General features: G+C 38.5%; 2 protein-coding genes across 10 annotated transcripts; both read right to left on the bottom strand.

The window, feature by feature from the left end:
• Positions 1 to 6,630: 6,630 nt before the first annotated feature.
• On the bottom strand, positions 6,631 to 8,850 carry LOC124275464. Its single transcript, XM_046711038.1, has one exon. The coding sequence runs from the start codon at positions 8,427 to 8,429 to the stop codon at positions 7,236 to 7,238; it is 1,194 nt and encodes a 397-aa protein (XP_046566994.1). The 5' UTR covers positions 8,430 to 8,850; the 3' UTR covers positions 6,631 to 7,235.
• Positions 8,851 to 17,220: 8,370 nt separating this feature from the next.
• LOC124275462 (spermatogenesis-associated protein 1-like) lies at positions 17,221 to 120,097 on the bottom strand. Of its 9 annotated transcripts, XM_046711033.1 has the most exons (19): positions 119,929 to 120,097; positions 87,639 to 87,745; positions 85,054 to 85,168; positions 56,012 to 56,065; positions 53,742 to 53,931; positions 37,333 to 37,371; positions 36,955 to 36,993; positions 36,617 to 36,655; positions 36,403 to 36,441; positions 36,054 to 36,092; positions 34,726 to 34,764; positions 33,521 to 33,559; positions 28,527 to 28,593; positions 26,832 to 27,099; positions 26,299 to 26,386; positions 25,414 to 25,539; positions 24,048 to 24,223; positions 23,252 to 23,350; positions 17,221 to 20,357 (listed from the first exon to the last, which is right to left on the bottom strand). In XM_046711033.1, the coding sequence occupies exons 1-19, from the start codon at positions 119,983 to 119,985 to the stop codon at positions 20,199 to 20,201; spliced, it is 1,779 nt and encodes a 592-aa protein (XP_046566989.1). In that variant the 5' UTR covers positions 119,986 to 120,097; the 3' UTR covers positions 17,221 to 20,198. The 9 variants fall into 9 exon arrangements, with proteins under 9 accessions (XP_046566989.1, XP_046566985.1, XP_046566987.1 ...); XM_046711029.1 differs by lacking the exons at positions 53,742 to 53,931; positions 56,012 to 56,065; positions 85,054 to 85,168; positions 87,639 to 87,745; positions 119,929 to 120,097 and adding exons at positions 37,702 to 37,740; positions 39,288 to 39,341 and having other exon boundaries at positions 28,527 to 29,242; XM_046711030.1 differs by lacking the exons at positions 53,742 to 53,931; positions 56,012 to 56,065; positions 85,054 to 85,168; positions 87,639 to 87,745; positions 119,929 to 120,097 and adding exons at positions 37,702 to 37,740; positions 39,288 to 39,341 and having other exon boundaries at positions 20,305 to 20,463; positions 28,527 to 29,242.
• Positions 120,098 to 128,160: the final 8,063 nt, after the last annotated feature.

Raw genomic sequence — 128,160 nt, 5'->3', positions numbered from 1 at the left:
TCCCGTTAGTCGCCTCTTACGACAAGCATGGGTTACTGAAGATAGGACTGTACTAGAGTCACAGAGGTTGTATGGCAGCAGCAGCAGTAGTAGAGGAGGGTAGTACAGATGAGGCTTAGATTTCCGGAAAACACTAATTCACATGAAACATACATAACACCTAATCAAATAAACCCACACAATGTAAACCACTCGTAAACTCTTGTCTCATTCAGAAGCGGTGAGGAGAACGTATCGAGTTGAATTTGTTAACGTTCGAGTTTTCCCTCATCTACTTAATTACACAAGCTCGTCTGAAATGCGCATCTGGCAAACTTCAAATAAACCGTGTCATTCTGCGACATCCTCGTTTCAACCCGACCTTGACTAATTAGGTAGGTCAATTAAAACGAACCTGTTCAAAAGACGTGTTTTATTTGTTGAATTTTCAAGGACTGGCGAGCTCCGTGACCAAATATTTACGGACATCAGTGCAGATTCAAGGTGCGCATTTCACACACCTTTTCCAGTGAAACGATTCTTCTCTTTTTAAAAGACTTATATATATCCGTGCCGAACCTTTGGTCATTGTACATTGTGTTTTGCACATTTTTGTGACCGAATTGCGGCTTTAGAAATATGCAGATATACTTTGTCAGAATTCTTGTATTACTATTTAACATGACATTACTCACTGTACGTATGTTTGTTTGTTGTTTAACGCCGCACTCAGCTATATGGCGGCGGTCTGTGAATAATCGAGTCTGGACCAGACAATCCAGTGATCAACAGCATGAGCATCGATCTACACAGTCAGTCAGTGAATCTGTCAGTCAGCCAGAGTGAGTGAGTGAGTCAGTCAGTCAGAGTCAGTCAGTCAGTCAGTCAGAGTCAGAGTCAGTCAGTTAGTCAGAGTCAGTCAGTCAGTCAGAGTCAGTCAGTCAATCAGAGTCAGTCAGTCAGTCAGTCAGTCAGAGTCAGTCAGTCAGAGTCAGTCAGTTAGTCAGAGTCAGTCAGTCACAGTCACAGTCACAGTCAGTCAGTCAGTCAGTGAATCTTTCAGTCAGTCAGTCAGCCAGTCAGAGTCAGTCAGTCAGAGAGAGTCAGTCAGTCAGTCAGAGTCAGTCAGTCAGTCAGTGGAGAAATAATTAAAGCTGCCAGTCGGACGGAGTGATTTTAATACTAGTATTCCATTACGTTTCACCTAGGCAAAGAACACCAGGTCTAGCAAATCTCAACCAAAAATGACGACGCATCTGTTATTACATCATTGAATTCCCATCTCTTAATATCAACATCAAGATAAATACTAAACATGCAACAGCTACATGGAACATCGTTTACATTTATTTGTGTATCCGACATGCGTAAATATGTTCCAATCCCCGATAACCCAATATCTTTCCAACACCTGCCCGAAATTGAAACCATCAATCTCAGGGACTCTCATGCCTGCACGTAAATTTTATACATTTCCGTCACACGTTTTGTAAATAAGGTGTCTCTAAGATAGCCATAATCACCTCTGTGATGACGTACTTCCTCCTTAAACTTGATAAAGGCGAATTTACGTAAAGAGACAGAAACTCATTATAGTGTTTTTACGACACGACGCTTATCGTTACGTGAAAACCTAAACGCTGCCGTCTTATCAGGAGTGCACCTACTTGTTGGCCCTGAGTCAAGATTATAACTTGCTTTTTGTGCAGACGGAAAGGTTACATGTTCAGCAGTGTAGGCACGTATTCATGAAGAGGATTGTGGGTTCAACCCGTTCTAAGAACTGTTTAGGACGAGGAAGTAGCATGACTGACGTTTCAGCAGAAGCACAACTTGGAGTAGTGTTGACCTCTGAAGTTTTCCATTTTTTTATATGGCTTATGAAGAGTGAGTGAGTGAGTTTAGTTTTACGCCGCACTCAACAATATTCCAGCTACATGGAGGCGGTCTGTAAATAATGGAGTCTGGATCAGACAATCCAGTGATCAACAGCATGAGTATCAATCTACGCAATTGGGATACGATGACATATGTCAACCAAGTCAGCGAGCCTGACCACCCGATCCCGTTAGTCGCCTCCTACGACAAGCATGGGTTACTGAAGATCAATTCTAACCCGGATATTCACGGGTTGGCTAATGAAGATGCATTGTATATGACTATGATGGTAATATAACTTGATTTCACAATTGGACACAGATCCATGTGTAAAATACAGATTTTAGATCTGAATCATACTGACCCAAAGTTATCCGAAAAATTCCAAAGCAAATCTAAAATATTTTTGCAAGTATAGTTTTCTTCGGTTTCTGAAAATGAAGTCATTCTCTTGGATCAACCTATCATATGTTAAAAGACACAAAATTCTCGAGCTATTTTCAGTATATATGAAGACCATAAGTCTGTTTGCAGTGAAAACGTACCGATGAATTTCGCTTTAAACAAAAAAGTAAAGCGAATAAAGTGAAATTAAGATTGCGAATCCTCAGAATTTTACCTTGCCAGTTGAAAGTTTAAATCTCAGAATAATATTCAACTTACGATAAAAGATGTTTATCAAACGATCATAGTTTCAAATCGCTATTATTGGTTTGTATTACAAGGGGGTATGCACATTAAATGAAACACCAAGAACATGTATATGTAGGTTTGGTCGAAGTTAACGCTCATCACGTACCACACGTGCATTTGTTTCACTATTCCAACTACTGCGCTTACCCCCTTAATCTTAATTTCATTTTATTTGATTTACGTTTTTGCTTAAAGTGAAATTCATCGGTACGTTTTCACTGCAAACAGACTAAGTGTTAGTCTTCATACCAAAATGTTATACAATGTTATATTATTATAGTTTCAATAAAATGGGTTTTACTGGTGTGACGTTACTACGTCTGAAACAAACCGTAGATGTATGCAATTTACATTAGGTATACCCCTGCGAAGATCTGGGTTAGAAATGGCCTTCAGCAACCTATGCTTATGGTAAGAGGCGACTAACGAGATTGGTTGGCCAGGCTCGCTGACTTTGTTGGCACATCCCATCGTTTCCCGATGCTCATGTTGTTGATCACTGGATTGTCTGGTCCAGTTTTTTTACAGGCCGCAGGTACATGTTGCTGGAATATTGCTGAGTGCGGCGTTAAACAACAAACAAAACACTGGGTGTAATGAGTTTTGTGAGTTAGGTGTAATGCCATTCTGAACATTATCATCACTGTGTAACAGTTTATTGTGGGATAAAACCCGAAGTGATCCGATCATTAAGAATAACTTTTGTAACGTATGCATCTTATTCATGTAGCTATTGTGCTGACGTTGTTGGCTTGCTGTGTCATCGTTCTCGTACACTGGACATCGGTGTAGCTGTGACTTTACTCCATGAAACCGTTACAAGATAGAACGAAAACCCATTCCGCTCCTCTCCGCTCCGCTCTGCTCCACTCCTCTCCACTCCACTCCGCTCCTCTCCACTCCACTCCACTCCATCCCTCACCGCTCCTCTCCTTTCCGCTCCACAAAACACCACGCCACACCACACCACAACACCACACCACACCACACCACACCACACCACACCACACCACACCACACCACACCACACCACACCACACCACACCACACAACACAACACAACACCACACAACACAACACCACACACCACAACACACCAGTCCTCCGGTCAGCTCCGGTCAACTCCTTTCCTGCTTTCTGCACTCCGCTCTATTCCTCTTGTTTCCTGCACCACTCCTCTCCGCTGCGCTCCACTCCACTCCGCTCCACACCTCTCCACGCCGCTCCACGCCTCTCCACTATGTACAGGGTGACTTTGTTCCTGTTCGAGTTTCCAGGAATTCTGGGCACCAAACGCTTGTTGACATCGACACTTGCGTGCTACGCACTGCGCAGGCGTGGATAGTTGATCATAATATCAATCACTGGATTGTATGGCCCAGCCTGGGCGTTATATACCAAGAATACTTCTGATTGCGGCGTTAAATAGCTAACAAACGTGTTTGATCCTACGGAATAAGTACTATGGATAAACATGGAATGTTCCGAGATTTTTGCCATTAATCACTAAGAGGTGATGAGAGTGCATCTAATTAAATACAGTGACGGCGTTCATATGTCCTGTGTGACCCGTAGGCACATTATATTGCCATGGGTAGAGACATAGTTTAAAATGCACAATTATATGACACACAACTGTTCAACTGTGCATCAAGACACAAAAGAGATATATAGCAACTGTACAAATGACACGTGACACAGATGCCATTTTAATTTACATTCTGTATGACTGGGTTTGAACACCAGTTGATGGTGCTGAATGTCCTTCTCTCTCTCTCTCTCTCTCTCTCTCTCTCTCTCTCTCTCTCTCTCTCTCTCTCTCTCTCTCTCTGCTCTCTCTCCTCTCTCTCTCTCTCTCTGTGTATTTGTGAGCATGTCTGCGTAATGTCTGTGTCTAATTTAATGCAGAACGTCTTGACGTTGAATGTGAGTATAATCTGTCTACACGTTCAGTCCTGAGACATAGCGTTCTTTGAGTATTCGGCGTCTGTTACACATACATAGCTGCGCTATTCCGTGCCCTTCTACACATGCACTATCGAGGTTGAGCAGAAATACCGGTGGGAGCACATGTGATGAGATACCTCTATGTTATTAACGTAAACGTGCAGATAGCTCGATTTATACGCCAACTCCCCCGCCTGACTACCAGACGGAAGTGTTTCCGCAGTTGCTTGATGAAAAACATAGTCCCCGACAGACAGATAGGAACTTGCTGCCACTGAGATTATTATCAGGGTTACAACTGATCTTCAGCAACCCATGCTTATCGTAAGAGGCGATTAACGGGATCTGGTGGTCAGGCTCGTGGCTGACACAATCGTATCCCAATTGCGTAGATCGATGTTCATGTTGATTATTGGATTGTCTGGTCCAGATTCAACTTTTTACACACCGCCGCTATATATCTGGAATATTGCCAAGTGTAAGTGTAAATATGTAAGCCGAATCCTAACTGCGCAGATCGATGCTCATGCGGTTGATCACTGGATTGTCTAATTAAGACTCCATTATGTACAGACCGCCGTCATATAGCTGGAATATTGCTGAGTGCGGCGTTTAACAACTAACAAAACCAGTTACAACAGCAGAAACCTCGTCCTAATGTTATGACACTCCTTTCACAGGTCTCAAAAGGCATGAGTCTCCCAATCATGAAAAGTGTATGCTTGTAGCACAGTAACCCGTCTTCATCTATATGAATACCGCTACGCCTTGGCAAACATTATGCACGCATTATCGAAATTAGCATATTGTGTTTGAACTTTTCTTGAACTTTTGAAATGGAACATAATTCATCAGCTGTGTTAATGGTAGACAAGGATCGGCGGTAACAGGTGATGTTCACTGTGACGTAGTCTGTTGTACAGACCCTGAAGCAAATATATCCAAGAAAGCCCACGCAAGTCTAGAAAATGTGGCAAGTCTAGATTTCCTCAACTTTTGAAAATGAAGAAAGGCTCAGGGCTCCTTTTCATTATATATATTCTTTTTTTTACTATGAACTTTTTTCAGTAAAATATGTTCATTTCAGAGACTAGTTGTTAGTCTAACTGTGACGGAGAGGGGCGATGTTTGTGTGATAGACAAGGATCGGCGGTAACAGGTGATGTTCACTGTGACGGAGAGGGGCGATGTTTGTATGATATTCGGTTTAACGACTGGCAAGTGATTGTGTAGGTTGTAACTGGTGCATGTATTGTAAGTTTTACACTGATGTATTACTCACTCTGCTGTAGGCCTATTTCATTATGGATCCGGGAGAGGCCAATAGGTCAGCCCTAATGTAGCGTAGATTCACGCTGGAGTATGGTAATTTTAACACAACACGCTGCCATGTCCTGTAAGAAAGCGAAATTCGTTGAGCACACTTCCTTCCCTTAGGCGCGTCTGGAAGCTATGTTTTTCTAGGGGCGGCGGGGTAGCCTAGTGGTTAAAGTGTTTGCTCGTGACGCCGAAGACTCAGGTTCGATTCCCGACACGGTTACAAAGTGTGAAGCCCATTTCTGGTGCTAAAAGCAGCGTAAAACAATACGTACTATGGTTTGTGGTTCGAATCCTAGTTTCGTTTTGATAATGGACCATTGTTTGTCCCCACATTCATGTGCTCGTGGTAGAAAGGGGTGTACACAACAAAGGTGTCTGTGAGGTTTTACAATGTTTAAGACACTGATTCACCTCTGGGTGAACAGATAAAAAAAGAGGCCTTCGAAAAAAGTCACCTGCCCAAAGAGACGCCCTATATACAATATTTTCTTTGGTGTGGGGCCCCTGAAGATCCGGGTTAGAATTGATCTTCAGTAACCCATGCTTGTTGTAAGAGGCGACTAGTGGGATCGGGTGGTCAGGCTCGCTCACTTGGTTGACACGTGCCATCGTTTCCCAGTTGAGTAGATCGGTGCTCATGCTTTCGATCATTGGCTTGTCTGGTCCAGACTCGATTATTTACAGACCGCCGCCATATAGCTGGAATATTGCTGAGTGCGGCGTAAAGCTAAATTCACTCACTCACTCACTCTTCGGTGCAAAAGGATCGACCCCCTCAGAGTTTGGAATTAGAAATAACAAAATCGAAATATATAAAATTCTACAATCTGGTTTTAAACTAGTTAAAATTCAGTACGTACAAACCACAATATGATAAAAGTACACAATATCCACAATTGTCTGAAACAATGCAGACGAGCATACATTAATAATTACGTTAATTTGTAACCTCCCAGAATGCCGCATGCTGGTAGGTATCATGACAATGTCTCACAAGCACGTTCACATTATCGAGAACGTCACAGCCCGCATGCTGCAAGCAACAGTTCATATTCCATTTACAAAATGGGATTCGATATCACAGAGTAGTTTCATATATAGTTCGACGTCCATTTCAATATACACATTCAAAACTGTCACATTAAGCGTCCAACCCTCATCGCCTGTTGACAAATATAACTGTCAACATCAAACGATTACGGTAATCTGAAATATGTTGTCAACTTCAAGATCCATCAACATTTGTTGATGACTGCTTCACTAACCTGTCCGAAGTGCTCTCGACCGATGTCCACTCTTCTTCTTAACCACAGTGTATCTTTACTGTGTGTGGCGGTGTGAAGGTAAATCGGTCGGAATTCAGCAAAGCAATAGCAGAGCATTGCTAATGATTTAAGTTACTTGTTATTGCCGTGGCATCACCAACACAACACAGCTGTACATCTGGAATCGCCGGTTTCAGTGCATTCACAACTATTGCATTTGTCGTAGAACTTCTCTCCTGGTTTATATTTTCCCTCACACAGTATTTCTTTAATCTCAGGCGGTTTCTTCGTCCTGAAGCTTCTACTCATGTCAAAAGATCGGCTTGGTGGTATTTGGAACTTTGGAATGACTGATATATCGGTTTCATCAATGGGCAGAATAATTTCTTCTTTATCATGTTCAAGGATCCCGCCACCTGTTAATCGAACCTTTACTTCCCCTGTTGTCGGTCTGGACTTGACTTTGACGTTTGTTTCGGCCATTGCTCTTGATAAATTGCAATCATAATCCTTACAGATTCGTCGTCCGTCTCGGGTGCAGTAGCAATACTTACAATCCTCGTTCCACTTCCGTCCAGGCACACATGCCATTCTCGCAGACAAATGGCTGTCTATAAGTGAAGTGGAATCTCTCCTGCAATTGGGTACCCGTACACAGAATCCAAAACCTCTCATATGACACTTGCACGTTTTGCAGTTATAGTTCCACACCCTCGCGGTGTCACAATCCGCTATCTTGAAGCGGAATCCATCAACTCTATGTGCTATGTGTCGAGGCTGGCCACACGTTTTTTCTCCTTGGTGCAGACAGAAGCAACGTTTGCTTCCCGAATACCATCTCGGGTTTTCAGAACAAGACATTTTCCGTGGCAGAGTGACGTACAAGCCCTTTGAAAAAATCGGCCTATTTGGAACGTACTTTCTGCCATGATGTTTTCTCATTCTTTGAAAGTCCATCTGAATGTTCTCAGAGACACATGAGGAAACACCGTCAATTCCGCACACACAACCACGTTTGTGTTGGCAACTAACTGGGTTGTATCTCATGGCGTGGACACACCGATGGTCAGCTGTGCATGCAATTCCAGTCTCCGAACACTGACATCTGTAGCAACCATCTCTCCACTTTTCCCCAAACGTTTCACACCGTTCCAATGAAGCGCTGGAACACACCTTGTCCGTGCAAACAGGTCCTGAGTCCGTGCAAACGCACCAGTTACATCCATCATACCATTTGTCCCACACGGACTGTTTTCCTGGACATGAAGAGGAGTCCGATCTTGCGTCGATGAATGAACACGCTGTCAGTGATATGATAAACGTCCAACAATGAGCAGACGACCTCATGCTGGCTATATCAGCGAGCGGGCGATTCAGACAACCAACAGCAACGACTGATAACACTGCGACTGTTCTCACGACCGAGCCGCGCTGTGTTTTAACTGAGAGAAATCCTGTTAGCAAGCTCAGAAAAGGTGGCCCATTATTCGTATTATGGGTCGGCTTCCAGCTCTACACATGAGCGACTCTCACGCAGGGCACAGGTAAGCTCGGCTGACCCACACAGTCTAGTTTAAGCGCGCCCCGAGACGAGTCACTTATAGACGGCAGAAACTTCCACTCGACTGGATTTCCCCTTGCGATGGATGGACCCAGTTTCGAAATAGCAGGGGAAGTGGCTTTCGGATGATTTTATCTACGATGACCCGGATCGTTTACTTTACACTGGTCATATCATTCGTCACGTCTGATGACTGGCGTGCTGTACGGTTGTCATTGACAGTGACTGATGCCTGGAAGGCGTTGCAGAGCGGTTGGAACGTCTACTCATTTCCATACCAAGAGTGTGTGTGTGTGTGAGTGTGTGTGTACATGTGTGTGTCAGTCATAGTTCACGGGGGAGAGGGGGGGGGGACTAGCAGCAGGGAGGTAGATGATTCAATTTAGGAAGTGAGCCAGCGAGCACGTGTGCATTAAATCTTTACGTCAAAGTCCCCGTACTCCTGTTCCAAGCGTAATAGTTTTGTGGTGATGGTGTTGTGTGAGTGCTCCTGTACACAGAGGAGCAGTCATGAATATGTATATCGGCGTTCTAGCTCCACTTCAGACAATGTCTCTCTCTCAAAATGAAACGCATATTGTTGTGGAAAACACGAAGACCACCAAGGGAACAGCAGACAGCACAATACATCACGTATACTGAATACGAACAGATGTGGCTAATTGCTGCAGACGTGTAGACTTAAAAACATGACTTACTTATCTTGGTCAGAAAAAGTATATTTGTTTACACAATCTGTCTCGCGGAGGAATGGAATTTTGCTATTTACAAAACCAGGTCAGAAAACAAAAGTATTAATAATTCTGAATGCGAATACATCGTATAGTACTCCAAGGTATATTCTGGACAAATTGTACTTGACCAAAATCACAATTAAACCGGTAAAGATCCGGGTTAGAGTTGATCTTCAGTAACCCATGCTTGCGTAAGAAGCGACGAACAGGATCTGGTGGACAGGCTGGCTGACTTGGTTGACACATGTCATCGTATCCCAATTGCGCAGATCGATGCTCATGCTGTTGATTACTGGATTGTTTGGTTATATTTTTTTAAGACTCAATTATTTACAGACAGACGCCATATAGCTGTAACATTGCTGAGCGTGGCGTTAAAGAACATACAAAAAAACAAATCACAATTAAAATGTTCTTATTACAAAGTATGTATATTAGCACTGGGCCTCGTTTTAACCAATTTGCTGCATTCTAGTATCTACAATCAAGTGACAAGATGACTTCACTTATCCAATAGTCAAATTCCTCTTTTAGTCAATCAGCATTCCAGGAGCTCCATTCTTTGGTCGTCACGCCGAAGACCCGGGTTCGAATCCCCACATGGGCACAATGTGTAAAGCCCATTTCTGGTGTCCCCCGCCGTGATGTTGCTGGAATATTGCTAAAAGCGGCGTAAAACCAAACTCAGTCAGTCCGTCTGTCCAGTCTTTGGTGTTTCCATGTCACAAATGTCAAGGTATGACCAAGCAAGCTATTTGCATGAAGATTTCAACGAGCTACATACGACGGTAATTCGTTCCAATATTAAAGTTTCGTTGAAGTTTTATGGTAGACATTTCCAAATTGGACGCATCCCTGACACAAACTATGTGTTCCTTGACCTTGTTTCCTCGTGTAGACGGCAGTTGGAGATGTAGGTGTGCAAATTAGTTGCGCATGTGCTTCAGAAGGATGAGCAGGATACGCTCACTTTTTCGCGAACACCTGGCCCCAATTTCTCGAAACAAACTTAAGTTTTTACTCAAATTTGAGTTTTACAATTTGTAACAGCTGAATTTTTAACTCAACTTCATTTTGAAAATAACAAAGCCCAAACAACTTAAGTAATCTATCCACCAAACTCAAATTGTCTACTATGTTTGAGTTTAATATCGATTTCAGTTCATTCTGGGAAATGCATTTTCCAGCGTTTCTCAAATTTGAGTAAAAACTCTCTCACTTAAGTCAAAACTCGTTTGTTTCAAGAAATCGGGGCCTGGTGTCATAACTGCTCATGATATTGTCGGAATCGTACACTCGACGTTTCTTCTCATGAATATGAAAGAGGTTTTGCTGCTTCTTTTTATGAAGATAGTGTTTATCGTACACCATACAAGCAACTTCCATCTTATGTTTGGTAAAGTAAAGCGTTCATATCACACAGAACTATAGCTAGTTACCAACTTCCCCTTCCATGATTGTTCTTATATTTTTTTAGTGTCATATGATGTTTCTAGAAATTCAAAAGTTAAAACTCAAGTTTTGAAAACAGACTTTTGATCGCGTTTTTTGTAACAAATTGTGTTATTCAATTATTTCTCTTGTGCTGTTAATCCAATGAACCAGCCTGGTATAAAGTTGCAATAAATACACAAACATCATGATTCATATGAAATAATCCTTGCATCAGACCATGGAGATGAAAGTGTTTGTAGAAAATCTATCTATATAAGCTAATCTAATAATACATGAAATTTCTTGTAAAATGGGGGGAAACAATACAGCTATACAGCTTTGTAAAAAAGTTAGTAAAAATATTCCAATCCCTGGGGTCGAATTAGCTCTCAAATTGCTTGTCCAAACTTCAGTCACCTACTGAGTGAATTATAAGAGCAAATATGTCAGATGTTAAAGACGGTTAGGTGCATGTACCAGTCGAGTTCGACTAAGAGTGCAGAGTGTGTTGGAAAATGTTGTTTGACAGCAGTTGAATCATCAGAGCGTACACGCATGGATTTCCTTGAAAAGTTTTACGGCATGTATCACTGGGATATATACAGAAATAGGTAGGACCCTGCATTTAATTATAGGATAGGCCTTGAAACAAACGTTTGTTGTACTTGGGTAGCAGTGATTAATAATCAACGGTGCAAACTTCATGGTCGTGTGCAAGTGACACAGTGACCGACTTGGCTATACTGGATTCCGTCGGTAAATGGACGATTTCCCATTGAAGGTACGTCAATCCGTTATGATTAATCGTGTGACTGACCCAGCATGTCAGTGACTATGTCTCACGCGTATGTGAATGTTTCTCCGTACAAGAGGATTACTGGTGGGATTGCCCTTGTACGCTGTGGTTAACACTGGTTTTGTTTCAAGCTTCAGATGTGTTCCTGGACTTACATTTCCCAGTAACAATGAAACGTGAGATCTGCCTGGATCACAGGACAAAGTTCCATTTCAATAGTTGAGACAATCTAGACTTGCCACATCATTCTAGATATTAATTCCTTTCATCTTTTAATTCATTCACTGGGGTGTGGAATACAGAGCTGAGGTAACCTAGACTCGTCAAATCATGTTTTACTTGAATTCGATTCCTGTTTTCAATTCATTCATTGTCTCTGGGAGGCTACAAGTCCAAACCATGCACAATTTCACATAAGTCTCGAAGGAAGACGAATTTGAATAATTGTAATTACGCCTCTCTCTCTGTTCTTGCTGCAGGGTGAGGTGAAGTGAAATTGGGTTTAACGTCGTGCTTGAGAATAGTTCGCTCATATGACGACGTGCATGCGTGTGTATGTGTATGTGCGGCTGCTTGTACTAGCCCAGACTGAAGCTGGTTTTATAGTGCTAGCCAACTGAGATACCATGCCGCAGTGAAGCATGAATATCCCACTCAGACACATTATACTGACTCCGAGCCGACCAGTCCTTGTTGTACCCATTAATGCTGAGCGCCAGGCAGGGACCAACAAGTACCATATTTTAACGTCTTTTGGTATGACGCGGCCGGGGATCGAACCCGCGACCTTCCGCTCTCCGGGCGGGCGCTCTAACCACTACACCACGGAGGCGGTCTCTTGCTGCAGGGTTATCATCAGGATTAGTAAATAACTGTTTAAGGTTTCCAGACCAGGGTGTCCCCCAGTACACCATGCTTGTCCCAAGAGACGATTAGTCACTCAATGTTTAAGCCTCTTTGGTTTCCAGGCCAGTGTGTGCCCCAGTACACCATATTTGTCCCCAAAAGACGATTATTACGCCTTTTTGGTTTCCGGACCAGGGACACCATGTTTGTCCCAAGAGACGATTAGTTACTTCACTGTTTAAGCCTCTTTGCTTTCCAGACAAGGCTGTCCCCCAGTACACCATGCTTGTCCCAAAAGACGACTAGTTACTTCATTGTTTAAGCCTCTTTGGTTTCCAAACCAGGCTGTCCTCCAGTACACCATGCTTGTCCCAAAAGACGATTAGTTACTTCATTGTTTAAGCTTCTTTGGCTTCCAGACCAGGCTTTTCCCCAGTACACCATGCTTGTCCCAAAACACATATTGAATTAGTCACTTCATTGTTTAAGCTTCTTTGGTTTCCACACCAGGCTGTCCCCCAGTACACCATGCTTGTCCCAAAAGACGATTAGTTACTTCATTGTTTAAGCCTATTTGGTTTCCAGACAAGGTTGTCCCCCAGTACACCAGTCCCCCAGTACACCAGTCCAAAAAGACGACTAGTTACTTCATTGTTTAAGCCTCTTTGATTTCCAGGCCAGGGTGTCCCCCAGTACACCATGTTTGTCCCAAGAGACGATTAGTTACTTCATTGTTTAAGCTTCTTTGGCTTCCAGACCAGGCTGTTCCCCAGTACACCATGCTTGTCCCAAAACACATATTGAATTAGTCACTTCATTGTTTAAGCTTCTTTGGTTTCCAGACCAGGCTGTCCCCCAGTACACCATGCTTGTCCCAAAAGACGATTAGTTACTTCATTGTTTAAGCCTCTTTGGTTTCCAGACCAGGCTGTTCCCCAGTAAACCATGCTTGTCCAAAAAGACGACTAGTTACTTCATTGTTTAAGCCTCTTTGATTTCCAGGCCAGGGTGTCCCCCAGTACGCCATGCTTGTCCAAAAAGACGATTAGTTACTTCATTGTTTAAGCCTCTTTATTTTCCAGACCAGGCTGTCCCCCAGTACACCATGCTTGTCCAAAAAGACGACTAGTTACTCCATTGTTTAAGCCTCTTTGGTTTCCAGGCCAGGCTGTCCCCCAGTACACCATGCTTGTCCCAAAAGACGAGTAGTTACTTCATTGTTTAAGCCTTTTTGGTTTCCAGGCCAGGGTGTCCCCGGCTCACCATGCTGTCCAAAGAAGACGATTATGATGGGGATTTAGGTGACAAGATAGCCGCTGCTATGATTTCCGTCTTCATTGTGTGCTGTCCAGAGTCGGTGGTTCGTGGACCACCGTAGTTAAAGGTGAAGCTGGCATACAAATGCATCACTGACCATCATTCATTCGCACTAGTTTGATAATGCGGCGGGGCGGTGGGGTAGCCTAGTGGTTAAAGCGTTGGCTCGTCACGCCGAGGATCCGGGTTCGATTCTCCACATGGGCACAATGTGTTAAGCCCATTTCTGGTGTCCCTCGCCGTGATATTGCTGGAATATTGCTAAAAGCAGCGTAAAACTAAACTCAGTCAGTCAGTGATAATGCGGCGGCTCCACCGGTGGTGCGGGACACGCGAATATTGACGGGCTCATTCAGTGGAATCTTGATTTCAGCAAAGATCTCTATCGATTATTGGAAGGGTTCTTACAAGATTGTATTATCATAATGCTCTTTTCAGATTTTTTAAATTTTAAATAAATTTACAACATACATGTGTGATATCCTTTCGTTTCAATTGAATCGTGCGCACAGGACAAATAAGGCATCAGATATCGAGATACTAAAAAGGAAAAACTATATTTATGCCCAACTTCAATAGAATTAATGCCGAGATGTAACGTTTTGTAATATAATTTAGGTATGCTGATCTTTTTCCTCGGTTTCCAGATTCAAGGTTTAGCAAGCTTCTAAAATATGGTAACAGTTATAGTCCTATTATTCCTTCTAATTAAACTTCAAAAATGCCCTTGATCAGACTCGTCGTAGTTTTTTCTTCACAATGAAGATCCCGGTAGCCGCATGTAACAATACAAAAGTAGGAACGGGTAACTTTCTTTCATCAAATACGGAAAACAAGTCCAACATTCCCGAAGAAACAGTTTTGCTTGACGAGTTCCGTGTTTGTTTTTTAAAAACGTTTTTGTAGGCCATTTGCATTCCTTGAAACGTTTCCAACAGAGAAACAGAGTTTTTACTGAGCGATGTTTGCAGCTTAACGATGATAGATTTACTTTCCGCTCGAACCTGAAGATGCACAATGACACGAAAAGCACTTAGAAATAGGTTGTGAACTATAAGTAGTAAACGTGCCCATTTCTTGTCTTCGGCAGTCACAACGGGACATGGACAGTATGTATATTCCCTCTTTAAAGTAATTGCTATGACACGTGTTCCTAAAAAAAACAGTAATAATGTTGGACATAAGGGTCCTTTTACGTGCTCATAAATACTTCCTGAGTTTCAACATAATGGATACCGCTTTCATTTACTCCTCAGAGAGCAGTCTAGCATTACGATATGTGCTTGTACGGCCACCTTCATTCAGCAAGAGGTGCACTCACTAAGAGAACATGAGCTACAGATGATTAAAATTGGCACATGAAACAGATGTTCTTAACTGAGCTTCTTAACAGTGCTTACGTTTGTTTGTGACTTGAACGTATAGGTGAGAAATCAAGAGTTGTTTGTGTATGTTTGCGTTGAAACAACGGAAATACTGACATTTGCCAGAAATGTCATGTCGATGTGACCAAAAATATCACTACTCGTTGCAGTGAGGATAGTTATTGCAACACTGACATTTCTATATATATTTGGGAGGGACTAGATGAAGGCGAGGAGGATGGGTATATATATTTGGGGGGGACTAGATGAAGGCGAGGAGGATGGGTAGGCCATCGTGTCTTCTGTCTGACATCATAGGTACATACAGTTTACCATGATGAAGGGTAGGGGCAGATGGAGGGTCAGAGATGTCGTGGTCCACAAACCTAGCTCCAAATAGTTCTCATGTCACCCCTAACAGGGAGTGGGTGGAGTTTACTTTTTTCATATCACGAACACCTTTGTCATCACTTATTTCAATTAGTTCATATAATTTTCACCGCTATTTTGCCATTTCAGCTACATTGTATCTGTTCCGGTGGATAATCGAGACTTATATTCTGAAGTTGGCATTTTGTTTAACGTTAGAATGAACGGAAGGCAGAATTCAGTCAAGAATTCTTGGATATCATCCGGGTACTCGCGGGAGAATAACTACAACAAAAACAACAACTACTCCACGGAAATTGCTCCGGATCAGTGCCCCTTTAAGGTCTGTAGTGTGGGGTTGCGATCTTATATAGATCCGGAACAGGAGTAGCTGAAACCAGGGACCACGTTCCACACCTTGAAGTGTGACGCCATGAAACCTGTCAAGTTACAAGAACACCCACATCCATTCTTGTCGAGAGGGTCCCTGTCTAGCGCTCGGTATTAATGGGTACAACAAGGACAGTATAATGTGTCTGAGTGGGGTATTCATGCCTAACTGCGGCATGGTATCTCAGTGAGCTAGCACTATAAAACCGGCTTAAATCTGGGCTAGTACAACTTACAAGCAGCCACACATACACACGCATGCACGTCGTCATATGAACGATATATTCTTAAGTACGACGTTAAACCCCATTTCATCTCACCTCTTGTCGTGAGTAGGTGGGGACATCATTTACGGTAAAGCTCACTAACATACGAATGAAAAGTCACTTTGTGCAGGATTTGGTACATTAAGCAAGGGATTGTTTTCTTACACTGTAAATCGAATTTGCGTCATGGAAACATGTGATCAATAGCATGAGCAACAATTGATGCTGTCAGAGTTTAAAAACACTTTCAGCGAGTTCCAAATTCCCTAACAAGAGCTGAGGTCAAATAGGGTCTGTTTATTGTTTAACACAGCACTCATCAATTGTCCAGCTAAATGAGGGCTTAAGTAAATAATCAAGAATGGACCAGACAATCCAGTGAATCAGCAGCATGAGCATCAATCTACAAAGTTGGGATATCATGACCTCTGTCAACCTGTCCAGCAGGCCCCGATTTCTCGAAACAAACTTAAGTCTGAGTTTTGACTAAAGTTCGAATTTTTACTCAAATTTGAGAAAACGCATTTCCCATGTTGAACTGAAATTGATATTAAACTCAAACATAGTAGACAATTTGAGTTTGGTGAATAAAATACTTAAGTTGTTTGGGCTTTTTTATTTTAAAAAAGCAGCTGAGTTAAAAATTCAGCTGTTTCAAATTGTCAAACTCAGTTTGAATTTTGAGTAAAAACTTAAGTTTGTTTCGAGATAGTGGGGCCAGATCTCGTTAGTCCCATCTTACGGTTAGACCAATTCTAACCGGAATCTTCACAGATTCCTAAAGTGAGCTGAGGTGACTAGGGGTAAACCCGTCATACATACCAGCCTCAGACACATTCTAAAACACAAGTAATTCCACCCTACCACATGGTTTACATTCAAGGCCCCAACAGTTAACTTTTACAATCTCCTGAATTCTTTTAATTACAAATTGAAACTGCTACTTGTTTCACTTGTAACTGCAACTATTTTTATACTTTAAAGGTTCATATTTTCAAAAAGGAATTTAACTGCAGAAAAATATATTGGATTGAAAACAACAAAACACAGACATATGAATGTAAAGAGTGATCATTGTTTAATAGAATCTGCTGCTAGGAAGATACAAAACGTTACAGTGATCTCGTAATAGTTGATAGGTGGTTGAGAATATTAACATAAACTACAATACACTGATATGACTGATGATGATACACTACAATAAAAGATGCATCAGAAATTCATATCACTAACAAATAATCCTTTTTCCAAATATCTTTATAACAATGTATTGAACACTGTCAACTAACTTAATACAAAAAGTCTGTGCTTCATTAATAAATCCATAAATTCACTTTTGTACAGATATTCCATGATAATAACACAAAAGTCGATAGTGATAATCAGTGATAATCAGTGGTAATAGCAAGTTGACTTTTAGACATGTTTACAGTGGAGTGTCAACAAAGGTAAATATTTAACATAAAACATGTGACTGGTACTTTTTAAAAGGTGTAGAAACTGACAAACTAGAAACCGTAAATATCACAATGATGCTTTTGATGAAGTCACAGAGGACGGAATAATATAATCAGCTATACGTAGCTGCTATAAACATTTCATGCTCTGCAAAATTCTGTACAACAATAAGATCTGTATAACAATATATTCATAATCGGTTTGTATATAAAGGCACATTTGACATTACTAGGAAGTGCCTTCTTCAACTAATCTGTAACATAAAGTCTGTGGAAGAACAAAATACTAAAATAGAAAAAGATATGTTTTTAAAAAAGAAAATTGGTGTACATCTTGATTAATCAGATATTAGTTATGAAAAGTCATTAACAATATACAATAACAATGAGGGGTTATGACTAATAATAAAGTGATATCATAATTAAATATGATTTCATGACTTCTGAGAGGAGTTGTGTGGACCAAACATACTCATTATTTGAAATATCACATCAGACAAACATTATTAATTCAAAATGCAGTGAAATTCCTAAAACTTGAGAAAAAAATTTTTTTCCAAGAAATACAAAGCTTACATGATTGAAAAATCAATATATTTCAGATCATTAATTCTGTAAGATGTAAAGCCTTAACATAACTGAATCCTTGGTAAGATCTTGGTAAGAGTTCAGCAATAAAAACAAACACAATTAGTTATGGGACTCCTTTGAGATCAGTAATACATCAGATCTAAGCTCCGATATCAATACTGAAATGCCTTTTGACAGACATAATTGGCATACTTCACTGTTTTTGACCTCTTTAAGAGAAAGCGTTTCAGATTTTATAGCACTATAAAAAGTATTATCGTTACACGCTGGTTCCTATAGAACGAAATCAAACATGAAGCTGCTTGTGGACATTCATTTGCTTCTTTGATAAAGCCCACAAATATGGGTTTGCTCTGGCAACACAAGGATTTTTAACAGGGTAAATGTGGATTCATGCAAATGACCATCACATCCAGGCACAGAAAAGGGCCACAACTCCACATAACGAATTATACTCAACAAATCCACTAACAGGTCAGGAAATGAGCAGAGTGTTACAAAAAGTTACACATGTGGTTATTAGAGCAATGTGGTTGACAATTGAGAAACTAACACCACAATCATAAAAACAATCAAACAATTATTAAGCACCTGTCTCCCTTAATGAATTACTGAAGCAACATTTCCTATAACATTATTGGAGTGTAAAAATCAAATAATTAGTAGACAAAATTGTGAAAAGGACAGGTAGAAATATACATGTGGAAACAGATGTACAATATGGTAAATAAAGACAATCTTAAACTTTACTTAAGCTTAACTTAGTTTGTGAACAAACACTGTAAATATATAAAACTGGCACTTCAGTACTTTTGTAAATAAAATACATGTATTTACAGCATAGTTAAGAGAGATTATAGGAAAACATAGGAACACTACAGGGACAAATCCAAAAATATAAGAGCAAGAAAATGTGCTTATTCTTTACAGCTTAAAGATATTACTGAAAATGTACCATGTCAATATCATAATGTTTAATACGACCAGGCAGGTAGATTTCAGTCACAGAAACGCATAAGTGAGACATACATTTGATTTTATATGCCATTATGAAACAATTATTCAATGATAATCAAATATGAAAGTAAAGCATATTTCTTATTTTGGTCGACTCAGCAGTTTAGTCCAATATGAAAATATATCACTATGGTAAATATTATCATGCTCTTTAAATCATGTTGGTAAGCAGTATTTTCAAACCCTTTCATATCACTATTTATTTTGATACAAATTCATGAAAATAATTCAAAATCTTATGACAGCTTGTAACAAGGTGGTAACCTGTTTGCATTTTAATGTCGCACATATGAAAAGTTTGGTTTCGCTGTTACAGAATGTTTCAACAGTATTTACAAAATATACATCCATGACAAACAATTCTATACAATTTGTACACATAAAGTACAACTTACAATCTGTACTTTTTTCGGTGTGTCTCACTAAGTGTATGAATGCATATGACATTAGATTGTATAGAAGCACTTGCTCTAGTATAAGGCACAGCAAAGTTGGAAATGATGTGCAGCTTAAACTAAACTTTCAGATAGTATTATAAATGACATTTCAATACTGCAATTGACATGATGAAATCAGCGTTGTAATACACCTCTTGATCTGTTTCTAAACAATAGACATACTAGGGACATTGACAATTTATCTATTCTTGCAATACTTTATATAAATACTTTTTGAAATACTGTATAATGCTTCTTCAAAACTACACACTTTACAACATATATTAACTACAATAAACTTCCATGAATGACAGTTTTGAAAATAATCTTATAATCTACAATTTATCATAAATGACCATTCTCAATCATATTTCCCCACCATCAGCATGAATTTTCATATCAAATATAAATCCACTTTATTCCTAGTTACATATTTTAAATATAATTCTCATTCTTGAATAGACAAAGAATACTGTGCTGTAGAGTCATATGAATAAATAACAGTAAATAAATTACTACACGATGGTACTATTATCCCTAAGACTGTGGTGCAATAACTGAGCGTGGGCTCGAGGGCACTTCTCCCGAAGGGTTCAAGGCTGCAAGGTGTTGGTTCCGGGTCAAGGTCAAGTTGATTTTCTTCTGTGTAAGTTCTGCTCGCAAGGCCCGTAACTCTGCTTCAGCTTGGTTGCGAAGCTGTAAATTAATATATTTGGCTGAAGGCATGGCCCCTATGTTTGATCTTACTTTGTAACGCCTCACTTCTCACTGCTCGTAACTCTGCATCGGCCTGGGTTCGAAGCTGCAAAACGGCAAATGGTCCGGTCAGGATGTCATCATGGAGATAGTTTAGTTTTCACAACAGAATTTTTTTTGAAAAATGAACCCCTTGATGCTCTTTTACAGAAGGGTTTTCATTAGTTCACGTTTGTAACACAAAGACAATTTTGAAAATACGTTCACATCAACATGTATATAATATTTCTAAAAGGAACACACAATCCATGGATATCCATGTAAGATCATACAGGTTAAACTGGGAAATTAGTGTGAACGAAAGGTGCATACATATTTTGTGGGTGATGAGTGAAATATATTAGTGAACCGTTCCAGTGCATAGAATCTCGAACACTCTCATAAAAGCAATTTTGACATCCAACTGATAATGGTTGGCATAATTTTGCAGCAAATTTAAAAGTTAACAACATACATTTAAGCAAACAAAAGTTATATTATTTTCAGTAAGTTGCTTGAATTTTATATGAACAGAACACATTTATCTGAAATTAATCATAGGTACTGCCAAAAGTAAAGAAGCCATGTTTCCGTAACACCAAAGAAAGAGTTAACAGCCATCACCAAACATGAAGAGCTGACCCATAACCTTTAGTACCTTTATCGTTTCAGAAGTCGTAAAATTACTGTTTCAGAAGCCTGAAAATTATTAAATATCTCCCCTTACGTAAACAGTTGTTGTTTTTTAAAAAAGGATATAAAGACAAAATTCATATTTGATATAAAATAACGATAAATAAATAAATAAATAAATAAATAAATAAATAAATAAATAAATAAATAAATAAATAAATAAATAAATAAATAAATAAATAATTCACGGTTGCATTATATATGAGGGGGTGGTTTGCAGCAGTTTGCCGTGACGTAATACAGGCGACAGAGGTAGAGCTACGAGACGAGTGGGAGTGAGGCAGACAGTCACATGATCTGGCGGTGGGCGGGTGGAGGCACAGACGCAGGTACATATGTCTGTACAAAGTCAAACATCGTGGCGTAAGGACACGCCTTCTTATGCTGCTGAAGTGGGAAGACATGCAGTTAGTACTTATATAACATACATGTAGTATATAGCGGAGATTATTATAACAGCTGATTATATACACATATAGTACATGCTTAATGGTTAGATATATGTTTATCTTAGAGATTGAGTATTCATATATAATAAACAAACATCAATTAAATTCATCACCTTTCTTTTCAAATAAAAATTAATTATTGTATAAAATATCAAATATAACAGCATAAGTTGTATAAGTTTTTAATCTCACTGCAATAAAACTTGCGATTATTTGGTCTTTGTATACTACGACTATGCTTAGTCAATAAACACAATAAGCAACAAAAACAAGAAAAGCTTTGGAAATAAGTATCATTATGGAAGCTACAATATTAGGGAGTATTATCTAGATCTTTTAATCAGTTAATACATAATGGATGTTGTTAGGGTGAATTACACTAGCGTAGTAATGATCAACACACTAATGTAAGACCCAGTTTATCATCTAGTATCTGAAATTAGTAAATGATTTTAGCGTTAAGGATTATTTTAAACAACTGGATATTAATACACATTATTTATTAATATCCTAACATAGGTCACATACTACTTCTAAGATTAACAGCACAGCTAATTCAGTTTTCAAACAGGGATAAATTAAGAATATGGAGTAAAAATTGATATGTAAACTGGTATATGTTAATATTAATTTCTCAGTAAGGAAACATATCATAAATCAATACAGAGCGTAAACTGGGACAAAATGAAGCTTTTCCTATTTATCACACAAGTTTCCTAACCACCAACTAGCAACAATGAGGCAGCATTATATTGTCCCACAAGCTCTAGCCTTCAAGTATATACCACATCAAAGGATCAGAATCTAACGCTTGCTTACATAAAACATATATGTTTCACATAAATACATGTCTAAAATACATTTTAGAAAAAAAAGTACATCATTTCAAAACTCCACATATTTGTATCAAAATATCAAACGTTTATATTTTTTATTTTTTTCAAAACAAGATTCTGATCCAATGAGTTTGGCATCCCTCACATACGATTAGCCACTATGCTCAAAGAAATAAACATCAGCAGTAGTACCTCCTATTTCTACCTAATATGGCGTTAACGTAGGCGTTGCTCTTGCAGGAAATCTTGGCATGCTAATTAATATGTTTACCTAGGCAAAGAAAGAAAAGAAAGGATTATGTAAATAAAGACATAACTAAACATTAACTAATTATTATGTCGTTTCTATACATTAATCTCACTACACTTCTTCGTTACTTTAGTTTCATAAGAATTGACTTTAATTAATTACAAACTGTCAAAAAGTGTTAGAATCTACAGGGAAGGTGACTGGATCTAAAGATCAGGATTAGTACTACGAAATGTGCAAAGGTACTGAGACTTTAGGATGGAACAATAACTGTTGTTCAGATTTTTTCCCAATATAACTTAAACACACAATATTTATCCACATACTAAATATGACAAAAACAATATATTTACTGACAAAATCATAATCTTTTTGATTTGAACCAAACTATATCTAGTAAAATTCCTTACAAATATCCTCTATAACATTATGAAAGTGGTAAAATCTCACTGCCACTAAAATCAGAAGAACGATTAATCACAACAATTGTTATTAACAACAGACAGGACAAGTAACATTGACAATTAAAGCTTAAGCTTCTAATTCAAGTGAAATGTACTGATATTTGTGTGTGCATTGATTAGTAATTGTGCACTTCTATGTTAATTTCTACATTAATTTCCTTACCTTCATCTCGGCAGTCAGTTTCATTTTGGCATTTTCCACTCGACGTCGAAGGTCTTCAATTTCATGTTGCAGTTTAGTGCACAGGATTATGTAGTTATTCTGAAGTGCATGAAACAAACACTTGAGTGACAGGTTATTGACAACATGCATGACAAGAATTAATACCGTCGGACATGCTGTGCTTGTGTTGGTTTCTGGGAACAAATTGAAGTGAGTCAAGTTAGAGTCAGTGAGCTATGGATAGGAAAATCAATTTGTAAAAAATATTGTTTGATATCTATATGTTTTCTCTTGAAAACGCCCACTTTCCTGAATAATTTTGGCTTTACAGGTCCAAATAATACGTAACTGGTTTCTCTCCCATTAATTCATTACCTTTTTATTGCTATAGATATCATTATATATCATTGTTATCTTCATTATATTGTTATCTTCATATAATAATCCTAGCTTGTATAAACATATCATCATGTGTATGTTTGTATATAGTGAGTGAGTTTAGTTTTATACCGCCTTTTAGCAATATTCCAATATCACGGCGGGGAACACCAGAAATGGGCTTAACACATTGTACCCATGTGGGGAATCGAACCTGGGTCTTCGGCGTGACAAGTGAACACTTTAACCACTGGGCTACCCCACCACCCCATGTGTATATATATACTCTATGCACCTACTAAATTTCACTTGACCAAGAGGCAGGAGAAGTTTGTTATTACAAACAATAAATGAAGTTGTTATCTATGAAAAAATGTCACATATTCATGCCGCTATCTGACAACAGGGAATAACTGACCTTGAGAGATGGTTTTGGTTCGCCCAATCGGATGTTCTTCTCCTTGGGCCCCTCCAGTGCGGACATGAGTTTCCGATGGATGCTATCCAGCTCATGCTTCAGACGATTTGTCTGTTCCTCTAAAGGGGCAGTCTTCTTCTTCTCTTCAAAGTATCTTTTCTTCCATATATCCCGAGCTGTTTAAAAACAGACTTGACAATGACTAATAGTAAGAGGTGACTATAAATAGCTATACGTACCATTTGAAAGACTAGATAATAAACAGCATATTGTTTTTATTGTTTTCTGTAATGAAGGTTTTACAACAAAAGCCTATTTAAATCATACTAGAAACTTTATGGTCGACACGCAGAGAAATTTACTGAAGTTTCATGATGTTTGTCAACGTGACACACAGTGCTATCCCATACTAGGATATTAGCATGAATTTTTAATACTTTATACTCATTGAAATATTTATAAGTTTTCATGAAACCTAAGTGAATGGCAGATGCTACTTACAGAGATGTTTACCCTTTTTATGAACATCTGGTGTTATATGGGATTATCTATTTATCTATTTTTATCAGTTATTATACTGTTCAGGCTAACAGAAACAAGCCCTGAAGAGTTGTCTCCCCTTAAAAACGTCATTTCTTTGACGCAGAGCAATATATGAGGTTTCTGTGAATGGCAGCCATTAACGCTCGACTCTCTAATCAGTGAGGTAGATAATATCCTAAATAGGTAGTGTGATGTGTGTAAATCAGACATAAAGTAGCAGACTCTGGGAAACTGTGAAGAGTTGAGAGTACATTGGTATATTGGTGGTTTGGGGGTTAAGGCTAGATTGCCATGCGAAGATGGAAGTAGAACTAATGTTTTAGAGCCCATGCTCGTATTAAGAGGCTATTAACAGTATCGGGTGACTAGGTTGAAACATCATCATATCCCAGTTGAGTAGATCAATGCTCATGATGTTAATCACAGGATTGTTTGGTCCTGACTCGATTATTTACAGACTACCATCACATAACTGGATTATTGCTGTGTGTGGTGTTTAACAACAAACCAAATAAATAAATGTCTTTCTTTGTTGAAAAAAAATCTTAAATTTATTTATAGACGTTAACTTTAATGGATGGAAAACAATCCAATACATCAGGAGTTTTATCAGATATGCTGGCCAGCCACTTGACTGGCTTGTAGTAGATATGTTTCACTGTTTTATCAGATATGCTGGCCAGCCACTTTGACTGGGTTGTAGTAGATATGTTTCACTGTCTTAACAAAAAGAGAGAAATGAAAATTTTAAATGCTAACTGGCACATTTTCAACAGTGATAATTGTCAGGCCCTACTGTGATACAAAGATGGCTGCTGCCTACCGTGGTTCCTCCGGTTCTGCGTCTTATTCTGCAGCATCTTGGCTTTCTTGACTAGCTCTTCCCTCTCCTTCTCGGTGTGCTTCCTGCCTTCCCGGGCATTCTCTAGCTCGTGCATCAGACGGTCCCCTGGAACATTGAACATTATCTTAGTAAAACATCATTACAAAAACTCATACGGAGATCAGAGTTCATACTGCACTGAGCAATATTACCACATCACGGCAAGTGATTGCCAGTATCACCTTCACAGATTGTTCCTTGCAGAGGTGAGGTGAGGTGAAATTGGGTTTGACGTCGTGCTTGAGAATATTTCGCTCATATGACGACATGCATGCATGTGTATGTGCGGCTGCTTGTACTACCCCAGACTGAAGCTGGTTTTATAGTGCTAGCCCACTGAGATACCATGCCGCAGTGAAGCATGAATACCCCACTCAGACACATTATACTGACTCCGAGCTGACCAGTCCTTGTTGTACCCATTAATGCCAAGCGCCAGGCAGGGACCAACAAGTACCATATTTTAACGTCTTTTGGTATGATGCCATCGGGGATCGAACCCGCGACCTTCCGCTCTCCGGGCGGACGCTCTAACCACTACACCACGGAGGCTGTCGTTCCTTGCAGAGGGGTCAGTGGGATAGCCGAGTGGTTAAAGCTTTCAGTATCATCATGGAAAAGACCCGGGGTTCAATTCCCCACATGGGTGCAATGTATGAAGCCAGTTACTGGTGTACATGTCCTCTGGCATGATATTGGTGGAATAGTGATAAAAGTGGAGTAAAACCATGCTCACTCACTCACCCCTTTGCAGAGAATTGAATTAGCAGAGAGGACAAATTCTTCAACAAAATATGAAACTATCAAACTAGACTGTGGACTTACTTTCTTGCCTTGTCCTCTGTCTGGCTGACTCAGTGTCCCTCGGGGAGTCCATTCTCAGTTCTGGGGGGGAAGGGTACCTAGCTAGTTCCTACAATGTTGAAAATAGGTTTCAAGGAGTTTGAAAAATACAAAACAGAAAACAGTTGCATTAGTTCCAGTGCTATGTGATTGTTGACCAGTTTCTGAAATTTTACACACAGAAAAGGTTTAGTGAAGAATAAAGTTGTTACAGAGAGAGACATGTGTTTAACAAAAAACAAACTCAAATCTTTAAAGGGCATTAAGAAAAGCAAGATTTATGGATGTCAACTTCTTTAGAGGGAATAAAACGATGTTTCGGAGTGTATGCTTACTCCAATCAGCTGATGAAGAAGTAAGCATACACTCCGAAACGTTGTGTTATTCACTACAAGGAAGTTCACTTCCATAAATCTTGCTTTTCTTAAAAAATAAACTTCCATATATTTCCTAAAATGAAAAATTTATAGAAAGGAAATATGATTGACTTCAATAAGTTAATATTTTTTTCGCACCTCTTCAGATTCGGATCTCTTCATCTTCTTCCTGTCATCATCGTCATCATCTTCCTCCCCAGCCTCTTGTCTCTTCTTCCTTGCTTCTAGCTCATCTTCTCGTCTTCTCCTTTCTTCCTCAATCCAGCGTCGTCGGTACTCACGATCACGTTCCCATCGGTCCCGGTCAATCTGGTCCCGGTCTTCCATGTCTTCAAACCGGAAGGCATCATCATCATAAGCATCAAACTTGTCATTGGCAAGCCTGTTCCCAAGATCACGGCGCTTCCTGGAATATCATTAAACAAAGATGATCAGCCTTAAAAAAACAGCCAGTTATATCAATAGTGAGAACATATCTGTATAATAAATGCACTAAATTACACATAAAATGCACAAGATACTTGTATACCATAACATGTGCATACTGTTCCCTGAAACAGCATAAATATCACTGAAAGGTGTTGAAGCCTTGTTTTAGAATTCATAAAATCAAGGGATACTATCCCTTGTTGAAGATTGCTTCAGCCTTAATAGCTAAATACTGATTCACTTTTGATAACTTATGATAAATAGTTTTGTTTAATATTTCTGATATTCCACCTTCTATAATGATGGCATTTACACATGTGAGTTGCATTTTGACATAAATTCCAGTTGCATCATGGGATTCATGACATGTCAGTTATAATTTAAAGGAAAGGTGGTAGGAAAGCATGAGTGAATGAGTGTAGTTTTATGCCGCTTCTATACACCAGAAATGGGCTTCACACATTGTACCCATATGGGGAATCGAACCCAGGTCTTCAGCGTGATGAACGAACACCTTAACCACGAGATAACCCCACCCCCCTAGGAAAGCCTGAAGTGATGCTGGTCTCAAATGTTCAACACTTTGGTAAAAGCAATAAGCATGGGTATGACACTGACAAACCAAGAAACATATCATGTATCACAAATTCGGTATACCCAAGGGATGTAACTCTGAGCAGTGAATTGCAGTGCCTTAGATGACAGGGCCATATGACTGAGTCTGAACCAGAGAAACAAGCTCTTGCACTATCAATGATGTTTAATCAGATGTAAGAAACATATAAGCATCAATCATCACTTCTTTCTTATAAAACTCCCATCGATTCCCAACCTCGAAGGTAATTTGAGTTACCTCCCTTCCCTGTAATTTCTCATGGGCAAAGGCCTCTTGATTGTATGATTTACATTTAAACCCTTCTGAGGGAATGACAGTGTGAAATAAGAAACAAGAATAATTACACTTCAGTTTGAGAAGGCACACATGAATACAATGACACACTATTGCACTCAGGTTCTAACTGAGATAAGCAGTAGGAACTTGTCTTCCCTCCATACAAGCTTTAGTCCAATACAATAGCAATGTGAACTTGGGTCTCATACACTGAATGTATTTGTCTGTTGAATAATACAACACAGAGTGTTCCAGCTAGATTGTATGCAAATAACTGATTTGGGTTCAGAAGAAGCAAATGATTCATACTACAAGACACACCTGTTGCCACCAGGTGACACTGAAATACAATCAAGTATCCCATCACCCTGATAATCCCATCCTTTATGTAGCCTCTTACAACAAGCTAAGCCTCTACAAAACCAAAATCCAGACCTGATCTGTGTATAAGTACGGTGGTATGCATAGTGATTAATACAGGAATTGCCTCATGGGACATCCTTGAGCCTCACCTTGCTAGTTCGTCCTCATAGTTGTCCCGTCCTCTGTTGTACTGGTCCTCTGGACTAACACCTGAGTCTGCAATGCCCGAGTCGGTATTGGTATTGGTGGTGTAAGTTGCTGAGCGGGGATCTGAGGAGCGGTCTTTATTCTCGCCCTGCTTACCAGGGCCACGTTCTGCTGAACGAGGAGGGGTGTCATTTATTGGTGGAAGAACTGGGTAACTATGTACTGAACTCTCAGGGTCAGGAGACAACCTGCGATATGTCTCCCCGCCACCATCCTTCTTGTAACCATGGTTACGCCGATGATCGGGGGGATTCACGGTCAAACCTATCTCTTGTTGTGTCATTGCCTGTGTCTGGATCATTGTAGTTGTCATCGCGATTGTCATAGCGGTTATCATAATTGTAGCGATTATCACGCTTATCATGAGGATCGTCACGGTCATTGTTCCTTTTGCTGGGATCATCATACCTATCAGTGTTTTTCCTATCATAACTGTCCTCCCGTTTCCTATCATCATATTTACCATAATTCCGATCAGGAGATCGAGAATTGGACCTATACTGCTGATCTCTCTCTGTGCGTTCAGGAGAGGGGTCACGACTACCAGTGGGGCTGGAGGGGTCAAGTCTGGGGATTGGGGTATATCGCCTAGAAGGGGACACCCTATCACCGCCGCGTTTCGAGCGACTATATTTTTCTGTCTGGAGATCGGCCGCATCTGTGTAAGACAGGATGAAAAAAGATAGGCTTGTTTCCTGGACTGTGAAGATCAAGGCTACAAGCACTACATGGTGTAACACCCGCATGGTAGGAAAGGGGAGACTACTGTCACACAAGTCTGCCAGGGGAGACAACTATCAAACTTGATATGGTTTATCCTCAAATGGTAAGTACAATACAGGGATTTAACATTTATCAAAAAGATAAATATTTTTTTAAACTCTAATTTCGTGATATATAAAATTATAGTTGTATATTTCAATGTAAAAAGTGTCTGCTTTCTCTGGTGTACTTATTTCAAGATATAACTTTCAATTTTCACCATTGTCATCTTCAAAATAGTAAAAAAACACAAAATTTTGTTTGCTATTTCAGATTTCAAAGAAATAAGGAAAAATTGTAACAATGTTTTTGATAATTTCGGACTTTTTTTCAGTTTTGATAAAGAAATACAGAATAATTATATTTTGTTTACAAATTTGTCTCAATAATACAGAGTTGTGTGAAACAGTATTGCCTCACGAGTGATACACCTGTGATAACATAGAGTTTAGTGTACACACAATACACATACAATCTGCATAACATGCAGTACTCTTGCAGGGGACATGCAGTGCACATACAGGAGCCTTGCAGCAAATATACAATACGGTGCAACAGAATGCACGTTGTGACATCACTGAGAGGCACCTGCAGTGTGATTGCAATACACCTGCTGCACAAGGCAGTACAGACTGAATGAGTATTGTGGAAAATAGTACAGCAATCTACTCTTACATCGATCATCGTGTTATACACAGCAGCGAGAACTGGCCATTGGTAAATCTCAGTTTGATACTTTCGATGATCATATTTATCTGGTCGAAATGACCAGATATTTAAATTTGTGACTAATACCTCAAAATGTCTATACTATAATATTTTCCTGTTACTTCAATCACATATAGCTTTTCCCACTCTACTTCATGTCCTACACATGTAATGCTCTGGGCAAGACTCCATTTGTGATAAACAAAATCTTCTGCATTATCCTGGTACTGCCAAATCTCAATTTTCAATTTTGAAATAGTTAAGCTGTGCTCAAATCATTTAGGCACCAAATACTTAACACTAGAAACAATCCAAAACGAAACACTTCAACAATTTGTTGAAGTTCCACCTTTCTCAAGGGGAGTGTTGTGTCATGTGATAGGAACAACATGGGTTCCACATAGATTCCACTCACCATAGCATGGATGACCAAAACATTAATATCCTTCGATTTCCTTTCGGTACAAATATTATTAAAACCTTTTTAAACGCATTTTAATAGAGTCCATTTGCAGGAATTTTGCTTTAAAAAATTCAGTTTTGGTGAAATTTGTCACAGATGAAACCAGAATGCCACCAATATGTTTTCTGAAACACTATGAATCTACTGTCCCATTACCCTACCAGACCGTACTATAAATTCCAAGGAATCTGTATCTAAGTATATGGCTTATCTCATTGAACACTTGACCTGTTTCGCAGTTTGTGTATAAACCTCGATGACAAGGTGATGTAAGGTTCTACTGATTATGCAAGCTGACCTCCAAAAGCAGGAGACGCAAAGGAAGGTGGTAGGGGATGTTGTTAGTGTAAGCGAAACTAACTATTGGCATCAACAGGGGCAACTATATGTTATTAGTATGCATACTGCATGCACAACACAACAAGTAACTGAAAATGAATTCTGTAAATAAGATATATTATATATATTGCATGTCAATTGCAAAACATACAATCCACATGCTTGTTACATTACAAAATGCATTGAAACCATTTCAGTTAATTGCTAGCATTTCAACTATTGCAGCATGTATTATTAACAATGAATATATATCGATCAACCCTTGTTTGCATTCTGTCATGTATTTGGTTCAAGCTGCTTAGTACATGGGATTCCTAAATATCTACTTGTGAAGTGCTGGACTATACCTCCTACATTCTGGAGATTAAAAGAATTTCCACAAACCTAACATATTTAATCCATATTATCTGTTTTTCAGCTTCAATAAATCATGGATTAATTTTAATCCAATTTTTTCAATGTTGTGAGGTAGTAGGCATTTCAATTTTGTTTCTCCAAACCAGCTGTTCAAGGCATCTGAATAACCATTGACGGATGGGATGTTTCGTGGACCTAAGTATGCACGAATGTTGTATATTTCATGTGTCAAGTGTAATGCCACCAGTGGCTATTATGAGTCTTGACCAATTAGATCCTTCTTTCATATTACAGTTAAATACCTTCATAACGAACTCCAGGGGACCACTGAAATTAGTTTGTTATATCCATAGTTCGCTAATCATGTTTTTATATGATAATATAAGGTTTATTCGGGACTTTTAAAACAGTTTGCTATAGCCATCAGTTCGTTATATCCGTGTTCGTTATAAAAGTATTCTACTGTACTTGTATTTGCTTCAAATACAATGGCAGCATCAAGACAATCAGACTAATAGTAATGATCTTTATCATATTCAGGAAGTGCATCAAATTATTTGAGCACCAGTGATAAAAACATGAAAAGATTTTGGAAAACATCTGTCGAAGCTATGCTGAGAATATTCATATTCTGCAAATCAGCGATAGACTGAAATCTCAATGTCCGTTTTGTTATGCGATTTTGATAGGATTACGCATAGACACTGGGCTAGACTATCCAGTGATTGATATTACTGACACTGTCCACTGACAAGCCATCAATCAGGTCACCTGCCAATCACCCAATCCATCAAGGTTCCTCTTGCCACTTGTCTATGTTGTTGAGGATTAAATCCAGACTGGAGTAGAAACACTGACAACTTACTATTACTAACGCCTCACAATTTGTTACATAATGGTCTTCATATGATTGTATAACATCACATCACAGAACTGTAAGCGATCACTGATACACATATGGAAAACATTCAAGTTTGGTTTGTGGAAATGCTTTCAATCCCTGTGGGCAAGTTACATGAACTATTAGCTTCAGTGATATATGACTGCTAAAGGTGAAAGACTATGTATGTCATCTATGTGACAGTGAGACAGCCATAACATACTGGGTACACATCATATTATGAAAAATAATAACTCATTATACACTTACATTGAATCTCTCATGAATGCTAAACAATGCTAGTTATTTTACTAGTGTTATGTTTAATTATTCCAGTAGTCAAGCAGATTAACTAGCTTTATCATGGTTAAAGGTTGGAGAATCCATACTGCAAGCACTGTATACCATTGGCACTATATAGGCATAGCTTCTCATTAAAGCATGTAAGTTGCATATTTTATATGTGAGATTTATTTGCTAATGAAAACCTTGCACACCTTAACATGTGACCAACCAGTTCTTGCATTCTTTCATTCACCCAAATGCTCACCAAAATGCTTTTATTAGCAAAACAAAATCTGTTGCCATTCAACAAGAGCACAACTGTAATCAGCCGAAAGCACTAATAAAATGTCCCACTTATAGAACCCAAATGATGATGTTGCTAAAAATTCCTTATGCACTAACTGAACACATGGCTAAAACGACCCTTTAATTAATTCTACATTTGGTATTCAGATATTCTAGAAATAGCGACTCGGAAGTGACGAGAAATAAGATTCTGTTGTATACTTTAAGTCAAGAAAGGAGAGGAAGACAGAGATTGGGCCTTATATTTTATGAGCAAGGCATCTACAAGATATATTTAAGACTTTGTGCTATGATTCGATGAGAAGACAGAATGTACTATTCTTATCGAGGCAACAAAGTCTCTACGAAGTGTATTGCAAATACTAACCCACAGTTCAGGAAGAGTTGTCTCCCTTAGACTGAGTGGCCTATATTTTCTCAGGACATTAAGAAAACAGCCATATTCAATTATGTGTCAAAAAACCTAACGGAAAATACAGTTCGCATAATGGTCTGACCGTCTGTCATTTGCTCAATCCGCAACACACACCAAATATCTCAAAATGTAAACAAATGCAGAGTTGCATAAAACCCTAGCAAATATCAACTGAAGTTATTATTATGCATCTTAAATACTAAATGAATGGTCATCGAACATATTTCTATCATTTGGTGAAACCACAAAATATGTTCATTTGAAAAAAGGAAAAGTTTTCACTAAACATCCTTTCATCTATCATTTAAATAATTAATACATGTACACAAAGTAACTTGTTGATATTTTGTAACGTATTTGTTATTACAAACAAAGATATTTTAGTAGAGTTTATATACATGAGCAGATATGCGGATCTTACCCCCACGTTGACGAGCATGTGAAGACCGATCCTTCCCATCTTCAAATTGAAAAAAACAAAAACAAAACAAAATCTTAAAACTCTATTTGTATTTAGGGAAAAGAAATGACCCTAAAATGCCAGTTCTATGAAATTGAAATATTCAGATTCATTTTTTTTTTTCCCCCTAATTAATTACAAAACTATTCAGCATTAAAGATGGCGTATTACACAAAGAATATTTCCCCACAGAATTACATAACATGTCTTTTAAACAGTCATCAAGGAAGATACATATGTTGGCATAAACAAATATAAAGCATACTGGCAGATGTGAAAATTCGTCACAGAGAATGTTTTCCTTCATTTATCAAATAAAAGAGGAAATGACAACCTTTGTGATAATGAGGGAAAATAGTACATATGTAAGGTTACGTCATGATCAAAGATGAAGCATATATTGATGTATATTATTATCAGATATAGACCATATGTTGTCAAAGAGAATGCATTGCCTTACCTAACAAAATACCAGACCATGTATATAGAAGTACATAAATATAGATGTAAATCAGAGAAACGAGTTACCCTTTGCAGTGCCCAAAGAAAGAACATCTGCTGACCATGCTATCATCAAAGTGAAACATTTTTTGCTTCCATGAGTATTTTGTCCTCCCTACATTATCAAAGAAAGAGCATGTATGTAGCCCTATGATGTTGAGGTAGTTAAAAATCTCACAGGTGTCTGACAACATAAGTCAAGAATGAACATAAGGGGCTCGGTGTATATTGAATGGGTCAGCTAGTTTCATGCCACTTTTCGAGGTAATATAACCGGGACACATGAAAGGGACACCAGAGAAGAGACTATTTCAGTGACAAATAACAGCTTCAATCACAACACTACCAGCCACCTGGGGGATGGGTGTGTGTACATTAACGTAAAACTGGATGCATGTTTCGATGTACAATTGATAAGGTCAAAGGTCCCACACATTAATTCAAGCAAAAGTCAAAGAAAGCCAACCCACTCAAAAGAGTATATTATTTATGACATATCATCCAATGACCATACATTTCATATATGAAGCAAAGGAATTGATGACAGCATGAAGACAGGTTAGATATTACAGGAAGTAGACACACCAATAACCCCTTCATAACATCCACTTTACATAGTGAAGGTTAGGCTATATATCAGGCCTGGAGTCAGAGGATTATCTTACCCCCACGTGGATGTGTGCGTGATGATCGATCTGTCCCATCTTTAAATGAAAAATACAAATTACAGGTTATGATGGAATCTGATGACTGTGTCCACGAAAATCTTTTTTAATTGTTGAGTCCATCTGTGTCAGCTCTAATACACCACACATGAGTCAAATGTGTCTGACAACAAACACAGATTTAAGAACTATTCATTTACAGTGGACAGAGAAGATTAAGAAAAGTCTGAACTTATGTGAAGCATAAAGGAGCTAATATTTGTAGTAAAATATGAACATTGAAAGATTCTTATAAACTAGCTTTAGACCCGACTGTCATCTACTAGCATACTCTGGAGTAGAGGTACAGAATAATGCACTGGAATACAACTCAACTTTTGATAAGGATATTGTATAGGTAACAACAATACCAGAAATTATGATATATGAAAAAGTCTTTTTTGTCAGCACGAAGTCATATGTTGAAAATCTCATCAGGTATATGATAAAAACACTTTTACCCATTCTGGTACTATGACTCGTTTAAAAGAAATTTGAGTAAAGAAAACATCTACAGTAAATACAATCTCTCCATTTCTCTTTGCATCTTCTATGGGGGAACTAATACACTCCATTATATTACTGTATGATAGTGTACAATATTTTGAATGACAAAAAGTCTTTAAACTCAAATCTCTAACACAAGACAAGGAACAGAGGACAAAGAAAGTGGAACATCAACTACTAGTATAAGGACTCCACATATGTGCCTCAGTCCTGTACTGAGTCAGCAAACTTTCAGTGCTCCTAGCAATATTCCCACAGCATTATGGCTGGGAAAACTCTATATGGGCTTTACAAACATGGAGAATCAAGCCCAGACCTTTGTAGTGATGAGCAAATGCCTTCCCACTGAGTTACCCTAACTGGACATGAAAATTTGTAAATTTGGCACATATCTATCTGTACATTCAGTTCACAGCCTTGACGAAAAATTTCCAGTCTCCCTCTGGTATAGAACAATATCCCTACCAAAGTTTGAGTAGTATATCCTTAAAGCATAGTTCAATGTTTGGGTTACTTTGCCCTGTACACTCCCAGTGGAATGTTTTCTTCTGAGATCACGTTACCAATAACTGCAGACAGAAATGCACAGCAGGAACAGATGAGCTCATTTCATGAGCAAGACAGTCTTTACCACAAAGATGCTACTAGTATTCACAGAATTAGAGCATGTTCAACCTGTTATACTTGATCTATTGAGCATACAGGATATTTGTTAGTACTGAAAAGGAAAACGTTAATAGTTGAAGCCAGGTAACTGTAGCAGCATTGATGTAATACGTTACCACCACGTTTATCTGAGTTTGATGTTCGATCAGTTCCATCTTGAACACCAGAGAAAGTATGGTTTATAATCTGTTAAACTATCTGTTCAATCTATATCCTTATTTATCATAACGATCTTTATATTTCAGTTGTTAACCTTTGTCACAAAGTCGAATAGTTCAAAATGTATTAGCATTTTGTGTTAATTCTGATCTTTATTTAATGATAAGTACCTCATATTGTCCTCAAATGAGGAAAACACATAGTTTTTATACTTCAATGTTGCTATGCATTATATATTCTGTGTGTCAATCAGCAAGAAGAAATATTTATTTGAAATAAAAATGATTATCTATTAACTTATCTTACCCCCACGCTGATGTCTATCAGGTGACCGATCTTTCCCATCTTTCAAAGTAAACAAAATTGTAATTGTCAGGTGTTATATGAAAAAGTTATTGTCTTCATATGAATAAAACACATAGTTCTCATAGTCCAATGTTGCTATACATTATTCTATGTGTCAATCAGCAAGTAGAAATATTATTTGAAATTTAAACGATTATCTATTAACTTATCTTACCCCCACGCTGATGTCTATCAGGTGACCGATCTCTCCCATCTTTCAAAGTAAACAAAATTGTAATTGTCAGATGTTATATGAAAAAGTTGAGATAAAAACAAAGCTACAAGTTTATAATAGTTTTGTTACATACATTTTCAAAAGGGTATTCCATACTGTATCTTCTAAATAACTATATTTATATTTGTTAAAATATGCTTACAATAAAAATATGGTTAATTCTTGAGGCTATTCTGACAGAAACAATTTAAGTATGAAAGAATACAACTACCTTTGTGCTGATTTGTTAAACTAATACATTATCTTGATTTGTTGGCCAAGCTATAGTCTGTTCTTACCTCCATGTTGATATTTATTTGATGGTCGGTAAGTTTCATCTTAAAATGAAGAAAACGAATATTCTTGCAATTTGTCTCAACTGGATATATAGATCTCTCTCACAAGGTGACTGCTATAATGTTTCTTGTTTCCATGAAGAAAGTGTAAATCTCTGCTTCAGCAGTCAAAAATATTTTTTAGAAGTTGACCTATTCCTCGACACAGAAGATTAATGAATATGGCTGTAGAAATGGTTGTATAATTTTATGAAGTACACACGTTTTATAACTATTTTAAATGCAGAGTGAAAATATGTCATCTTAAGGAATAATGATCTAATGGTAATTTTGTATTCATACATAACATTCATATTTATGATTCATATATAACATTCTTACCCCCACGCCTGTGAGAATGTGGTGACCCATTTCTGTCATCTTGAAATGAACGAGATAACATTTGCAATAAATACTGTAAAATGGTTAAGGAGAATGTATTTCTCATAATGTTAAGTATCACTTATCTATTACTGACAGCACTTGAAACTTTAGCTGCATACTGACTAACAAATTTTTCTACTTTTCAGCTAGCAAAAGATGAAAGGCATAGGAATCTTTCAATCTCACAATTTAATTTGCATGATAAAACAATTGATTTCATAAAATGAAACTTTTGTTCATAGCATAAACACCTTTCTGCAAACAAAATTTAATTAGTTTTACAAGCAAACTAACCAAACAAAATTAAATCAAATTAAGTTAGCTCACCCCAACGCTGATGTTTTTTAGATGACCGATCTTTTTTATCTTCAAAGTGAGAAAACATTAATGTCCTCAATAAATATAAATGAACTGAGTTTTAGGTTCTTGACAAATAAATGCCTTTATAAAGTGAATATTTTCTCAGCAAACTCCAGAGAGCCTCAGTCAAAATTAACATTTGTGGATAGTCCATAAAACCTTAGTAGAAATAATGATTATTTGGATCAGGAGTGAGTAAGTTTAGTTTTACGCCACACTCAACAATATTCCAGCTATATGATGGCGGTCTGTAAATAATCGAGTCTGGACCAGACAATCTAGTGATCAACAGCATGAGCATCAATCTACGCAACTGAGATACGATAACATGTGTCAACCAAGTCAGCGAGTCTGACCACCCGATCCCGTTAGTCTTACGACATGTATGGGTTACTGAAGATCAATTCTAACCCGGATCTTCACAGATTATTTGGATGAGGATACTGACTTTATAAACATCCAAATGAATATAAGCAATGATAATGCAAGAGAGTGATATAAGTTGATACACAACTGCTTAGGTGTACTTCACACTCAAATCAGAAAGTAGAATCTGAAGTGACAGAGATGTCCATACAAACTCATAAGCTTGAAACAAAGGGCTAAAAGTAAAACCTTAGCTCATTGGCAGCCACAATGAATCACATACTCCTTGACAAATGTAGATGATCAAATTGAACATATGTATTAATATATGTGTTTTTTAACATCCGTTTTTCTTTGTTTCTTTCAGTTTATCAGAAAAATGCCCTATTATTTCCAGGTAATGCTGACATATTTTAAGTTTGATAAATTAGGTGTGTTAAAAAGGAATAAATCATTTTATTACACAACACACAATCAATCATTCTAATGTGGTATTTGTTATTACTTGAACTACAGATATTCACTGATGTATAAACGAATATTGACCCTCTGACAAATTGAACTACAGATGTGACAGTTGTTTGCTGTTTATTGCTGTTTATAAATCTTATGTTTGTAAATAATTTCAATTCAATGAAATGTGAGTTTAATTTTAATCTATGGGTCCTGTGAATTTTCAATGGTCAGACAGACACTGAAACTTACAGTATTTTTGAAAGGATGTATTTTTTAAAGCATAACAAAACAGTGAAAACTGTGGTCAGAGGGATGCTATCAAACCAGTCAAAGAAACAAGTTCAGATTATTTCTTGGAAGGATTGCGGTAAGTTGTTCACATTCACTTACTGAAGGTTACATTTCACTGACATTTGTCAACAGATTTCACAGGAAAATACATCAGTAAACCAAGTATTTGAAACCAATGGCATACAAACTTCAACTGTTCTTACCCCGGTGGACGTGTTCATTAAGTGAGTCATCAGTTTCACCTTGGAATCAATAACATCACCGTATAATATTTGCCAAATCAAATCCCAGTTTTCAAGCATTCCTTGAGGGTATTTCTGATGATGTACATGACCTCAAATGTAAAGTTACTGTACAATACTTCAGATATATTCTGGGGAATGATTGGTTAGTAGATTTTAATTTGATTATTAGTACCTAGATTGATAAAATCATCTTACCCCTTCCTTTTCGAGCATTTGAAGATTCATCAGGGTCATCTTGAAAGTGACAAGAAATTCAAAACTTAAAGTTTTCTGTTTCACAAATTTACATAAGATACTTTCCACATTTAAAATTTTAATTTGAATAAAAAATGTTGGTTAAAATTCAATGTCCGAAAAAAACAACACTTTTCTATGAAAATAATTCACCTAAACATCACCCAGCAAATCACAGTATTAGTAACCACTTTGTGAAAACTGCAGTTAAGTTGAAACACATCTTACCACGATGATTCTTTCTTGATGATTCATTCATTTCGTCTTCAAATATAAATATGAAAATACATGTATAACACAGGTTTTATACTCAGTCAACCAAAACCAAATATTTCTACAACATTGATCCATTTATACCTCAGTTTGAAGAAGTGTGATCATCTACTAGAGAAGCTTGAGGGTCTCTTAGCATTTTGCATCATAAATGTCCATCAAAGTTTGCTTGCTATCAGTGCATGATATGATGGAAGTAAATGTACTGACAGACATTAGACATGAACATTCAAGGCCTTTTCAAGGCATTTTAAGCATTCTGTCATTCAAGACTATTTTAACAGGGTTATTAGTCTTTCAATATTATTAATCAATATATTACATCCAGCATACTATATATTGTAAGTTGTTAGACCTATTGCAGCTGTAAGACCTAAAAAGCAATATGACCATCACAAATATCCTATCAGGATATATTTTCCCAAGCAACAAAATAATTTCATTAAGTTTGTCATGAATTCTTCATGGCCACTGGCTCACAGATGCATCACACACAAAAATTCATCGTAGGTACTTTTGTGTGTTTTAAGATTTATATTGACAAGAATAGGTCATTTTGGTGCAAATTCAAGTCATCAAACCATTTTGGATTTATTCAAGGTTGGCAAAAAATACCAAGGTCTTTCAAGAGTGATTTTAAAGTTCAAGGCCTTGTCAAACCAGCAAAACCCCTGCAACATCACTAAGTCAGTGAATTATATAGTCCATTAATGTTTGTTGAGCATACAGGCTTATTTCTATGTAATAATAGAAACAGCATATATATTTAAATGTTTATTATTTACCAAATAGCTTATTGAGTGACAATAATGCTGACTAAGCTTATCACTTTCACCTTCCTGTTTGCGTTTATTTGGTGAATGATCAGTTCCATCTTCAGTTCAAGAATCTTATTTTTGTACATCTAACTAGCACTAGAACTACAATCTATGAATTTTAATTGAGAGACCAGACTTTTGTTTGTCCTTGATTCATGAATTCTTCAAAATTACAATGTAAAATGTAGTACATGTGTAATTCATTTCTCAGAATTTACCAGTCCAGGTAATCAGTATTTGAAAGAAAATTAGGACATCTTACTGCATATTTTTTGTGTGTTAAACTGTGAATACTATACATTTTGTTTTTAAAATTATTAAACTTCTGGTCCTTGTCTTGATGAAGAAAATCAAGGAAAAATAAAAGTCTTATGAAGGAAAAATAAGCTATCTAATTTCTGTTAAGAACAAACATAAAAGTGGTCAAAATATAACTACAACTCACTTCCATTAACATATAATCATAATCATCACTAACATTTGAATTGATCATAAACAAAAATGCATGATTAAAATGCACTGAATAAAATGAATTTGAAGTACATGTATGATAAAAATCAATTTATCTTACCCCCATGCTTTTTGGATGAACGATCAGTTCTGTCTTTAAATTGAACACAAACAATAAAAAATTCTTGCTGGTTCTCAATGAAGACAAAAGTTTTAATACACCAATAGATAATCTAAGTAAAAATATGGTCATTCACATGTGTATTCATAAAGCCTTGTTAAGTTTTTACAATATTTGTACGCTAAATTACAAGACCATGCAAGTAGTTTTGCCTTCATAATCCATGTGTTTTCAAAGTTTTACAGCATGACCACAACACATGATCAACACATTAACCTTTGGTAGAAGCAAGCTAAGAACCAATCTGTGCCAATAAAATATTCTAAAAAAGTTAAATATCGGTAATCAGATGTCAACTTCAAGAAGAATTAATCACATACTTTAGGGTAGGGAATATATTTTCTACATTCTGACACAAAAATACAGAAAAGTTCTTGTTTTGTTTTTTAACAACTCCATATAACATCTGCAACCAGCTTACTAAAAAGGTTATTTTGTTAATCTACTTGACTTGATTAAGTTCAGTACAGTAACAAAATTCTTACCCCCATTTTGTTTGGGTGATTCATCTGATACATCTTTAAATTGACAAGAAAAAGTATTCACATATGAACAATTTTTGGACACTTTAGAAACTGTTAGATTTATTTTTATTAAATTTCAATGCTGAAACATCTAAGCAAAAAAAGTCTGAAGTTTTAGACATCAGAAGATATGTTGCATTTACTTCTGCCATTCCCAAAATGGCTCTTATACCTTTTCTTGGTAGGTACAAAACTGAGATCAATTAAATTGTTAGGTTTCTATCTAGGTAATTTAATCATGAACAAATGACTGCTCTTGTATATGAACCACTAGAATTGAAATTAACATGTCTCCCATACCATAGGTTCCTTCTTTAACAAGAGCACTTGATAAGACTGAAAATAAGACAATAGTTTCTGTATAGCATCACATACCTTTAAGTCACACTACAACACCACCATTAAACCATCAATAAAAACACTTACACTTACAGCTGAAAATACCCTTTTTCAAATTGTATCTATTCAATAAATGTCCACCTTTACAGCATAGACTCCAGTTAGAAGCATGATCAGTACCATAGGATATTACACTCTGAATAAGTAATGTTTGTTTGTTTGTTGTACGTTTGTTGTTTAAGGCCGCACTCAGCAATATTCCAGCTACATGGCAGTGGCCTGTAATAATCAAGTCTGGACCAGACAATCCAGTGATCAACAGCATGATCTAGGCAGCTGGGATATGATGACATGTGTCAACCAAGTCAGCGAGTCTGACCACCCCATCCCATTAGTCACCTCATACGACAAGCATGCATTGCTGAAGACCAATTCTAACCCGGGAACTTCACGGGTCTCCGAATCAGAGTACATTCTGAAACTATTTTCAGCTTCCTAGGGAGTATACATTTGTTTGTTGCGATCAGTATCATCTGTGTTCACCTGTTGATATTGTATTTACCACAAACTATTGTTTTAGTAATGTAAGGTCACACATCACAGACTGTAAGCCATGTTAGATCATTAAAGAAGCTGTATGTATACTCTGTGAAGTCACACTAGAACCAATCTTACCCCCAGGTTGATATTTTTGTAGCGATCGATCATTCTCATCTTCAAAATAAAAGCAAAATATTATAATTTTCATCGAATTTATGTTCCTACTTTTAACATATGGGAAAAGAAAATGTGTACATGTGTTTGTTAGATGCATATTTCTATCTGATAAAAAAATCTTTCACCTGAGGACAATTCTAAAATCCCTCAACACCTATAGTCTGATATGTTCAGAAATAATAGACCCAAGCAAATGGTACAAATAACATCCAGTTTCTAGTATGAAGCTATTTCAATGTATTTCCAAGTGCACGTATAAAGAATTTCAGTACTTCTCACTTTCTGAAAAATGTGTTAAAACTAGAGAAAAACATGTCTGCCATATCACATTTTTCTTCTTTGGCATTTGAGCTTGACACGTAAACAGAAATTACTAGTAACACAACACTGTCTGAAAAATGTAATCAAACTTGGGAGCATCCTCCATAGAGCATCATTTGATTACATGAAAAAGATAGGTGCTTTGGTATAACTTTGCTTACCGACACTTGTGACATTTCTACAGCATTTGATTTTGAATATGATATATCTTGAAAAAATGCTGATTTCATACAGTTCAACATCTCTCATTGATCTGCAAACTTTGAAACTGACCTGAAATAATTTACATGTATGGAATAGAAAGCTTACCCCCACGGTGAAATTTTTGTTGTGATTCATGTGATGTCTCCTCTAGTTGAAAAAAACACAATACCCCAGCCAGTCAAATGAACAAGGAATAGAATTAATCAGTAAAAATATGTCCGTTTGTATAGATGAGAATGTCAAGATTTTTAAACAAAATCAAATCCTGAGTATTTTTGTTTAAAGAACGAATGTATGATAATGAAAATGTTAATGGCAAATCTGACGAGAAAAAGCATAAAACATCGCAGCTAACATATTATATTCAGTTGCAACGTTTGAGTAGGTGAGGCAGTACTAATGCTGTTTTAAATAATATTTGAGTAACATCACATCATGTCAGCTTAATGTATGATGAAGTCCCATGAATGGCATGTCAAAGCCATTTACCACAAGCATGAAAGCAAGGATAACAGATGTTTAATTAGGCAAAACCTTGGATTGAAACTATGATGAAACTGTAAACATATTCATGAACTTTTTCGAGACTCCACATATATAAGTTATAACTAAACATATCTATTAGACCTGTGAAAAATGAATCTGCAGACTAAAAAGCATATATTCTTAATTAGCTGTAGACACATTTTTCATACCATCTTCTTTTACATTAGGACTTGAGAAGTAGACTGAAATAAATAAAATTTCTTTTGTAAAACCTCTTCCTTGGCAATTATTCATAAAATCTGTTTTCATAGCTATCTGTGGCCACCAGGGTCATATACCTGTACATACAGACCTGTCAAATAGGTATTGTAGTACTCTCATCATTATATCTTGTTATTCTATCTACTAGCACTCCACATTCACGTATATCATGTACAACTGAGCAGGTGTTATCATATTCATGTTATTAATTATTATTGGATAGTATGGATCTTGAAGAAAAAAATGAATCTTACAAAATGAGTGTGTATTTAATCGACTATAATACATTGATCAGTAGCATAAACAAACCTTACCCCCACGTTGATATTTCCGTGATGGCTGGCCAGTTTCATCTTCAAATTCAGAAGAAAATATGGTACTGTAGCAGCTACTTTTCAATTTTGTATTGAAAACTCGTGGATAAGTCAAAGAATGTTCACTAAAATCACTGTGATTCTATTAATTTGAAGTGATTAAATAAGAAATTACGCACAACTAAGATCAAAATAAATTTATGTTGTAATATACATTAATTGTGTTTCCCTGATTTAAAAAATAAAAATTTAAAAAATGTAAATAATATAAGCAAATTAGGTTTCTATGTGTTTCTTTTCTATCAAGGCAACTACAGTATTAAAAAATATGGAAACATGAAATTATAAGATATCTGCCATACCCTTAGTTCCTTTCTTTGCATCAGAACTTGCTATGTAGACTGAAATTAGTATGAAGTTTTTTCTAAAGAGTGTGACTCAAAAACACTTCCCCTATTAAAAATTATTTACAAAGCCAAATAAGTCAAAAGTTGACATAGATTTAAGTCACTCTGGACCCAATCAAATAGCTGACGAGGGTTTATCTATACATAGCTGAAGAACGATTATCTCTCTCTATATATATTAATGTAGATCTCCCTTACAGTACTGCAAACTGCATATCATTACATTTGTATTATATAAAAGAGAGGAATAATACATTGTTTTTCACTCTTCAGATTATTGGACAGCATACATCTTGAAGAAAAAGAACAAAATCTTACTAAATTAGAGGATTATTTAATCAATAATAACACAGAGAAGCACTGTCAGAAAGCCTTACCCCCACGATGATATTTTGGTGATTGTTGACCTGTTTCATCTTCAAATTAAGAAGAAAAGTTGAAAAAGTTGAAAAGATACAGTAGCAGCTAGTTAGCAATTATTTTATCTTGAAAGTTACGAAGTTGTTTATCACAAATTAAAATCACATTGATTATTTTTATAAGTTCATAATTTGATTAAAGTGATACAAATATGAAGTTCACTCTCAACTATGCCAATATACTTTTGATATTTGTTTGTCTGTTTATCTGATTTCATCAGTAAAACAAAATTAGGTTCCTATGTTTTCTATCAAAGCAACTACATAAAATCAGTAATTATGAAATAATTAAACAACCCTCATACCATCTATTCCTTTCTTTGCATTAGAACTTGATACGTACACTGAAATTGACATAATCTTTATTCTAAAATGTGTCAATAAAAACAATTCCTAAAAGAATTTTCTCAGATGCTTAATTATTACCAATATCAAATACAATATCAAGGACATATAACTTGGATCAAGTGCACTCTGTGATTGGAGTGAAATATCTGAAGAAGGCTAAAAGAATTATCTCCCTTTAGCAACGACAAACACGTTCACTTGTGCAATGCAAGAGAGATGTTTAAGACCTTTGTTGCATTAATTCACTCTCAAATGTTTGAAAGTTAAATACACAAAAGATGCTTTTAGCATTATAAACCAAACTGAAGTCAAGCATATGAATCGGTATTACAAGATGAATATCAAGTCTAAACCGTCTTACCCCCACGGTGATATTTGGGTGATGGTGAATCTCTTTCATCTTCAATTGAAAAGAAAAATTGATATTGTTTGATCTTCTTGTGAACGTTTACTTATAATGAACATATGAAAACAATTTTTCAAACAGTTGATGACTTAAGATCACTTTAATCATTCTCTTTTCAATTCTTGTGAGGTTTTTTTCAAGATGTGATTTCTTTGTTTGCACTGATAAATGTCGAATAAGAATTGAACTATTTGCCACCACATATTAAACACTTTCATCCATGTATTAGTCACATCTTCATCTGTTTCTTTCAATTATCAGCACAAATTAGTATTTTCATTATCATTTCACTTGCATCAAGTTTCCTAGCTATCAAAGCAATAATTCATATGTGTCTAAACACATTGAATATTATAATATTTATCATACCATCTGTTCCTTCCTTGACATTAGAGCTGGACATGTAGACTGAAAATAATACAATAGTCTTTCTCAAGAGTCTATAAAAGGTATTTTCTTGAGTAAAATGTCCTGAGTTGGTTTATCAATCATAAAGTCAAATATATTTTAGATTATCAGATTGTAGTGGATTTAGAGCACTCTGGTCGACTAGGAAACATGTACAAATGTATATTCCTGAATCAATTACTGAAGAATATACTGAGGAAATATCTCCATTCAATATCATATGATGACTTTGTCCATTTCATTATGTTGTTCATTTCACTATTTTGTTCATTTCCTGTCAGTTGTGTCTAGCAATGTGTACACAGGTATGTAATATGCACATTTGCTGATTTAGGCATTTTTTTGTACAATAATGTACATTAATTTTCTTCAATATTAAATTTTGGAAAAACATATTAACTCTTAAAGAGATTTATAAGTGTCAACTATATCATGTTGACCTGCCAAGCATATCGATCAGTAATATGAGAAGGTTAAGTTATGCCTTACCACCATGCTGATATCTTGGTGACGGTACATCTGATTCATCTTCAAAGTGAGAAATAACACTGATATTATTCCAGCTGTGCATCAATATTTACCAGCAAGGAATAATTAAATAAATTCGATAAATTTCCTTTAAATGTTTGTTACAACATGACTGTTCTATCTCAACTTGTTGATATGGCGATGATGTGATTTAGGAGATAAACTGACTGTGTTTTGATATTAGAGGTCGTCTCATTGCAGATTGATGCCTCTTGTGTCCAATGGCACTAAGCACTTTAACAAAACACTGCATAAATTTGAAAATTTAAAACAGTATTCAATTATTCATTTTTGTATAAAAGAAAAGTTAAACAGAAAACATCCTAAGTAATCTATGAAAGCATATGTAAACAACTATTGATATGTGTACAACCATTGGAATGAAAAACATTTGCCATACCATCTGTGTCTCCTTTTACATGGGAACTTGATACGAAGACTGAAAATAACATGATACTTTCTGACAACATGACAAGTAAGTATCATACCCACATGATGTGTCCAGAAATTCTCTTATGAGCACATCAAGCTGTAGTTTCTGTGTTTAAATTTGTCATGCCTAAAGTTCATTATTCAACTTGTTTTACCAAGTTTAAGATTGTTTGACAAGATAAAAAACTGTGCTAAAACAGACTTTATATATATTATAATTACAATGAATAATTACATTTATGAGACTCAAAGGGTTTTTCTGAGTGATGCTGTTTACATTCATGTCAAAGTTTCATTGACTTCAGAATCATGTCAAACTTCCTTTCACTAATGTGTATACAGGAATCTAATTTGCAAGAGAGCTGATTCAGGCATTTTTTACTAAAGAACCCCATGATCAATATTGATTTTCAAAAAATAAATTAATTCTTGAAGAAATAAATTAGTGTCGACTATGTCATAATTGACCTGCCAAGCACATCGATCAGTAATAAAAGATGAAAGTTAAGTTTGAATACATGTCTTACCCCCACGCCGATATTCCTGTGGTGGTACATCTGATTCATCTTCAAATTGAGAAAGAAAATTGATATTGTAGCTGTTTATGATTAAATGTAAAAAAAATTTGAAAAATTGAACTATTGTTATAACTTTATTTTTTCTTAACTGATGATTTGATCATGAAGTGATTATTTTTACCCAGAACACAAATTTTAAATTTTAACTCCTGAATTGATCACCATACTTAACACTTAAAGAGTTTGCCAGATAAAGGTTAGATTTTACTTCAGTATTTTGCTCATGGTTTCAAATTCAAAAGATAAAAAATTAATGTCCAAGATATTTTTATGGATTAAACTTCTTTATAATTTCCCTCACGACGTTTCGAGAACATTCCAGGTCCCTTAATCAGGTGAACTAACGAAACGTTGTGAGGGAAATTATAAAGAAGTTTAATCCATAAAAATATCTTGGACATAAATGTACAACTTCTAAATGCCACTGAAAGACATAAAAAATTAAGTTTCTAAGAAAGCATTTAAAAAAAATATCCATATAAGTTGAAACATTAGAATGAAAAAAACATCTGCCATACCATCTGTGTCTCCTTTTACATGGGAGCTTGATACGAAGACTGAAAATAACATAACACTTTCTGACAACATGACAAGTAAGTATCATACCCACATGATCTGTCAACAAAGTCTCCAGTGAGCACATCAAGCTGTGGTTTCTGGCATCATGAGTACAGGGAACTATCTAAATTGTTTGACCAGTTTAAGATTGTTTGAGATGAAACATTGTCTTAAAATGGCAGTTATCTTTTCTTACATTTACCATACTCAAAAAGACCGTTTGTTGTATTATTGACTTTCAGTATATTGAACAGACAGGACTAAGCTGTACAATAGGAAAAATGTTTTAACATTCAGATTCCAACTTATCTTTCACACTGAGTTGAATAATTAATGTAACTGTATATTGTAATCATAACCCATCTTACCACTATGCTGCAGTGGTTCTGGTGTTTGGTCTCTCTCATCTTCAATTTGTCATAAGAAGAAAATGAATTATGAATTATTTGAAAATTCCAAAGTTCTAATGAACACACCAGCAGTGAATACATCTAAAAAAGACTCTTTTTAAAAGATTTGTCAAAAATAAATAAACTTTTACAATATAGTTATCAACAGATCCTGTTGGCAGTGATATCTAATACTATGTTTAAGAGTCACTTTAAGGTGAAAAACTCAAAGAATATCATCTGATCAGTTATTAACTTTTTTCAACCTGGAAATACACTGTTATAACACATTAGTAATTATGACTTTTGTAATTTGTATATCTTGTATGCTTGATATATAACAGATTGACAAGTGAAAAGTATTGTCTTGAGAACTGTAAATTCTTATAAATCTGATGATACAAGCATTATCCATACCATCAGTTTCTTCCTTTTCATTTGGGCTTGATAATACGACTGAAATCAACACAACACTTTCAAGAAGACTACAAGGTGCTACAAAATTGTACAAAATATTCAGCCTCACAAGGATAAACCATTTTTTTTATGTCAAAATAGGAAAATTATTATAATTTGACAATAGTAGTGATGATAGTAGTACCAGGCTCAGCGTGGGAAACAATACTCTACAAGTGTATAATTCATTTAATTCATTCATTAACTTTCAACGATATATAAATGACAACAATTATCTCCCTTAAAAAACATCAAAAATAAACTTAAAGACCTGTATCATCAATTTTGTCATTTTATTTTCATTCTTTCCATTCGATCTATCTATGCATTTGCTGTGCAATGCATGCAAGAACTGCTAAATAGACTTCATCTTCATAACACATGGTCTGCATCATTCCACTATCAATTAATGCTCTTAAAGATTAGTTTTGGAAGCTTCAAGTAACATTGGTGTTTTCAGTTGTGAGAAGTACACCAATAGGCCTAAATATGTTAAAAAATCATGAAACTAGAAGCATACTTTGAATCTTACCACCATTCACATATTTGTCTCTTGATCGGTCTGTGTCATCTTTATTTGGGGGTAGAAAAATATATTGAATAAAAAGGCTTTTATGATTGAAACATAAAATGCTTCTAATCTATTTTGCAACTGAAAAATATTATATACAGATGACACCATAATAGTCATTAGACTAGCAATATTATTGTTTCATTTTAACACCTAAAAACTTCTAACCTATTTTGCAACTGAAAAATATTTTATACAGATGACACCATAATAGTCATTAGACAAGATCAGAGACCATATTCCGACTAGATGCAATATTATTGCTTCATTTTAACACCCACAAGCACATCTTATAGAAAACATATAAAGCTAAATTCAACAAAACTAAATACCAGTTATAAGCTTATTGTTGTTCCCTTTGTATATGGTCTACTTTATATCATAAGACTATCCAGAGGTAAATCTGAGATAAATTCCTTCTAAAGAAGCAAACAGGGGCAATTTGAGTAGCAATGTACATCTCTAAATTTACAAAAACAAAAAGGAAAAATATTGTCCCTACCGCCAGTCTCTTCTCTCACGACAGACTTTGGTCTGTAGACTGAAATTTACATAACAAAAAGACTAATAACTGAGTTCCAACAACCTTACAAGTTATCAACAACTGAGTGAAGCACCATGTTTATTTGGAAAGGCAATATAAAGTCTTGTTTTTTGTTTTAATTCTTTTATTTAGGTATATCATTACATTTACTCTATAATGTATGAGCTGCCTTTTGAAAATACTTCATTTCAAATATCTTCATCCTCTGACTGAAATTCATAACAAAGACTAATAACGTCAGAATGTAAGCAGTCTTACCCTGACGGTATTTTGTGGGTGAACGATCTGTCTCATCTTCAGTTTGTGGGAGAGAGAAAAAAATACACAAATTCCAAATGATTAAAGAAATAGAGCTTAGAATCTAAGTCAGTTATTTCATAAAAGAAAACCATTCCTCCAAAGATAAGAATAATTTTTGTGGATTGAGTGAAAACTAAATTACATACATGGGATATACTGTATTGCCATCTTAGCATCTCCAAACAAAACATGCGATGGAACTACATCCTTATTGATTACATTTATACCTATTTACATTACGGTTATTTGTATATCTGGACTGTTATAATCATATCTAAAGCAAAGATCTAGCTCATTATAAGTCTTACCCTGACGGTATTTTGTGGGTGAACGATCTGTCTCATCTTCAGTTTGTGGGAGAGAGAAAAAAATACACAAATTCCAAATGATTACAGAAATAGAGCTTAGAATCTAAGTCAGTTATCTCATAAATGAAAACCATTCCTCCAAAGATAAGAACAATTCTTGTGGATTGAGTGAAAACTAAATTACATACATGGGATATACTGTATTGCCATCTTAGCATCTCAAAACAAAACATGCGATGGAACTACATCCTTATTGATTACATATATATCTATTTACATTACGGTTATTTGCATATTTGGACTGTTATGATCATATGTAAAGGAAAGATCTAGCTCATTATAAGTCTTACCCTGACGGTATTTTGTGGGTGAACGATCAGTCTCATCTTCAGTTTGTGGGAGAGAGAAAAAAATACACAAATTCCAAATGATTAAAGAAATAGAGCTTAGAATCTAAGTAAGTTAGCTCATAAATGAAAACCATTCCTCCAAAGATAAGAATTATTCTTGTGGATTGAGTGAAAACTAAATTACATACGTATTGCCATCTTAACATCTCCAAACAAAACATGCGAACTACATCCTTATTGATTACATTTATATCTATTTACATTACGGTTATTTGCATATTTGGACTGTTATGATCATGTGTAAAGGAAAGATCTAGCTAAGTTTCTTCTACGAAAGCAGTAACTGATCATCTGATCTATAATTTACATGTGTAAATATGCAATTATTGAAAAGAAAGTATTGTCCCTACCATCCGTGTCTTCTCTTACATTGGACTTTGGTATGTAGACTGAAATTATCACAAGTCTGTCAGTAAAACTACTTCTAGTTCACAATAACAGAACTTGTGAGTTAATACACTGTTTCCTTAAAATGTCTCCCATTTCATCAACGATCCATTTAATTTACAAACCCACAAAAGAAATTATCAGATTGAGAAAATACATACTCAACTTCATTGTGATATAAGCACATTTTCATGCATTTAATTTAAAAATGGTTTAGCATTAGAAATGCTGCTAGGCAAAATGATTCAAAAAGCCTTTAGGTAATGTTAATTCCTAAGCTTAAAGTTCACCATGAATTAGAGATTGTCTTCTATCAATACATCAACATTCTAAAATTAATTTCAATGAGATATCTGTTCTGTAACTGTATGGTGAGTAAGTAAAACATTGCTGAGGTCACAATTTCAGTTATGGCATGTCGGCCATCATGCTACAGGTTGAAGCTTCACATGATGCAGGGCTGAGAGTATGGTGCTGAATCATAATCAGATCAAATCTTGGAATACAACCATCAATCATAGGATCCTGGCACAAACAAGGGAAGCAACCCTGCATAGCAAATTCCAGTGACAAAGCTAACTCATCCATTCATATATCCCACTGTGGGATCACAGAAGAACCTGGTTATCCCTTGATTCACGAAATGTTGACACCTAAACAACACCTTCTAAATTACCTCTTACAAATACTGGCCAAATGTTCAAAAATGAAAGTTATTGCTTTTGAGATATTCCCCACATAGATTCCGGAACCACTTAAGCTTTGTCACACTTAGTTCCATGATTTGGGACTGATTTGGGACTGAATGAGACAATTTGAAATATGAGACCATATGAAGTATAACTTGAAGAAACAGCATGTTTTGATAGCATAATTGCTTTACTGTGTTAACCTTGCATGACAGCAGCAACTATTCCTCATGTGTTATTGTATAATTAAAGCATATGCATACACACTATATCATCTCACATACAATTATTATTATCCAACTATTGTTATTTAAAAACAAACACTGACATTCCCCAATTAAATGTATATCCAGGTTTGCCATAATACATCCCCAAACTATCTTGTGAATCGTCTATATATATTTTCACTTCAATTGAAGTGATACAGTGTAAGTGAACCCAAGGACAAAAGATATCATTTTCACATATATATGTGTATTATGATTTGATTGAGTTTGTTATTCAAATAAAGGTTAACTTTGCATGAAAGCAATGAGTTATCTCCCTTTAGTACTCATCAAAAACACTTCACACATACTGACAATCCATGAATATTTCTCATCATTTCTTCAGCTTCCTTGTATTCATTAGTAACCTTTAACCAGCAGAGACAGTGTCTGATGTAGTAAAAGATGTGATTAGATAAATCAATAAAAGATGAGCTCCCGAATCATCTCTGTTCAAGATCTTTTGTTAGAATTAATTCAAAATCTTCAAAACGAAACATTTCAAACCTGAAAAAGATATCAAGTAGGGAATATATGTCACATCAACCAGTCAGCCATTTTGATTAATGAAAGAAAGCTCAGCGTACATTTGGAGTAAAACCAAATTATAACCAATCTTACCCAAACGTGGATATTTTTGTGGCAAGCGATTTGTCCCATCTTCAAATCAAGAAGAAAATGTACAATTTACCATCTATAAAAAGATAAATTAATTACTTATCACTTACAAAAAATATGTACCTGTAAAAGAAGCTCAAGATAAGCACTCTTTCATCTGTTCAATGACAATAAATAATCACATCTCAGAAACATAAAACTCCTAAATCACTCTCAGAGAAAGTGAACATCTTCTCATCAGGCTGAAGCAAGATCCGTGATGAAGCATAAAATAATGTATACAAATCATATCTTGATATCATTCATTTAAGCGACATCTTTTGTTATTGTTGTTTGGAAATAAGGATTAGTTGTATATGAATGAAAGAATACATTGTCTACCAATGAGAGATCCAATGTAAATGATAATGAAACCAATCAAACAATGACATTCAACAGAAAACCCAACCAAATTAACCATCGTTCAAAATTCAAAAACTCAACAGAATACATTTCCCGAACTCACTGTTGTATTTGTCATCTCGGTAACTTCGGGATCCCGGGTCCCGGTAATCGTCCCGGTAGTTATAGCCCCGGTTGTTTCCCTTGGGACTGTCACCGAGCTGTCGGAATGAGGATTGGGACCGGGAGTCCCCTTCACTGGCTAATGAAACATCTCCGGATGCTTCCAACAAAAACAACTCAGGAGCATAGGCCTGTATATGAGAGTGAGTGAGTGAGTCAGCTGGCATTACACTCATTAACACACACAAAAAAACAATTACAAAATGACAAATCAAAACTGTAGGCCTGTATATGAGAGTGAACTGGGTTTGTTCTTCTCATCAACACTCAAAAATAACAAATCGAAAGAATAAGCCTGTAGATGAGGGTGATTGAGCAAGTTCTTCAAATAGTATTTCAGTTCTATCACGTGTCAACTTTAATGAGAGAACAAATAGGGAGTTTACAACTATCCGAACAATCTTCCAGTTTACTAACGTCAGTTTAATATGCTTCGTAAGTGAATGAGTGAGGGGATTTGTTAAACTCCGCTTTGGATAGCATCTCATTCATATCATAGTGGCGGCCATCAAACTGATTTGGGAGGAAAGCCCAAATTTATTGAGGCCTTTGTACTAAAGCGCAACCCACAAGCATCATGACTGACTGACTGAGTTTGGTTTTACGCCGCTTTTAGCAATATTCAAGCAACATCACGGCGGGGAACACCAGAAATGGGCTTCACACAATGTACCCAAGTGGGGATTCGAACCCGGGTCTTCGGCGTGACGAGCCAACGCTTTAACCACTAGGCTACCCCACCACCCCCACAAGCATCATGAGCAAGCCACGGTGCTAAGAAACTTAGAAACAGATCCAGACAATCCTTTTCATAAGTCTGTAGCATGCCATTGATATGCAACTCTACACAGTTAATGGCAGTGCTTCTGACAGCCAAGCCCTAAGGTGCTAGACTTAAACCTACATGAATAAGTCATAGGTGTATGAATTAGGGTGAAGCCTATGAACAGATATGTTTGGGGCTGACGGACCAAACCCATTTTAATGTAGCATAACGGTATCGTGATGAAACTAATATTTTATATTTACATTCCTAATATTTCCTAATATATCGCTTGTAGTGGTAATAATTAATAATTAATTTTTGTATGAATTATAACTCCATGATAACTGCATCAAATCTGGCATCTGAATCCACAAACATTTGATCCAGAACGGATAAATGGGTGAAACTCCACAAAGTACATTATGGCATCTGAACCCCAGGGCTAGCCATTATCAAAGGACCTACTGACATTTAAGACCAACAGATTAAGATTAAAATTAATTATAACAAAGGGAAATGTTTCCTACCCTTGTCTGTATATCACCATTAATTGACACATTAACTATGTCAAAACAAGCATTAACAGTACTGGGGCACCAATAAATACAACATAACAATTACTTAATCACCCATAAACAAAATACAACAATAAATCATATTAGTAATATGCTCCTTCTTAGAGCAATCACCTGTAAAGGAAAACTGACAAATTACAAGCGTAGGCAGAAACATTCGGAAACAAACAGGGCTATCGCAAAAACAACAGTTGCTCGATGTGGCCCTATATTTATTGATAATCAATGTGAGTTGTTAGGCTTAGCAAACAGTGGATTCAGAGCTACTTGCTGATCAAGAGTTTTTCAACACAATCCTGTAATGGGAAAATCAATATGTTGTACGTTGACCGGCGCCAACAGCAATTACTGACAACAACACCTCAAGTTTGTGCTAGTACTATTCAACCTTTCCATGCCTGTTTGTCAATTATAGAGACTATGAGATTCATGTTTCATATTGTTGACGGGTAGTTATTGTACATTGCATGGTAAATGGCATTCACTGCGACTGTAAAAATCACAGAATCTTTCAATATGAGTTTTCAACTGATTATCTTTCCAAACTCGGTGCCAAGATTTTGAAAAGGTTCAACAATTACAGCAAGCCTTTTGTGTGGATATATTCCTGATAATATCTTTTCACAATTTTAAAGCAAGCATTAGGCACCTCCTTTTGAACTCAATTACAAAGCATTTCTGTTTCCAAAATAGCTCAATTTGAAGATTTTGTCTTTTTACTGCAACTACTCCATGCTTGAAATTACACAGAGATAATCAGGTTATTGCAAGTCATTTTTTCCAGAAAATGTGTCCTCACTTAAAACTGGAAAAAAAACACGGTGCGGACATTTTGTAAAGAAAATCAGACGATAACCACAAGAAACTTACCACAGGAGGTAGAAAATGTTTGACTTTCAATGTGTATTCTTGCTTTGTTTTTAACTGAAACAAAGAAAACATACAAGTTATATCATAAAACAATTATGAAGAAATTAACATCAATTCTACCTGAAGAGAACAGAATTATATCTTTAAAAAATACATTCTTGAATTCTATTCTAATAATCCCATTCTATTGTTCAGCAAATAACATACTGCAGAGACAGCAGAATTGAAATCTATAAATAGATATATATTCTTTTTCTTATTGATATATAAGGGGTTTAAGTCAGTGAGTGAGTGAGTTTAGTTTTACAACTCTTTTAGAAGTATTCCAGCAATATCATGGCAGGCAACACCAGAAATGGGCTCACACATTGTACCCATGTTAGGAATTGAACCCAGGTACATTGTATGTATGTCTGTTTTTGAAGGAGTTTTGTATGAAATACAACGACAATTAAATTGAGTAAGTCAACATAGCAAACAATAAATTTCAACTGTCCCCTGACACAGACATCAGTGGGCTCCAACACAAATTGTAAACAAAAAGTCACCATGTTCATTAAACTGAAAAACATGATCGAATGGCATTCGATTCCCCGAAATTGCAAGACTATTCGCTGCGTATTGACACGTACAAATACTGCACACAATTGTATTGCTGCGTCGTCAGCAGTGGTGACGTCATTCAAATCATATTGTGACGTAAAGTCGGAATGATGTCACAAATGAGCAGTTCCAGATGCTACCGATAATGGGAACCAGCTGAAATGGCCAGCTGATAACACTTCACTACCGTACCCGTACTCGATGTCAATGAGTGCAGACAGTAAAACCTATGTGGGCCTTTTGGTTTACTTTTGTGTTTACAATGTCGATAAACATCATGTGTTGGCCAATTTCAGATGTTATTGAGTATTTGAAGCACGGGAATATTTCATTTGAAACCTCCAGCTGATGTCGTCGGTTCCGAAGAATTCCCATGCTTCAAATACTCAATAACACACGAAATTGGCCAACACATAGTGTTTATCTCCTAATTAGCAACCTACAACCAAGTAACCAGGTAAAAACGAAAAGGACAAACTAAAACATGCATGGAAATTTACTCTTAAGTAGGTTTCGATTGTTTTTGAAATCTACTAAAATACAGTCACTCGAGCAAATTTGGGAGCACTGAATCACAATCTTTACTGTCATATATATTAAAGTGTATAATTGTTTTCAGGACAGGTTCTTAATTCAGTGTGTCAGATGAAACAAGCAACAAACATTGACATGTTTACTTGATGGACAGGTAAACAATGTAACGTGCATTGGATTAGTTTATAACACAGCAGACACTCATTTGATTGAAATATGACCCTCATATCTAAAGCTTGATACTCGAAACAAAGGCAGTTCAACATTCACTGAAGTGTCGTCACTTTCAGCATAACACATTTGATATATACAACTGTCATAGATCAATGACATTCGATAAGTGTTATGTACATATCATGTCTGTTATTGGTAACTAAGTACTTCAACATTTATCACCAAGATTTCAATATCCACATGGCTCTTAAAATCAATTTACCAATATTATATCTATATAACATGGATAAATTTGGGTGGTGCTTGCAAACATTGTGTGCCATGGGAAGACAACTCTAGACTCCTAGCCACAGAAGAATGTGTAAGGTGTATATGTACGAGGGATTAACAGTGATTTGTGAGGCTATTTTCCTGGGTTAATGGCCAAGTCATGTCAAAGCTATCGTGTGAGATAAGTAAGATTTTCTGTCAGCACCCTACATCAAGGACAGCTAATGAGGTAGCTCGAGGTACATACTGTATGTGTATGGAACCTGCAAATACGTCCTTTTTAAATCATGTGATTTTCTATTATAAACTGAGTTTTTTTAACATCATGTGAGATCATTCTGGAACATGTACATAATATCATCAAACAGACAAAGGATAAATGGAGATAAGTGAATCAAACGTTTTATCTCACAGGTCCTGTTTTGGGAGGCCATGCCTGATAGACAAGATTCCAGATATATGTTTGATCCTTGGTGCTTTTTACCCACATGTTAACACTACTGACTGACTGAGTTTGGTTTTACGCCGCTTTTAGCAATATTCCAGCAACATCACGGCAGGGGACACCAGAATGACTGACTGAGTTTAGTTTTACGCAGAACACCAGAAATGGGCTTCACACATTGTACCCATGTGGGGAATCGAACCCGGGTCTTCGGCGTGACGAGTCAACGCTTTAACCACTAGGCTACCCCACCGCCCCACATGTTAACACTAACGTTGGGTATTGAAAGCATTGGTATTGAAAGATTTAAGCATTCAATATTGGGGACAGATTTTAACATAATTCCACTTATAATGAAGCTTCAGGGGACGTCTTCATGCATTTGTTTGGTCCTGTCCGAAGTTTGTACTATGGTGCATTAGTGAGTAAGTAAGATGTGGTTAATGATCTTTGAACAATATTCTGGTCATATTAGTGCATGTCAGCTTTAGACGGGAGGAAAGTTAAAACAATGCAGGTTACCGATAACAATAACTATAATCATATTACGGGCATTTGTAATGTGCTGAAGTCCGCATCACAGAGGGGCACGCTCAAAGCGCTACAATGAGACTATTATTACTCCGGATAACCCAAGCTTCCTGTGAGGCACTAGACGGTTATTAGTCACATGACTTATCCCACCGGGTACCCATTTTGTGCTGGGTGAACAGAGAAATGTTATCACTTTGGTGAAACCCACAGACACGGGTATGGTACTGATACAGCTAAATACATGCTAAGGGCAAACCAGGATTCAAACCAGGAATTTAGTTTTTGATGAGGCCTGGGGTCATAACTCTTCACAGCTAATTGCAAGGAGTGGCCACCCATACCTCACTCCTGTCTCACACACCACAACCACTGCCACCCACACCTATTTTTTTAACACAACCTCTAACAATACCCCATCCCTATCTCTCATACACCAACTCCATCTGAGTCCTGAACCCATTTCTTCAACACCACAGCCACCCGTACATAATAACTGTCATTAAAACCACCACCATACCCCCACCCCCAGCCCCTGTCTCACACCACCATCAGCCAACAACAACCACCATACCCCATCCCCAGCCCCATCTCACAGACCACCTCCATCCATACCCCGAACCCATTTCTTGAATGCCAATGCCAGTGGTCTCGTACCCAATCCTTGTCTCACACACCACCACCACCAACAACAACAACCACCATACCCACCACTATTTCACACACACCACACCACCAACACTACCTCCATCAAAACCTATCTCTTCTCTGAACACACCACTTCCATCAAATCCTATCTCTCACACACCACCCTCTAACAACACACCTCACCATAACCATACCCCACCTCTAACCATACCTCACCTCTAACCATACCCCACCTCTAGCCATACCCCCCCTCTAACCATACCCCACCTCTAACCATACCCTCACCTCTAGCCATACCCCCCCCTACCAAGCCATGACCCACCTCTAGCCATAACCCCTCCCTCAACCAAAATAAATCTGAACTCACGTCAACCCAAAACAAACTCCAGCTACCCCTCAATAAACCCATAAACACTAACTCATAAAGCTCTACACATATATCATTACACTGGTAAAATCAATATAAAAATTAGAGTCATGATTGCCTATTGTAACTAATACTGAAAATCCTGTACTACTCCTGGCTGAGAATTCCCCTATCCCCTACAATCTCCTTGATGTTATCAAGTGTAATGGATAGTTTTAGCCCTATCTAGATAGTAAGAGCAGAGTATATACCCTTAGTCTTAGTATCTGGAGTAAATCAGGCTTCTCCTCTCCCCACTAAATCACCCTCACTGTTTCCACCCCAAGTGTCCCATATATCTCACTGGGATAGTCCGAGTTCTCACAGCTGAGAGGAGTGCCATCTTACCAATAAACATTCACTCAATCTCCACATGCACCACAAGTGGAAGGGACACAAGCAGGAACAGGACCGTCCTTTGTATTTCTTTTCCATAATGGGTTTGTAGAAAATATCAGATTTGTCATTAGTGTTACAGTGTATTTGAAGGGAGGTTAAACTGCTTAATTTTGAATATAGTGGAGTCATAATTCCTTTAATTTATTCTTTTTCATATTTTTTTTTTCTTTTTTCTTTTTGGGAAGGGGGGTAGGGGTTCGAAATTAACAGATGAATGAAGATCAAAGATATTTAAGAGTGATCATATGGCCATTTTTCACTCGAACCTTACAATACCCACTTTTTTTACTCAAACCTTACAATACCCACTTTTTTACTCAAGCCATACAATACCCATTTGCCAATTTCTTCAAATGTTGTTGAGCAGTTAATGATAGTCTTCCACACTGACCCTGAAACACATCTATCCAACATATCAGACAGTGACAATGTCTGAACATGTTCGCAGTGAAACCTATACCTGGTAATGTCCAGACTCACAACCTGTTCTGGCTGTGTATGAGACTTGGATTTCCCCAATACCCCTATCACTTCCCGGTACCGTTAATACACCAGTAAAAGTTAATATCTACACAAGGCATGGATATCATGTAGCTTAGTCACCTAGCAATACAGATCAGAAGGGGGATATAGAATCACCTTGTATGAATTTGAAATGCATTGATTTCTTCAAAAGTCAAACTTCTGACATGTAGCTTAATTGTGGATCTACTGGCATCATTTTGAATCAGTGTTGGTAAATATGTAACAGGTTGCAGTTAAACCATACACTTACCTATATCGATTCAAATTTAATATGTATTGATTCAGCTCTTATCATTTAGCAAAATTTATAACTGCAGTGTTATGACTTTGTTCCCAGAGGTAAACTCTACATTTTAATCAACAAATTATTATTTTGTAATATCTACACTGTACACTGTATATAGCTTTAAAACATAAATTCTACCTTAGTTCCCGAACAGGTGTTGAAACCCAAGTTTTTATCTGAAATAATTTTTTACGAGATACTTTTCATTTTAAAATATGACATCTGATATTCAGGAAGTTTAAAGCCTTTTTCATAGTGTTAATACATTATGAAAACTAAACCTTCAAAATTGTCACAAATTAAGTATCACAACTTGCATGTGTCATGAACTGACTGACTGAGTTTGGTTTTACGCCGCTTTTAGCAATATTCCAGCAACATCACGGCAGGGGACACCAGAAATGGGCTTCACACATTGCATGTGTCATGAACAAAGTATTGGGAAAGTCATCACATTGGGAAAGTCATTAAGATACCAGTACATTCCTCATTTTATTTTAACAGTAAAATGGTAACAAATAATCCCAGAACCTGATTTACTTCAATTTCAAACATCCTTTCAATAATATCTTTCATATCCCAATATCAGATAAATGGAGTTTACTCCAAAAATAGCCAAAAAAAACAGCAGATCATCAGCAGCCAAATATGTGATTAAATGATCCATTACGAGACTTAATCAGCTTGTCTGCATTACATTATACCCTTTTCTACTCCTTCCTGTAAAAAACATTAGTGCCGACTAAACACAGACAGTCCCTCCACAAATACAGCGGAATAATTGACATAATTGCCTTGCATGGTAACCCCAAGGCAGAGACAAGCACAGTTGGTGTCATCAGCTTTGAGGGGGTCTAAGGATCCACAATCAGCTCTTGTACAGGAGTTAGGGAACAAGGGCCTTGTCATATCACTAATACACTCCGCTACAAAACAAATGTAATGATCATTGAACCCAAATAGAAGAAAAATGTCTAGCATGTGTTTTTACACTGTGAGCTATCTCTCGTAATGCACAGGGCAGCAAATGGACATGAGCATATATTGTGGATCCCATTGTTCGTAATAATTATTTCACTACCCTTACTTTGCTGTCGAAGCAGAACGTAGCAGCAGTGCCTCTCAACATGCTTAATTTTTCACCCACCAACCCTTTCCCTATATATCGTCTTCTGACATATGGGAGTGAAGGGGTAGCCTAGTGGTTAAAGCGTTCGCTCGTCACGCTGAAGACACGGGTTCGATTCCCCACATGGGTACAATGTGTGAAGCCCATTTCTGGTGTCCCCCCGCCATGATATTGATGGAATATTGCTAAAAGCGGCGTAAAACTAACTCACTCACTCTTTTAATACATTAAGGGATAAACCTTCAGTGCAAAACATTGTTCATTATTCACTATTCATATTCTATCTTAGTGCTCTTGGTCTTAAAGCATTATTTATGTTATAATCTCATATATAGACGTTTAGCCTCTGAATATATATAATTTTGATAGCAACAAATAAGCCCATTTACATTGAAAAGGAGGCCCAGGGAGACCAGAGATTCAGAACCTGGAAAAAAATCTAGACTTGCTTTATTTAGGGCTTTAGCACTGCAGATAGAGCTTGGCAATAGGGAAAATAATGTGATTCAGGGACTGTGAGACAGACTATCTCATATAAACACTTCATTCATTCTCTTATGTAAACCAAAACATTGTATTTATCATGTATATTCTTTGTAGCATAGCAAATAAAATGTGTATATCCAAAGTGGACTCCTGTTAAAGTATTATTTGAATACAAGTGAGTGAGTGAGTGAGTGAGTATGGTTTTATGCCTCTTTTAGCAATATCCCAACAATTTCACAGCTGGAGACACCAGATAATGGTATGGCAGGGAATGATTACCCTGTCTGCAAACACCTGGTGTTATTACTGATTTTATGTGATCCATTCTTATCATTTTCACAGCTATTTTTCCTCTTAAGGCAACAGAATTTGTTTCTGAAGATATTCAACCCTGGGTAATTCTTTGGCACTGACAGTCTATATTTACACATTGTACTGATGTGCGAGAATCAAAACCAGGCCTTCAGCAGGATGAGCGAACACTACTTGGCTACCCTACCATACCTTAACTTCATGTGAATTGATGTTTTCATAAACATGTGACTCTGTCAAATTTTTGATAGGTATTTAGTGTATGGTAGAACATGAAGGAATGACTGAGTCAGTTGGGTTTAACACTTCTCTGGACAGTTTACCAGTTGTATCATACACAGCATGTGGAAGGAAAGTCTGATATGATGCAATTCTCAACATTTTACCACTTAAGTGAAACCCATGGATTGACACTGGCTGACAAACCGAGAACCATTATCAAGACAAACAGAGATTCTAACCCTCAATCAGAACTTTGGTACATAGTCAAATGATGCAAATCCGCCCAATGAATTGCAGCGCCCAAGATAGACTAACGCTTATATTAGTCTCTGAATACATATTATTTTGATTGTAACAAATAAACCCATTTTAATTGAAAAAGAGCTCCAAATCTAGACTTGCTTCATTTAGGGCTTTAGCAGGGAGGGCTAGGCACTAGGAAAAATAATATGGTTCAGGGACTGTCAGACAGACTACACCCAAGACTGACTGACTGACTGGGTTTGGTTTTTACGCCGCTTTTAGCAATATTCCAGCAACATCACGGCAGGGGACACCATAAATGGGCTTCACACATTGTACCCATGTGGGGATTCGAACCCGGGTCTTCGGCGTGATGAGCCAACGCTTTAACCACTAGGCTACCCCACCGCCCCTACGCCCAAGACAACTTGGTTACCCATGGTGCCAGGGAGACCCTGAAGACATTAATCTTTATGGATGACGATTTCTTTATTGTTTACAATGACATATCAAGGCTACTAACCTTGCCCTCTCTGGGTGAAAGAGTACGGAGTAACCCTAAGACATTGTTACAAACAATAACAAAAGTTGTGATCCATTAAAGTTCCATGTCACTCAATATTGTAAGAGTTGACTAACTTGTCAGAAACCAACACCCCGTTCAGATGGACGACTGACTCGTAAGAAATCAATCTACAGTACTGGCTGATTGGTTTACAACATGTTTTGATATTGATTATAACTGGTTTGCTCCATGTGATTAATCACATTCAATCAGTTGCATGTATCTTTTGCAAAGTTGAGAAAATACATCCATTGTGAAAGTGATCTTTGTTTTCTTATTTCAAATGAAACATGTCTACTAACTCTAGTTTTGTGAAGTACCAAAGGGAGAGTGAGATAAGTTTTGTTTCAAAAAACACAAATTGTTCTTTTAGTCCTGGCAATTTTCATATATTGACAAGAGTGAATGAGAGTCTAAACTGTCAGTGGATGTTCAAACAGACAGGACCCATGAAGATCCGGATGACAACTGATCTTCAGCATCCCACACTTATCATAAGAGATGACTAAAGGGATTGGGTGGTCAGGCTCGATGACTTGCTTTACACATGTCATCATCCCAACTGCGTAGATTGATGCTCATGATGTTGATCACTGGATTGTCTGGCCAAGACTCGATTATTTACAGACCACCATCATATAGCTGGAATATTGCTAAACAGCGTTAAGCAACAAACAAAATCAACCAGGAAACACAGATAATCCATATCCACCACTTACATTCTCAGGCCATAAATCATCCCTAAATAATGGACATCATCAATAAGTAGAACAAACTATTACCCTGACAAACACATATCCTAAGACCAAAGGCATCAATGTCTAATTTGATGGAATATCTGTATCTCCTCCAACTGAGCTATTATTCTCAAGAGAAATCAATAACTGAATTGCAAAACAGATCAATATCAGTCAATATTTGGCTTTGAGTTTTTACCCACTTCTGAAATTATTTTTCAAGAAAATTTTACAAATGTCTCCTATTATTAAGAGAAATACACATCATCCAAACATTCTCTCTAGTGACTGGAACACTGACCATGTTTTAACAATATGAAAATTCTTAAAGAACATCTAAAAGATAAAATCTATGGCATTATTTATGCAATGTTCAGCCATCATATAGCTGGGATATTGATGAGTTTGGCACTGAACAAGAATCAATCCATCCGCTCCACAGGCTCTTGGTCTCAAAAGAGAAGATAAAAGAAAACACACATTTCAGAAGTATGACAGCAGATAATAAAAACAGCACACAAACAATTCTACAGTAAGAATATTTCACACATTTGGTCAAGTTACTGAAGCAGTTCTACTTCATTCAAACCAGATCGTAATGCTTGCTGTAACTTCACAAAGATCTGACGGACAACTCATTACAGGTCATACTAGAATGACCTTTGACCTACCAATGAAATATGACTGATAAGACGTTGTTATCAGCCAGTCAGAAACTAGTTTTATCAAAGATAAAAAAAAATGATCCTTCACACTCTGATTCTAATGGCACCAAAAAGCCTGATGCATTATTCAGATGTATATTGAAAGTGGATGATCTCCTCTCACTTGGAACAGCTGAATGTCAGTGAACTAATTAACTTTACACAACCCATGTAACTTGAATAATATATGAACATGAATAGAGAATCTCACCCGAGTGTCTTTTTATATCAAATATATCACCACGAGTTGATAAAGTAACAAATATCCGAGGCTTGCCGAGGATATTTTTACTTAAATCAACGAGTGTTGATATATTGGATATCAGAAGACACGAGGGTGAGATTCTATTTATCATCAAAAATCACTCTTCATTAGTTTTCAAAGAAAAATGTACATCTCTGAACACAGTACTGCCATTAGATTTGCAGTGCAGCGATGTCATAACATTGTGACGTCAACAAGTTCATCTCCTGTCAAAACGATATCTCCAAGGAGATATCGTCTGATCTCACACAAGCGATATCTACTGTGGAACACAGTCTTGGATGATGAATCAGTTTATAACCATCAGGTCATTAAGTAAATCCAGAACAGGACTATTTGTTCAAAGGAAGTGTCCTCACCTATCTTCATGCATGTTCAGGACAAAATCATATTGTCCTCACACTCCAGGCAAGACATACAGTTCTAGAGGTCTATGTGAGTGACTTATATTCCAGCTATATGGTGGCAATCTGTAAATAATAGTGTCTGGAAAAGACAATCCAATGATCAACAGCATGAGCATCGATCTACCAAATTGGGATACGATGACATCTTTCAACCACATGATCCTGATCGTCACCTCTTCCGACAGGCATGGATTGCTGAAGACCAATTCTAACCCAGTTCTTCACAAGTGAGTGAGTGAGTGAGTTAGTGATTTCGAGCCACTAGAAGAGGGCTGACACAAGGTACAGAGATAGGGAATTGAACCTGGCGTTCAGCATGACAGCAAACGCAATAACCACAAGGCTACCCCAGCACCGTGAATATTGACTGAGTATTATCTTATCCCAGTGGGCTGACCAGACAAACAACAAATGTATACATGACAAATATACAGTATGTGATTACAGTCTTCAAGGATTCCGACTAGGCCACAGAGCCAGATAAGGTTTGACAAAGGACTATACAAATATGATCCCTCTTAATCCACAATGTAGAAACACCTGCAACACATTATTCACAACTTAGTTCAGAGGTTACATTTCATGACGAAGCCTATATTGCATTATCCAGCAATCCAGAACTTATTGGATCATGAAACCTCATGCTACGTCCTTGTAGTGAGTTAGTAATGACAAACAGGAACTTCATTTCTCTTTGGATCATAAACCTCACACCACTTTCATGACTTGAGTTTAGAATTTGTATGGAGTTGGTAATTCAAATAGTAAACTAATCAGGTGTGAAAACACTAATTTATCATTTTTTTCGAAGGGGTAAAATCTGTATGACGATTTCAACTGATTTTGTGTATTATTTTGTTTTATTGTTGGCTTTGTACGGTAAATGTGAATTAACATTCATGATACAGCAGCCAAAAGGTTTGGGAGTTCGCCATCCTTGACATGTAGAAGACAATCAAAGCTAGCACAATGTGTCTCATGTTACATAGAACAACATACTAAACAAAATGTCAGTATATTGTCAAACTTACAAAATAGGATATTTGAATATCAGCATATATACTTATGTGAGGGTAAATATTTCAATCATTATCATCCTGAAAGGTATGTTAAAAAACTGAAAACAATTATGAAGAAAATAAAAACAAATGCCATGTTCTTTAATATATTGTAATTTAAGCCCCTATCCCTAAGGGTAAATAATTTTCAACTGACAAAAAAAATATGCATATTATCATTTGTATGTCTCTGTTTGTATGTAATCTCTGCCTGAGATTACAGTTTGCACATTCCAAATCATGTATGTACTTCAAACAATTACTTCATTCTTCAAACATGGACACAAGCTGCAGAAGTTCCAACAATGTACTGAGTTATTATTTTTGAGGAACCCTTTTATCTTGTTGGTATATAAAATACTCCTGAACCATACCTGCCTTCTGACAAATCACACACATTCAAGCCCTCACATAATATGTTCCAACTGGTTCAGAAGCTCTCATATCTCTTTCTTCATGGTAATAACAGAATTCATGCCTACTTTTTGTATGTGTACAGAATACTTTTGCTCTACATGTCCTTGAGGATCTGCCATGTTTTGACATACATTACACAAGACAACGGTCAGTCCTTGCAGTGATCCAAGAATATCGAGTAAAGCTCTACAGCTGATATATCAATATATGAAAGGAAACAGACTTAATGCCATCTCTTAATCATTCAAAATAGCTGTGAGGCCTAACTATACAGGCAGAATAAGTTCTGAGGAAATATTCAGACTTCTTCCATGAAAGGTATCTTTGTTTTGCAAGATGCCCATATGCAGAGTTCCTGGGATCTTTGAGGTTTTCTTCTGTAGTATTAATCTAGATAATGCTAGATGTATATTTTCAACATTGATGTTATGACAAGGAACTTTCGTTATTGTTTTTGAATACCGATGTCTATAATCTTTATTCAATACATTTTCTTGCAGTTCTCAAGGTTGAACAAACAGATTTTTGTATCAATCGAAGACATCTATCAGAATCTGAAGACATTGTTCAGCATCATAAGCAAATTAATTGTTGTTCAACAGTGACTTCAATACAACTGATGCAGGCAACTGATGCCGGCCCTCGACATATACCCCAGAGAAACCAGGCAACATGGGTAAGGAGCTGTCACATGGTTGAACTGGGGACCCACCACTAAACATCCTGTTTGAGGGGCTCGGATTTTACTCACAGGCACAATATTTTTCAGCTCTGCTTTTAAACATGATCATCTCTGAACAGAAGAGCTAGTCATCATATTTTCAGGATATCCTGAATGATCAGGAATATGTTTTTTCTATTAAATTTTAATAATAATCTTCCAGCTCCAGAAGTTCAGCTGGATGATATTGACAAACATTATGGATAACAACTTCTTTATTACAAGAGTGGGACGTTTTGATACAGATTCTTGTTCCTTTGTCAAGCAGGACAAGCAATACATGCTTGTCAATGGTACAAGTTATCCATAAAGTTTGTCTATATTGTACTTCCCAGCTTCTAAAATGCCACTCAAATATGTTTTCAGCTGAATGGTCCCATTAATGGCCTCTATCATGCACATCTACAACACAGATCCTTAATCAGGGTATTATAAAACACACAACACCATTTAGAAAGTGGTCAAATGTAACATTTGTTATTCAAGCCCTATTATTGGGTTGAATCCTATCCTGTATCGGTTATGTGGCTTTAATAGCTCCAATCTCTTGTTGCACAAAGCCAGACTCGTGTTTTATTGGATATGTATCAAATTTCTCTGTCAGTGTTTACAGAAACCTCTGATGATTAATGTGTTAATGTTGTTCATCTCTACCCTCTATTGTTCCGTTTATCATGTTCAAACAAAGCGTACAACGATATGACAAAACAGAACACTGTCACAATCCTTGTTTGTCAATATAACATATGAAAAGACAATGGCTGGCACAACACAAAGATACTGAATGTTAACACACTCTGTAGCAGTCATAACGACATAACAGAAACTAAGGCTACACACCATAAAAATTGCTTTTGATCAATTTCAGATTTTATAAGGCAAGCTGACTAGGTTTCTTTTTTCAGAGGGCTTTTTCTCCAACAGCAACAAGAATGAAACATGCCAACCAGAGACACCATGAACTTGGAAACCAGCGATCACGAATAGAGTCTGACCCTCTGACAAATCTGGCAGATTCGCCAACGGTCAGACAGAAGTCTACAACCCGCCGGCCAGTGTCTGACTGTATATTTCACAATGACTTTGACTGAAGTTGTTTTATGTGACATGTGACACTTGTTTATTGTTTATAAATCTTATGTTTGTTAATAATTTCAACGTCAATTATAAGAAATAGTAGTATATACAATGGGGGTTCTGGATCACTTTCAACCAAAGCCTCTGCAAAGCCTTATTTCACAAGTAAGGCTTTGGTCGGGCCCTTGGCTCTTGCTACCATTTCCCCTACTACAAAAGTTGGGGGATGCGAACGCACCTCCTAGCCGCGCTACCGGGGGCATGGCTGGAGTAATGGGACACCGCTATGCTGGAGGTAACACTGTACCGTACGGTACGATCAATAATTCTTCTCTCACAAACCCCCTACCTGGCCCATCCCTCAAGTAGTACAAGTTTGGCTCGTCTGCTTTGATGTCCACTTTATCTATGTTGTAAGTTTTGACTGACCATATAGGATCGGTGGCTCGCTTACGGCTATCACCCTCGTGTTCCCCCGGCTGGTATAGATACCTCACTAGGGCCCTATCTGGTATCTGTTTCTCCTTCCCCACGCAATGGAGCAGCCGACTCTGCAACTATTGATTTTAGTTTGATAAGCGTCTGCGGTTTCTTATCAGTGAGCGGGTGACTTCATGGTTGATTGCCGACACCACCTTGGGTAACCTCGCGACCCATTCAGTCGATCGTTTTCCGGGTTTGCCATCTCCCTAGCATACTGATGCCCGAATAAAGCGCTCTGCCAAAGTCCTATTGAATCTCTCAACTATGGCTTGGCTGCGATGGGCTCCAGCCGTGCCACGCCTGACCTTTGTATCGTGTTTGTCTAGCAGTTGTGACCACGGCACCCATGAACTCCGTCCGGGGTCAACTTGCAGCTCTGTTGGCCACGTCAGCGGACTGCGTTTGTATATCGCGTTCGAATCCTCTGGCTACCTGGGCGAGTCTTTCGCGGTCAAGGGTTCAGCTTCCTTGTAGCGACTGGCTACGTCCACTACGGTTAAGGCATACTTGTACCTCTTGTCGTGGGGTAGGAACAGTAGGTCTGCCTGGTGAACGCTATTAGGTATGTTAATACCGAACCTCCTTCTAGGCATCGTGGCGTGGTGCCGGCAAATAGATCTGCCACAGGGCTTGTTTTCAAGCCACGCTTTGGCCTCCTCCACCGTGGGTACTCGCGCCATTTTAGCTAAGCTTATCTACAGCACTAGCTCCTTTCCAGTACCCACGCGGGCTGTAGTAAATAGCCTCAAACTTTCTCTGGTTTCGTGACATGTCACCTATATATCTATGTTCTTGGTTCAATTTTCTCATGCCCGTGCGGCGTGCGTGTTTATCCCATCAATAGCTATCCAACGCGTTTAGTGTCCATAGGTGACAGGGGCGTCTTGTTTATAGTCAGTCCGTATATCTTATGCCCATCACTTCTAAGTGTGTTCATTTTATGCCTAAAGGTACGGGTCTTGAACAGGGCTTCCTTGAATCTGGCGTGTTTGATGTGTTGTTTCACCACATACTTCTTAACACCCTTAGCCTTCGGATTTCACCATTGTCGGCCTTCAGTATGGAGTACATCTTAGGCCTCAACCCTATGTACTTTCGGCTATGGGCGTGCCAGCACACTCATCCTTCATCTTACCTAGGACCTTTTTATTTACCGTACTGTGTATGGCATGGTCCTTAGGGTAGTCGCTGGTGTCGTTACAAATTGAGGTGTTTTTCATGTCCTTGTACCGTCCTCGGTTCGAATCTCCATCAGCAGGGAATCCATGTCAGTGTACAGAACTTCACACCTGTCGTCGTACTGTTTCTTAAGCTCGTTGTAATAAAAGTCGTACATCAGGTGTTTGGATAAATCGAGGATGCTCATCCCCGTAAAACAGGCGGTTGAATTTTATGTGGCTTTTCTTCATGTGTAGGGCAACTAGATCATCGGTGAATATCTTGCTACGGTTGAATGCGGACTGGCTATCAGTCTCCTGAGCTTGTCTTCCTCATTCGACCGAAACCAGCTTCACGGTCACGCGTTTCCTCAGGTTCTCCATAGTCTTACCGAACACCGAGTTGTTCATGAGCTTATAGAGATTTTTCTCAAAGTCACTGGTGGCAAGCTTTCGAAGGTCTGTGTTCATTCTGATGTAAGGCTCCATCCAGGGGCTCTGGGTGAACACGAGCACCCTGTGTATTTTGGTCAGCCTCATACCCAACGACAGGTACAGCTGTAGGTTGCGATAGTGAACGATGTACTTGGTCTTATTCATTAAGTTGGGCACGAGTTTTCAACGTCTGTCACACATACACCTAACAAGTTATGTTGGTACTCAGACATCCAGTCTGGGTTAACCTCATACGTTCGGGGCCAGGGGTAGCTGTTGTGTGATGTGTAATGCCTTGGGGTATTCCAAGTCAACCTCGAGGATATAACCTTTATTGAATCTGGTGCGATGCTCATAACATCGACCTCCTTTGGCCTTCATTCGAACCCCCTGTGGGTAGATACTGGCTCATAGCCCAGCCGTACAGGTTGTTGGCGTCGAGGTAGAGAATGTGATTCTTTGGCTTGCTAGGGTCGTAACCCTTCACGTATTGATTATTTGCTTTCGGCGTATCGTTTGGTTGCCATGGAGATCCCACCTCGCAAGCCTTTCTCAATGAATAGGTGCATGTCATAATCTGTAAGCAATTCCAACTTAACTCCGGTCTTTTAAGCAAGGCATCCCACGACAGACCTGGGCTGGTGTAATACCATCGCGGGGTCGAAGTTTATACTGCTTGAAACATGTCCGCCTAAACGTCTCAAACACGTCGGCTAACAGCAGTACATCTGTCCTTAAGTACAGGTCGTGGTAGTCACCCAGGTTCTTACAACCCAGTTTATTCCATACATTAATAGCGCGTGAGTAATCGTCTTGGGATATTTCCGAGTCGGTCAGATTGCTGTAAAATTCTCTCTGATGGGGGTAGTCTGGTCTCCGGCGAACTTGACCCAACTATCCATGTACTCATAGGGGTACACACCCTTCCTCATAAGCAGGGGTCTAGTCTCGGTATCTGTGTATCGGTCGGTGATAGGAAGGTATCGTTGGCCTTGACCAGACTGTCTAATGAAGACAAGAGAAATTGTACTGAATCTATGAACCTAAGGCCGTTTAAGCTGAAGGAGATGTATCTCTCCATGTTGTTGGGAATGCATCGTTATATTACCATCGCTTTTCGCGATGGCCTGCATGATTAAGTGAGAGTCGTACCCTCTCAAGTTGTGAAAGACAACGGGGATGTTTATTGTCTTAGGGTTGATTCTAAGCTTGAGGTTACATCGTGCTGTGAGCCAGCCTCTATACTTACGGTTACGTGGCAGTGATCTCTCACCGAATCACCATTCAGTGGTGAGTCACACGCGTGACAGTTAGTGCTACAGGCGTGAGCTAGCCTGTCGGCTCGGGTCATACGCATTGGGCGACTCTATACAGTGTATTCCTAATAATTTTTCTTCCTCCTGCAAACACTTTAGAAACCTTTCAGCCCGGCGTCAGGGCCCCTATACACCTCCGGGAGCTTTCGTTTCCCCATCACAACGGGGCGACAATGTATCCAAACCCACAGGCTTCATGCTCTTGTGTTTTGTGGGTGAAGCTCTCACCTGTGGGAGCCCGCCTGTGGGGTATCCCCAACAACTGGTTTAACCAAGGCTTCAAAGTCGGGCGATATGATATAAGGCACAGACATTTGGTTCTTGTGGTTACCGAATTTTAGGATATTATCACCTTCCTTAGGCATGTCGATTTCGTATAGCCGTCTGCCCCACCTTGACAATCCTCGGTGGGATTCTAATAAATCAGCTCGTGTGTGAAGCCATGTAGGCACCGTTAAGCAGAAGTGGGTCTTTTCTCTGTGTGCCGATTGGTCATACAACAGCCTGCTAAAGTGTTTTATCCAAGCGTAGTGGTACTTGTCACCTCGCTGGATCATGAATATATTGATAACACGAGGGGGGTTCCCCCCCTGTTCCCCCAACAGTTGGGGTTTCCCCACCACTGGGCTGACCCTGTGCACTATTGTTGTGTTACCTTCGTGTCCAAAGACATTTATAGCTAGATTATTCTGTTTTTCTATTTTAGTTATCTGGGATATGGGGGTGGGTTCATCTATACCATCCCAGTTGAGCCCATCGTCTTGGGGATAACTAGAAGGCCTGTTCGAATTAGTGTCAGCTGGAAACAAGGCTGACCTGATAGCTAACCTCAAGCAATCGTCTCCTCTATTCCTGACGTTGACTATGGCATGTTTTTTCCTATAGTAGGGAGGCAAGTCTAGGTATGACCAGCCTCTGAACGGCATGCGTAGTTAGCTATGTCTAGATAGACATTATCGATTTTATCTACAGTCCACCCAGACCCCAAGTGTGTGTAGCGTTCTAGGTATTCTCGTGATTATCTGCTGAAAACTAGTATCGATTGATGTGTCAATGGTCTCTATATGGGTCACGACCTCTTGTTTACCCGAAGTAAGGCTGAACATACTCAGTGACACCTCCCCACTTGCTTATCGAGTGACATTTTAACTGTGATTTGAAATTTGATACTTCCTAGACTGGTTAGTTCCTGGTTGACCTTATCAGCTATCAGAGGTTTGATATCTGCGATATCTATGTTCCTATCAACATGCATCGCCAGCCTCTCAAATAGTTGCCTACAGCACGCTCAGTCTTACGAACTGTAGGTCGACAGCTCTATTCTGCCGTAACAGTTCTACAAGCTGTGGCTTTCTCGATTATTCGGGAATATCCCCTAACCCCAAATCACGTGCCTGAACTTTCAATTGTTTTACAGTGGGAGGTTTTGCTCTACGGGGCATGTGATAACAATGCGATTAACCGGCTCTCCCCAGGTTTGAATAGCCCGTGAATCCAAGCTGTTTTGCTTGAGCTTTTAATTGTTTTACCGTGGGAGGGCTTCTAAACCTAGTAATTTCAACAATGCTGGTTTGGGCATTCGAGAATACCCAATTACACCCCTCTGCCTGGCGATCCGCTTAAGTTCACCAACAGTGGTCATAGTTAGCATACACACCTAAGAGAACCAATGTCTAATTGGCCCACCGTAAGGTAAAAATCAAGATACACCTTATCGATTATTCCCTCAACCCACCCGAATATGCGCAGCATAGTAGGGTGTTTTTATTACTTGCAGCGAGTCGTCAACAAGTATATCTATATCCCCATGCACATCTACTTCCCACCATCAAAGTAATTCCAAGTGTGCCCAGCCCATGGCACATCAAACCCTACTTTTACAATGATTGTAAGCGAGCACCCTTATATAGTTCCCTAATAATCATGGGTTTGAGGACACTAATATCTATACTTTTCCCCACATCCATCTGCCAGCTGCTCAGGCAACCTTCCTGGGCTCAGTTTCCACAAACATAGCTATCGTATGTGTGTATAATCTCTAATTGGGCCACTGTAGCCTTACACTGCTATCTTGAGAAGTCGCCTACGTTCTTTTATGTAGGTCTTTTATTCTCGTAGATGAGGTGATGTCTGACTACGTTAAGCCCGTGAGCTTTACATAGACAGTAGTGCCCTTTAACCCTATACCGCACACAGAACACACATAGTTAGGGCTTCCCATGTGGAAACAACAGTACCCCTGAGTCCTGCATTTCCTACCACAGGCCTCGGTCTTCCCCATAAGTATGTATTACATCGGGTATGGAGCAGGTCTCATGTTTAGCATACTTATATGGGTATTTAGTCTAATTGTTTATGCAACCAAGGCGGTCGGCTGCTATACCCAGCGCTATGAAGCCCAGTTCACGGTCCATTTGCCCCTTGGATGGTGTGTAGTACTGGCGAGTGTGGGTTTATTGAGTGGTTGCAACCGTTTACCAGTTAATAAGTAGTATTCTTTATGGCTCGTCGTCAACATCGTGGAATGTTTGAGCGGCATGGTTTTCACGCCTGAGTTGTTGCGTTAATGTAATCGATCCTCTGGAGGCGTTTTTAAGCGTGCTTTCGGATTGGGCAGCCTGTAATTTCTCAATAGCGAGATTATGGCTTTCTTTCTTCCTGTATTTCAGCCCGGCGTGTGACTCTCGTAGTTTCGAGAGAGGAAATTACTCCCGGAAAATGCTAGGGCATTCACTAAGCCCACCGACCATCATAGCTATCGTGGCCATCTTTACTTCATAATATTTTCAGGTAGTATCCCTTGTTTTACTAGGATGTCTTTTGTAGCCATCGCCATACCAAGGTTCATTATGAGCATACCCATATCCTGCAGGTTGAAATCTAGCTTGATAGTTGGTTGTTTAAGCACCATTTTGGTCAACGGCGTATCCTACGGCTAGACTGGCGACCACTGTGGCGTGGTATCGTCGTTGAATGAACGTTTTCCCCTCAGACATTATGTATATGATATAAAATATTAAATTATAACATGATATGTGCGGTGGACGACCTCTAATTGGGGGAGAGGGTCTCCCTCCCCGGAATCCTTAGGATTCCTGTGTGGGTTTCCCTTCCTGTGTCGTGTATATAACCACGAGATAGCCACGGCAGCATTTGCGCATACAACTAACAAGAATCGCTCCGGGTGAGTCACCCTGATAATTTTATGTTGGTTACACCACCGTTTTTTACCGGCAGCTACTCTCTTAGGATTCTTCTGCCTGGTTACTGTAGGGGGTTGGGGTTCCCCCAACTTTGGGGTTTCCGCCAGTTGTGGGGTCTCCTCCAGTTGTTGGGGTTTCCCCAACGTGGGGGTTTCCTCCAGTTGTTGGGGTGGGGTTTCCTCCTGTGCATCCATCTATACTATTATTATTATTTTTCCTCTCAAATTGGCAATGCTTTGCCGTAATAATCGCCGCCGTCACCGGGGCTAACAACATACCATATTTGTGGTACAGCTCGCAGCTAATAGAGCTCAAGGCGTGCTCGATAAAAGGGTCTTTCTCGAGGTCTTCCCACAGGTAAAGTCGGCGCTCCGGGGGAATGGGAAGGAAGTATGCCGCAATACCAGTGTATATCTGGGTCATAGCCGATCCTATTGTCTTTGTCATTTCTGCTCCGAGCGGGACTTCGTATCTAGCGTACAGCTTATCGATTTCTTCGGCTGACATTTTGTGAATTTTATCTGGAGTGTACTCCCAAAGTAATGTTTGGCTTTGCAGCCAACAATAGCGCCACCAGTTTCTCTCGCTTGTCATCATCCACCTGTGGTGATTGGGGTACCAACAATTGTTCGAGCAATTCCTCACACTCCATCTTATAATATAACAAGTAAGATTTAGTTTTAACTATATAATACCCGATGCAGGCAAAACACAGGGAAATGAAGGTTAAGTTGCACACGACGAACACTTCAAATACCATAGCTATAACTAAATGCTAAGCATTATACTAAGCATTGCTTAGCTTTGCTAAGCATTTGCTAAGCATTGCTAAGCTAAAACACCCTATATGCTACTGGTTGGTCGGTCTTGAGCACGAGCTTAGCATGTTTAGTTTCAGCGAGCTGTTTCTTCACCCGTTCCCGTTCTAATTTGCTCATCACATCGTTCTCTCTCAAACACTCCTCGAACGAATCCCTGTCCTTGCAGTGAAATAAGGCCACCCATCGCGTCTGCTCCCTGAGGTCTTTCAACACCGAGTTGAACTTCTGCGTTAGTACCCAGACGCTGTGATTTGCGTGCCGGCCGGAGAAGGCCAGATGCGATAGCATGTCTCTCTTTTTTGTTATCTCGCGATTAAGCTGCACGGTCGTCCAGTATGAACAGTGTAGACTCCCTTTAAATTTCGTGAAGAGCTTTCAACCAGTCCTGTAGAGCGTGTTCCAGAATTACCGACTTTGTGTGCGTCGGGTCCGTCATCACCAAAGGTCTTTCCGTTAATGCGTTTTATTCATGCTCAGAGTAGGGCACATGATAGCGATGTTATCAAACACATCCCTGTAGTACCCTCAACATATCAACAGCAAGCGGTCTTCCCACAGCCGTCTGCCCGCACTATGAGCAGTGTGTGGTCGCGGGGTAAATCAATATATAGATGGCCTGCGAATCTCCCATTGTCTATATTAAGTTCTTGGCGTCCATAATAGCGTTACAGATATAATTTCAACTTACCAGCAGGTTGAGCCTTCTTGGTAATCTGGATTGTTATCCCCTCACTGCCATTGTCTATCACGGCGACCACTACCGTGCAGTTTATCGTCATCTGTGGATCATGTCCAACCATAGGGCATACTTGGTGGTCAGGTATTCACCGATCTTCCGCGGAGGATAGGTCAGGTCCTTGGTTATGTAATGTTGTTTTGCTTTCGGTAGCTTTTTATCTCATCCCACTGCTGGTATGGCCTCATACCATGACTGAACAACTGGTTGGGCCGCCCTCTATGGTCACTTCCACCTTTTCAATCTCGGGATTAAAAACTTCGCTGTCCCTCGGAGCGGTTCGTAATCCTCCGCGGGGACGACAAGGATGCCTTTCATTGATCAGCGCCGGCGCGTTCAGGTTGATATTCCACACAGTGTCGGCTCTTATCTCGAGCGACTGATCTATGCCTCAGTATCGCGGTTAGGTACAGGATGGCCATCTTCCCAGAGTACTGGCTTCTAACCTGCCTGGCCAGCTCCGGGCTAGTGACCATGTCGAACTCAGAGAGATGTTGTCTATGGTAACTGGCCTCATCACCGTTCGAGCGCGCACTACTTTGCTATAGTCGTTAAGCGTGAGCTCGTATTCAAGCCTATCACCCAGCGGCCTGGTAAAACGGCGGCGTGTCCGTGAAGCAACTTCGAAGTCGGCGACGCGCAGAACCGGTTCCCGTGCGGCTTGGCGATGGCCTTTTCACCGTCCGTGATCTTGTCTAGCTGTTCTTGCGTGAAGGCATACCCTATCTTGCGACCGGGTTGATTTGCTGATACCCTGGTACCGTCATTGACCGCGTTCTCCTAAGCTTTTCCAGAGATCCCGTAGCAGTGAAACCGTGGCTGTCGTCGATGCTCAGCACCTCGTTACCGCTGATCTTGATGGTGGTTTTCTTGATGATGGCTCGACCTACGTTCCTTACTAGCTCACGTTTGTCGTTGGTGGAGGTCAGCGTGAGGTTGAGCATAAAGTCGAACCGTGCCTGGTACAATGAGGTCATTCTCGCCAAGGTTTGGAAATCTAACCAGCAGAGTTTGGTTCTGGTCTATCTTGCTGGGATTGTTGGTGATGGTCACCGACTGGCGCCGACTCTGGCACCTAGAGGCTCTCTTGATCTTCTGAAAGGATCTAGTTTTCTACCGTACATTGTTATATAAATGAAATATATTTTAATACTAAATAATGGCAGAGTACATACCTATGGATGATATGTGGGATGATAGTGCCCAGGCATTCGAGGATGACACCTCATTCACTACCCCTTAAGTTACTGAACTTATACAGCCAGCTGTCAACGATTATTACAAGCGCCCGGTTGAAAATAGAGACAACATCAAGCCGTTGGGAAGGGACTATTCCAAGTTTACAATCGATAATAAGGGCACGCTGCGATTGAAGGCTTACCGAGTCGATCTCATGAATAAGCGCAGCGAGAACAGCTTGCTTTGTCAACACTCACCAGTCGCCATGGGGGTCAGCTGATCCGTGATGAACTAGGCTTCATAGATTACGGTAGCGTAAAAGCTTCCCCAAAGGCCGTCCAAGATCTGCAAGCAGCCAGGGCCAATACTGGGGATGCTAAAGAAACGTCGGACAATATCGAAAAACTATTGACCACGTTACCATGACAAACCCTTGCGGGTCTCCGAATTTCCCCTGAGGGAACTCGCGAGGCCTAGGCCGAACAACAGAAACGTAATGCGCGGAGAACTTCGTGAACAACATGGGGAAACTTAATGAAATCGATGAGCACATCGGCTTCGCGAAAAATAAAACTCACCGGCGGATGGTGATATGAAGCGTCGTGTCGAGGAGAGAATAAAAACTTGGAAGGCGAGGGCGGACTCGGTTGGAATCCGCTTCCTCTAACCGAGAAGCGCTCGATCACAGATCAGTAGAGTCACGGAAACCATCGTCGAGTCCTAAATGAAGACACCTGCAGCTAGCTGACAGGATTCGGATCCTGTTCGAGCAAGGCATCACCATCGCCAGCATTCTGACCGCATTGGGCTTCATCATATCAACCCTGGTGGTGTCACTGACGCCTGCCGGCGGCGGTGGGGGTACACCCACGCCTGCACCAAGTGGTGGGGGTGTCAGAGACTGGATAAAAAAACTAGGGGAGGCACTGGCTAAACTAGCTGGTAAGGCTGCCGAAGCCCTGCCCGGCATCCTTGGTAGCATCGTCTCGTGGTTGCTGAGCGCTCTGGCTAAAACTGTCACGTGGCTCAGTCAAAACCTATGGGCAGCCATCGTCGCAGTAGCGGGTCTGGTGTATGTAGCGGCTAAGGAATTTTTAACCAAATAAGCCCCAAAGCTACCCCACCAACCACCAGGGCTGTTTTACGATCGATGTGCTGCTGATTGGATTGTGGGGGTGACCCCACAGGGGGTGTTGGTTGAACCCTAGGCTCCGGGGGTGGCGCCACTATACCCGTTTCACCGGTTCGTGGGTGGTGGGGCGTGGGGGCGTTGACATCGAGGTTGGCGCTAACTTTTGGTCGCCCGTGGCTACAACTATTTCGTTGTTGTAGCCCACCACTTTACTCTCAGTTGCATATCACCGGAGCCATGTACAACCCCACGTCGAACCGTAGTCGACTTTTCGACCTGGCATATTCCAACACGTCTTGGTAGCGTTTGATGGCACTTCGGGAGATCAACTGGAGCATTGATAGCATCCTCTCGTTGACAACGAACTGTTTCTGGCGTCGTAAGCAGTCCCCTTACCGATAATACTGGAGCGCGTTTGCGTCTGCGCGCCAAACACGCCCACCGTGCGTTCGAATCAGAGTCGTTTAACCTGATTACCCGGCACGCGAGTAAACCCTTTCGGCGTGTCCAACATAAACTTTTTCAGTCATCCGCTGCCCCTCCCTGATCAAACCTCCAGACTCTGTACTCCTTGTTGGCATTGAAAGCCATGTAGCGGTCATCCCACTTTCGTTGGTTGTGAAGAGATGATACGACTTGTATCCCCAATCTTTCACCAGCAGTTTGCTGGCTTCCACAAGGGCATTTGGTGAACGATGGGGATACCCAACCCGTGGTTCGAAGCCCGGCAAACGCCAATCCGTCTTCGGGTTTAGTTCGAATTCGTTGCAAATCGTTAAGTAGGCTCGCGCCTATCGTACTTGTTGTTTAATGGGTTCCATGCATTGTCCTGTGGGGCCGGGGCGCTGATTTCTTTAGGATCGCCTGACCTGGTAGTACCGTGGAACTTGAACACAGACTGACTCAGCGGTCCACGCCGAAGTGTCGGTCAATGTCACCACACACCCGTTGTAGCGCACCACCACGGCGAAGTTGAGTTGATTCTGCCAGAACTGCATCGGGTTGTTGAACCAAGCATGAACTACCTTAAGCGTTAGTCACCGAAAATTTATACAGGCTGAACACATCTAAAAGCTGGGCGTTGAAATACATCCATCAGCAACCCGCGATCTTCATGGGTGAAAATCTATGTCCAGTTTAGGGTAAAACACTCCAGGGGAGTAAGACACTCCTTGCGAGGATACTCCTACTTGGGAATACATTTTAAAACTATTATATAATGAGCATATATACTCTAACATGTACATAACACTTCCAGGAATAACGAGCGGCGAGGCAGTTCAGCTGGCCTTACGCGATCGATAACTACGTCGGGTCAACTCGAAATCGCACTCTGCGATATCACCTACCTACCGCCAATGGACTAACATCAGCGCCAGCAACAATAAGCTGTTCGTCAGTGGAACTTCGCAGCCAGATAACTGGCGGCTACTACAGGCGTGTGCTCGCTAAGTGATGAGGTCTTCAAACCCTGGGGAGCCGAACTCAAGATGAGCGACTCAAAGCGGCACAGTGGTGTTAATCAACAACGGAAGAAACTCCTTGAGGCTCGGCCGACCATTGGCGAGACACACTCGGTATGTCACCTGGCGAGATAAAACCAACAACAACCGTCACAGGCGCGAGGTTACCCGACCTAGTACCGTGCCGAGGCTGTACATTCATCTAGGTCAGGTGAGCACAACGTTACAACATTCAAGGGGTCACCCTTCCACTATACTGAGAGCCGTGCCGGTGAAAGCGGAGAAATACAACGACGGTAGAACCGAGTCGTTTTCACCGCGGCAGTATAAGAGAGGTTGACTCAGGGCAACATACCTGAGCTGATAATATCGGGTGTTAGATATAAATCATAATCCCGTGAATATAGGATACCTCAGCTTAGCGCTTCACATAAAATGACCAGCGCTGGCAAGGGCCGGGGTGAAAAATGCGTCAATGTGGGGATCTCCGACCTCGGGGGACACCGCAGCGGTTTCGGCGCTCCCGGAGTAGATGGTAAATTGTGCGCCTTGCAACTGAAAACAACATTTACAAACGCGTTGAAGTCCCCTCCGGTGGAGCCCTAGGTGATATAGTAGATACCTCAAGGCGGTAGTCAACACTAAGTACACCCTAGTCACCACCGGTAATGATAATTGGATAATATACCCATCGTTGGGGGCAAACTGTTCGACTTAGGCGATGTTGAGAGCACTACCGTCGCCCGAAACAAGCCATATACTTCGTCTTCACGAAGATGACAAGTGGGTGTTGTTACCAGATAAAGACGACTGGTTTCTCAATATTAGGCTCGGCTCCCCTATGTGTTCACGTATAACAAAGACAACCACCTAAACAAAGTCGTTAACAACGGAACCCTGCTCGTGGCTTACGTCCCGACTCAGAGGCGTAAGCGTGAGTCATCAACCCAGTCGCCAGTATGGCAGCCCACATGCTATCGAGTAAAGCGGGCATGCAAAAGCGTGACATTGCAGTTGGTGTCTGAATTTGAAGGCGTGGTCAGGATACTAGAGAGTCTACCGCGAACTCAACACTGATCATCAAAGTCTACCTAGGGGAACCATCGGGGAATGATGTCGAGATCGTGAAGGGGATCAAACTTGGGTGGGTGAAAGCGACACCAGTATCCGCGTTTGCACAGTTTACGTGCTTGGTGGGTGTCGGCTCCAACACCAGTCTGCAGGGTGTCACCGTGATCGTGGAAAACACTATATCACTAACCAAGATCTTCCTACCTGACAACATACACTTCATGGGGGTGAAGTTAACCCCTGAACTATTATCAGAAAACCAGTTGGAAATTATATCGTAATAGTATTATAGCAATGTCCAGTCATCGTCCCAACACTACGCTTAATGACCTAGGGGACACGGAGGGATTCGATGAGCCTGGTGAGGAAGACACCTCGTACGTCCTACACTTGAAAGACAATGTGTATAGGCGGGCAGCAATAGCCGATCATCTACCCAAACCCACACTCAGGGACCTAGAGGAGTTCGATCCGCCTGGTAAGAAAGGTAGCTTATACGTCCTACAATCAATAGGTGATGGGTACGTGCGGAGGCTCCTGCCAGACGACTTTATGAGAAGTCTGCACAACCACTTTATAGAGTCCAAATGTTTGCTCAACATAACCCTCACCACACCTTACGTCTCTTTTCGTGATGATTTTAGTGATATCACTGAAATTAAGAACAGCGGTATCTCGTTCGGGGGGTTTCAACCCGACGGTCTTATAAATATTAGAATTTCCCCAATCCCAAATCACCCTGGTTATATGTTAGATGCACCCGAGTATGCACAGTTATCATTTAAGGGACACTCTCACCTACGACCTCCTACGTTGATGTCCCCAGGCTCCACATTAATCGTAATACTCTTTTTAAAAAGCACCCATGGGACTGACTCATGGGACCTTGTATCTGGGATGGAAATAAGCATATCTGATACCGAATATAAAGACCGCTATTGTAGTATCGTTATACGACGGGACTCGGGGCCTGGTAAGGGGTTTCTGCCCCCCTTAACAAGCAACAGGATGTTTAGGGTAAGTCGCCAAAGATTACCTATTCGCCTTTCCCCTATTCACCTACCCGAGAACGTTGGCCTTGTAAAATTCCAGTACGTTGAGCAACTATTAACTGATACCCAATTAAAAAATATTTCCCCAGATATATTATAGGCACACAGGATGGGGCTGTACCCAGTCGTAGAGGAAGTAGCGAAGACCCTGGAAACCGTAAACGGGTTCCGCTTGAGGCAGTTATGTGATGTAAAACGTCAACTAGAGCAAGACCGCGACACGCGGAAAGCACTATGTAAAAAGTACCATAGAGCTTTCAATATCGTGGACGGGGCTGACGCTGCCCTTATGGCAACCAGCATGGGGCTGGGAGCGGCAGGTGTTGGGTTGTTAGCTACCATCGTGGCTGCACCTATAGTACTAGGTATTGAAATAACAGCTGGGGTGGCAGGGGTGTTAGGGTTGGTGCTTAAGTTGGCATCACGTAGACTGCATCGTAAGGCATTGAAACACGACGAGATCAGGGTTCTGGCTGAAGCAAAGCTGAACACAGTAAGTGAGCGTATTTCCACTGCACTCACTGACAGTAAGATCTCAGAGGAGGAGTTTAGTTCAATCCTCTCTGAACTCACAAAATATAACAAAATGAAACAAGAGATTCGATCCAAGTCTCGTAAGTCTACTATCAGCGAGGATGAGAAAAAAAAGTGTACATAGAACAAGGGGTGAAAAAAGCCCGGCAAGCCTTTATTACAAACACCAAAGAGATCATAGGCGATTCACATTAAACTGTTTCATCGAGGTAAACATGGTATAGCGGCACAATAGTGCCATAGCGGCACGTTAGACGCAGCCCAGGATTGGATGGTGCAATCCCAGGATACCAACACACTCCAGCCATGCCCCCGGTAGCGCGGCTAGGAGGTGCGTTCGCATCCCCCAACTTTTGTAGTAGGGGAAATGGTAGCAAGAGCCAAGGGCCCGACCAAAGCCTTACTTGTGAAATAAGGCTTTGCAGAGGCTTTGGTTGAAAGTGATCCAGAACCCCCCATTGTATATACTACTGAAATATTAAATCTGAAATGTGTGTTTAATTTTATTCCATGGGTCCTCAGTGCATTTTCAATGGGTCAGACAGACATCTGAAACTTACAGGACCCAATATCCTGTTACTTTGAAACACCATTCGTGAACCCTGCATCATGTTTGCTTAATATGAGATGAAGGCCAAAGTGATGCCTGTCTCAGATGTTTAACACTTCAGTGAATCCGATAAGCATGGTTATGATGCTGACAAACCTAGAAACACAATCAAGGAAGGATTTGGACCAATGTCACAGGTATCGGCTTGCCCAAGGACCGCGACTCTGCACAATCAAATACAGAGCCTCCGAACACTGGGTCACCATGGCCTTGTCAGTTTGAACTCAGTTTGAGATGCTCATAAATATTACATACAATCTAGCATTCAAGTTGATCAGTTATATCTATTCTGTGGGAAAGAATGAGTGAGTGAGTTTAGTTTTATGCCACACTCAGCAATATTCCAGCGGCGGTCTGTAAATAATTGAGTCTGGACCAGACAATCCATTGATCAACAGCATGAGCATCGATCTGCGCAATTGGGATACGATGACATGTGTCAACCAAGTCAGAAAGCCTGACCATCCAATCCCGTTAGTCGCCTCTTACGACAAGCATGGGTTACTGAAGGCACATTCTAACCCCAATGTTCACGGGTCTGTGGGAAAGAAACCAAGGTGATGCAAAGATGCTGACACATGAAGACAGAATCTCCAATTTGAATCCATTATGACATGTTTTTTTTGTTCTGCTTCAGATGACAGGGCCACCATGCACAAAATCCTTCTTAACTAAAACTGACTTACCCTTGTGAGACTTCTTCCAACGCTACGCAGAAACACATATTCTCGAGGTGCAAGGTCTTCCAACTGCTGAACGATGTCATCTCGGAGGTCAGCCAGGCGGATGTCTGGTTGTACCCTACAAGGACACATATATATAAGTAAGGGTGAAACTCTGTAGGATGACCCCATCAGACCAGCCTTCAAATTCATGCTAGTGCAATATCCCAAGACTATTAATAACTGTAGTCTTCCTTCTCTAGAAGCAGTTGGGGGGAATAATTTAGTGACAGAAAATGAATATATATTATTTTTTTTTGTCTTATTCTAGTTCAATAAAGTTTAGACTTAAAAAAATATTAAAAAATTGTTTTTTTGAAGACGGTTAGACCAAATCCCAATACTCATCTGTAAGTTTTATCCAAATTCTACTTCTTGATCCACCAACTGATTCAAACCAAAGTAAAATAGATCCTCAGTTTTCCTGCTCTTTCGTACAGACTAAATAGCTGTTGAGCAGATTTTTGAAACATGCACAGCCCTACAAACTTCTTAAGCCCATTCTTAACGCATTGGCTACAATTCTTAAGAATTCTTAAGGCTACGAACATTTCGAAAATCTAGGCCCTGGCTACTTACAACTCAGGTCAAGCCTATCTGGTGTTAAACCATACTAAAACAGCAAGGTCAAGGCCACCTGGTGTTAAACCAAACTAAATCAGCAAGGTCAAGGCCATCTGGTGTTAAACCATACTAAATCAGCAAGATCAAGGCCATCCAGTGTCAAACCATACAAAATCAGTAAGGTCAAGGCCATCTGATGTTAAACCATACTAAATCAGCAAGGTCAAGGCCATCTGGTGTTAAACGATACTAAATGAGCAAGGTCAAGGACATCTGGTGTCAAACCATACAAAATCAGCAATGTCAAGGGCATCCGGTCTCAAAACATCCAAAATCAGCCAGGTCAAGGACATCTGGTGTTAAACCATACTAAATCAGCCAGGTCAAGGACATCTGGTGTCAAAGCATACAAAATCAGCCAGGTCAAAAAGTAGTGCTTCACAGGTGGCCATCATGGCCTCTGCAGTCATAGTGGACATCCAATCATCATTTAACCCCTCAGGAAAAGGAGAAAGTCTTCGGACAATATTTCGCACAACATATCCACAAACGATTTTATGCATTCAACAGATTTTTTAACAACAAAGTCCACAACATCAAAGTCTACATAAAACCATGGTTGATTAAGGAATGTCAATACATCTCAGCAAGATCAATAATGTGTACATTTCACACATGATTTCAAAAACTAAGTCTGATTGACAAGCGTGACATAAAGATTTGATATCTCCCAGGACTGTTGATTGTTTCAATAGATTCAGTAGCTGTTTGTTCCAGTGACTGACCATTGATCTCAACCAATGAATCATTTAGGGCAGATTGTGGTAAGAATTTCAAGATAGTCAAAACCGATGGCTTACCATGATTATCCAATTACCTGAGTGGACATAGAGAGATAGAGGTAAACAAAGGACTTACAAGCATATGACAGATTCACAATGGGAGGGAGATGACAACCATTTCCTGTGGTTTAAAATGCATGTCAAACAAAGCATAACATAATTTATTTAGCATTCATTTGTGGATGTTTTTGCTGGGTCAACTATTGTTGATCTCTCATTGACTTTCTTGTAAACAGGAACTGCAGGACTCACAACACAACTTATGTTTCTTGGTGCAGTGTATTTAGTAGGACAAACGCTTATTTTAACCACACCAACATACTTGCTTGTCTTGCCCTGATATTTATTTCTCAGTATGCCAGGAGACAATGATGAAATAAGAATATCAGAAAGATCAAGGATATAACAAGGACTGGTTGGCTCAGGATCAGTCAAAGAGTTGGATACAAAATTTTGTTTGTTGGTTCACTGCATTCAGCAATATTCCAATATTCCAGCTAAATAGCAGCAGCCTGTAAATAATCAAGTCTGGATCAGACAATCCAGTGGTCAACAGCATGAGCATGGATCTAGGCAATTGGGGTACGGTGACATGCATCAAGTAAGTCAGCGAGCCTGACCACCCGATCCTGTTAGTCGCCACCTATGACAAGCATGGGTTGCTGAAGACCAATTCTAACCCTGATCTTCACAGGTCTGAATCCATAATAAAGTCGCAACTAATACAAACTGTCACATGCATCCGAACTTGAATTCATGTTACTAGAGAAGTGGAATAATCCCCACGTCACCTTCATCAAAATAAAATACTGTGAGTGAAAGTCAGTAATATTCCAGCAACATCACGTCAATGTAAAAAATAGTCAAGGTGAGAACAAGGACCCACCAACCGTGGCCAGTTCAGTCAGGTCACAAACTGTAACAACCTTCCTCATTGGTCATCAATTACAGAACTTGGGCCTTATTCTCGAAACGTTCGTTGCCCTAAGAATTCTTAACTTTGATCGTAGCCAATGTGTTAAGCATGGGCTTAAGAAGTTCGTAGGGCTACGAACGTTTCGAGAATAGCTAGCCTGGTGACCTCACCTCACTCGAATCCAGTGCAATATTAAAGAATACATCAAGCGAAAAGTATGTCCATACCTGATAATTCCTGCAGATATAGTTTCTGTGACGGACTGATTGAGCAAGTTGTTGTAGCGGTCCCGCCATATGTCAGCTGGCACCACATACACGTGTAGATCAACGAGCTGGAACAGAAATTAACAAATATTTCATCATTTCTGTAAAACACTTGGATCTGAAAAGAAAAAAACATTAAAAAAACACAGACTCACAGCTATGTGTCAATACCCGTACACATCATGGCGTGTATCAAAGTAAATCATATTCAGAAATGACAAAGGTTTTATGTCAAACCTGTTCTAAAAAGTTCTTTATTATCATGATTATTACCATTTTTAGAGCATGGTTATTTTCATTACCTCATATTAAAGTTATGCATGTAAATATGATATGCAGAGTATACACAGCTGAATATTTCTGAATATAGCTGAACAATTACACAAAAAATGTCCAGATGGGATTTTCAGGATAAAATTGTAATCCCCTATTTATTTTTTATGAGGCCAGACCAATTTTATTTCTTGTTTTACAGATTGTTTAATCCAGAAAACCTAAAGGCAGGAGAAGAAAAAAATATTTAAAACAGTTTTAGGTATATCAATAATTGCTCAACATACTGTATAATTTTGGGTTTTGTGGTGATAAGTGAACTCTCTAACCAAATAAGCTAAACACTAGCCTACCCGTTGCCTTTCAAATGCCACAGAGTATTGTGGCTGATTCATTTTTGGTGAAACTTCTGCGGACATATTGTACTGTAAGTAAAACTGACTGTGCCAGCCAAACAAATCAATATGTCAATGTGCACAGATACAGTGCAGGATTATTGATTCACACTTCAAATATTTTGCCGTCCCAAACACAGCTCAAGCCATGGGAATCAAATCAAGAGTACATATTCATAAGTCACCTTGGCAATGTACCTTTGCAGCATCAGATTAACTTTCATCTTGAATGCAAGTGGGGTTACACATTACACTGTTTATTTTAGATACATCGACTTTGCCAATCATTACAGATTACACATCATCTAATCGAAATTACTCACATCAATTATCTTACCTCTACCCGGAGATTAATCCGACTTGTAAGTTCACTCATATATTGATCATATCAGAGCTTAGAAGCCCATGAACTTTGGCAATAATGGTGCATTTGTACTCATGATGAAGTAGCCTGCTGGAATGAATGACAATGGTGAGAATAACCCATCATCATTTCTGATTGATTATATATCACCTGTAATACATCATCACTCATTAAATACTTATGACATAGAGCATCACCTTGTTGTAGTCTTGTTGTCATAGCCATATTGATCTGTCGTACATCCAGTTACGGCTTTTTTCTCTCTGTCATGTCCAACTCATTGATTTGCATCTGTACTGTATGAATATGGCAGGAAATATTCTTTATATCTGACCCAGACAGTCTGGTATTATCATGGCAATTAGGAACAGGTTTACTCTAGGTACAATCATACAGCTACAGTCTGTGCACAAAGCTAAAGTTTGTTTGCCCAACATATCTTTTGTAGATTTTATTCTTTGAACATGGACGAGCTTAAGCTGATCTTACTGGACTAGAATATGTTTCATGAAACTCTAATGTAAGACTGGTGCTAACATCACAGACTGCATGTTTCCATGACAACCAAGAGCAGACGGTCATCATCAGATGGATCCAGATAGATCTTGTAAACTCGTGAAGGTTCCCAATGTATCCTTGGTATGAGAGGATACAAACATGGCATTGATGATCAGATTCAGTAGTATGGCATTGACATAGATATAATGTAATAAGCTTATGATTGATCATAATATCAAACACCTGTCCACCTGGACCAGACTCAATATTAGCAGACCCCTGTGACACAGTTCACATCCGTGTAGACACCAGGAACTTGCAGAAGGGCAAGAATGTCCTGCACCATTGTTTGTCACACAACTCATACAATTTTCACAAAAAGTGTTTGTCGCCTAATACAGGTGAAAAGGTATACCGCGGTATTAGTAGAATCATGTTATTTTACCTTCGGCTCGATATACTGTAATGCAATAAAAAAAATCGTCATTTTCGGTTTTCGTACCGTCATTTCTATCTAGTCATAGAATGACAGTTTTGGTCATTCAAAATAGGAAAGATTATGGTGATTTTTTTTTCCATGGTATTAAACAATATAAGGTTTGACTCTTGTCAATTTTCTGCATTGTTATCATATCTGATATACTGAACCGAAACTGACCAAACCGGAGGCCTTGCATTCCAATACGTACCGTACGGCCGTAAGAACGTACCGTCTCACCCCTCTTGGCTAACTCTCCACAGCAAACAAACGAAAATGCTCATTACATCCACCACTAGTTTATCTGTCATTATTTGCATGCTGCTATTTTATACCTGGAATATTGCTGACTGCAGCATAAACAACAACATAAATAGTACATATTTCATATCAGAATAACTGCATCTCTAACAATGCTACATATTTAGAGCAAGTCTTACAATGCTCACACTAAAATACAACTTGTGGCTTCGTTACCCACACAACCAGGAAGAATGAAGTCTTGTACAGCACTCCTAAAGAATGGTGTCCCTGAGCAGCCAACAAATTGAAGCCAGGAATCTTTCGTTGCTGTTCAACTTTCCACACTGCCAATCGCTGCTATTATTAGCAACAATATTTTCAACTCCTTCCATCAAGACACTCCTCACATACTGTTTATTCAAGTTTATCAGTTTCAAACAAGAGCCTTCAAACCAACTCTTGTTCTTTGAAGGGGGTTTTGGATTGATTATTACATTTGTTACTTGCTCCCATTCATAACCCACCATCTCCTGTTCCATTGGTTAGCATATTGTATTCTTGGACATGGTTCTCCATCCTGTCCAGTGCCAGGTGATGCTGGCATCCTGTGATTAGCACATTAATCAGTTTGTTTATCTTGGCATAATACTTGGGAGAAGAGATTACCAGTACTGTATTAATACTATAATGTTTGTGTACAGAACATTTCAAACCAAATTGGGGTAAAACTGTTTTACTTTCAAGTTTGCCAGGATCAAAAAGTAATAGTCTTGACATCATTATTTAGGATTATGAGCATGATAAGAAAAAGGTACATATTGAAAATATAGTTTTTGTATATCAATAATCGAGCCCAAAACTATGTCACTGAATTGGGAAGTCTCAATTCAATGTTCCACAGCGGCGTCCAGTACTGATATATATATAATTACACTCTGATAAAGAGTCAGTGAGTTAGGTTTTACACCGTTTTTAGCAATATTCCAGCAATATCACGGCGGGGAACACCAGAAATGGGCTTAACACCTTGTGCCCATGTGGGGAATCGAACCCAGGTCTTCGGCGTGAAGAGCGAACGCTTTAACCACTAGGCTACCCCACCGTCCCTGTCTGAAAAAGAGTTAAGGAAGGCTGATTCTTCCATATTATCATAGTTTATCTGTCACACTATAGAAACATCCTTAACCTGTTTCTTTTGTTAATATAAATTAAAATAAACCAAAATAACTACTGATCACAAATATCGTGGTGAAAGCGCAAAAGGAATATCTGTATACTGTGTACCAGTTAATATTGAAAAAACATTACAAACTCTATCATTCATATTCTGTATAATTACTCCAAATTTTATCCAAGTTTATCCAAATATTTGAAAAGACTCCCCTTGACATGTCATTTTAAAATATATAACATAAAAATACATCTATGGGAATGACAACTGTCATTAAAAGCCGACAATTCCAAAAGAGAGTTGATGACTTGTTTACCTTAAAGAGCGTGTCACTACGTTGCAGTACCAAGACATCCGGAGCATCTGTAGTTTGGCTATAGTCTGACATTTTCCACCATTAGACCATTTGTCCAAATAATATCCCTCTTTCAGTCCACCAACAAACTACAAACCGTTTCTTAACTCGACTCACAAATTTAATTCCAGATGCTGGCGCTTCTTCACAAAAAACAAACATCCTCTCATCTCCATGACGACATCTATCAATCAACAAGACTCATCCCACTAACCAATAAGATCGCCGCCAATACTGTCTAATGTCAACGCCTCGATGATTCCTGTGTGAATTGCTATGCCTGACAAAACATTTAAGACACTTGTTAATCAATATCGCCTTTAGAAGATAAATGAATCTATTTGGTAGTTCGTGCTAGGAGCATCTACCAACATGATGGTCGCCAGGCGACAGTATTAATCGCTCATGAATACAAAAGACAATCAATCAAAATTTTATTGACTGTTCCATACTTCAAATTTACATAGACCGAGTTGCCTCAGCTTCATATTGTGATCTGTTTAACAAGTGTTGAAAGTACAGTTACATGAAAAGTTGATCCTGGCAATGAATCATGATTTATTTATTTTAATGTTGCTGATTTCCTAAGGAATAACTCCAGATATTATTTATCTTCTTTTCAAGTACTACAGGTGAGTGCTAGGACAGTGTTGCTGTAGTTATGGCAACAGAGAAGCTGATAAAATAGCCATTGACACATAAACTGTTCAGACAACAATTGTAATGGCAAACTTACAATAGCACTATTGTACCTCCTACACTGAAGGTACTGAAGTTGTGAGACAACTTCGAGAATATTCAGGGCACGGTAACCAGCTTGCTTAGGTCAGACAAAATGACATTGGTATTATCACTAAAGAGTTCAATCATTCTCCCCACTACAATAACTTTCTGGTCATAAATATAACAGGGCTCGATTTAAGAGATGTTCACCTACTTGCACCAGGTGCAACCCGAGATGAAAGCCTAGTTGCACTGACCAAATTCCAGTTGCACTGCTTTTATTGTGATATGTAATGAAACAAATGTGCTATTGAATTATTTAGGTGTTTTATTCAGAGGTTTACCCACTCAAAAATTGACCTGGTGCAAGTTAGACTAATAACTAAGTTGCATTTTGCAAAATTGGATTGCACCAGTGCAAGTAACAAAGCACTAAATCGATCCCTGTATAACCAACATGTCATTATAATCAACCAACATCCACATTAATAAAGAATCAGTTAAGAAAATGTTGTTTGAAATACTTTATAAATTAATTTTGCTATATACTTCACCAAGTTTCTAAGAGATTAGACACATATCGTAAGTTTTGAGTAAGTTGTGTGAGTGTACCAGAATGGCATAATACAATCAGTAAAAACATACAAAACTGAAACCTCAGGATAAAAGTATTTATGGCCACAGAAAAATTTCTCTTTTGCCTCCTATCAGTCTCTTTTGTGGAAGACCAATGTTTTTTCCCCTTCCCCTCATGACAATTTAACCATCCTCCTCCTCCATCTTCCATGTAAATTGAATTTCAGAATATAACCTTCTTAATCACAAAAGACATCATAGGGTTTCATGATGTGTTTGTAAAGTTTTGGTGCTGAATTCTGAAGGCAGCCCCCCTCCCCCCCCCCTCAACAACAAAAAAGAATATGGTGTTGTCACTGTTACCTAAAAAGAATCTTTCTCTACAAATATTTCTCTATAGCCAGATAACTTTTCCCTCCTCTGTTCAATAATCTATATGAGGTCCTTAAGTGCATTATTGAAAACTTGACATCTTTCTACGAGGAGACTTGTCAACAAACGAGCCAAATTTAAATCCAAAGAACACTACCATATCAGTCTGTTGCCTCTGGAGATATGAGACCCAACATAAACATATTTTACTGTACCTTGAAAACATGAGAATCTCATTCCAAAATCAATAACGTGTTAATATCTTGATTGATGATTTCTTGTCAATCAGACCAGCAAAGTCATATATTGATCGAAATTATGATTAGGAAGGCTGGAGATATCGAACACATTCTTTGATGAAGAACGAAATATAGTTTTTGCTACTTCAAGTAATATACGCTTTGCTTCATCTGACTTCAAATTGGTTTCAATTACTGACAGAAATGTTTTATATTTGTGGTCATATGTCTGCAGTAAAAAGTAATATTGATCTTTCCATCTTCCAGAGCAAGACATAAGCAAGAATTCCAATTGTTTATGACTAGCCAACCAACCTCTCTGTTTTTGCAGGGTTCTATGGTTTTTGTTGAGGGCTGATGATCATTTTCATTAATTACTTAAAGCATGTGGTTATTTCTCAGGCAAAGACTTCAAGAAAGAAACTTGGAAAACAACCCATCTGCTAATTGTGAGAAAGTAATTAATTTTGGTATTCAAATTGTTACTGCTAAAATTGAAGTATTTGAACTAGATAATAACCAGTTTGCACAGATATATCAAAAGTTGTCATTTAATTTGGATTACAATAGCATAAATCAAAAAATAGATCCATAATCCAAGTAACCTGCTAACCTAAATCCCTAATAAAGGACCAGACACACTGAGAGCAAACAGTGATCCTAACCCAGCACGTCTGAAAGACCTAACTTACAGTCCCAACTATTCAATTAACAACATAAATAAAACCAAGCTTGTCTTACGACCCTTTTGTAAATAACTTTTGTCTTTTGAACACTTCAGACCACACTGGGGACATAGAAGTAGGTTGCATAAAGAAAGACGACAAACATTTTGACAGCATTGTCCAGCATACGGCACTGGTAACCGGGGACGACCACACTAAACATCTGAGACTTCCTGTATCGACTGCACTCGGGAGTGGGCACAACAGGGATTTAGATATCGGATATATCATTCTCTGTGGTTCATAGGATGTTAAGTTAATTTATATTGAAGAGTCACTTAACGGGTTATGCATGAATCATTAGTGTTGGAACAAAGACTGACTGACTTAGGTTGGTTTTACGTGGCTTTTAGCAATATTCCAGCAATATCATGGCGGGGACACCAGAAATGGGCTTCACACATTGTACCCATGTGGGGATTCGAACCAGGTCTTGATTGTGAGCGAGCCATCAGCGTTAACCACGAGGGCTACCCACACCCGTTGAAACAAAGAGTTGCTTGGTGGATCAAAGAGTACCTTTTTGGTAAATTGCATGTGAAAGAATTAAGTGATAATAATGAAGTTTAAGAAATATATAACATCAATGTCCAAGATTAATAAGTCTCAGTTATATGGTGAAACGGATGCAGTTTGGTGTAAAAGGAAATATAAATGTCAAAATTGGGTGAATGGATCTCTGAAAATCAGTGAAGAAATCAGGTGTTCATGAGAAGGTTTGGTGGACGAAGGGAGGACATGACTGAATGTCAACTACTACCAGAGAAACCAGACGTTGATACCATGATCAAACATCAAATGATGATGACACACAAGAAGCCATACCACAGATCCAAACCACCAGATTCCACCAAAACTGACTCACATCAGACACTTGCGGTACTTCAGGGCCTATATCCTGAATCAATTACATCAATGATAGGTGAGGTGAAATTGGGTTTAACGTCGTGCTTGAGAATATTTCGCTCATATGACGACGTGCATGCGTGTGTATGTGTATGTGCGTCTGCTTGTACTAGCCCAGACTGAAGCTGGTTTTATAGTGCTAGCCCACTGAGATACCATGCCACAGTGAAGCAGGAATACCCCACTCAGACACATTATACTGACTCCGAGCCGACCAGTCCTTGTTGTACCCATTAATGCCGAGCACCAGGCAGGGACCAACAAGTACCATATTTTAACATCTTTTGGTATGACGCGGTCGGGGATCGAACCCGCAACCTTCCGCTCTCCGGGCGGACGCTCTAACCACTACACCACGGAGGCGGTCACATCAATGATAAGTCATAAGTGATAAAAAGTATGAACACTGCCTACTCCTCTAACAAGCCCTTTCCAGAAAGTCAATATACTCATCGAAACAAAAAAGGGAACACATGAAAGAACAAGTTTTCCTTTATTCTTTTTCAGGTTTCTTCACAAGGTATGTATTGCAGTGTAGGTGAAATTCTGGAAAAGAATAAAGGAACACTATCATGACTTACCTTATTCGTTTCCATGAGTATACATGACATGAAAGAGACAGCAACACGTAAATATCTTAACACTCACAAACTTGGCTTATCACTAGAGTGAGTGAGAGAATGTTGTTTTACGCAAAAGCCAACAGTAGTCCAGCTGTAGAAGTCAGTAGATATTTGAACTTAGAGCATCTGTGGTTGACACCAAAAGCAACACTTCATGTTCTCTGGGATTGGATAACATATCAGACACATCACTAGGCTTTCTCTGCTCTGTCAGTGTTCTGAAGGAATGCTCTGCAACTGCTTTAGACCCATTCCATCCAGAATTTGGACAGAGCCATACCCCTATAAGCATGGAGAGAAAGAGGTTTAATGGTACCTATTTACAACATTACCAAGTAATGCAGTTATCGAAACAGCGCTGCAAGTTTGACGTATGATATGGACATGAATACACAATGCAAAATACACACTTTCAGAAAGTGGTGACATCTAGCATGGTATATTTCCAAAAACACTATCTTAGTAAAGTACAAATTCTGGTACTTTAAGGGGTTGAGTTCCTCCCAAGACTGCAACCTACATTTCAGAGTGAGGCACCTCATTGCCATCACACAAATTTATCACTCTAACTAACTTAGCCATCCAAGTCTTTACTTTAATATGGAAGTGTATTCCCAAACATAATATTCTACAGCAGATATGCATGATAAAATGCATCCATCACCATGCATAGTTACTTTGAGCTGCATACATAGCTTTGTGAAATTGTGAAATGTATTTTTATGTCAAGTAGAAATACTAATATTTAATGTCAAACTTCCCATAAAAATAAAAAAAAATAAAACATGCAATTACACCAGAAACCAATCTTAAAGCAAGAAATTATTCATAACAAAGAGCAACCTGCAATTTCTGTCTTCATAAATTAATTCCCAGAACTAATGAAAGGTACAAAAAAGACCAATGCCATTGCGAAACCATGACAGATTTACCCCCTAGTTAGATCCAATGATCGATCCTAACCAATTTATACCCAACACAAGAAAAAATATCAAGTCATGAAGCCAGAAAATAGCTTCATTAATCTATCCTGAAAGTTATTTACAACACAAAATAATTAGTTTAATCAACATCGAGAATTAAGGGTCAATAAAAAGGATTAACTAGTCACAAAGTATTATTAACCACGCATCTTAGCCATGTTTGATAGCACAAAAACATTATTAACAACAATAAACAGCAAAACAACAACTAAGATGAGATTTATCGTTTCTGTCATGATTGGTACAAGTTCAGTCTGCTTGCCACTCGTCTCTATCCAATCACCCGATACAAATCCGATCACCACATAGAAACCTTCTGAATGAGTTCTCCCACATTTACAAATGATCTGTTTTCTTGCCACAGTGATTCGCCAGTAAGGTAACAATACTGTATACATAGGACTTGAACAGTGTCTTGCTCCATTAGATCGGTACATATACTATGACTAACTGGCGTACAAACTGAACAAATATTCTGCTGGAAACTATACAAGACTCCATGTTGCTATATGTAATTTTCAGCATCCAGTGCCCCTTTTCACATATACAAGATTACTGAACTTCAAAGTCAAACTTCAGATTGCTTTTCTCAAGGATTAAGAATGAACTTAACACATGCTTAACACTTGCCCCAGGTTGTGTGCATATTGGTTAAATTTTATACATTCACCAAGCACACTTTTATGGTTGCGGCAACATAGTAATAATGCTCTCAGGTATTTATCTAGACCTGCTCATACTCAATATGCCTCCTAATGTCTTAACAAATTTCAGTAAATTGTTCTAAATATCATGGCATTCAGACGTGTGTGTGTTAAGCTTGTACAAGACTTTAAGGATGCTAGTTGTATAGTACTCTGAGATACCAGGTCACAGTTTAAACATGGTTACTTCACCAAACCACAGTTTACTATTCAAGGCCAACCGGTCCCTGTTTTATAACCTTTTTAGACAGGCAGATAAACAAGTGTCACCTCTAATGTTGTCTTTTGGGATGATGCAGCCAGTGACTGAACGACCAACCTTTCTTCTATCTGATCAGATTCTCAATATACTAGACAATAGATAACTAGGTACACAAAACCACACAAAACTTTGACACTATGGCATTCTTGATAGAATTTTAAATGCAGAGCATTCCTGATGGCATCTAAAACATCTGGAAGTGTGACAAATATTTCTTATTATATTCGAATGAGAGAGCAAGGTGGTTTTGGTATGACGCTGTTTTATCCATCACTTTAAGTAATACTAGTATTATAGCATGTCCATTTCAAGAGGAAGAAAAGTCCGATTTGAGGCAGGTGTAGGAGATTCACAAACACAGATTACAAGCCTGGAAACATTATCAGGTGAACCTGGAATTCTAACTTATTACTAGGTAGCTGGTATGGATATATTGGACCACAAAATTATGCTGCATCACACAAATAGGCGACCAAGCACCCTAAGCACTTACAGAAAAATTGAAAATTTCAAACTCCCACTTTTAATTGTTTTGTTGTTTCCAAAGACCCCATTTTAGCTGTTTACCTGTCCATGAAGTGTATTCCTCACCACTGAGTCACTCAAGCATAGCTAATGTGACGAAAATAGAACTTTACAATAGACTGATTCATTCAATGAAATTTGTATAGCATAAATTATACTAAATTGCCCGTAACAAGATGGTAATTTAAATGTAAATATCTTCCCAAGGATGAAACACAGAAACAATTACTTACTGAAATAATCATGAATGTTTTGATTTGTTGACATTTGTCATTGTTTTGTATTCATGATTCAAATGGGCAAGTGAGTGAGTTTGGTCAAATCCTGCTTTGAACAGTGTTCCCACTATATCCCGATAGCTCACTGTGGGAAGAAAGCTGAAGGAATGTGGGTCTCAGGCAGGTACCACTTGGGGAAACATACAGGGATTATGACTAGAATTTGAACCCATGATCCAAGATTTCTGTACCGCTGACCTAAACTCTGCATATTAAATTGCCTCATATTTGTTTATCCAAAGAGAATGAAACTCCTCATCAGCAAGACTTTCGATACCAACATGATGGTCAGGGTTTCTAGACAACCATGTTATTACTGTATGGACTCATCCATGTACATGGGTCTCATATTTGTTTATCCAAAGAGAATGAATGCTTTTAGAGTTCTGTCCGAAAAGACAAGTAAAACAATTCCAGGTTTGAACAGGGTCCCTTGATGTCAACATATGTTGATGCAACTTACTGCCCTATCAACATCAACCCTTTGTAAATTTCTCAAACTTCATATGAACATGCTCTTGTGTTGTAGGCATACAATTTTCAAATCCTGTGACAGGAAGCATGAACCTTCTGATCTAAGGCTGAATGCTTTTTGCAAAGAAGATAAGACCTTCAGCAAACTGAGAAGTTACGGATGCCCTGATTTCAATACATATCTTCCTTAATTCATGAAAAATAAGAATTCAAATTAACTTTAAAGAGAGATCTGGCCGTACAATTATCTTTTGACAGTCAACAAAAATCAAACTCAGGTGTCATAAAACCAAATAATTCACATAGACCCTGTCACAAAAGCTGAAAGTACTTAACTTCCATATTCAACAAAAGAAGCCTCTACTACTTGTAATAAAAAGACAGGTCAAGTGCATATATTTTATCACAGTGTTCCTTGGCACAAGTGCAGTATATCATCTGCTATTACAATAGATGCAGGACGACTTGGGTTATGACGTCTCTAGCGTGAGTGACAGGCTTATTGCATCAGTGTTGAAAGTTCAGCACTCTCCCATGCTTTGCATTGGTTGGATGATTTAGATCACACATTCTGGTTACAGTTCACCATGTTCCTGTTACAGTTCACCACCTATTGGTTACCATGTACCATGTTATGGTAACATATCAACACCTTCTGGTTACCATTGATCCCTTCTGGACACAGATCAACCATTACAGTTTACCATCTTCTGGTTACCACTGACACTTTCTGGTTACAGTTCAACACCTGGTTACAGTTTAAAACCTTGTTACTATTCAACACCTTCTGGTTACAGATCAACACCTGGTTACAGATCAAGACCTTGTTACAGTTCAACACCTGGTTACAGTTCAACACCTGGTTACAGTTTAAGACCTGGTTACAGTTCAACACCTTCTGGTTACAGTTCAACACCTGGTTACAGTTCAACACCTGGTTACTATTCAACACCTTCTGGTTACAGTTCAACAACTGGTTAAAGTTTAAGACCTTGTTATTATTCAACACCTGGTTACAGATCAACACCTGGTTACAGTTCAACACCTGGTTACAGTTTAAGACCTTGTTATTATTCAACACCTGGTTACAGATCAACACCTGGTTACAGTTTAACACCTGGTTAAATTGTTACCATTCAACACCTTCTGGTAACAGATCAACACCTGGTTACAGTTCAACACCTTCTGGTTACAGTTCAACACCTGGTTACAGTTCAACACCTGGCTTAATTTTGTGTATTAAGTAGTATCTATTAATCAATAGCTGGGGTCCACATCTGGCTAAGACATTGACAGCTTTGAGAGAACATAGTGACACATACACACATAATCACAACATCCTATTTTCGAAAATATTTCTAATACTAAATCTAACTCTGACAGCTACCTCATAAATCCCAAATGAAGTTGGATGAATGAACCCTGCACTCTGGACATTCAAAGAGGACCTATTCACTGTAAACCCTGGTCAAGACATTACAATAAGTGCAATGTGTGAAACTGAAGAGCTCTCAGTGTGTCATCAGCAAAATAATCAACTACTGGAATGACTAACAGTAAAATATGGGCTGGCAGACAAAAAATATTAAAATAAAATTCATTATTACACAACGATTTAACAGTATGTGCTAAAACCTGTTGACCCAACTAGACATTCAGGCTAGTAAACTAGTATTGCCTCTAGCTTCGAGTTACGTTTACTCAAATGGCATATCACTTTGGCGCATGTTTGCATATATCAAGAGTTATATTTCAGCCTGAAGTTCACTATTCAAATATTTAGGGCAAATGACAAATAAAGACTTAAGCTATGCAAATATTTTAATGTAATATAGTTTTGGAACCAGTGCATTGTTCTGTAGCATGTGTACACACACTGATTGAGTTTGAATTAATTTATAAATGTTTAATTTCTTCCACAAAAGATGACCAAATACATGGAATAATACGGTACATTAAATATAATCACAAATACTTCTGTCAATACCCAGGGTTTACAGCATCAATAGAATCTCCAGACATCCAATTAAAACTTGGCTGGTATGAATTTCATGCAAGGAAATATAATATACTCCACAGGCAATTTATATTTGGATAAAGTTAAAAATGACAAAATCTAATTTGTTCATTTTTTATATGTAATCTACAAAAGGATCTATTGATCTTTTATCAAGCTTGCACACATAACACAGGACTTGTATGCTTCTACACGTTTATGACTTGCTAGTTTAACATAAGGTGTCATATTTTCTCTGTCTGTGGAAACACAGGTATGGCCAGTAATCAAGACAGCAATATCTGTATTCAGCATGTTATGCAACAGCCAGGTAACCACCTACGTCTAAGCCATGTCTAGGTAACTATGTACACAGGTTAACAGGCAGTGTGAACATTTCATATAATATGCTGTGGTTGAAATGGACAGGGTATGAATTCAGTTGTGTCAGGTATTTCTCAATACAGATTCTACAAATAAACTATTTTGGTTTATTTTTTTTATAAAAGATCCTACTAATTTTGTTCCATTGAACATACCATAAACAGGAGGAAAGACGTATAAACAATATACATCCTTGAGCAGGAGTTAAATAATACATGATTTTTTTTCTAAATATTCATTTAAAGTTTATAGTTTATTTCCTAAAACAAAGATAAAATCTCCGGACAAAACGTGTGAAAAAAACAGAATTATTACCAACATATTCTTGCTAAAAGTTGGAAAGAAGTAATAGGTGAGGTTAGGTGAGGTGAAATTGGGTTTTACGTCGTGCTTGAGAATATTTCGCTCATATGACGACGTGCATGCGTGTTTACGTGTATGTGCGGCTGCTTGTACTAGCCCAGACTGAAGCTGGTTTTATAGTGCTAGCCCGCTGAGATACCATGCCATAGTGAAGCATGAATACCCCACTCAGACACATTATACTGACTCCGAGCCGACCAGTCCTTGTTGTAACCATTAATGCCAAGCGCCAGGCAGGGACCAACAAGTACTGTATTGTAACGTCTTTTGGTTTGACGCGGTCGGGGATCGAACCCGTGACCTTCCGCTCTCCGGGCGGACGCTCTAACCACTACACCATGGAGGCGTCTGGAAAGAAGTAATAGAAAAACAGGACTCTTAAACTGCACAAACAACGTCATTATCCTTAGCTTCAAATCAATTCCTTTTTATGATTTATATGTCATTATTCAAGACAGAACCTTTGATTTGGGACATTGAAGAATGGAACACGTTTGTATTCTAAAAACATGTTCCATTCCAAACATCTTTTCTACAGACCTTACAGTAAAATAGGAATAAATAACAGAACTGAGGTACATCAAGTAACCTCCGCTTAACTGTTACAACACAATATATTAAGGAAGACTGATACATAGGGCTTTTCCTTCACAACCAAATGTGGGGACAAAGGAACTTGTAATTATATACAGTCTAAAGTGAAGTTTAATTTGCAGTATTCTGATGATGTGATGTAAATTACGTTTATGACCATCAGAAATGGGACCCCCTGGGGTTTCAGGGTTATAGTCCCCAGCAGCCTATATTTGTCAAACTAGGTGACAAAACGGATCAGGTAGTCAGATAAGGTGACTGGCTGATTGATTTCCAGGGTAGATTTGGTCCCCAACAACGTGTGCTCATCAGTGTGAGTGAGTATAGTTTTACGCCGCTTTTAGCAATATTCCAGCAATATCATGGCAGCAGACACCAGAAATGGGCTTAAGTTTCATACATTGTACCCATGTGGGGAATCGAACCCAGATCTTCAGCGTGACAAGCGAACGCTTTAACCACTAGGCTATCCCACCACCCTGTGCTCATCATACTTGATGACAGAGTCAGTTAGGTGGGCAAACTATCTAGCGTGGCTGATTGCATATCATCGTACAATGACAGCAAGCAGTGTTGTCCATGATATCAATCACTGGTTTGTCCTGTCAAGAGTTGAGTATTTACATGCCACTGTCTTAAAACTGGAATACTGCTCTGTTATTAAACTATATTTAAATTAAGGAAGGCATTATTTGGAGGGAGACTATGGGACAAGTTTTCAGACAATATAAGTTCCTGAGTGGGACTTTTGAAAAAAACACTTTGTATTTTAGATTTTAAACACAAATGACCAACAAAAAGATATGACATTACAAACGGAATACAATCAGGATCTAAGAATACAAACAGTGACTGTCACGAACACAGGAGAGGTAACGGCATGCTGCAAGTTTATTGCTCATAAAGTCCCAACAGGACAAATGCCTGATGAATACAAGTGTTACCTCCAAGCACCTGGCGCCATATAACACAAGAACACACTGAAGGGAAGGACCCATTGAGGACCTGTTGTGTCATTAATATCTTTGACATGTTAAGGGGAGATACCGTACTCCCTCTAAAAATCTGACTGGGTAAACATCATTACTTAAATTCATCATTGTTATCTCCACATGGAAATGGTTTTATCAATGCCTTGCTGAGTGAGTGAGTGAGTGAGTGAGTGAGTGAGTGAGTGAGTGAGTGAGTGAGTGAGTGAGTGAGTGAGTGAGTGAGTGAGTGAGTGAGTGAGTGAGTGAGTGAGGGAGTGAGTGAGGGAGTGAGTGAGGGAGTGAGTGAGCAAGCGAGCGAAGTTTTATGCCACTTTTAGCAATATTCCATCAATATCACAGCAGGGGATACTAGAAATGCCCGCGGCTTCACACATTGTACCCATGTGGGGAATCGAACCCGAATCTTCAGCGTGACAAACGAACGCATTAACTACTAGGCTGACTTGGTCGACACATACATGTCATTTATACCAATTGAGTAGTTCGATGTTCAATGTTCGATCCTGTTGATCTCTGGATTGTCTGGTCCAGACTTGATTACTTACAGACTGCCACCATATGGATAGAATATTGCTGAGCTCGGCATTAAACAACAAACCAAACAACCAACAGCAACATGGGTGAAAGAACCCTGCTTATCGTTGTGACAGTAATCTGGAATCTATTCAACCAGATATCACGGATCAATAACATAGGTAAAACTCTGGTTAATTACAATCTATATCACCCATAGACAGCTACATATAACAAATTTCATATTTACTGTCCTGTATAATAGTGACCCAATAACAAAGTGCTTCAATATTGAAATCGAAAAATACAATGGTTCTGTTCTTAAACCTGTCCCAGTAACAAGAAGCAGATCCACCTTGGAATGCCGGCCAGCCTCGTGATACTCTATTATTGACTACAATACTGTTACAATCACCCACTTGACCAATGTTGCCTGACCAACTAGACTACAAGTGTCCGTCTTGCGTGACTGACCACCACAAGCCCGAGGAATGTGTTACCACTCAGGAAGCTTACTACGCAGACAAATAACACATGGATAAATATTTAATTCCATAATGGACACGTGAGAAAATCATGAATTATACGTGTCATATAAACAGGCCTTGTGACTTCCGTTGATAAAATCTCAGCCCATCACCTTCCTCCCCTAGACAATTACTTCTGACTCCGGAAACTAGGGTGGTTCCAAACAATGAAATAAAGCCTCAAAGCAAGGCAAACGTAATAATCTCGATAATTATTGGAAGGTATTACAGATAACATCAAGACGCTAAATTGAAGTGCCCCTAATGCATGTTTTACATCAAAACACCGAGGATCAATCCAATATCCTCGAGCACCAATCTTCTGAACATGAATATCGGGTCTGGATTGAAAACATGTTTTGTTCATGAATGCAGAGTTACTGAAGCTCTTTTTAATGATTTGATTGTGTTTCATTGTTTAGAGCCTGTTGCCATGGCAGAGGGGAACAACAATGTGTTCGTACTAGGTACAGAATCAAAAGAGAGAGGGCTCTCAGGTTGATCTTATAAGCTGTTAATGAATTGGGCCTATGAAAGGCTTTCATCTGACTTGTATACACTACCCTGTCGTAGGCCAGCAACATTTCACCTGATCTACTGTGAGCGGTCTGCTTTCCATCAAGAGGCACAATGTATTTCCGTGAGGTTTTATTTTCCTAAATGCATTAAATGAGGAACTTGATGGCTTGTTGACATCCTGAGAGCCAAGATAAACATTTGGGTCACTTGAGTCGCTATCAATAATGAGTGCAAACAGCTTAAACCGATTGTTTTAATATTGTGAAGGGAATTAAGTAATCTGAACCTAGATATCTTAGTCAAACAATATAACCATAACATGTTACACAGGCAATGGCTCAATACGGCCATGCTTTCAAACAGATTCCCAGATTGCATTCAGACTAGGCCCAACGTTGGCAATGGTTTTGCCAATATTGCCAACGTTGGGCCAATGTCCGAATGCTATCTGGGTTTATCATCACATTCTGTTTTCAATTGTCAGAATGGTACCTCTTGTACATCTACAGCACTATATCATAATACACTGGATAGTCTACACCAGTGGTATAGATACTACATAGCATGAGTGGCCACACTGGAATACATTTACATGGATGAAATAATCTGAAAATAGGTAAAAAATATAGTGTTCTTCTTTTAGTCATTTGTTATTGTAACTTCAACTTTGATGATTTACAGGTTCAGATGATTACATATATGTATCTGAGTTTGATCCTATACTGACTAAACTGTTGTACACATACAACATGTTATGTAAAGGATCAAACCTGGCTCCAAGGTTTTATTTGAAATAGTAAGCCCGCGGCAGATGGAAATTGGGGAGGGTCGATAGGGCTTACATTTTCAAACAAAACCGAGGAGGTTTTGAATCATATTTGATCCAACTTATGAACCGACCGAAGATATACTTTAGATACTTTTAGCAATATTCAAGCAATATCACAGCTAGAGACACCTGAAATGGGCTTCACACATTGTACCCATGTGGGGAATCAAACCCGAGTATTTGGCATGACGAGTAAACGCTTTAACCACTAGGCTACCCCACCGACCCCTATTGAAATTAAGTACTGCAAAATAAATATCAATGACTTGTTCACCTTAAACTTTATTCAAAAGCTTTAAAGTAGATTTTGAATAAGAAAGTCTTACATTTGGAGTAGCAATGGACAGAGAAGCCTATGCTGATGATAGAATTTTATTTTTAACAGAATGACAAGATGGCTCAAAGGTTTCAGACAGGAATGAAATCAAATATTCCTGAATTAAAATTTGGAACAATAATTCTATAAGAGAGAAGAAAAAGATATCACACTTCCTTTTGTTTATAACACTTGATCATGCTGTGACATTACCTCTAATTGTCAAGATATTAAACATTATCAAGTATGAATTTAATTGTGTAAGTTATATTGCAACTTCTACAAATTGTCCAAATGACTATTAACAGAATTATTACAACCAACAGCAGTATCGCTTTAACATAGAATTACAACACGCACAACTGCGCATTCTGACACAGACTGTCAAATCTCCTTCAGACTAGCATTCCAAATAGGTGGTCTTATAGTCCATTGCTTGAGCTACAGACAAAGACGTCCAGTAGTGCATGCAGTCAACAGGTAGATATGTACACAGGTACCTATACTTAAGTGTTAACAAGTCCTGTCAGTATTCTGTGCCTTTCTTTGTATAGTTCTTCAAACTATTTGTCTTAGTGGCAGTCATGATCTCCTTAAAGTGCCAGGGTATTTTCTGCGGATAAAAATCAATATATGAGCCTATTGTTTACACTCTAGAAATAACATTGGACCTCTTGTCTTCTGCATGTTTTGATAAAGATTAAGGTACAACACAAGCATGTCATTGTTTTAATGTGTTGACAATGTCTCATCAACAATATTTGTTTTTGCACAAATAGTAAATGACTTGGAGTTAAATGCTGTTTATACATTTTTCGGTAAGAGCATGCAGGAAAGCACAAAGCTAAACATGTTGAAGGTGTTCAACACTGCAGTGAAACGTGCTGAGGTGTGGTGCTAGACTTGCACAAATACCTATGGAAATGATTATAGGATAAACAGTTGTAGGACAAACAGTAAGTCAACACACTGGAAGATACAGAGTGGGGAAACAACGGTGGCAAGTCAAACAGAAGCATGTCATGTCAACACACTGACTGACTGACTGAGTTTGGTTTTACGCCGCTTTTAGCAATATTCCAGCAACATCACGGCGGGGGACACCAGAAATGGGCCTCACACATTACACCCATGTGGGGATTCGAACCCGGGCCTTCGGCGTGACAAGCCAACGGTTTAACCATTAGGCTACCCCACCGCCCTCAACACACTGAAAAATACATAGCAGAAAGTCAAACAAGTTAGTGGCAAGTCAACACACTGTGAGATACAGAGTGAAAAGTTCAAACAGTGGCAAGTCAAACAGAAGCATGTCAACATAGTGAAAGATGCATAGCAGACAGTTCAAACAGTGGCAAGTCAACACACTGTGAGATACACAGATGAAAGTCAAACAGAAGCATGTCAGCATAGTGAAAAAGGCATAGCAGACAGTTCAAACAGTGGCAAGTCAACACACTGTGAGATACACAGATGAAAGTCAAACAGTGGCAAGTCAACACACTGAGATACACAGATGAAAGTCAAACAGTGACAAGTCAACACACTGTAAGATACACAGATGAAAGTCAAACAGTGACAAGTCAACATATTGTAAGATACACAGATGAAAGTCAAACAGTGGCAAGTCAACACACTGTAAGATACACAGATGAAAGTTAAACAGTGGCAAGTCAACACACTGTAAGATACACAGATGAAAGTCAAACAGTGACAAGTCAACACACTGTAAGATACACAGATGAAAGTTAAACAGTGGCAAGTCAACACACTGAGATACACAGATGCAAGTCAAACAGTGGCAAGTCAACACACTGTAAGATACACAGATGAAAGTTAAACAGTGGCAAGTCAACACACTGTAAGATACACAGATGAAAGTTAAACAGTGACAAGTCAACATATTGTAAGATACACAGATGAAAGTTAAACAGTGGCAAGTCAACACACTGAGATACATAGATGCAAGTCAAACAGTGGCAAGTCAACACACTGTAAGATACACAGATGAAAGTCAAACAGTGGCAAGTCAACACACTGTAAGATACACAGATGAAAGTTAAACAGTGACAAGTCAACATATTGTAAGATACACAGATGAAAGTCAAACAGTGGCAAGTCAACACACTGTAAGATACACAGATGAAAGTCAAACAGTGACAAGTCAACACACTGTAAGATACACAGATGAAAGTTAAACAGTGACAAGTCAACATATTGTAAGATACACAGATGAAAGTTAAACAGTGGCAAGTCAACACACTGTAAGATACACAGATGAAAGTCAAACAGTGTCAAGTCAACACACTGTGAGATACACAGATGAAAGTCAAACAGTGACAAGTCAACACACTGTAAGATACACAGATGAACGTTAAACAGTGGCAAGTCAACACACTGAGATACACAGATGAAAGTCAAACAGTGGCAAGTCAACACACTGTAAGATACACAGATGAAAGTTAAACAGTGACAAGTCAACATATTGTAAGATACACAGATGAAAGTTAAACAGTGGCAAGTCAACACACTGTAAGATACACAGATGAAAGTTAAACAGTGACAAGTCAACACACTGTAATATACACAGATGAACGTTAAACAGTGACAAGTCAACATATTGTAAGATACACAGATGAAAGTTAAACAGTGGCAAGTCAACACACTGTAAGATACACAGATGAAAGTCAAACAGTGACAAGTCAACATATTGTAAGATACACAGATGAAAGTTAAACAGTGGCAAGTCAACACACTGTAAGATACACAGATGAAAGTCAAACAGTGGCAAGTCAACACACTGTGAGATACACAGGTGAAAGTCAAACAGTGGCAAGTCAACACACTGTAAGATACACAGATGAAAGTCAAACAGTGACAAGTCAACATATTGTAAGATACACAGATGAAAGTTAAACAGTGGCAAGTCAACACACTGTAAGATACACAGATGAAAGTCAAACAGTGGCAAGTCAACACACTGTGAGATACACAGATGAAAGTCAAACAGTGACAAGTCAACATATTGTAAGATACACAGATGAAAGTTAAACAGTGGCAAGTCAACACACTGTAAGATACACAGATGAAAGTCAAACAGTGGCAGGTCAACACACTGTAAGATACACAGATGCAAGTCAAACAGTGGCAAGTCAACACACTGTGAAATACACAGGTGAAAGTCAAACAGTGGCAAGTCAACACACTGTAAGATACACAGATGAAAGTTAAACAGTGGCAAGTCAACACACTGTAAGATACACGGATGAAAGTCAAACAGTGGCAAGTCAACACACTGTAAGATACACAGGTGAAAGTCAAACAGTGGCAAGTCAACACACTGAGGTACACAGATGAAAGTCAAACAGTGGCAAGTCAACATACTGTAAGATACATAGCAGATAATCAAACAGTGGCAAGTTAAACAGAAGAAAGTCAACAAACTGCAAGATACACAGTAAAAAGACAATGTGAACGTTAGGGAAGCAACAGCCAAACACATTGAAAACATTAACAAACTAATACCTTCGAAGACACCAGGTGTTTGCAAGGAGGGCATCATAAAGCCAATCCTGCTCTACCAGTAGCACATACAACTCATACAGTTTTGTATAAACATTGAAGTGTCTGTTTACATGTAAGTTATACACTGCTATTAGAAATAATACCTACTTCTATGTAAATGGCCACAATCTCCAAACTGTGTTATACGGAATACCTCCGGCAAACAACAATGTCAAAAAGAACATAATACAGTCCCTGCATCAATACATCTTTAAGTCTAAACGATTTGACAAATTATACTAACAATTATATGCAATCAATTAATGAAGTGTAGCTGCAAGCTCAATGTTTATAAGCACCTACAACGCACATATATAATTTAATTTGTCAGATTTTGTATCCAGTTCTTGTGTATTTTGTTTAAATGATATATGTACTGGTGAGGTATTGATATAAGCAGAGGTCTGCTTGTTTACCAAACCAGATTCTCTAGGAATAAAAATATGTTTAAACCAAGTGTCTGTTTGTTGCCTAAAGCCACAGTCCCCTTGCCATATGATGACTGAATGTCTTGACTAAACAATAAAAAACATACAACCACACAATAAATACATTGTAATACAAACTGAAATAAAAAATGTAGAAAGACAAACAAACTGAAACATAAACCAGGGTTTGATATTTAGCGGTCTTCTCAGATACTTGCAGTTTTGTTCCACCATGTCCACTAGGCTGTTACAAATCACTCACATATTCGGCAAATTGGACTCTTTTTTTCATGGATTCAATTCGTTATTCGAGATCACTAGAATCTGATATTCACGAGCATGATAACAGTGAACACTCTCATTTGATTGTTGTGTGTTGTTTAACACTGCACTCAGTAATATTTCAGCTACGTGACGGCGGTATGGACCAGACAGTCCAGTGATCAACACCATGAGCATTGATCTACACAATTGGGATACGATTACATGTGTTGACCAAGTCAGCAAACATGACCAGCTGGTCATGTTAGTCACCTCTTACAACGACAAGCATGGGTTGGTGAAGAGCGTTCTAACACTGATTTTCACAAGTATATTTCATTTGACAGTATTGTGGTCACTTGTCATTGACGCGTGACACTGCCAATATGTCCATAACACATAAAGCTTTATTTTGTACAACTGACAAAACTTAATGAATAAAAAATGAACTTGTGTTGTGTTATGGTATTATTGAAAAATATTTGTATTTGTTACCCCATATTCACAATATGGATAGTGTTCACCTCAAGTGGAATCGTTGCAGCCATTCTGTCTACTGCGTTTATGAGTTTGAACAGTAGGGCTGTAACAAATACACTATGAGGTGAATATGATATGTTATATGAACAAATATGAATATTTATTCCATGTCAGGTCATGTAACTGTTTAAGTTAAAATGATTAAACGATTTTGTGTTTACAGCAAAAACATCAATACATTATAAACTATGCCACTTACAGCCTAATGACAGTGCCATTAGGTACCTTGGCAAATTAACACAAGTTATGCTACTGTGTGGTTTGAATATATTCCATTTTGCATATCTAACTTACACAAACAACACACTAGTTCCAAGTAAAAGCACTCTCTTAAAACTAATTGTAAATATTCGATTCTAGTGACCTAAAATAATGATTTGAATTCATGAAGGGATACGGTTTGATTCACCAAACATGCGAATACAGTGCTATTGAACAGCATCATAAACCTACAATATCACATTGCCCTATATAAAAAGATCACTGAAGAATTCATTTGAAATATAGCTGGCTTGGAACATTAATGTTAAGCCTGGTGACATGCCTTCTCGTCCGGGACACCTGTGCGTGCTTTGTACGGGGTTTTGTGAGTTTGATCATTGTGCCTGATGAGCCAAGTGCAACGAGCAGGCCACTAGACACGGTGTGCTTCCCATACCTTCTACCCACAACAACAGGTGTAACAGAAGCCAGAGGTAGCCTGATATCCTCTTAATTTTACTTCAATGGATAAAAGCTATAATGTTCTATTTGGAATCATATCACTCAGGATAAACTTACATCTACTGTATAATAGCTATGATCAGTTACACAATGCAGGACTAAACTAGAAACAATCTCAATACACTAGATTATAGACATTGTGGTCCTCCATTTGGTTACAGTCCGCGAGGCCTAGAATTCACATCTAATAAATCCCGCAAGGCCTAATTACAGTTTGCCCACATGACATAATTAACGAGGCAATTGGGGCGTGAAACAAGAGTGGGAGAGGTCACTGATCAGTGGACGGGGGTCACTCTGTTAGGGTTAGTTTAGTAATGAGACTTGTCTACTGTGAAAACATTAAGGTTGGATAGATGAAAGTAAAAACAATATCACTTTGTCACCTGTGATAATATCCTAAATGATACTGATTTTGTTGTGATAACATAATACATGATAATATGTTGTTATGATTCCTGTGGTCAATCCACCCTTATCCAATACAACCACTGATACAGATGTGATAAATCACTGTTAAAATAAATATTTCACAATCATATTTGATTTTTGTTGTTTCATATGATTCACCCCTTCTGTGGTCAATAATGGACCAGTCCAGCAATAATCCACTGTAATCCTATAAAACAAGTGAGGCATAAAGTCCCACATAGCCTAATGAACTGTACCTACCTAAATGAATAATTTTAGGCCTCGTGGGACGACATCCACCATTTATGACACATATATGATTACAGGTGGAATACACTGTTTTTCAATACAAGAGCAGATGATTTGGTTGAAAACAATAAAAGAGGTTGATTTTTTATTAATGTCCACCAACAACTCTAATGGCTTTAATAACACAAAACTGTTGGTACTGACACTACAACACAAGTGACTGCGTAAAATGTTAAACAACTGCCTGAAAACCAATTGATGTTTGGGTTCGTTTTTTTCTTTTCTGATTTCATTTATCTATTTATTCAAGTGTTAATCTATTTATTCACATTGTTTGACAATTATTCTTTGATGGCAGATTGATTGTTTTCATTATTTGTCACGAAGGCTGGTTCTGCGGCACAGTGGACAGAGTGTCAGCCTGCAGTGGGGAAGGTTGGTGTTTAGATCCCACCACATACCAAAACTTGAAAAGACGTTGAAATGTTGTTCTCGTTCTTGTTACACAGTTTTACCACTTTATGTGGTTTGTTTGTTGTTTAACGCAGCACTCAGCAATATTCCAGCCATATGGTGGCGGTCTGTAAATAATCGAGTCTGGACCAGACAATCCAGTGATCAACGCAATGATCAACGCAATTGGGATACGATGACATGTGTCAACCAAGTCAGCGAGCCTTACCACCGATCCCGTTAGTCGCCTCTTACAACACTCATGGGTTGCTGAAGATCAATTCATGTCAGTACACTACCATCCTACATTAATGAGCTTCACCAAGCACAGGCTTTTGTTTGTCACAATACATGTGAAGATCATATGTTTCAAACAAGGACTGGTCAGTACAATGACACTGTGTGGAGTATCCAATGATTGTTAAACTGCATACTAGCAAAGATCATGTTGTGAAAATATCACTATCATATCTCAGTAAAAAAGAACAACTGAAAAAATACAACCTTACAATTAATGCTACTTCACTTCCGAAACCCAGAACATTTAAAAAGCAGGTAAGTTTACATCCTCGATAATCTCCAGGGTATAAGTTACGATCACTCTCCACTATACCCTGGATGCATCCACGGCTTGGCCCGATAATTACATTATCTCCCTTTGCTGGCTCCGCATTCTCACAGTAGCCAATCAGCTAAGCCGCCGTTACATCCGAGCTTGCCAGTGTCAACAATGATAGCGTTCGCAGTCGCGAGGGTTTGTTCGCAGTGCCACTCAGATTTGTTAGGAAATAATACAGACAAATTGACAGATCTGAAATTTTCAAAAACTATTAAAAAGAACTCCTTCTACCTCTTTCAGAGTACCTCTGCATCAATTGTGTTGCCAAGTTTAAACGCTTAGATAATTTAAGAAACGAAAGTGAGTTGTGATTGGTTCGCTCAACTTCCCAGCGTAGACACTTGATTGGATAAAAAGCCAGCCAAGGGAGGTAATAAAATCATCGGGCCAAGCGGTGGATGCCTCCAGGGTATAGTGGAGAGTGATCATAACATATACCCTGGAGATTATCGAGGATGGTAAGTTTATAATGATTATATTTGTCTGAACACTGACACCTGAAACCAGTTCTTATCAGAACACAAATCACATCTGTAACACCTTACTATTCACAGCTACAATACGATGACTGGGTATATCAGTGTTAAATTCCAACATACAGGTAAAGCTCGTTAACAGGTAAAAACCTGTTCTGCAAATCAACATTGTGAGACAATTGTTGACCAGAGAGTGAAAGTGGTCAGTGATAATATCATTCACAAACCTCGATCAACAAACAACAATGGCTCTGTTTTGTTGAAAGCTGGATACCATGCAAGAAAGTTTGACTTATTGAGAAAGTGTCATCAAAACTAAAGATAAAAATAATCAAATTACCTTGCAGTTACTCTAATTTGGAAAGTAATACTTTACAGTAAATTATCCCAACAAAAACTGAAGGACCCAAAGACTCAGTTGTCAACATTGCCCCCTGTAGTCAAAGACTGAAGACTGGCCAGTCAGGAACCAAGAATGTATTATGAAAATATGACATATCTGAAGTATGACACCTATAGCACCGTAGTAATGTTCTTCAATGAATATTACATGAAAACGAAAACTAATTACAGATCTTATAAAAATATCAGACCCAGTTATTAAGGTAATTTCATAATTTCTTCATGCTAGAGCTACCATATGTAAATACTAAATAATATGATGTTACAAGGTAAAAGAATAACTTTTATAAATGAATAAATTAATATATATATATATATATAAAGAAAGTGATGAGAATACCGAGCGTACAGTAGTACATATATAAGAAGAAGTTTCTGAAATAATCACACGACACAGATTTTCTCCAACATGTTTCACTTTTATCTTCAGGGAGAAGTGATTACAGTTAAATGGATTATGTTATGACGTCACTTTGTCATGACGTCAAAATGCAACTGTATAAAAATGTTGTGATGCGGCGTTGCCATAACGTCACATTGGCGGCTTTAAAATGCGCAGCAGGAAAGGAAATAAAATTTAAAATGTTCCCTTTCTATAAAATGAATACTGCTGACGCCATGCAGCGTAAAGCTAAAGAAAACTTTTTCATTAAAGAATTGTGTCCATCGTTAAATAGGTAACACAATGTGGCTGAATTATACTTGTTTTCATTGTGCTACTAGTACTGTCAATTTATATATACACACACACACACACATTACTGCGTTGTGCCTCCCACTAGATTTTCTGTATGGACAAACAACAAGGCACAGACTTGGAGTTCATATTGTAGGGGCGCGTGGGGTAACCTAGTGGTACTTGTCACACCGAAGACCTGGGTTCGATTCCCCACATGGGTATAATGTGTGAACGCCCATTTCTGGTGTCCCCCGCCATGATATTGCTGGAATATTGCTAAAAGCGTCGTAAAAGACTTATTTTGTAGGTGGTGGGTACAAATCCTTGTGTTTCAAGTGAAACACTTGCTGGAGAAATCGGAGATATCAAACAGTTAATTTTGCAATAAAGGTTACTTCCTGTAACAAGAGGGGCGGTGGGGTAGTCTAGTGGTTAAAGCGTTGATTTGTCACACATTGTGCCCGAAGATTGAGAAGACCCCGGGTTCGAATCCCCACATTGGTACAATGAGTGAAGCCCATTTCTGGTGTCCCCCGCCGTAATATTGCTGGAATATTGCTAAAAGCGGCGTAAAACTAAACTCAGTCAGTCAGTCAGTCAGTCAGTCAGTCCTGTAACAAGACTACTTCTGACTACAGATTTTTTTGAGTTATGCAATGGCTGAAAAAAATGAACATTAATACAGGGATGTTTTTTTAATTTATCAAATAAGAAAGAACTTGAGCACAAGTTATCCAATTGGTCTGGCCTCCATTTTATTGTAACATGAACGTTAATTCCGAACCAGATCTAGCATGTGTCGTTCCAGTGGTATTGTACTCACTTTATCTTAATTTATTAATGCTGACATGAAACCCGGAGTGATCACGCTTTGTTAATGGACCCCAAAAAACATAACTCTTGTTTGTTTGTTTTTGTACTTTTTGGATCAATATGTAAATTGGCCATTTTTTATTTGAACAATCAATATCATCTTGTTTGGTTCCAAACAGTCTATTGAAATGAAGGAACACCTGACAAGGCCTTCCATCAACAGTGCCTGCTAAGTACTTCTCACTAAATTCCATCCTTTAATCTCCCAATATTCAACTATAAGGACCTTACAACAGACAGCGGCTTGATGGACTCCAATCTCTTATTGGCACTAAGTCTTACTGCTCCTCAATGTTGATGTGTTAGACAACAGAGAGTTAAGTACAGGGTCAAAGGGTACACATAAACCGAGATCTACTGAGTTATGCTGAAGTTATCAGTATTTTAACCGTGTCCCAATGACCAGTAAACAGGCAAATCTGGAGCAGGCAAACCAATGGTTGATAACATGATCAAACATCCCACGTTTATCAATGAGGCATTAACCAAAATAGTGTCTTTATGATTGGAGTGGGTGAGTTGGGTTTTACGCCGCTTTTAGCAATATTTCAGCAATATCACAGCGGAGGACACCAGAAATGGGCTTCACACCCGAACCCGAGTCTTCAGAGTGATTCATGATTGGAAAAGATAGTGAGGAGAAGTGATCAGTTTTGTTTGTTTGTTTGTTTCAGCAATACTCAGCAATATTTCAGCTATATGACAACGGTCTGTAAATAATCAAGTCTGGACGAGACAATCCAATGATCAACAGCATGAGCATCAGTCTATGTAACTGGGATACAATGACATGAGGTCAAGCAGGTCAGTGAGCCTGCCCCCCAATCTTGTTTGTCACGTCTTACAGAAGTGATCAGTGCCAACATAACGTCAGCAATGACAGACTGTGATATCTCATCATCATCATCCAACTGCATGTCCCATCAACAATGCTCTCAGTTACCAGGGGTGGAAATAACCCATTGCCCGACATCCGAGTCCAGTGTTTTTTTTCTGTCGGGCAAGCAAATTTGTATATCACACTGTACCGGTGTCCAGTTGCCTTTCCAATGTTAATTATGTTGTTTATTCTAAAAATCAGCAAGAAAACGGTCGGTATAGTGGAAAAATTATCAGGGCAAGTGACATTACATGTGCCACTGTACCGGGAAACATTATCAATTTTAAAGTTATTTCAACCCCTGGTTACACGTCTGAAATTACAATTACACTTCTGCTTCTTACAGAATATTTTTAACCCCAATAGTATGAACCTCACAGATAATCAATGCGTATATTTTCCACTCAAGAAACAAACAAACAACACAGGCTGCAAACTGTGCACTCAAAGTGGCAGCGCACTAAGCAACACCCCATGTAAAATACAGAGTGCACATATTATTTGTGTGTACACAGGCTTAAATATAATAACAAAATCAACATTGCTATCAAAACGGGTTTCACTGTCCGAAAGTCACAATATTGGCTGTTGCTATGTTCACTTCAATGACAAACTGTCGTTCAAACAAACTTATCAGAAGTGTTGAGTACTGCCCGTCTCACAGCTGTCAAAGGCAGGAATGTTCTGTATACAAAACTCTATCATTATGTACCTATCATACAAACGTCATGCCGTTCACAAACAATTACGACCAGCCCTTGAACTGAAAGCACATTTATGGCAGGCAATCGTCATTTACCAATTTGACAAGCTGAACATGTAAGAGGCTTGTGAAGTATGAATGAAAAAACATTCTGTGACACATAAGATATTATCTGTGATATAACAGTTACATTAGCACAGATCCTAGTATTCTGAAATAGATAAGACTTCATTGAATTAATCTAAAACAAATTCATAGTTTATTTGGAAGAAGTGTTTGGTATTAAGTTGATGCTGAAATTACAATTTGGACGAAAACACCAGAAAAAATGTTTGTATGAAAAGAATCCTCAGGTTTAGTAGAATTTTTATTCTTTAGGTGGTCACTTTAACAAACTGTAAAAACAATTCAGTGTTAGGGCTTGTAGATTTTTCTGGTTAATTCTTTATCCTAACTTGTATTGAAGAATGAATCACCATTAAAAGACTTCCAGAATCTGGCTTCACATGGTGTTTTTCCCATGAAGTTAATTATAGCTTAATAGGTCCACACATTATTATTAACTATATACCATATATTCCATGCATGAATAAACAGAGCTGACCAAAATGTACGTACGCAGTCTTCACAAGCACTTTTGTGTTAGACCAAAGTTTACACGATGGCCTACTACCTTGTGTATATAACACAGGATAGATGGGCAATATAATATCGTTGGAACTATTATTAAAAATGTTCTGGTATCATGACATCTTGAACAATGTTTGTTCTCTTCCACTTTATCTCTGAACAAAAATTTAACTTCTATAAGGTTTCAATAAGCGCAATCCTCTTTATCATAGTCTAAGTGCCCTAGGACTTTATGGCATTCAAGTCAATATATAGAGGATGATAAAATCAGCCATAAGAAATACAGAGGCACTTTACCGTTAAGAATCATTTTGCAAGCATCATACTATCTGCAATGATCACCGTTATAACCAGTCAGATTCTTCTGGTCTGTATATGTAAATGTTTTGATTTGTTTTAATTCTGTAATATTTATTCTTCAAACATAAAAGTGTGCATTTCAAACCTTATAATCTTCTTAATGTATTTGTACAGTAACATGTCCAGTACTTGCCACCATTAGCCAATATATTCCGTCATTCACCGGATTACAGAATAAAGGAATAATGTCACATCCTTTATGACCATCCTTAGAGGTAATGTAGCGAAGTGTTAGGTATTATTCTGCTAATGGCTGCTCACGAGCTGAGAAGTCCAGAGGGTGACTGCAATATCTCTTTCATATTACAGAGTAACGTATCACAAAGAAATCTCTGCCAATGAATATCACCTATTAAGAAAAGTGTCTTATCTTGATCAATCAATATTGATTTACAGCTTATCAGAGAAAGTGCCATTTGTAAGATGTCAATCAGATTGTGACGTTCCCGATAGTTGCTGATAGCAACAATTGTGAAAGACAAAAGGCCAGAGTTGGTGTAGAGGTCCCTCGCCCTAAATCCCTCATGTCTGATCAAAAATCAATTGATTAATCGAAGCCTATCACTTGCTCAATACTGATCAATACTTAATGGACTGGGGCACACAAAAAGCTTTGAATATGGTGCTGTTGGCAATGAGTACTTGAAATGTAACTGACTTGTGTCAGTATCATTGTAAATGAAATTGATTTGACTGGTTGCTCAAGGCCTTACAATGACCATCAATACAGGAGTTGATAATGCTACTGTTTGGATGGCAGTGCACCATGTAACTTTCGATAATCATTTCCAGTTTACAAGATCATTAGCAGGATCTGAAGAATGGTTTAGAAGATTTTCATTCAGAAATCAACATGTATAGTTACACATATATAGAAATATAATGCAATCACTACTAGATCCATTGTAGTCACAGTTAAGACTCGGGTTCAGTTTCTTTCAGTGATTCTATTTGTGAGGGAAGTTCTTGTCAACTTCTGTGATACCGCAACAATATTCTGCAAGAGATAGATATCAATAGCAGTTCCAGCCAATGCCAAAAGACTTAACTGTAAAGGTATCAAGATGACTCATTGTTGATGATACATAATTATATTCATATTTTCTTCGTCTAAAACACAGTTAATTATTTCAATTGTAGTAACATATCCCGCTGTCACCATTTTTTTATTATTATATTTTGTGTACTTCAAGGTAAATATCTTCAAACTATCAATAAATTATTTTGTTTTTGTAATTTGTTTTAAAATTTCTATGTCAATATAACAGTACTAGCCGCGATTTTGTAACACAGAAGCAACTGTTTGATACCCAAAGTCTTTTGAAAAGACAGCATAAATCATATTTTGGTCCAGTTAGCAGAGGTGAACTTTAATTTTCTTTGATCTCAAACATGTCTTTAAAATAAACTGATTCATCTTCAAACTACAATAGATATGCAGTGTTATTTTTTTATATTTTTTTTTTATTTAATTAGATAATTTCTAGAGCTAGAATATTTGATAATATGAAACATAAATGTTAAACAGCGTTCACGATTTTGTACATATTCATTTTAACCTACTCTGATTTATGGACAATGAAGTAGATCTAATGAATAAACCAATAATTCTTTATGATTTAGTTTTCTCGAATTGCATACATGTAGTTATAGACAAATACATTCAACGAATGCTAGTTGTTATAAAAATAAATCTGATTGACACTAAGCATGAATGACTGCAGTGATTTCTCCCCACCTGTCAACTTTGTTTTCGACAGTAGACTTTCCCATTGTTAAAGACTTTATGCTTGAACAAACCTGATCTGAGGCCGATGGTGGCCTAGAATTCGTACTCCGAAAATCTGCTCGACTCATGATGGTAAAAATCCTCCGCTAAGATCCGTGAGATATCATTATCAGAGTCATGCTTGTGTCTCCGCCTTTACCACTCAGCTGAATTTTCCCCCTATCACATGCCGAGCGGTTTCCAGGCTAAACAAATGGAGGAAGATCACGTGATCTATTCAAGGGGCATAACTGTTACGTTCTTACAACGACAGACCGCTTATTGGTTTTCCTTATAAACAAACAACTGTAATAATGTACGCCGACAATTACTGATTTATGAGTAGATAGTTCAAATTATTTGTCAGACATCTGATTCAATCATGTTTTGCGGAAAACATCAACTTGCAGAACATCAGCGTACTTACGTCTGGCTACTGAAGCGTTTTAAAATGTCTGGCCATTGATCCATACCTTGCCTTGCAGGCGTGACATTGGCCGATTGACTGTGAAAAACTACTTAGTAAACGTGAATAAATAATGCCTGAGGTGAGAGAGAGACCCGACCCAGTGCCTATTTGTTGATTCTAAGGCAATAAATAATGCAGAAGAACTTTGTAGTTTTAATTGGACAGAACACAAAAGATGTAATCTCGTCAAGGTTGTCACGCGAGACTTGCATGTTTTGTAGATTCGGACAGATTTAGCTTTTCTTTAACGTCAACGCTCGCACTCGAAATAACTATCGCTACGACAGATGAAAATCAATATATGCGTATGTTGTGAAGTATTATCATTATCATGATATCATGATAAGTGATGATAATATAGATTAAGATTATTTTTGGATTTACACCATATTTGGAATTACAGCTGCCGAAAGTTCCTGTCGCTCAATTAGATTATTTCATAATGGGTTTATAAATCCGGTTATCATTTCTTCAAAATCAGGGTTTACCCTGGCTTCAATACAAATTCATGTAAATTACATCATCTGAAAAATTTACAAGCTGTACATACGCAGTAAATTCCAGGAACTTCAAGAAAGCCTTTGACTAGATCTATCATGCGCCAAGGGCATTTGATTAAGTATATATTTGAACATTCGGTATTCAAATTCATTATTTAATGAATTAAACTTACAGTAAAAAGTGTGTATGAACATGTGCATATAAAGTTGTACAATGATGCATCTGAGGACCACACTTTAACGAAATACGTTTGTGCCTTTGATAAAGAATAATTCAATAAAACCCCGTGATCCTTGTCATTGGAACCCCCTACCCCACTTTCATCCATATCATTACCAATCCAAATCCACATCCTCACTCATCTATATCCTATCCTCATCCTTATAATCGCCGCCATCCATATACCATTCACATCACTATTATCATCTCCATCCTAACAGGGGCGGTGGGGTAGCCTAGTGGTTAAAGCGTTGGCTCGTCACGCCGAAGACCCGGGTTCGAATCACCACATGGGAACGATGTGTGAAGCCCATTTTCTGGTGTCCCCCGCCGTGATGTTGCTGGAATATTGCTAAAAGCGGCGTAAAACCCAAACTCAGTCAGTCAGTCCATCCTAACACCAACCCTTTCCCTTCCTCATCCCGAATCTCCCCTCCATCTTCACCCCATACTTTTCCTATTTTCATCTATATCCCCACCCTCATCTTCCCCATGGGCGGTTGGGTAGCCTAGTGGTTAAAGCGTTCGCTCGTCACGCCAAAAACCGTGGTTCGATTCCCCACAGGGGTACAATGTGTGAAGCCCATTTCTGGTGTCCCCCGCCATGATATTGCTGGAATATTATTATTACAAGGGGCGTAAAACCAAACTCACTCACCCATCTTCCCCACCTGACTTCCATCCACACAGAATGTCCTAAAATGTGTGGACTTATTAGGAACAAAAAGATCTTGGTGACGAAATGTGCAGACATTTGTGGACCTTCAGGAACCACATGAACATGGCTGACGGGTATGATTTGTCAGATATTACATATTGTACATATAATATACCCATGAGAGTTGATTTCATGCACAATTGAGTGTAAATATAAAGTTTTTATCATAATACATGTATTAAAATTTAACGCAGATATGGCTATACTCGGTTGTACAGCATCCTTTATATCACGCGTACAACTAAAATTCCAGGAAATAGTGGGTTTAACGCTTTACAAATGTTTCAGTTCCGCCAGAAAGTGAAATAAAGACAATTGTCTACAAGGCCGAAGACATGAACCATTCAGGACCAACCAACGATTTCTTTACAATGCTAGCATTACAAGAGAAAAGCAAGATTAATGGATGTCAACTTCTTTATTGTATGCTTTCTCCTTCATCAGGAGAATGACGAAGGAGCAAGCATACACTTCGAAACGTCGTGTTATTCACAATAAAGAAGCTGACATCCATAAATCTTGCTTTTCTAATGCATTCCACTTCTAAATGCCCTTCAAAGATTTTAGCATTACAAGGATTAAAGCCATGGCTTGCAGGACTTGGGAACAAAACCTGGAAGACATTGAATATATGCTCTTTCATACAATGAACTATTAATCATAGTCACAGCTCTTACCTTCTCCATGCATACGTTTTCCATGATGAACTGATGGGAGTGTATGACAACTTATTGTAATATCTGTTTTCCGGAAAAGAGTACCATCAATGCATACTACATTATTGTCATTACCAAGCAACGGTTCAAAGGCATAACCCCTGTCTTTCATTTTCATTTACATTTACTATATTCGTTTTATTATCTTGTAACAGACACGCCTTTCGTATTCTGTTTGATATGGGAAATGCATTAACATCAAGAGATGAATAGGAGGAATGCCCTTAGGGGTATTTTCACCAAAGAAACTGTTCAAAGCTAAAACATGCAACATGTATAAACGCATGGTTGTATTTCAGAGTAAAACTAACAATCCCGAAAGATACCAATTTGCATACATTGTTTCATGGTAGATATTACTAGCCCAGTACAGTTAAACCTTGCCAATCCGGAAATCCGATTTGTTATAAACAGGCCGACCATCAGTGCCATTGTTTTATTAATCCTCCCGATTTCTCTTGGTATTTTCCAGATTTATGATTTGTTTCACTCTGCCATACATCCTTCCTGGTGTCAAATTTCACCAGAGCACGCTGTATGTTAACCACAACATGATGTGTGATCAGTGGTTGTAATAAGGAGAATCCGTCGTGTCTACATAATATCTATGTCTATAATATGTTGCCCCTGAGGACAAGTGTAGCAGAGACGTGGAGCAGTTGGAACCCTAACCCTATCAGCATGCTGACTGGAGTTGGCCTCTTTGGTCATGTTGACAAGGCGTCCGACTTCGGATTCCGAGGCCCGTGGTTCGAATCCCCTTATCTTTCCCCATTATCTTTCATCTGTAATGGTTATTGGGTCTGATCTGGCTCGCTTCATAACATCCCGGGGTGGCAGGGTTGCCTATAGTGGCTGCGGCGTTCGCTTGTCACGCCAGAGACTAATGTTCAGTCTCTCCGTTTTAATGCTGCTTGAATATTGTTTAAACGGCGTAAAACATACTCACTAAAATGGCATCTCTGTATAGACCATACCCGTGAAGATCCGGGTTAGAATAGGTCTTCAGTAACCCATGCTTGTCGTATGAGGCGGCTAACGGATCGGGTTGTCACTCTCGCTGTCTTGATTGACACATGTCATCGTATCCCAATTGCGCAGATCGATGCTCATGCTGTTGATCACTGGATTGTCTGGTCCACACTCGACTATTTACAGACCGCCGCCATGTAGCTGGAATATTTCTGAGTGCGGCGTAAAACTAAACTCACTCACACACTCTGTATAGACCGTTGGTTATTCTGTTAACCAGTTTCGTCTAGAGTAGATGTTTGACAGGCTGGGGTGGTAAAGCTGTATAGAGTTTTAGTGTACATTATGACGCAAAACATCCATTCATTAACCCACACCCAGTCACTCGCTTCATCAATAAATCAGCGTGATGCTTCTGATAGAAACAGTTGTATCAGAATGAGCGTGTAAATAACTGTATTGTCCTTGGTTTAGTACATGGCAAGTTACAACATACATTAGTTCGCAATAAGGTGGGTGAAATTGGGTTTAATGTCGGGTTCAATGTTATTGCACTTACGTTACGAAGCACATGCATGACGTGAGTGTGTGCTTGTTAAAATCGGGTCCATAGTGCTAGCCCAATGAGCTACCTTGACTGAGCTCAACATGGATAGCCTCTCCGACCCGACCAGTCTCAAGCGGCGGTCACATCTTACCACAGGAACACCGTATACTCTATCTATAGTATATATATGATGTGCGTGTAGATCTATGGTCTATGTTTAACCTACACAGCGATAACGGGTTCCTGTGCATCTTACGGACACGCACGTATAGTTGACCGTAGTTGGGGATGAGTGTAGTAGACCGTAGTAGACCCGTATTTGAGCTTAGTTAAACGTATTAAAGCGTAGTTCAACGTAGATCGCCGTAGGTATGACCGTACTTTGACCTTCAGCAAACCCATGATTTGGCCGTGATAAGACCAAAATATTTTCAACATGTTCAAAATATATCTACGGTTAGCTTGAATGCCAAGATCCTATCGTAGTTTGAACGTGGGTGACTCTTGTTCTTGTTCTCCCTAGTAGACCGTAAATGACCCCACTGCACCGTTGTGTTGACCATAGTACACAGTGGTTACATGGCACTACGACCAAACTACGGTTTACTACATTAATCATCACGGTCCAGCAGAACACCGTTCATGACCGTAAGAATGACCGCGCCTCAAGTTTTATCACCTCAATGTCGACCGCCAAACATGATAATAAGTACCGCCTTTTAACGTCATTTGATCGCGGAAGGGGGTCCAAACACCGACCTTCGCTCTCCAGACAGCCACTTTGTCCACTGGACCAAGTAAGCGTGTTTCAGAAGGTAATACGTCACTTGTCTTTGACTACAATGCATTATACAGCTATATTAATAATCATTATATAATTACATGTGCTCGGTGATGTAACTAAACTACAGTGAGGATAAGGGTGATTGTGCCTGTATACCTCTTCTATTGCTGTCTCAGAACTTGCTGTCGACATTTTCACAAGGAGCGAGTATAATCCACACCTACATCAGTGAGCGACTCTTTACTGTTGTATATTCGGTAACGACCCATGAACCACTGTCGACACAAATACACCACAGCCCTTAGCAACACCAACACCGACACGCCTAATCAAATACGTATTGATACGAAATCAAATAAAATCTTTACTCAAACATGTACCTTTAATTAGAACAAGTCTACGACTTGACCGTGACTATATACATATCACCGCCATGTTGACTCTACCAGCCCGTGATTGTGCTCGGGCACGCAACAGCAATTTATTGCCGATAGCCAAGAGGTACACAGTCCCATTAAGGCACGTAGGAACTTTATCCAACCCTTTGTGATTCCAAATTAGAGCTCGACTGGAGGGTAAGCGAGTCACAATGTCCCGCGTTTAAAAGGTTGTCGCCATGTATAGAGTTTGTGAACATAATATCACACCCTCGCAACGAGTTGTGGGTGAATGAATTGGGATATGTTACAAGCGGGTTCTCTCCCTTGTTTGTTTACGATTTGCGAGAGGTCGCTTAAAGGTTACATTAGTTTAGTTTTCGTTATCGTGTTTGTAAAGTTCAGAGCGCATAGTTATTTATCGCTTTAATTTTGTCGCTTAAGATATGAACTCTTCACTTTACTGTTTATCTCGAACACATACGAAGTGATGCATTATTTTCACCAACGCCCTAAATGTCCATACGTATATGAGATTAATGGGTTTAGTATGTACTTAAACTTCCTGGCAAAAGAAATTATTAGTATATGTTTGATGGTAGCTAAAATAAATAAACAAACAAGAAATGGGTGTTCCATGATTATGTATATGAAACGGGTATCATACTTGTTTCGAACCTCAAAGTTCGGAGACGGTTTCCGGCCTAGTAACGTATTGATAACGACAATCGATTTTCGGTCAAATCCAAATTTCAAGTGTGTTCATTCTTTACATATACATGTATACCACTCCCATTTGGAAACCATCTTGAAAAAAATTAGTGGCATTATAACTAGGGGCGTTATAACCAGGGCGCACTAGATGACAAATATCCCCATCTCTTGCTCATAAAATGTTTGGATAGAGGTAATCATTAAGTCCTACAAGAGTCATATGTCCAAATTCACGAGAGCGTATGTATCCATCTATCTGTATACAGGTATTGAGCTATTAAAAAAAACAGGGATAGGGATATCATCAAGTCCTACAAGAGTCATATGTCCAAATTCATGAGAGTGTATGTATCCATCTATCTGTATACAGGTATTGAGCAATTCAAAAAACAGGGATAGGGATAAGGACTGCCATCATCTTTAACCAAATTCATTAGCAGAGAGAACTTTATATTCATAGTGCAGTTACATAAATACAACAACAATGAAATTGTAATTACATGCCAACAGTTATGGAAGTGGTAATTTGAAGAAAAGCTGGTAGTTTGGGAGAAAAACCGCAAAAAAGCACATCTCTGTCAACTGAATCAAAGTCAAATTTGTTGCTATTGTAACAGGAAAAATAAAAATTCTTAAAATTTCTAGATATCGAAAGGCACCAGTTGATCATATGATCAGCATCAAAGTATATAATTAGCACTATATGAATAAACCCGCAAACAAAAAGTATATGTTATCATAACATAACACGGGTCCTATTAAGCCGTGCTAAGACCTCGGCAGTACCAAATTATATACTTTGATGGTATTTTCTTGCGTTAAAACCCAATTTTTATATGGCGATGTAATTTATTGTAAATATGCTTTATTGTAAAAAGCAAATTCTTATATGGCGATGTAATTTATTGTAAATATACTTTATTGTAAAAAGCAAATTCTTATATTGCGATGTAATTTGTTGTAAATATACTTTATTGTAAAAAGGAAATTCTTACATGGCGATGTAATTTATTGTAAATATACGTTATTGTAAAACAATGTTGTAATTGTATTCTATGGTTTCAGTTGAATTTCTGCGAAGGTCACTATTTGTGTTTTAACTATAATTAGTTGTATTACTCTCTGATCTAAGCCCTGTTGTTAAATTTGCTGTATTTAGGCATTTGGGGTCAAGTGTGAACTGGAACCTTCCACACAGCATAGACTTATCCAGCAATATGGGCAATTCTGAATTGTTTGTAAGACTATTTAAGAGGGAAAGCGTTTACCGCTGTCATCGCATCAAGAACAGAGACCGTGCGCAGATCATACCCGAATTATGGGTATCTGGCCTTGGCCTATTTGGGAGGTTTGACCACTGTGCCTGCTAGTTAAATATTAGCAGAATTGAGTTTAGTGCTATTACAAACTAATTGTTATTTCTGACAAAAATCGTGCTTGTTTTGTTTTCTCTGGATTTCAGGGTTAACGTATCCTTGGTATTTGAAAATCGGCACGTAACACGTTAGGTACACTCACGTCAATGTTACAGAGAAACCTGGCCGAATGTCTAAATGCGTGATGAAGGAAAGTACTGCATACAAACCATCCAGTATTGCTGACTCACGGTGACGAATAACAGGGGATCGTCTAGTTTGAACTATTATTAATAAAGTTCTGTTATATGACCAAAACAAACATTTTGGTATTTATTTACAAGTAATACAACCGTAATTCTTATTTATCATCTTAACCAGAAGAGTGAATTATAAATCAGTAGTATATCTTGATGTATTGTTCATGACGATTGAGAATACACACACTTAGCAGGATCATGTCAAATGACACGAAACACTCAACGTTTCGGAGTTAACACGGAGAAGCCCTTCTGTTGTGAGAGCGGGACCTGAGTCAACTAATCACAGTCACTCTCTCTATGTTCTCACGCATTAAGTTAGATTTTACGTGCGCTTCTCAAACTCTCGATATGTGCGTTTCAACAGATCTTAAATATCCCACTGACATCGTATATTTTTGCTGGCTATTTTATAGTATTAAAGGTCGAGCGTATTTGTCTTTATTATGTTCTTAATCATTATATAGCAACCGAATACCATATAGGTGACTGTGATAATCACACTGTACCATGTTCTTCTTGTTGTTCATTTGCAGGTAATCGAATACAAATTCTATATGTATACAATAACTGACGTCTTGATAGCCTCCTCGCACTTGTGTGGTGCTCTCAAAATTAACGTTCACATAATC

The sequence above is a fragment of the Haliotis rubra genome, unplaced genomic scaffold (assembly GCF_003918875.1).
Source record: "Haliotis rubra isolate DU_JTF1 unplaced genomic scaffold, ASM391887v1 Scf2, whole genome shotgun sequence".
Lineage (NCBI taxonomy): Eukaryota > Metazoa > Mollusca > Gastropoda > Lepetellida > Haliotidae > Haliotis > Haliotis rubra.
Note: the sequence above shows the minus strand (reverse complement) of the source record. Positions and strands in the feature narration are given on the sequence as shown.

What these genes read in the sequence shown, in the direction of transcription:
- LOC124275464 (XM_046711038.1), bottom strand. Translation starts at nt 8,429, where the DNA reads ATGAGGTCGTCTGCTCATTGTTGGACGTTTATCATATCACTGACAGCG.
- LOC124275462 (XM_046711029.1), bottom strand. Translation starts at nt 39,326, where the DNA reads ATGACCCTGATGAATCTTCAAATGCTCGAAAAGGAAGGG. An exon ending in AAACTCAGATAAACGTGGTG is followed by an intron (nt 34,765 to 36,053) that starts GTAACGTATTAC and finishes TTTCATTTAAAG; the next exon opens with ATGGGACAGATCGATCATCA. An exon ending in AGAGATCCGAATCTGAAGAG is followed by an intron (nt 26,387 to 26,831) that starts GTGCGAAAAAAA and finishes TCAACATTGTAG; the next exon opens with GAACTAGCTAGGTACCCTTC.